We start from the raw sequence: 121,896 nt of genomic DNA, 5'->3' as shown, positions 1-121,896 counted from the left end.
GGGGTGGCGGTCGGCACGTGTCTGGACAGTAGGGAACTTTTGGACCACTCCCCGAAGACCAAGGGCGCCCCTAGAGACAAACTCGAACAGACTGGAGGGAAGCAAAGACTGTGCAAGTCGGGAGTGGCGACAGCAGAGATCTGGTTCCGTTGCCCTCGGGTCCCCTGGGCTTCAGGACGCAGTGACTCCGAGAAAAGCGCGAGTGCCTCCCTGCTGCTCCTGCAGGGGTCGCGGGGGCCGTGAGTCAAGGCCGGGACGCGAGCAGTTCTCCCCTGAAAACCAGACCAAGCGGGGAGACGCTGTGCATCAGGACCCGCATCCGAGGCGCGCGGGCATCGCCAGCCCGGCTCCGGACATCCCCAGCCGGGTGGCCCCAGGCTCGGTCGCCCCAGCTGCGCCGCGCTTCCCGCCACAAGTTTGCCCCGCGCTCACCAAGTTGCGAGTGCGGAGATTCTCCCGGGCGGGGAAGAGCGTCCCCTGCTTCTCGCTACAGCCTGTCGTGGCATGGCCGGGGCGAGGGTGTCGCCTCACGCCTGGGGGTGGCTGCTGTTTGGCAGCTGCCTCCTCGTCGGAGCCCAGGTAAGAGCCCGAGCCCCACGGCACCTGCTTCCCCGAACCTCCAGCAGGACACGGCATGAGGGAGGCCGAGATGAGACCAAGGCGTGTGGACGCTTCGCTAACACATCCACGCACTAACACACACACACACACACGTGCACCTGGCAGGGTTTGACAGACATTTAGTGGAGCTGCAAAGATGTGCTTTAGGTAAGCGATGTCCTGGGCAGGCACTATTCAGATCAGCATCTTCGCGTCTGCAAAGTAAGGCGATATTTAGAAGCAACGAGGTTCTGGATTAGGAGGGTGAGGCTGGGAGGGGAAGGGACTTAACTCTTCCATTCTTAGATTCCTTGGTCCTCATTCAATTAATCTAAATTTTTTGTCTACTGGCAATTTACCTTCACGTATGAGAACTTAAACTTCTAGGATAGATTGTGACCACTGTCTGAAAGAATAACCGACTCGCATCGATATCACCAAAGCAAGGAGACTAGATAGAACGAAAAATCGTGTGAAATAAAGCTCTGTTGTTAACGTTAAGAATAAGTGGCAGTTGTCATTTTGTACTGCTAATGTCGTTTAGAGATTTTCTGAGAGGTCTTTCACAATTGAGCTTCTCAAATGTGTAGGTCACAATTCATCCACACATTTTTTGAGGGTGTAAAATAAAGCGTAGAGTTTGTACACATCTCTTCGGATGAGCTAGAAAGAGATGTGTTGGTGGGTGTAATTCAGTTTTAAGAGCTCTGAGAATTTAGACTGAATCAACGTTATTTCTCCCTTATATTCGGCAGAGGGCGCACCTTGACCGTCGAATGAAGTTCGAATTTTTTTTTTTTTAAGTTCTTTCATCGTGAGAAAATTAGGCATTGATTTATGTACTGATACTATTTAAACTTAATACTATGTCCTTGGCTTTCACGTGACCAATTTAAATTTCAATTATTCTAAAAGTGCGATAGTTTTTTTAATCACAGAACGACGGAAATGGTCTGCTAAACACTGGGCTTTACCTAACACAATCAGGATGTTTCATGAAAGCTTGTTCTGTTTTAAACAAATCGAACAGTACGTATGTTATAATTGACTAAAAGGTTAGCAATGGGGCTTAAGAGTAGGGTATGCTCAAACTTAAAAATATTTTACCAGCATGAAGGAATATGACCGGATGGGATGAAACTCAAAAGAATTTGGTGACAGTTACAGAACTCTGGTGATCTCTAATGTAATTCTCGTATTTCTATCTCATAAGATATTTGATTAATATGCTTGAAAACACTGAACCCCTGTTTGATGGGCAAATTAACCATTTATTTTACTCAATGTTCTAGATTACTTTTTCTAAGGAAATGGAAAGATATTGATTAGTGTAACAACAAAAAATCACCATGGGATTATAAATATTTCCTTTACTTTTAGCTTTCAATAAAACAATCAGGTCATCGAACATTATTTTCTACAATTTTAAACCAACGTATTATTGACATTTTAGGCCATATAATTCTTTGTTGTGGGGTTGTCTTATACATTGTAGGATATTGAGCGACATCCCTGTCTTCTTTCCACTAGATGCCATTGGCACCCTTCCCCCCACCATTGCCCTTGCCACCCCTGCCCTGTTGTAACAACCAAAAATGTCTACAGATATGGCCAAATGTTTCTTGGGAGGCAATATTGCCTCTGGCTGAGACTCATTGCTTTAAAATGACTTCTATTTATGTTTATAGATTAAGAATGGTAAGAAATAACAGTTTATAATAATATATTGCATTTTTGACACTTTAAACAAAATCTGAAAGTTAAATTGATTTACATTGAACACTGACACCTTCTCTGATCTTCAGTTTCTTCATCTTCATTGCCAGCTAATATATATATATATATATTTAAAATTTTTTAAAATATTGATAGAACAAAGAGAACACATCCAAGCAGAATCAGCTTGCATAGAATAATTGTAAATATTTGATAAACATTAACTCACTTCACAAAATAGATACTATAGACTAGTACTCATCAACTGTTTTAAAGACCCCTGTGGTGGCAAAGATGCTGCCTTTGCCTCGATGCACAGTTCAAAACTCATTCATTCATGCATTATTTCAGAGCACAGCAATACATTTCCTAAAGCCAGATTATCACATGGTAATGAAGACCACTGTATAAATCGGTGTAGTTTTTTCTTTACTGTGTCAGTGGGTCCTTCTGGAAATAGACACTGAGATGGAATCAGGGGTGCAGAAGGTTTATTGGGGGTAATGCTGTGAAAGATAAAAGGATGAGGGAACAGAACTGGATAGGGAGAGCCTCAGACCAGGATGCAAATCTGACAAAATCTCGGCGCACCCCATGGAGAGCTCTGGGCATCAGAGGAGTCATATATGGTGATAAAGTGGCTGGGTCCTTGTATTCCCACTGTGCTCAGTCATTGGCTGTTGGTTGTTTATAAACTCATAGACTTGGCTGCAAATCTGAGACAGATGCTTGAAAGCACTGCAGCTGGAGGCTGTCAGCCAATTGTCCTCCTTACAGACAAATGGCTGGTTCTTTCTCAGAGGACTTTCTCAGTGGTGGACCTCCATGGCTGCCTCCTTTACAAAATTATCGAGGAACAACACTGATTTTGCTGGCCTTGCGAGTAGGCAGACCCCATGTGATTTAGTCACCTCCAGGCTCCATGGCTGCAAGAGCTTGTGGCTCTCAGACAATGTGTGTGTGTGCGGGAGGAACTGAGAACCAATCCATCACCACAACTTGAAAAAATTCTCAGAAGCTCATGACATACTGAGTGGAAGTACATAAGTTTCGTAGAGTGCCGTGTGTGAACAGATACCAATGGGCAGGTTTTGTTTTCTAGTTATTACGCATTTTTGCTTACGTGCAATCCCAACACTGGCACAAACATTCTGGTGTGGGGGGGGGGGGTAGGAGCACTAGCCCAGGCACCCAGAAAGCTGCGTTCAAATTCTTCCTCTGATAACACGCAACCTGCTGGGGTAGGACACGTCATCTCTTTACTCTGCAGTGTGGAGGATGAGCTCTTACTGACTTTCCAGTGTGAAGATTTAGAGTGTATTGGAAAATCCAAAATCTCTTACTGGGTAGGAAAAAAATAATCAGCAATGACATTTATTTACTTACCATGTGCCAAATACTGCACTAAGCATTTTAATCTATTATTATCTCATTTAATTACCATAGTAACTTTATGAGATAGGCACTGTAATTGTTCACACTTAATTTATTGAATTTATTTTTAAACCTTTTTAAATTAAAAATTGGGGCAATATTAATAAAATCAAGTAAGTTTCAAGCGTATATAATTCAATAGTATGTCATATATATATTGTATTGCGCATTCACCACCAAAGTTAGATTTCCTTCCATCACTTGTTTATCCTTTATAAATGAGAAAATGGGGCCAAGAGATGTTAGATAATATTCTTAGGTCACACAAGCTAACGAGTAGAGTAGCCATGATTCACATTCTGGCTTCTACTCTGGAACCCACCCCTCAGATCAAGACCCTCATTATGAAAAGCAGTTGGGTACTGCTCAGCTAAATTATGTATACACACACCCTCTGTCTCAGCAGTACCCGCCCCTGGATATACATAGTCCAAGGAGTTTCTCACAGAAGTCCGTAATGGTTATGGCCATAATTCTGTGGTGTTAGACAGTTGTGGCAATCCGGATGTTCATAATGGGGTATTATGCAGTAATAAAAAGCAATAGATTTCATGTACCTAATGAAGCATAAATGAGATCTTTAAAATAGGATAAGATATGGCATAGAAATGAGACATGTGATTTAATACCATTTACATCCATTAAATACATACCTATAAAACAGCAACACTTACTGACATATTCAGATAAAAGATATATGTACCTATATACTTCACATAAATGGTTGCACATAGGAAGGTAGAGAAGTAGGAGCGGGGTATAGAGATAAAAGGGGATAGAGTAATAAAATAAGTAAAACTACATTCTGTATCTCAGTCACTTGTGTTAATTGGAAATTACGGTGACAATAGATGGAATTACCAACAAGCCATTATTGGTAGATTTAAGAATGAGACATACTGAGGACAGAGGTCACGTCCCCAAGATGGTAAGCTAGAGGACTACCCTTAGCAAAAGCAAATTGAAACTTGACTGATGGTTATTTCTGTATTGTGTTTATTCCCACAAGCACTGTCGTAGCCATAGGTCCAGTGGTTGGTTTGTTCTTTCCCATTGACAGCCAGGACTGTTTCCATTTGTCTTCTAGTTTTGGGCGATGGGCTTCTCAGTGCTGCACTAATTGTGGGTAGTTCCCTCAGCCCTAGGAGCCCAGAAGCAGCAAGAAAAATGAGAGCCAGATGTGGCTCTCTCTTGGTAATGTAGAGAGTGGGTCTCATTTCTGCAGAAGTTCCTCAATTCTTTGTGAAGAAAAATAGAGCATTTTAAACTAACACTCATACATTCCGTTTAATTTCCTATCTTGAGCTTCAGTTGTTTTGTCATCTGTTAGAATCCGTCTCCTTTCTTTCCCCTCTGTTAGTTTTTGCCTTTTCTCTGTTTCTCTTTAAATCGTTTAATGGCAATGTGACTTTAGGAAGCTCATTTCACCTCTTTGAGCCTCCATTTCCTCCATTCTGAAATAAGGGCAATAATGGCATTTGTCTCACAGAACATGGGAGTGTTGAATTTAAAAATACCCAAACAGACAAAAGCCTTAAGGTGTTTGATAATGAAAATATCAGCATCCTGCTCCTTCTATTAGCCAATTAGTAAAGGACTTTTTAATAGAATGGTTATTAGATTTAGATTGAGATTATTTCTAAATATGATTGGGAACCGCTGAAAACTTTTAAATGGTGTGTGTGTGTGTGTGTGTGTGTGTGTGTGCGCGCGCGCGCGTGTGTGTGTGTGTGAATTCTGCAAGGCTATTCTGTCCGCCTACAACAATTTTCCTTCTATTCCTTACAGTTTCTCCTTCAGGGCCTAATTGGACATTTTATTCATAGTACTAGTAGATGTTTTAATTTCATATTTGTTAATATTTGTACTTGATTAAAATCTCTCTCCCCCTGCTTGAAGAAGCGGTTCTGAAGATAGAGCAAACTAATTAGCAGGCAGTTGCAGCTGTCTTGATAGTCACCGGTGTGTCCTTGTAGAAGTGGAGATGCAGGGAGGCAGATGGAATCAGGAGGTAGAAGATACATTTAACTAAAGGAAGAATATTTGGGGCAGGTATGATGAGTTAAATTTTTGGATCAGCTAAGTCTGAGCAGCCTCTGAAATATTTAGTAGAAGATTGGATATTGGATTCTGGAGCTTGAGAAAAGCTCTGGGTTTAGCACCATCATTTCACAGGGAGTACCTGAAATCACACATGTGACTAATATTCTCAGTGAGAGTATAATGGCACTGAAAGGGCTGGCTAACGTGTTTGAAGAAGAGCATGCAGATGGTTTTCAATAAGATTACCTCCGGATTATAAATTCACAGGGGAAAGGGGCTAATAAGCAATTTGGAACCCTCCGTGAGGATTAGCATGGTGCCTTTGGGTGGTAGGTTCTCCATAAATGTTTGAATAAGCTAATTTGCATTTCTTTCATTCCAAGAAAATTCATCCTTGTTGATCTCTCTGGGAACTCAAAGTCTGTAGTCATTTACTCCAGTTTTAATTTTAAACAGGTCGTCCTATTCTGAAGGGCAGAGGTGGCTGCCCTGGGTACAAAGAATGCAGCGGAACCTGCATCTGGTTGCGAAGGTGGAGGGAAGAGCAGAGCTGGTAAAGCTCGCCTCGGGGAGGGCTCGGCGGTTCCAGAGCTCTCTCATCTGAGTCACTGGCAAGCAGGCCAAGTGCTGAGTTTGGTGATTATTCCATTGGCTCATGGAATTTTATAGACTCTCAAAGAAAGTAAATCACAGCTTTCTGGAGAGGGAGAGAACTATATAAGATGGTTAAGATTATACACTGTGTTATTAGAACTGAATTTGGAATCTGTTTCTTCCTCTTTGGCTGTTGCTTAACGTCTCAAAAACTCAGTTTCTTCATTTACAAAACGGGGGGTGATCTAATGCCAAATTCATTGTGTTGGTGTATGGATTACATGAAAACCTCAGGAGAAGCGTTTAATGTAATGCCTGTCACAGAGTTAGCCATCATTGTCATCATCGTCATCGTCATCATTATCGTTATCATAATTTCTATTACATTTTCTAATTAGTTATGGCTGGTATAGAGAACCTCTATTATTTTTATTGACTGATTTATACCTACCAAGTTTGTTCCTGAACAGTAGCAATTTTCTCCAATATCTATCTCTGTTATTTCTTTTTATCTTTTACCTTATTGTATTGCATCAGCTATAACTCCAAGTATAACATCGAGTGGTAGTAATTATTGCAGGCATCTCATCTCGTTATTACTTCAATCGAACTGCTTCTAAAGATTTATCAACAAATATGATATTTGCTCTGGGTTTTTAATAAATGTAACATCATTACTAATTTTGTTAAGTTGTTAAATGTAAGGCTAGCACAGAAATTTTGAATGAGACCATGTTTGATTTTTGTTTTAAAGTCATAAATGATAAGTTATTTCTTTTTTTCTTTCTTTTTTAAATGTCTAGGTGGTCTCCCATCCAAGTAATAACCAGACCCAAACCTGCTTAGTTTCTGAGATTAGACAAGATCGGGCATGTTCAGGGTGGCATGGCTGTAGACTGATAGGTTACTTGTTTTTAACATGTCTTATTAGCTGTATTGAGCTCTTGCCACAGATACTGGGCTACTTGAGGGCAAGAACTGATTCTTAATCATTTTTCTACAGTGTTATGGTACCTAGTAGATGCTCATTAAATATTGGTTAAATGCTTGCATGATCAAAGTTAGAAGGGCTACTAATATTGCTCCTCAAATTAGCAAATAAAGGAAATATGCTTGTTAGTAATAACATACTAATTGATAAGAAATTAAAATAGCTAGCAGACAAACAAAAATGTTTAATACTAGTTGGCCAAATATTGTGTGACAAGATTTATAGGTGTTAACGAAAAGCTCCTAAAGGTAAACTTCTGCTTCTCCTTTATGAAACCATTTATGGCAAATTGCAAACTGGATGAAATTTCCTAAATGCAAATAACTTATTTTCATTTTCTACTTACACAATCAGATTAGCTCTGTTTTCTATGAGAAAAGGTTTTCCAGTTATTTTTTAAAATACATCTTTTTCTGAGAGCAAAGACTGGTTTAACAATGATTTAAACCAATTTTGTGGGCATGAGATATGTCTAAGCTCGCATATTATTCTGCCTACACCACAGGGGACCTGCCTTCAGAAAAGCACTCATCCACATAACGAGTGCCAAAGTGGAACTTCTCTTTTCAACATATATTCTGGCATCTTATTTTCTAGATGACTAAAGTCCGTAAAACATAACATACAGAAGCTCTTGGTAGTCGTATAAGCAAAACTTAAGTGCATTTTTCATGTTGATTAATTGAACTTAGAGATGTCTAAAAACTGAAAGGAACCTTGAGTTGATATGTTGGGTTTCCTTTAGCATCAGAAATGCATTTTAAAATCAATCTGAAAGATATAGCAGACTTTTATTTCCCACCCAATTGCTAACATATTAGTAATGGCATTTTGTTTGTGAGTCTGTTGCATTTATTCACCACTCATGATGAATGTGTACTGGGTGCCTGAGAGCCATATTGCACCTTCTGACCTACCCAAAGGCCAAATCCATGGCTTGGATTTCTTTTGTATGTCTTCTGCCGTAGTGTTTATAGGTCATGTCTTCCCCATGGTAGGTCTCGACAAATACTTGTAGAATAAGTATGCTCAACACTCCTTGCTGCTAAACCAGAACAAACAGTGTAGAATGAGTAGAAGGCTTTTCTGTGAACAAAGGAGATACCCTCCAATTAATTAAATTAAATTAAAAATCTTCTTCCCTAGATCTTTTCATTTTCAATTCAACGAAATTGCATTGGGCTACTATGTATTTTATGTTTATTATGCAGGTTCTTAAAGTGATTAAGACAAGATCCTACCCTCCAAGAAGCTTCCACTCTAGGGGAGACAGATTGCCAAGCATGCACAGATGAATTCTTTGCCTCTGTTCTTGACTTCTGTCTCCCCGCCTACAATATCTATTCATTTTCTTTCTTTCTGATACATCTAGTTTGTTTTTCACTTCCACATTTGTGCAGTGTAGGTGGTAGATATTCAAATGGAAATGGAAAAGGCCTGCCTGATCTTTGCCCAAGGTTTCTCATGTTTAGCATTTTTTTTTTCTTTTTGCTTCAGTAAATTTATTTTGGTCAAATATATTTAGAAGGTGATACAAGTATAGACTTGGTGACAGCAGCAGTAACACCAGTTAACATTTATACAGTGTTCACTATATAAAACAATTAAGCACTCTATGCATTCCTTTCATTAATTCTCACAACTACCTTATGAAGGTGATGAGCATTTTTATGGCCTCTCCAACATCCATTCCATTCCTCACCAATTCCGTAGCAAACAAAGACAAATGGTAGAGCAAGGATTGACTAAAAAAAAAAAAAAAAAAAAAATGCAAATCCCCAAACCCCTGCCCTGATGAATTTTTACGTTCACTCATTCTCCGGAAGCCTGCTCTACCTGAGGATTCAGATCTAAGAAATCTCACCTTGTCACTGCTCAGTGGCGGTAACAGTTTAGGTTCCCCAACCAGCTCCTGTTGATACCCAAGGTGAGGAGCTCCTGCTTCCTGACTGGCGGGGGCGTGGTCTCTCCACTGTCTTCCCTGACACCACGGTGGTGGGGTGGGGTGGGTGGGGGGAGGCGGGGGGCGCCGTGGAGGGACATGCAGGGACTCCTTGTTATTATCAGGCCGGTGTGGAAGTCCGGAATGCCCACCTGGTCTCCACTGACACTCAGGGTCGGGGGACCCCGACGGGCCTCCTTACAGACCAGTATGGGTGGAAGTCCCAGCTCGTCGCTTCGCTCTGAAAGCACTCTGGGCAGGGCGTAGGGATATCTCCTTACAGCCTGGGGAGGGTGGAAGTCTGGGCCCCACCTGGCCTTTGTTGGTGTGGATCCGGGCGGGACTGTCGTTTTTTTCTGTGGTGCTTGGGCTGAGCTGTTATTGTCTAAAAGTTTTGTCTTGTCAGGATGCCCCTTTCCTTTCTTTGCTGTAGAGAGCAGCGTTTTCTTGAGACTTTTTTTCTTTTTTGGTTAGCAGCTGTTGTTTCAGAGTTGTCAGCTTCTACAAATGCAGGTTGGGAATATATGAGACAAAAAGAAAACCCAGAGGATTTCCCAGTGTACTATTCTTCAGGATCTGAGGTCCCTAGGTGTTCCGCTTTCTGCTCTTCACTTTTCAGAATCATCTTATGTTCATTTTATATATAATGCCCAGCGTTTGTAGTTGTACTTATTGGAAGGAATAGAGGAAAGTACATCTACTTTATCATGCCAGAAGGAGAACTTCCAGAATGCTTATTTTTAAACACATGTAATTTATAGATTCATAATTACTTTAAATGAAATAAATGTGAATATCGTAATTATGAGGATTCACATATTCTGACATTAACAGTGCCTATAACGACAATTTTGTGTACTTTCAAAAAAGGTACATATGATTAAATTAGGGCTTCTTTTAGCTATCAAATATGTGACAGATTGAAATTCAGCATTTTATTTCAAATTATAAATGATCACTTGCACAGGAAAAATTACTAACATCTATTTTTCTAAATGTATCACTTTGTTTTGGATGCAACTATTATTTTTGGAGTAACATTGAATAGTGGACATTGAATATGAAACACTGAAGTAGATATTGACTATGAAAAGTGCTCTTCCGTTTTAAGCAAACTATGACTTTAATGTCTATGGTGCAAAGCATTCGGATCTGTAACAAGGGAGGAAAAGAAAGCAACATAAAGATGTTAAGTATTTTCTCACTGTTACCTGAAATGACTAAAGGTCAATTTAACAGAATATGAATTAACACATCCTCATCGAACTTGCTCCTAGGTTAAACTGGCTACTTTTTAAAGAACACAATATCTTTAGAAGCTATAGTTTATATAATGCTTATGTTCCTGAAAGGCTATCTACAAGGTCCACATATGCACAGAATAAAACAAAAATGTATTCAACTAAAAATGGTACGAGTGATTTTAAATGTTCATATTTGATATAGAAGTCAAATTTCTCTTAATCAAATTTATAGTTCTGCAACTTGGTCATGATTTACCCAGCGTTTTCTATGACTTAAGTCAAAGAAAGTAACTACTGAGCTGAAAAAAAAGCCAGGGTGGGGGTGGGGTGGGGCGGGGGAAGACCCATCTGAATGGTGCCTGACTTTCTGAAGAATGAATGGGAAAGAAGTCAGTTTTCCTTTTAAATGACTCATCTGTTTTCATTTCATTCTCCCTTTATGTGGAATTTTATGGCTCAATTTAGCGTGGCTACTTATAACTGTGAATCTGCATTGTGCTAACCTTATAGTTAAATTTCGTTGTGTGTGCCAACCCCCAAAATTAGATTTTGATTATTCTCTTTTCATGAAAAAAAATTATTAAAATGAATACAAGCGTTGAGCTATGAATATTTTCCAGCAATCTCCAAAACTACATACATGTTTATTTATTAATCTACTTTTTACATTATAAATATATTAGAAAATAATAAACTCATAATATTCAGGAATAAGATTTTTTAATACTAAAACTAGTTCTTATGATAAATACATTTTTTAGGTTCTTCATTTTAGTTTAACTTGCCAGTCTATCATTTTCTGTGTCATTTAAAATCATAATTATCAATAATCTCTAAGTATACTGCGTATGGATAATGATTTTGATTTGTAATGTTCGGTTCATAATATCTTATTGCACAATATAAAAAAGGCTTTCCCCCCACTTTCCTTAAATAATAGTTCTAGAGAATAAGTGTATTTGCAGCCTGAAATTAAAGATTTAGGATTTGCAAAGGATTGTATTATAGGGAGTTTGTTACTTAGATGGACTGATAAATTATATCATGTCATTTGATTTAAAAATCTCTCAATCCCTAACTGAAAGCAGAAATGCAAAACTCTGAACCCTGTTATTGTTAATAAATCTACAGAACACAAAATACCCAGTATTCTCTTTCTAGAAAATAGATGATCATTTGCGGAAAATTGTGATTTAAAAAACTATATTTACAATTTTTTTGATACTTCTCTTTAAGGGGTAGAGATTAATTTCTCTCCCCTTGAATGAGAGTTGGTGATTTGTTTTTAATAGAAAGAATATGATGGGACTGATCATGAGTGACATCTGAGACTAGATCGTAAAAGGCATGATGGCTTCCTCTTTTCTTCCTTTCTGGAATCGTTCACTCTGTGGGAAGCCACTCAAGCGAAGACACTCAAGCAAAGGTAAAGAGAGAACCATGTGGTGAGGAACGGAGGCTTCCTCCCATCAGCCGCTGAGGAACTAAGACCCCCTGTGAGTGGGCCGTCTTGGAAGTGGATCATCTAGTCTCAGTCAAGTCCTCAGATGACAGTATCTATGGCTGAAGTCTTGACTACAGTTTCATAGGAGACGCTGAGCCAGAACCACCCATCTATCTTGGCCTCTCCCAAACTATGAGATAATTAAGATTTGTTGTTTTAAGCTACAGAGTTTCGGGTTGATTTGCTACACAGCCATTGATGACAAATATAGATTTTTTCCTCCTTAAAATTATTTTCCTCTGAAGTAATTTTTGGTAGCAAATTGTATCATGTTAGATGGAAGCACAACTTCGTTGTTGAATATTTTTGAAATTTAGTGGTTTAAAGAGATGTGTATGGATACCAAGTTAACAGAGGTGGATTTGGGTGGCTCTGTATGTGTCAACGTGGCTTTGTTAAACTATATTTCCTGGAATTCCCTTTAAGTTTCTGGTTAGGGTGAGCCACAAGAAACAATTTTTAATGCGCATTGGAGGGCAGAAGTGAAGTAGCAGCCATTTAGTTTTTACACTCACATGGTCAAGGCAGGCACTTTTGCATCTCACACACATTATCGCTTATCTGCTGGCTCAATTCTTTAGAGGGGGGGAGCAGCCAGGCCTGCAACTGCTCTACCTTTCCCCGAGTCCTCCTTTAACTTCTTATTCCTGGGCCAACTGCATGTTAAGGTCTATGATGAACCTCCAATGTTTAGTGATTTGCCCATGGTTCCATGGTAAATTTTCAATAGAGCTAAATTTAATCTTCTAGACTGTTCTCTTTCTATATGTGCCATAACTGACATATTGCAAGAGAATTAATAAAATATTGGGTCTCCATACATTCTAGGAAATTTTCAAACTTTATAATCTTTTTCTAATTATACCTAATATAATTACCTAGTTGTATTAAATTTTTTTAAGTGTATGGTTGTATGAAATTTTTTTCTTTAGGTAAATAAGGTAAAAGTAAGATTAAATCTTTTACATGGATGGATTTTGAATTTTGATTTGGATACAGGATTATTTCAGATCACTTGATATCAAAACTTAAATTTTCAATTGTATTAGTAAAATAATGAAAGTGTGTATCATGGCTTTAAAAAAAGATTATGAGAATGTTTTTCACTGTTTACATTTTGTTCATTTGTACAGCTGGATTCTGATGGCACCATTACTATAGAAGAGCAGATTGTCCTGGTGCTGAAAGCTAAAATACAGTGTGAACTCAACATCACAGCTGAGCTCCAGGAAGGAGGTAAAGATGCTAAGAAAACTGTGTCCTCCTTGTGCCTTTGCCCCAGTCCTCACAAAGACTGCAGATTTCCCTCCTTACTTAGCAGTAGGGGGAGCCTGGTCAGTCATTCCATGTGGTAGTGCATGTAGAGAATGAGGGTCTCTTTAACCCACTAACTTTTCCCTACTTATGGAAGGAATGACTTGCTTGATTTGTGAGTTTGGGAATAACAACTGTGCATATCAGTCTCTTTATCTGGTCTGTCTTTGGGATTTGTCTGCCTGCAATCTGTCCTTGTTCATGCAATAACCTTGGAAGGGCAGGTGCTGTCCTTGTGGATATTGCCTGCAATTTACAGTAGTATATAAAAATCAGAGGGGCAAACAAGCAAGCCCATTGATATGTATCTAGGCCATGTTCTCCAAAGAACTTTTTTCTTAAGGTGATTATTTGATCTCCATCTGCCTGACTCCTTATGTAATTTCTCAAATAGTTCTAAAGTCAACTGGGAAGGGAAGTACTATATACCAAGCTCCCTAAATTCCCAGCAATCTGAATGCAGCAGATAATGTCCTTAAAGCTATGCCCCATAGTAAAATATGTAGTTTGATATCTGCTTCATTCTAGTCTCCAAATATTAAAAAAGTTTTGTGATTGATTTCTCGATTATTAGCACAGAATATAATCTGTATGATATGGTTTTAAAAAATGTATTGAGACTTAATGGCTTATGTAATGGATATTTTTGATAATGTTCCATGTGGTCTTCAAAGGAATTTGTATTCTCCATCTGAGTACATAGTTTTACAGTGCCCACCCAATTAAGCTTATTGGTTATATGGTTCATGTATTCATAAAAATAATGATTTCCCATCTGCTTGACCTATTCTTATCTGAGGTTATACTTTAAAATCTCCCACTATGGATGGCAAATATTTTGCTTCACGTATTTTGAAAACATGTTATTTGCATATACAAGTTTAGAAATGCTACATTTCTTGGTAAATTAAACCTTTTTATCAGCATGAAGCAGCCCTCTTTATCTTTAGTATACTTTTGATTTAAACATTAAATAATAATTATTACATTAAAGATAACAATATTTTAAAAACAACATTAGATTTTTTTTCTCTTGGTAGGTATTTGCCGTGCATATTTTTTCCTCATCCTTTAAAAAAGTGTTTAATTGTGGTAAAGCACACATAACATTAAATTTACCATCTCAAACATTTTTAAATGTACAAGTCTAGTATTATTGCATATTCACATTGTTGTGCAATCAGTTACCGTAAATTTTTCATCTTACAAAATTGACACACTATATCCGTTAAATAGCTCCTTTTTTACATCTTTCAGTAAACATGTCTATATACTTATGTTTGCGAGTCTCTTATAAACAAGGCAAATGTGGACTTTTTCTTGTTATTCATTCTGATAATTTTAATCTAATAACTGAAGAATTTATCCCAATTACATTAATTTTAATTACTAACATATAGTATTTGCATTTAATTCTACTATTTTATTTGGGTTTTCTTTTCGCCAGCTCTTCCTGTGTGTCCCTTCCACTCCCCACGCCCACCTTCTTTCAGCTTATTTTTTAATCGATTGCTGTTTTTCTTTATTTCAACTTTTCACCCCTTATTAGTATGAAACTATATATAATATTTAATTTCTTCAGTGATTAATTTAGGGAAGCCCCAAATTCACTGCTTGCTGACCCTATGGAATAGAATTGCTGGTCTCAGATTTATTTTTTTAATTTACAGCCAACTAAGCCGTGTTTTAAGAAATAAAACGTTTGTATTAATTCAGCATTTGTAGGTGTCTTGTCCTAGGAAGCAGTTTTCTGAATGGCCAAATAGTGTCAAAAAGGGGAATCACGTATTCTATCTCTAAAGAACACTGAAGAAGCAGCATCACCATGAAGGAATTTATTTATAAGGATTATTATCTATGAAGGTTAAAGGTACTATTTTCTCTGAAGTCTCATGAAATTTTAAGCTGGAAGATATCTCAGAGATTACTTCGTCCAACATTATTATCTTCAGTGTTTCTGTAACAGCTTGACAGATACATTATGTGCCCACAGTGTGTTATAAACACTGGGAGAAATAAATCAGATTCTATCCCTGCCCCACATAGACGATGATGTAGTAAGGGAGACTGATACCTTCCGGTAGGGTGTTATTAACAACAGAATCACTGAAAAAGCATCTTAATTCATTGGAGAGGGATTGGCGAGGCTTCCTGGAGGAATAATCATCTCACCTTAAAATTAAAGGATAGAATTAGATATGTAGAGGAGGAAGTAAAACATTCCTGGCAGAAGGAATAGGATGGGTAAAGGGCGAGCAAGTAGGAATCGATCATACACCACAAGACTTACACATAAAATGAGTAAATGATTTGGATGTAAACTTATGTAACGTCCAAAATTTGTGAAGGTGTGAATCATGTGAAACATGTAGATGAATAAATATTAAAAGAGAAAAGACACTTTCTTTGCGGTCTTTCTCTGTACAAATAAGGTAAGATTAAATCTGGTCAAACTTTGCTCTGTATTTCAATGAAAAATGCCTTAATTATATGTAAATTGACTCAAATTTTCTTCACTTTCTGTATAAAAAAGTGGAATCACAGTTTGAAATCACTAGCCAATTTAGGAAATTTTCATTTAAAAAATTTTTGAAAATCAAGAGATGCTTATCAAAATATTTAGAAGTGAGCTCTTACCCTATCTGCAATTTACTTTATAATACCACAGCAAAAAAAAATAAATTAGATGAAATAAATATGGCAAAATATTAACAAGTGTCAATTCTAGATGATGGATGCATGATATTCTATTTTGTTTATGAAAAACATTTTAAAATAAAAATTAAAAATTTTCTTCACATCTGTGAAAGAAAGAAAAGGAAATATAAATGCAAATACCCAGTTGTAAAGCTATTCATGGATTTAAAAATAAAAATCAAAAAAGTATTGATTTTGATGCTACTTTACAGATGTATCATTGCATTGTATTGTGGGTAACTGTAGAACTGAAATGAGACTAAGTTAGGTCCTTCAAATTTTTGATTGTTCTGTGTAAATATCATGGTTTGACAAGCCCCACTAATAATTAGTTTGACCTGGCACATACAAAAGATTACAGGGGACGTGATTAATAATGTTAATTTATAATGGCATATTGATGAGTCACCAGGCAATTAAATAGTTTCTTGCTAAATCATTAAAGTATTTACTCACTTAGGAGGTGGAATGATGATCAAAGAATAGATGTTAATTTAGATTTCTGTATTATCTGTGAGGTCATGGCTTTCCCAATCTTTTCAACCTTTTGTGAATATATATCATTTTCATTGTCAAAGAGCCACCAGAGAGATGAACATGATCTATAGAAATATTATTTTGGGGGAATATTGGTTTTCTGAAATTTTAGGGGTATGTCTATGTGTATATACGTGGGGGGTGGTATCATGTAGGGTACTACAAAATTGTCCCTTTCAGAGAATCAGGAAATATCATCAGATTTTCTCCATAGAAATTTAAAGACTACATAATTATAGAATAAAAACCAAAAAGAAAAAAGAAAAAAAGAAAGAAAAAGAAAAAGAAAAAAGGAAGAAGAAACTCCAAAAACAAAAATAAAAAAATAAAGATTATGTACTTATAGACTAAATAAGTGGTCATTGGATTTTAGACATATGAAGACCTCATTTCATCATGTGACTAACTCTTGCCTGAATATCTCACATTGCATTGTAGCATGAATTTTAGAGAGACAGCTAGTTACAAGAACACAAGACTATGTGTTCAGGTCCAATTTATGTAGATTACACAATAGATAGGTGGTAAAGGATTGGACAGTCCAGATAAATAAGAATGCCTGACTTGTTCAAGACAAAATGAAAGGATGGGAAACCATACAGAATACTGTCAAGATAGAGAAGAGTGTCTGGGGCAAATTTGTTGGGAGAGATTGATTCATTACACTCAGTTTAAACCAGAAGGAAAACAAACAAGAAGCAGGTAATGGTGGAGATAAGCGGGTGGAGCTGTGCACCTCCAGAAGCTGGAGCCCGTGCGATGAGTTCCTGGCTTGCTTGTGATAAGTAAAGCCCAGGCTTTTATTATGTGAACAAAGTGAGGCTGTTTCCAAGAAAATCAGTGTGGGCGAAGGAAGGCATTTTCTTTTTCTTATTGCTTCAGCAATCCACAGAACAAATCATGTATTTGTTTCCAGGTGATATCAAGAAGTTAATTTCAACTCTGTGTGGAGTAATGGGCAAAGAGTTAAGGTGGACTTAACTATATGTATTTACCGTGGATTATCACCTGAGTCAGCCTTTTTTGGTATTTATTAGATCACAAATTTACTTCTGTGCTACTTGTGCTCTTAAAAAAAGAAAAAAAGAAAAAAGAGGTTAACTTCAGGGTTATGCCGAATTCTTTTCTATAGAGGTCAGTGTTTGTGTGAGGTTCTATTATGCTGACTTTTCGAAACTGAACAGATAACTTGACATCATGAACATTAGTGAGAACAAAAATCCTTGGCTACAGTTAGTGTAATTGGTAACTAAAAAACTGAGGGAACTCTAATGGATGATATTTGTGGTAATGGTGTCCACACGTGAACATATGTTGTGATGCCTGTATATGTTATGTTACATGACAAAGGGGCATAGCAGATGGAATTAAGGTTACGGGCCTTAAAATAGGGTGATTATCCTGGATTATCTGGATGGGCCTAATATAATCACATGGGCCCTTAAAGGTGGCCAAGAAAGGCAGAAGAGTCACAGAAAAGGAGTGCGGAGGGGACGGACTTGAAATATGAGAAAGATTCAATCTGCTTTGCTGACTTTGAAAATGGAGGAAGGAGGCCATGGGCCAAGGAATGTGAGTCGCTTCTAGAAGTTGGGAATAGCCCTCAGCTGACACCCAGCAAGGAAACAGGGCCATAATTCTACAACTAGCTGCAAGGAACTGAATTCTAACAATTGGAAAGAGCAACGACACAGAGTGTCCCTCAGAACCTCCAGAAAGACATGCAGGCCAGCCAAGATCTTGATTTTGGCTTCGTGTGTCTATAAGCAGAGATACAGCTATGTGTACTGGACTTGTGATTTACAGAAATAGTGAGGTAATAAATTTGGATTACTTGAAACCACTAAATTTGTGGTAATTTGTTATGGTAGCAATAGAAAATAAAAACAGCATTCATTAAAAGTAGTCTCTTTTTGGGAAGTCGGAGTATGACATGGCCGATATGCTCTTCTCTTGGAAGTTAAATACAAAAGTAATAAAAGGATCCTGGAAGAACACAGAGTGTTGACACTGACTGAATGTTTGTTAAACTCCTGACAATGTTCAGGTGGCTAATGCATGAAACGAAACAGACATAATTCCCAACTCTCGGGATCCATAAGCCTTGGGATTTAAGAAAACAATAATAACACAATATTGGAAGGTGACGAGTGAGTGCTCAGGTGAAAAATATAGCAGGAAAGGGCATAGGAAGTGTTTTGGGCTGTAATTTTAAATAAGGAAAGTTTACTCAGAAGTTGATGTTTGAGGTAAGGGAATAAGCCTTGAGGCTATCCGGGGGAATGACATTACATTCAAGCAAGAGCAAGGAGGACCTCGGCAGCAGTTGAAGTTGGGAGAAAGGGTAGTGGAGAGGGCAGATCCCATTGGGCCTTCAGATATTGTGACTTCGTTTTTGCTCAGAGTGGGATGGGAAGACTTTGGAAGAGTTGGGGCTATTGTGTGAAGAATAAATGGAAGGCGAGGGAACATGGAGTCAAGGAGACCAGATGGAGGCTATTGCAGTAAATGAGGCTGGAGAGGAAATGGCTTGGACCATTATGGTGGCAATGGAGGTTTTGAGAAATGACAAAATTCTGAATGCATTTTGAGGAGAGTAGAGCTTATGGGAATTTTGTTTGAGATGAGAATTAGATTCAAAGAAATCACTAAAATTGTCGGTAAAAAAGAAAACTCAAACATTGGAGCTTACCTGTGAAGCTCAGTCTGTTTCATATGACATATATTTAACAGCAGTTAAAAAATCTAGGGTAAAAAATGTAGCTACAACTATGATAGTTGGTAGAATTTTACTACAGAAATTGTTCACAATGAATTTCAATGTTTCTTTGTTTTAAAATAAATTTTATTTGAGGCAAACTGATAATGTACCGAAAGCAAGATTTCAAATGCTCTGACAGTGTTTCTTATGTATTAATTGCTATAATTGATACATATTGGAATTATTAAAATATTTTTAATTTACGCAAGTCAAATATTCCTATCAATGAGCCTTTGATGAGGCCAGGTGGGTGAATTTTGGGACATGTGTATTCTATTTTTCAAACTATCAAGTTGTTTTACATTTTGCTATATGCAGTGACCCAAATTTTTGTGTTTTGAATGAATTTACTCTGTAGTTCCAAGAACATTTTTGTTTATTTGCTTTTTAATATTTTTCTTTCTTAGAGGGAAATTGTTTTCCAGAATGGGATGGACTCATTTGTTGGCCCAGAGGAACAGTGGGGAAAATATCAGCCGTCCCATGCCCTCATTATATTTATGATTTCAATCATAAAGGTACTGAATTTTTCTGAAATGATTAATTTGGAACAGAAATTTACTTTTTTTTTTTTTTAATGGACTCCAAGACACCCGAGCAATCTCACTGTTTTTCTTCATGTCTTTATAGGAGTTGCTTTCCGACACTGTAACCCCAATGGAACATGGGATTTTATGCACAGTTTAAATAAAACATGGGCTAATTATTCAGACTGCCTCCGCTTTCTGCAGCCAGATATCAACTTAGGAAAGGTAATGGTAATTTTGTATTTGCGAACCCCTAAGGGAAAGCAGAATAATGATTTTATGCAATTTTTGATTGTCAACCATTATAAATTAAAACCTTTTATTCTATGACACAAAGATGATAAAAGATAAAAAAGCAAGTTGGAATCTTTTCAGATACCTGGTTAAGGAAAGCTCTAGGAAAATACCATTCTGGTATTTTCTTTGGGTTAGGGTTACCTGGCTGAGATATATACTTATAAATATAAGTCTCTGTGTGTATTATGTCACATTCTGTTTACATTAAATTATATTATGCTGTATTATGTATAAAAATTTAAATAGGTAATCAGCATCATGATTTACAATTTCTTTTGATTACCTATAAATGGCTACATGTCATCTCACTCTATATCCTAGAAGAAGCTTTGCATTTTAGAAATGTATTTTCCATCTTTTAAGTTTTACCAGGAGGAAGTTTCATTAGTATGTGAAATATTAGAGTTGCAGAATTAAGGAGGAACAAGGGGCATTCTATACATATATTTTGTCTTTTAGCACAATACCTTAATTTTATACATGTGATTCAACCCAGAACCAGATATTAAGTGTTGGTTAGAGTGACACATCTCACTAACGACAGGGTCGAAAACAGAGCTCTGATCACAAATTCCTCATCAGTGCTGTTTTTAGGGTAGTAATCATATGTAAACTTTCAAAACTTCTAGATAGTTACTTTTAAGTTATATGCGTTACTTTAAAAATCATGCTTAAATTCCTATCATTCAGATCTTACGAGTAAACTACATGATGATATATGCATATGATGCTAGGAGTGAACATGATAAATTGATGTATAAATGATTTTGGTTAGGAGTCTGAGAACAGTTCTCATACATGAACTCTCCCAACATTAGACATTTTTCTTTATGCTGGTTTTTTAGGGGGATGGGGGAAAGGGAGAGATGGTGAATTGAAAATTTCTTCGATTTTTGCATTAATAGTCAGAACTTCCTTTCTTAGCTTTTTTTCTTTCTAACACAAAGCACTACCACTTAAATGAGTTCTTTAGTAATTTGCTGAAAGACTTTCAGTTTGTATTTCACCATTGACAAACTTCTTAGATAAAATTTGTCAATGTGAGGAGATTGCCATATACTTTACAGTAGATTTAAAGCAAACAATGACTTAATATAAAATGATTCAAATTTATTTTAATTTCATTGACATAAATATTCACAATATTTAATGTACTCTGTGATGAATTTGTGCATTAAATATGACAAATGAAAGTCTTTTACAGGTTTTAAATGAACTTTAAATTAAATCATGGTTTTATGTATTCTGAACTCTAATTTTATAACCATTCTTTGTGATTACTATGTATTCTAAGAATCAAGATAGCTAAGGATGGTAATATGCCCAAGATATATATATTATTTCATATAAAAATGATTTAAGAGTTAACTGAAAAATTTGAAGAATTTTGTTAACGTAAATAATTGTATCTTTTTAATTAAAAATATAAAGAATGTTTCTATTGGTTATGACTCTTAAGAAATAATTTGAAAAGACTTAAGAAAAATAAGTACACTCTAATATAAGAAAACTGGATATCTCCTGACATTTTGATATTCTGTAGGGAAAGGTATTATTACTTATTCATGAGATATTAATTATTAATAGTATAAAGAGAGCTATTGTATAAGAAACAAAATGTAAAAAACAAAAAAGTATACACTTAGAATAAATAGGACATCTTTGGAGGGAAAATAAAACTTTTTAAATAATTATTGTTCTTTTATTTAAATAATTTCCATATCACTGCCTTGACAAAATGAGATAATTATATATAATAAAAAGAAAGAAAATAACTCTTATGATAGATCACAATATTATTAAATTCTTTAGCGTATGACATTTAAAACAGTAGTATATTATATAAATTACCATATAATATACCTCATGTCTAAAGGTTATATGCATTTCTAGGAAGCAATTTAACAATATATATTAAGGAATTTCTAAGGGTCAAATCCTTTGATTTTATAATCTTCTCAGATTCAAGTATAAGGATTTGGAGTGGGGGGAACTAAATGGAAAAAAAGTTCATTGAACCATCAATAATTATTCTGAATATTCTGAAGAATTAAAATTTCCAAAGATAAACTAGTTAAGTAAGCTTAAATACATATTTTTTGTAATGAGATGTGGCCTTGGGAAATTCTTTTTTATACAGCTAACTGAAAAAAAAATCGGATAATAAATGTGTATAAATTAGAGATGAAGATGCTCAAAACAATCAGAAATTATGCAATAAAATAGAATGAAGAGAAATACATGAGATACTAACTGTTTCTTTTTGGTTGATGAGAATTCAGGAGTTTTTTTCTCTTCTATTTGTGTTTTACGCATTATCCAGATATATTCTATGAAAAATTTTAGCATTTTATGAACAGAAAATAATATGTAGTAAATGTTTAAAAAATGTTAAAAAAAAAAAAACCCCAAAACAGAACAAAGGTCTTCTGTTTCCTGAAAGTCTTCCAAAAGTCTTCTGCTGCCAAGAAATTGAAATGAACCAAATTTCAGAGGTGGGCAAGCCCTTTCTATGAGAGAAGAGACCCATGGGTGCATTCATCCCTGGGTCTCCAGCATGTGAGGTGCAACCAGATCATAGGAAGGGATAAAAAGAAAAGAGCCCAACTTTTAAATCAACTTTTAACAGACAAGGGTAGGTATGGGGGCTTAGAATTCCAAGAAGTGAGTCCCAGTCCCAGTGAGCTATTACTCACCAACCAATGGTTTCCGATGGGGCTTTCACTGAGTGCCTGGAGGCAGTATGCCAAAGACTGGAGGCAGTTCAGGTGGGCTAAGAGAAATTCCCAAGATGTACAGAGAGCCCTCACAGAGTGAAAGGCATCAGTTAGCTGAAGGCATGGACAGAACAGAGGAGCTGAGAAACAGAGCCTCACTAAGTACATGAGTGCTGCAGCTCACAGGCAAGGCAAGGGCAGAAAATCCCCACAATGTACAGATTTCATTGTGCGAAAGGCAGCAGCCTGGCAAAATGGAACCGAGAAAGGTTGTTCCTTGACACAGAGACCTTCATTTAAAGCAAGGCAGTGGGTAGCTAAGGTCTGGGGGAGAGTATCAGGGTGGAGTGAAATCTTTTGAGATCCAGAATGCCCAGGTCAGAGCTGGAGAGCAAAGTGAAACATCCCACAACTTGAAATGCTGATGGATGGTTCAAAAAGCAGAAAGAGTTCTTCTGTGGCTTGGAAAAGTGTCAGATGGACTAAAACTCATATAATGGCGATCAGAAGCTGCGATGTTCAGATCCTGTGCTTTGCTCAAGGAAAGGTCTTGATTGTGCTCTCAAAATCTAAAAGACCAGGATAAAAGAATCGCAAAACCAGGATAAAAGAATTATGAAAAACAAAAACAAAATCTGCAACAAATCCCAACTCCAGTTTAACATCAGAGTAATTCAGCCACCGCACCCAAGAAGCCTAGTAGAGAAAGAGGTCTGCCCCTTTCAGGCCATTAATATTACATACTCAGTCCCAACTGTTCTTTTACCTACAATGCCTGGAATGTACTAAAAAATACTATAAGGCAGGTACCCAAAATCTAAAGTAAAAATAAGAGCAGAAGGAAACAGATGATCCAGATGTTGGAATTTGCAGATGAGTACTTAATAATAACTATTATAAATATGTTAGATGATTTAGAGAAAAAGGTGCAAAAAAAAATAGATGGAAAAATCAGTAGAGAAATGAAAACTTAAAATAACCCAGTGGAAATTCTAGAACTGAAATAATTCCAAAATGAAGAATTCAGTTGATATGTTCAAGAGCATACTGGACACAGCATGATAAAGGATCAGTGAACTTTCAGAGCGGTCACTAGAAATTATCCAACAAAAGCTTTAGGAGAAAAAAATTTAAAAAGCTGAACCATCTGAGATTTGTGAGATAATATATAATTGTCTAACATGAAGTTAGAGGTAAAGAGATGAGAGAGAGAGAGAGAGAGAGAATGAGACAAAATAAATATTTGAGGAGACAATGACCAAGAATTTTTTTAAATGGATGAAATAAATCAATGCACAGGTCCTAGAAATTCAGCAAACTCTAGGCAGGATAAATAAAAGAAAACCATACTTAGACACATCATAGTTAAACTGATGTAAATCAAGGTAAAAAGAAAATCTTAAAAGTAATGAAAGAAAAAAAAGGCACATTATATTCAAGGAAACAACAATAAAAACCATACCTATGTTTAATTCAGAAACAATGAAGCCAGAATACAATGGAATGCTGTATTTAAAGTAATTAATATACATTAAGATAAAGGTAAAATAATGATATTTTTCAGACAGAAAAAAAATCTGAGAGAATTCATCTTCATTAAATGTTCAGTGTAAGAAATACTCAAAAAAGTTTTCTAGGCAGAAGAGAAATATATCAGATGGAAACGTAGATTGGCAGGAAGAAATGAGGAATACCAGAATAGGTATATATGTGGATAAATATGATAGACTAAAAAAATTATATACCGATTCTTATTTATTGCTATATCTATGCCTATCTTTTAAACTATGTCTAAAATATGATTCATTTAAGTTTATCGACTGCTTAAAGTAAACATAATAGCCTTATATTAGGATTTATAAATTATGTAGAAGAAAATCTAAAAGAGACAAAGGGTGGGGGAGCAAAATTGAGTATATGATTGTAAAGTTTTATATTGTTTGTGAAATAGTTCAATATTATTTAAATTTAGGCTCTGATAAGTTTGGGTGCATAATTAAGTCTTTAAAGTAACTGCTAAATAATAATACAAGTGAAATACTAAAAAACAATTGATCGACATCCTCCCCCCACCAATGAAAGGAAAGGAAATAGATACATGGAAACAAAGAAAAGATAGGACATATAGGATGCAAATAGCAACAGGGTAGGTTTGAACCCAACCATAGCAATGATGATATTAAATGTAAACGGACTAAACAGTTCACTTAAAAGGCAGAAGTTGTACACAATAAAAGTACAACTCACTTTTATGCTGTCTTCAAGTAATGTATTCTAAATGTAAAGATACAGATAAAGGTAAAGATAAAACTGCCCATGTCAGTTAAACAAACAAAAAGAAAGAGGGGAAGAAATGGAAGGGAAAAGAGGAAAAGAAAGATTGGATTCTCAGTCAGGATATCATATCTGTTAAGTAGAAATGTGGTTAAAAATCGCCCAGAGTTTGTATTTAGATTCTAAATTATGAAGAATTCGGCACTGAGGTTGAGATTTCACAGATTTGAACAGAATACCTGGAAGATATAACTTGCCTTGACCACTCAAATACTTTATACCAGTACCAAAAGCTCAACCCCATCTTGAAAGCTTTCTTTTATATGCCCAGTCATAAATTTTCCCTAAATGACACAGAAAATGAGTGATATTTTACATATATTTTATATTTCTATTGAACTATAGACAAGTTGCTGATGTTTGAAAAAAACTGGGGTTGTAGCTATTATGAAACTATTAAATAAATTATAAGAATTATATTTAAAAATGTAAAGATACAAGATATGTTGAAATTAAAAGGGTAGAAAAAGATATATGCTATTCCTACTCTAAGGATAAGAAAGTAGATGTGACTAAGTAGACTTCAAGACAGAAATATGCATGCATTTAGGAGCTTTAAGTTACATGAAGCAAAAATTGTCAGAGCCGAAGGGAGACGCAGCTGAATCCCATGATGTTAGAAGTTTTAAAAAATGTGTTTTTTTTAGTAATTGGTAGGACAATTTGACAAAATCTTCTGTAACTGTATCTTTTAATTTGATTAAAATGACATTTATAGAATACTACACCCCAAAACTACAAAATTCACATTCTTTTAAAGCATACACTGAGGTTCGTCAAGGTTAAACATATATGGAGCTGTAAAACAAGTCTCAATAAATCACAAGATTAAAATCATACTGAGTATATTTTCTGACCACAAAAGTATTAATTGAAAATCAATTAAAATACAATATATAGACAGTTCATAATAATTGGAAATTGGTGACCCATGTCAAAAGTACGAACTGAATGAATATGAGAGTTCAATATATCAAAAAATTGAGGGAAACAATTAAAGCAGAGTGTAGAGGGAGCTTTATAGCCTTCAATGTTTAGAGAAGACGGAAGGTGAAAATTTAGTGATCAAAGGTTCCATATTAAGTCATATGATGTAGTACCTAGAGCGACCACCAAAAGCACTATACAAGTGGATATATCTAAATGAAGTTCTACAAAATGTTCAAGTAACCCACGGGATGGCAGGAAATATAGAAAAGAAATGAAAACTAGAACAACAGAAAATAATAAATAAAAGGATGGACTTAACCTTAACATGTCGCTATTGTATTAAAAATAAATTGTCTAACTATACTAATTAAGAGACTGAGTCTATTAAAAACATAATTCAGACATGTGCTGTCCTCAAAATTTGAAACTCCTTTCAAGTATAATGATATAAGTAGGTTACATACATGGTATTCAGTACTACTTACCAATAAAAAAGAATAAATTTGATACACGCAACAACTTAAATGGTTTTGGAGGTCATTACTCTGAGTGAAAAAAGCCAATCTCAAAAGGTCACATACTGTTTGATTCCATTTACAGAACATTTATGAAATGACAACATCATAGAAAGAGAAAATATATTAATGGTTGCCAGGTGTTAGGGATGATGGGGAGGAGAGTAGTTGTGACTGTAAAGAGACAGCATAAGGGAGAGCTATGATTGCAGTGATGGGTTCAAAAATTTGCACATGTGATAAAATGACATAGAACTATAAATTTGACACATAAATTGTACCAGTGTCAAATATCTAGTTTTGATATTTTAGTATAATTATGTTAGATTTAACCTTTGGAAGATACTAAGTAAAGAGTACATGGGACCTTTTTTTACTATTTTTTCTACTTCTCATGAATCAATTATTATTTTAAAATAAAAAAATTAAAAAGGAATGAACTATTGATTTATGCAATATCACTGAGTATCCAAAATGGTATGTTGACAAAAAGTTATATGCTGTATAATTCTAAGAGCTCCAAAAATAGTCAAGAGGTGCATGAACAGAAAGAGCTAATTTTTGGTGACAGGAATTGGAACAGTAGTTAGCTGGGGGTGGATAGTGGGTGGGTTTTTTGACTTCCAAGGAGCACAATGAACTTGGTTTGTCAAAACCCATCAAACTCATTTAAGATTTGTACATTTTAGTTCATGTAAATTATAGCTCAATAAAAAGTTTTAAAAAACTGAAATAATATTCCAAAAATGACATGTTTTTACCAGTTTCCTCTTAAAATAGTCCTATAACATATGTTTAGTTTACCCCATATATGACATTAGATATACAATTCCAATTAGTTAAAATGAACAGTACAAAAATATATGAAGTAAATATTGCAATATTTAATTTGACCTCATGTAAGCAATAAGAAATGCCAAATATTTTGTTAATACATCTTAACTCAGACTTGAATTTAGGAAATAAAAGGAAGACCAGGTGAATAACCTATAGTATTATATGAATGCGGGAACACGTTGCCTATCTCTAAACAGGTAAAGTCATAGTTTTTAAGTTTATGTACATCGACTAATTTCTTCGAACCTGCTTTTCTAATTAAATCCTTTCCTGTGCAGCAAGAATTCTTTGAACGCCTCTATGTCATGTACACTATTGGATATTCCATCTCCTTTGGTTCTCTGGCTGTGGCTATTGTCATCATTGGTTACTTCAGGTGAGTGATTTCCATTTACATTTTCATCCATCAAAGACAGAGGTCTCGCAATTGTGTCCCTAAACAGTTTTCCCAGCGTAAGTTTTTGAATTCAGCCTACTGTTATATTATTTGATTTTAACATTTATTTTTTATGAGGAATTCAGGGTTTTGTTTGTTCGTTCGCTTATTTAAAAAACTTAAAGCATCGAAGCGGTATGAAACCGTTAAACCAATAGATCTTCATTGCAGTGTATTTGTTTACATAGTGATCCAAAATACAGTTGAATGAGTTACACACATTTTCGTTCATAATGTAAAGACTTATGTCACTTTTCCCAAATGATTTTGGTGCCATAGGACAGAAATTCATTTAAAATAATCTCCCAAATTATCTGATGTCATATATAAAGAAATAGTACTTGTTGCATTTATTGTGGTCTATTTTTTATCCACTTATTGTTCTAAATTAATTCAAGTTAATCTAAATTAACACAAAATTTTGATTACCAACATGGAGATAAAACAGAAAAAAATGTATAGGATATATATGTGTATATATACATATATATGATATGTATACTCATGATGCTTGCTGCTGGTTTGTCATACAAATAGATAAGAAAACAATTAGTACACAGTTCGAGAAGTGCTGTGATTTAGATGGTGTGTAGTAATTTGAGAGGGCAGAGGAAGTAGGTGAGGGAAGGCCTCTCAAATGAAGTGAAATCTCAAATGATACATCAGGATAAATAAGATTTAACCAACAGAGGAGATTTGGAGAGAGTTCCAAACCTAAGTTTAGATCAAGAAAAAGCATGGAATATTGAGAATTCAGAATTTTGGTATAGGTAAGTGATGGGCATTAAGACCAGAGTGATAAGCAGGGTTGAGAAGGTATCAAGACCTACAGATTATATGAAGGAATTCAAAGTATCCTGAGAGCCATGAGAAGCCTTTTATTTATTTATTTTTTTCTTTTTTAAGGCGAGGCAATCCTTGGTTGACCTTACAGATTGCAAGGACCTTGTCAGCTTACAAACCCTTATTTTTTTTTTTTTTTTTTTTTTTTTTTTAATCCTACAACACCTGGTGGTCTCCCATCCAAGAACTAACCAGGACCGACCCTGGTTAGCTTCCGAGATCAGATGGGATCAGGCTTGTTCAGGGTGGCATGGCTGTTGACTTCCATTGAAGGATTTTAAACAGAGGAGTGACATGAAATTTCACTTGCATTGCAAGGTGGAATGTGAGCTGTTAGGAAACAAGATAGGAAGCTCACTGGAAGAGACTGTTAGAGTAACCGAGGACAGGAAGATGTGGCCTGGAGATTGGACAGAAATGGAAGGTTTTGAGATATATTAATTAAGATAGTACTGTTTTAAGAATTTAGTGCTAAATTATGTGTGGGAAAAGAAGGAGCGGGGGTAGATGACAAATTTAGAACACTAAAAGAGAGACTTTAGAAGCTAACAGAAGCTAGCACTGAACAAGTTTTATATTTTATTTCCTATTATCTTATAATCATCTCTTTCCTGAAACTCCTCATATTATCTATTCTTTGCTTCGCTTTTTCCTTTAATTTTTTTGCTCATTGCCGCATTCTCAGTAGCTACGATGTACTTGATATGTCCTGGAACTCAATAAATATTTCTTGCATTAATAAATAATGACTAGTTCTAATATTCCAACTACTTCTTCTAATATAATTACCCATATTGTAGTGGTACAGTTTATATTTCCAAAGCTTTTTTTTTTTTTTTTTTTTATTGATTCATTAGCTCATTTATTCAAGAAACATTCTTCTCTACCATGTGATAGACCCTTTTTGGTATTGATGGAGGCCAAGTTAAGATATGTTGCAGACCAAAAAAGTAGTATACACACCATTGAGAGAAACTGACCACCTACTGAATGATTAACAAATAAAATATTGTAATATAGGTTTCTACAAAGGGCTTTAGAACACTAAAAAGGCAGTCCAAAACTGACAAGATGAGACTTCTTAGAACTGACATGTTAGCTGATATTGAATGATGAGAAGGAATTCAGCACATTCCAAATGATGGGAACAGAATGTGCAAGGGTCAGAGGCATGAAGGAGTAGAGTACACTCAAGAAATATAGAGGAGTCCCAGGGGAATGCAGCATTTGGTACGTAGGGAGGAGTGGCCATATTGAAATGGCCAGGAAGATGCTGGGTTTTGTAGCATTAGGTTTTGCAGTTCCTTGTCAAGGGCTTTGAATTTTGACTTATAAAAGTAGGTAATCGGGGAGCTAATGAAGTTTTTAAGTAGAAAGGTAACACAATCAAAATAGTAGCCATATGAAGTTGGCTTGGCAGGTATTATTCCATTTAGAGACCAAGAAACTGAAGCTCCATCTCCAAGGTTACAAGGTTAGAGAGGTGGTTCAGCTGGAAACAGAACCTTGATCTTCTGACTCTTATCCAGAACTAATTCCATACACCAAGCTTAGCTGTGGTTGTTCAGAATAATAGATAAATATTGATGAGAAACATAAAATTACAGGAGGATACAAATGACTAAGTAATAATTCTTTAATTTATGTAATAGTTCATCACAGTATTTAACAGTAGATTCTTTCTATACAGTTCCTTTCTATATAATTGCTATGCTATACAACAAAATGTTATTCAAAAATTTCAGAAATGCTTCTCTTTCTCAAAACAAAATACTCCTTTATTCGGATAGTAGATAGTGCTGAGTCTCTTAAAAATCAAAACCTGCTTATATATTGTGCTGGCACTGTTTACTGTAAATAATTGCCATATACACTTGATAACCTGTCTGGCCAAGTACTGATCACTTGTTGAAGACACTCCCACTAAAGAGTTAATCCCAGAGGAGCATCTGGGCACAATGGATATAAATACACATCTCTAACATACTGACAATGTAACACTTCTTCCCAAATGTCTAGACTATATCCACATTGTCCTTTGACATTCCCCTCCTATATTATGAAATATAAAAATACATTATTGAATTAAACATAGTCTTACTCCTTTACACTTAGGTGCTTTGTCTTTTCTGGAAGAGAAATAATATTAGGTATGTTCACTATATAGAAAGCTGTACTTTCTCACAGTCAAGCAATGATAGAGCTGGGCCTTTTGACCAGATTCTATAGCCTTTTTCCTAGTGTTTTTTTTTCCATCAAACTTGAAAAAAAAAAAGCTCTCTTTTTTTTGGAGTTAGTTTTCTGTACTGGAAATTAGTGGTACTATATCTACTACTAAGTATGTTACTGACTTGTATCTACAATCCTTTTTATAATTCCAGAGCTTTTTATGTTAAAGTAAGCTTGTTTACTCTTCAACACCCCAAGAAAATAAAATTATGTAATGCTATCAAAATATCTTTCTTATAAAGAATGTATTGAAAATGTGAAAATTCTAGTTTTAATAATGTTTATCTCTGTTCAATAGTTCTACATTAACCATTTATTACTTTAATATATAGTTTAATATAGTGCTATAGTATAATGTAGTATAACATTTAACACTGCAAAATATGGATGAACAGGCTAGCAGATAACTTTGAAATTAATTTCCATAAAGTTATATTTTAGTTTTTGATCCTAGTTGTTTTTATTGGAAATGTCTGAAATAGAGTTCTGTCTTCATTCAGGTTTACTATTTTTTCCTCTTTATTTGGGAGGACTTTGTGCTCATTTATGTATTTTTTCCTCATTTCTGATTTTAACCAAATCTATATACTGAATATTTTCTTTCCATAGACGATTGCATTGCACTAGGAACTATATCCACCTGCACTTATTTGTATCTTTCATGTTGAGAGCTGCAAGCATCTTTGTCAAGGACAGAGTGGTCCATGCTCATATAGGAGTAAAGGAGCTGCAGTCCCTGATGATGCAGGATGACCTACAGAATTTCATGGAAGCGCCTTCTATGGGCAAATCACAATATGTAAGTGTTTTCACCATTTTCTCTCATTACTAATTCACGTAACATTGCAAATAAGTAAAATTTCACAGTTCACTAAATATGTAACTTGTTTTGGCTTATCTTAACTCTGAACTAACTGAAATAGATGACCAATTTGTATACTGATGTTTATTATTTCAGTTCTGTCTTCAACTCTCATGCCTAATCACTCTTCATCTTAGATTATTAAAAGTACTTAGACTTTTTCCTCAAGAATTTTCTGGAATGGGAACTTCAAAAAGCACATGATTGGAATGGTGTTTGACGTATTGCCCATAGTAGCTCTCACCACTTGAAGAACGAAAAAGCCCACTTGCAGAACCAGAAGCTTGGGACTGAAAAGCCCATGACAGTTAGTTCCTTTATTGTAGACTCCAAGACTCGTTCCAGTGTAAGATTCCATGGGACTTGATTCTGCTCAAAAGGTCCTGGTGTTATTTAGTAAATAGCATGACCTAATACTTCAGTTAATTAGATCATTGAAGCAATCTTTCTGGAAGTTCAGTATAGTAGATTGTCACATTGCACTATCTGTATCTTTGCCTTTTGCCTTGTCATTTTGTGTTCCCTGATGATTCTGATTCTGGACTTTGTGACTTGTTTTATACAATAGGATGAAGCAGATAGTTGACGGCAGGCCTTCGTGAGTGGGCCTAGCCAGGATTAGTGTAGCCTGGCCCAGATCAGTAGAATCATCTAGCCAATCCATGGATTCATAAGATGTATTAAAAGTTTGTTGTTTTAAGCTACTTTTGGGGCAAGAAAAAGACCAGAATAAAATAAATTTAGGGTAAATGATGAATAATATTTTCTTCTTTATGCTTTTCTTTACTTTCTTAATTTTCCCTAATGATCATGCATAATTTTTATAAACAGGAAAAATTAATGAAAACTGATTTTTGTAACATCTAAAGGAAAATAATCTTATTTTAAAAATAGAATTAAACCCATAGTCTTAAAAATGCTATGGTAAAATAATTTTGTTCTGGTCTCTTTCAACAGTCTTGGACTCTCCATGTTGAGGAAACATTAGATTATATAAAAGAAACTGAAAAATTGATTTTTTGTGGTCTAATGTTGGTATTCAGTATAATTAGGAGTTCTAATATGATGTAATTCCTGTTTATTTGTAACAGATTGGGTGCAAGATTGCTGTTGTGATGTTTATTTACTTCTTGGCTACAAACTACTATTGGATCTTGGTGGAAGGTCTCTACCTGCATAGTCTAATCTTTGTGGCTTTCTTTTCTGACACCAAATACCTGTGGGGCTTCATCTTAATAGGCTGGGGTAAGGCATTTATGTCCTTTTTTAAGAAACTGGATTATGGATTTTAGGGCTCTCTGTCATGCCTGTCGTTAACATTCTTTCAGCCATTTTACTGAAATAATCCCTCCTCATCTTATCTTTATCCCTCCTTCTTTCTCATTCATTGTTCATTGGGGGAAATTATAAAGATCAAGTCTGTAATTCTCTCAGTGATAACACACTTTTCACATTTAACTTATGGCTAGTGTTTTTCGACCAGATTCTTGAGAGGATTCTTTGGAAGAAATATAAGAGAACATTGTTAGCCATTCACATTTAGAATTACCCTGCTCATGTCTTATGTTGCTGTCCTATGATTTAGCAGTAATTTCATCCTAAAATTTTTGATGTTTGAATGTCTAAGCTGTAATGACACATCTTTGATTTGTATTTCTAGGTTGTATAATGAGAATGCCAGAAAGGAATTTATAAGACCATCTTGACTGTATTTAACAATACAAATTACAAACTAATTATGTAGATTTACCATGTATTTTGGAAGGAAATAATTTAAATTACTTTATGTGACAATTAATAAGAAAGAAGATATTCAGCTCATATTCCAAAAATGTCTTATCAGTACTAGAGGGATTATTGGACTAAGTACTAACTCAACATGATGTAGAGAAAAGGATGTTGTTTGTTAAAATTTAAGGGAAATTAAAAATCATATGTTGTTAAATTAAAACATCTTGAGATTAAGAATTGCAGATGTCAGTTGCTATTTTAATATTTAAATGATGATGCCCTTGACATAGGAAAAAATTAACTAAGTGGCTCAAGATTAAATATGAAGGGGTTTCCCCTCTTCAAAATAAAAAATTCTCCTTTGACTGTTTTGCCTTAATATTGTTTTAACATTTTAAAATGTGAATAAGGAACATTGAATTTCCTGCTGGTTAATTAATGCCCTTTAAGAAGACAAAGGGTCAATTTACTGTAACACTTTATGTATTATGAAATAATAGTTGTCATGATTAAAGTTTTAATTTCTAAAGGCAGCTTGTCTTAAGGCTCTCCTGTATCTTTAACTAGTAATTACTAAAAATAAAAAAGATATGTTTCATTTTTTTAGGGTACTTTGGAAATTTCTTTGACAGTTTTTAGTAGTTTGTCTTCAAGTCAAAATTATATCTGTTTACCTACATAATTACTAGAAGTTGGTAAAAGTATTGATAGAAAATTCAACAATAAATGTAAACATTTGCTTGAATTAAATTTAATTTTTTGGATTTCTACACCACTGATTACACTTGTAATAATTTTATTTTTCTCTATTTACTTATTCATTTGATAGTTAACTCCCAATCAACTCGTATTTTGGTAATCCATGTCTTGTTAAAGTCAGGAGTTTGTCTCAATGAAACCCAGAAAACTAATTTTCAAATCTTTCTATAAAAAGGAGAATTTTTAAAAAGTTCAGTAGGCTTCTCTGTAAGTACAAATTTCTTAACTTTTTTTTTCAACATTTATTAATTTTGGCATAGTAATGACTACAGTAGATAAGCATCATTACTTGAAATTATTTTATCAAGTGGTTTAAGAACATACATGAAAGCCAGTAGGATTTACACGAAAACTCACTTTGAAAAAACATTTTACATGCAATATTATGTTCACTCAATTAACTATAATCTAAAACACTAATAACTAATCTTTATAGAATTATGGTTCTATGTTTGGTTTATCTTTTGACTCTCTCTTTCAAATTCCATTTTTCAAAAAAGTAAATGCTCTAATCTAGGGCATGTATAATGAAAAGAATAGTAATAGTCTTTGAAAAATATCTCTCTGTTACTAAAACACAGTAACATAGTAAATATGGAAGTGTATTTGATTAGTAAACTATTTTTCTCTCATCTCAACACTGAAAGTCTGATTTTAAGATATTTTTATTTCCTACTCATTTTCCAAAACTCCTATAAGAAAAATAATGATCAAAAACATTACAGCTACTTTGTCAGGATCCTCAGCTATAATAATTCATGGTGAATCAGTTTCATACTCTCTTTCAATGATGTGATTTATTGGGTTCACTAGAGAAGAGAGCTTGCTTGGAATCCTTTGTTACTCATTTGGACCCATTCATTATAACTTTCAGCTCTCTTCAGCTGAGTAAATATGCAGAACTTTATTACCCACATTGTAGTGATACATGGAGTTACATTTTTAAACCAATTTTGCTGATTTTTAACAATAAATTGGAAGGGAAGGAAATTACAATTTAAAGAGGAATGGATGCCATATTGTACCTTAGTATAAGTTGAAGGCAAATATTTTAAATGACTGTTTTTACACATTTTTATTACAAAACAAGATGTATAAGGAGTAAAGGTAGATTCTAATAATGCTTTTTTTCTCCCTTTCATCAATCACATTCTTATTTTTCCCTATCTCTCCTTCAATTTTCTTATAAAAAGGCACTTTATTCTTAGTTCCATTTTTTCTTTCAATGACACGTTAAAAAATATATATGTATATATTTAGTTCTATATTTAAAAGGTGTCAGTCTTATTTCTTTATTCTTATTGAATGTAATTTACCTCCATATTAGCAACCATTCTTAATTTTAAACTGTCAGATGAGATGGTGGAATGTATATACATACTACCTTTTAAAAACACCTACCCTAGTTATACCATGAAGTCATGTTCCTGTTGCCAAGCTTTCATGTAGAATATTTTTGTCTTCTGTATTCTCTCAAAATGATCAGGAGAAAGTACTATATTTCCACTGTTATTATCTCTGTATAAAATGATCTCAGTCCAGTAAGAGATATGTGTAGAGTTCTCACACACAATAAGTATGAAGTCTGACCCTCTAGATTATTTTTTTTCTGTTTGCCTGTTGTGATTATATGTATTATATTCAGAATATTTATAAAATCTGTTGATCATACAATTATTTATGATAGTCAATATAACACCTTTGTCCAATTAAAAATCTTCTTCGTTTGCTTCAAGCATAATTTAAAAATCTAGAAATACTATTTCTCCCTTCCTCTATGATTTTTAATGGAATTATTAATTCCACTGAAGGTTACCTTAAAATTAAAATTATATTGAACCATTAGTCAATAAAAGATTTATCTTTTGACCCTCCTTTGTGAAAGATAAGAAATTTAGTTCTTTCTGATTATCACTTTTTCCAGACTTTTAAGACATAATTTAGAATTTTACTCCTAATCATTTAAAATTATATAGATTATTACCTCTTTAAAAGAAAATAAATTATAGTAAACTTTAGATTCACATTTGTAACAATCGTGGAGATTTACCTCTGTGGGTTTACCTGGTTTTGAGAATCTACCTCCTCTTCACTAATTTGAGGTTTTACAGTTTCTGCCCACTGACAATATTTAATTCAGTAAACATATTTTCCATAGCTCTTTTTATAATGTCTTGCTCTATTCTCCTAGACCATTTTTTTTACTATGAATTAGATATATTTTTAAAAGATTTCTTTTGTTTCCTGTAGTGATTCCATCTCAGGAGGAGGTAGGTCTTTTACAATTTCATAAACATTCTTCTTTGTAACAATGAAAAGCTTTCAAAAAGGCTCTGCAATTTTCCTGACAGAGAGATGTGTTTATTCAGTATTGGCTTAGAGTCCTATGAGAGTTGAGAACAATTCTGTCAAAATTCTATAGAGAGACTTCTAAGTTCCTTAAAGAATAAATCAGCAGGTAACAATTTCCAGCATCCTGCAATAGCAGGGAGGGAACCGGAGGCACAGCCTGGAGTCTCATGTCTGCACAGTCAATATAGACTTGATTGCCAGGGGCAGCAAGGTTTCTGGTTAGTAAGACGCTGTGTGTCTGTAGCAAAGCCAGGAATCCCCATGTCGTGATGGGTCACTAATTTCTAGGACTAACTCTACGCTTTATGATCAAGTACGACTTTACAGTACTCCAGTAGCACCGCAAAAAGAGGTAGGCTAAAGTAGGGCTTTGCGAAGCCTCTGGAGTGTCAAAAACAAGATGTAACTACATAGACCAAGACGAGGAGACCCTAGTTCCTCTCTTCACCTTCAGGGCAGCTCTGTTTTATGCAGTTGGCTGCTGCATAAGTTTTTATTTGAAGAAAGGATTTAATTGATAAAACATTTTTAACTACTATTTGTCCAAACCTTTATTTTACAGGAGAGTAAAATAAAGAGATTGCCTCCCTCTCAGAGTCACTTATTTATACTAACATATTTTATGAAAATAACTCAGATCTCCAGGTAAATGTATATATTGAATAACATTCAAATTTACATTAAATTTACTTGAATTCACATTTAATTTAAAATAACATCTGAATTTCAACATTTTTTCTATATGTGTTCTAGATTATGTACTAATGTAATGCTAAGATTGATGATCAAATGTCTTAAAGAGCCTGAAAGCAGTTTCTAGTTTTTATTCCTCCGTGGTTGTCTCTATGCTAGTCTTGTGAATGAGAGTCTTCCAAGAGAATGAGAAAAGCAATTTCATGGTGCCTGATAGAAGGTATTTGTTATAATTATCATCCAAAACATAATTTCAACTCAAGCACCATTAATCAATGCATATAGAACATCATTCAGGAAATTTCCTGATCAGGAGATTGTAAAGGAAGCAGAAGATAAAGACCTGTGAATGAGAAAATCTGGAAATTTTGATCAAAGGCAGACAGACACTTCATAAAGATAACCAAGACAGAAGAGTGGCAAAGGGATCTGTGTTAGGACGTTTCGAACCATCCTGCCAGAAGGAGCCATGCTCTTTCCACTACATGGTATCATTCTGAAGTTGTGTTATTAATTTTACTTCCCCCACCAGAAAATAAATTTCAGGAAAACAGTAAAGTCCTCAGTTTATTGTTTTATATTCTGAGACTAGAACAATCCTTGACACATAAATAGGCACTTGATAAATGCTGACTGGATGTATGGTTAGATAGATGGATGGATAGGTAGATGGATGGATAGATAGAAGATAGATAGATAGAATATGTGAGCTGAACCTAAGAAATAACCCAAATTTGGGACATCTAGATTGACAAAAACGATTTTCTAGAACATACAATTTAAGTACATTTTTAAAGAATAAAAGTTATATACAAAATTAAATAGTCTCACAGTCAGGTTGAGGTTAAATTCAATTAGATGATCACTGGGGAGACCAAAGAAATTCCCTATTGTAGGGTATCATCTTATTTTTATTTTTTTCATGAAAGTTTTTTCATCTGAATCTATTTCTTTATTTACTTTTTCTCTAAGAAAGATTATCTGAAAAGTTACAGATGTAATTTAATTTTTATGTTTTTTAATTTGTAAAAAGTCAGGAATTTAATATTGTTTTTAATAAAAATGTTATAATAAAATGTTTTAATAAAAAAGTTTTAACAGATTGAAACTTTTTCTCTCCCTTTGTAAGGTGCTTTCTAGCTTCGGTAGTATTTTCATTATAGTCTCTCTGTCCTTTTTTTAAACCTCTTTTATAAAGGCCACATAAGGAAAATTATCTATTAAATCCTTTGGTCCTCTACTACAATCTTTTATGAAAGTTATGGTTTGTGATTTCTTTTTGTGATATCAGAGCCTAATCAACTGTACTATGAACTGAACAGCTACTCTTTCCTGAGAGCAAAGGACTCATGGAAACTCAGTATCATAGACTCGATGTTGCAGGCTCATAGGTGTTTACCACTTATGAAGGACAAATATCCCATGTTCAAATCATTAAGCTAATATAACAGCCACCCTCACCAAGTTACCAATGCATGCAGAGGCTTCTGTCTTGAGCTAATGTGAACAAAAAGAGGCTTAACCTGATCAAAACCTTCCAATTTTATAACATAAAATAGCTTCTCTGCGCCTTTCACTTTTAGAATGAAAATCTTCTAATTTTTTAAAATGACAACTTCCTCTCAGCTCCTTACGAATTCCTCTTACTGCTTCACTTCTTGAAACTATGTAGCTGTCAGCATGGCAAGAATCATTGTTGAATGCACTAACCATTATCTGCTTCTGGCCCCAAGAACTTTGTTCCACTTCCAATATGGCTTGACCCTGCATCCCTCAATTAAAATTGGGCCAGTCTTCATCTACAGGCTTTTGGGAACAAATAACATCAACATACTGGTCCATTTCTCAAAAGGACAAGATGAAAATTAGAACTTTTCTTGTTCACATATTAACGTTTTTCATGTTCGTTTTTTTTCCTCTCTCATCTTTTAATAGTATATTTTTATGTGTGGTGAATAGAAGGGGAAAAAATTCCTTAACCTTAAAAGAAATATGGTCTCTGAATTATTTTCTGATTTCAGGGTTCCCAGCAGCATTCGTTGCAGCCTGGGCTGTGGCACGGGCAACTCTGGCTGATGCAAGGTGAGTGGAAAAGAAGAGGTGAAGAGAGAGCCTCAGATTTTCTCAAGAGTCTGACTTCCTGCTTGGAATTCACACATGGCGACATCCCCCTGTAGGGATGTCATGTAGGAAATTACCTTGATGTAATGGTAGCCTCTGATATATTACAGGAAGCTATCCATCCCAGAGGTCATGGAACTGAAAGACTCACAGACCAAATTAGGATGTTTGAACTCCATGTCTTATGAAATCAATTTAAAACATATTGTGAGAAGCAAGGGGAAAGAGATGGGTAAGTTAACACACTTAGGATACGGTTCAAACGGGGGAAGGTCAACACTACTTAAGTCCTGGGATATGCAATATTCATATCCCCTCTCTTGCTCTTCTTGCCACATCAGCTTTCACCACTGACAGTGTGGTTATGAGCACCAGAGATGAGGTTTCAGCACGGGGACCCACAGAGAGCAAGCGCCCCAGACCAATGACACGTACTTACTATCTCAGAGAGATGCAGGTACAAGGATGCCTGGCCACAGCTGTAGTGTGCCAGTCAGCCTGCTGAACAGCTCTGGGTTTTATCTGAGTTCCTTGTGGGCTGAATTAAGAGGTCAAGCATATTAAGCACTTCCTGTGTATCAGGGATATTTTGCACCGATTGTACATTTGGTGTATCATGAATATTTCATTCCCGGTTGCCTCATATATATTTAGTACCTATGTTTAATATAAATGTGCTCTACTTCCTACTTATCTATATTTAATGAAAACTATGGTTTCATCCATCCCATTTTTCTTGTCTTCTACAGCATAATTAAATATTTTTTAAATAATAAAACAAATGCACCTTAGAAGTGGAATCCATCCTAGTGAATCACTAGCTCGTGCCGCCCTACTCTGCTCCAGTTGTCTGTTTCCCTTTAGGGGCAGCATGATTAATGGATCCTGAAACATGGTTTTTGTTTTTTGTTTTTTTTTTTCATATTATTTCTATTTTTTAGTAATGATGAGTCAAAGTTACTGCCATGGACTGAATTGTGTCTTCCCAAAATTCATTTGCGGAAGCCCTAACTTCCAACATGGCTGAACACGGAAATAGGGTTCATAAGGAGGTAAATAAGATTGAAAGAGGTCATAAAGGTGGGGCTCTGATATGACACAATTAGTATCGTTATCAGAAGAGATGCCAGAAAGCTTTTGTCCCTCCATGTATGCACGAAGTGCAGATCTTATGAGTGCACAGCAAGACGGCAGGAAGAGAGGCCTTGCCAGCAATGTACCATGCTGGCATCTTGGTATTGCACTTCCGGCCTCTAGACAGTGAGGAAATAAATATCTGTTGTTTAAGCCAACACAAGGGCCACGGATGGATACCAGTTTGTGGTCTGTTAGGAACCAGGCCGCACAGCAGGAGGTGAGCGGTGGGCAAGCCAGCAAAGCTTCATCTGTATCTGCAGCTGCTCCCCAGCGCTGGCGTCACCACCTCAGCTCCACCTCAGATCATCAGGCATTAGATTCTCAGAGGAGCACCAGTTGCTGGTGCCAAAAATGTTGGGGACCGCTGCTTAAAGTCACTCGGTCGGCAGTACATTGTTATGGTAACCTGAGCAGACTAATACACTTATACAAAAAAGGGATTTAAAGAGAGACACCTCGAACTCAACTGCAGTTATGTTGACCATTCTGTTAAGAGAATGCAATTTAATACCCATGTATTGTGTACATTTCGTGACAGCAATTCCTTTTTGTTAGTTCCTGGGGCCCTTCCTTTAATTTGATTCTATATGTTTGCATTACGAGGTATTTTCTTCCAAAATCATTTTGTCTGCTATGCAGCGAAAAAAATACTATTCTATGCGAACACATGAACTCTAAAGAAACTGCCACTGTTCTCAAAAATCTGGACTCTATAGATCATTATCTTTAATGCAGCCTTCCTACTACTTGCTCCCAAACTCCCCATCCATCAGCTTCCCTCAGTTCTAGAACTTACTGTCTTTGCATTTTTACTTGACTTTGTCTCTACTGCTATTCAGGTTTGTTAACAATTGAAGGTTAATGTTATCTACACTGTTGTCATCATTGATATGTTTACACAGTGATACTAAGAATCTCAAGGAAAACTTGCAGCATCTGCCTGTTTGATACCTTGGAAAAGGGAGGGAGTTGAGTCAATAAAGAAGTACTAAATAATGCTAAATAATTTTACCCTGAGATGTGTAAGTGTGTAGCTCAAATTCAGAATTTTAGAGAAAGTAGGACTGAAGGCATTTTTTGGTCCAATCCCCTCATTCGAATGATGAATAAAACGAGACCCAGAGATAACAGATTGCATCTCCAAAGTCTACAGCCAGCTTGGAGCAATTCTGACTCATCATTCATTCAACAGATCTTCTAGGCCTTGAGCATGGAAAGAAAGCAAATATATTCATAATGCATTTTATATTGAGTTAAGTAATTAGTTTTCTTAGTTATTATTCATTCTTAAAAATAATAAACTAAATCAAAGACCATTAATAATCATAAGTCTTTTTGCTGAAAAAATAAGAAATACATGTTTATTATTTTTGAGGCAAGGAATCCATCAGGTAAATAATATTTAAAAACTACAACCAATACTTGCTCTAAAACAGTCGAATTAATGTAAGAAATTACAGATAGGATAGGTCACGTGATTCTTCTATACACAGTATTTATTCCTACCTTACTCAGAATAAAATCTTGAATTTTATAGTTTCTTGATCTGAGCAATATTTGGGTTAAAGGGTCATTTTATATTTATTTTGCTCATAAAATACAACTGTATTATTGCATCAAGGGCATGATTTCAATATTGCCTGAGTTGTTTTCTCACGAAATTCAGCTTGTCTATAGATAGAAAGTTCTTGTGAGTTTTCTTGAGCATAATAAGCTGACCTATTTATAGTACTATGTCACCAAGTTCAGGTGCAGCGAGCAGACTTGAGCATCTCCAAAGGACGGGTGGGATCCCTGCTCATTTCTTTTAACATTTGAGAGTCACCGTTTTTCAGATCCAACCTTTCAAAACTAGAAATCTGATTTTCTCTACATCTCGGCCTTTTAGTGATAAGATCAGATTCAGTTTTAGAAGATCCTCTAAACTCTACTGAATATACAAAAGAAGTCTTTTTCAGTCCTAAAATTCTTTTAAAAGTGTTCATTTGACTATAGGATATGATAATTGAGTAGTTTAGATTGGACAAATGAACTTTAAAAGTGACTATTTTTGTTTCTCTGTCTTTTTAATCATAAAAGCCAAAACACCTTACAAGATACCTGATTATCTTTTCCCTGCTCATCCAAAGGAGATAAGAGACGCCAGCAGGAAAGGCGGGACCTGCAATGGAAAAAACCAAGAAAAAAATATTCTCTGTCTTTCCTTGGCAATTTGTGTGGCTTTCAGGGCTTCTTCACTTCCTCTACTCTGATCAGATTCTGAATTGTGGAGACAATGCAGTATTCAGTCAATATAATTCTCTGGATCCCTCTAGCAAAACAATGCCTCATCTGCCTGCAGTCCTGGCTGCAGGGAGCCCTACTTTCTAGTTAGACCTCTGTGCCTCCTGCTCCACAATTTGCAACTGACATTGATTTCTGCATTTCCTAGAATATGAAATTTATTTTTAAAAATCTGAACAAAAGCTGGTTTCTGGGCCTTGTTAAGTAACACAGTGTAAGCTAGGAGATTTACGAATTCATGAAAAACAAGGATTAATAGCATTTTCTTAAATAAGAAAATCTTAAATCTAAGTTGCCTCTCATATCCAGGGGCAAATTTGAAACTTTAACATTGCAAACAATCAAAGTCAATTTTTTCCTGTTTTTAGTGGTAGCTATTTTGACCTACTTCTGAATACAAGTATTTTGTAGAGCTGGAACTGGGTAATTGAATTCCAATGTGTTAGGAGACACCATGATGAAATGTCATTGAGGCAATGATAGAAGATTGTGACTATATTACCAAATATCAAAATCAAAAAGAAAATTTATGGAATCCAAGAGTTTTGTAGTTGATGAATCAATGTTCAATTTATATTCACACAATATATGCCACTTTCTTTATGGTAGAAAGCCTCTCTGGGACAGTGTGGTAGATGTTCTGTACAACTCAGCAACTAATGCTCTTCCTCCTTGTCTGGTTGAATAATGTGAAAAATAGATGCATGCAAAGAATGCTAGGAAGTGTTTGATGATGTCCAAGTATAAAATTTCCTTGTCCTGTAAGGAGACACTGGAAGCGTAGACAATAAAGCAATGAAAGATATTACGTAGGAGAGGGGCAGTGGCAGAGTTAGACAGGAATATGAGGAAATGTCTCAATGTCGTTTTATGTACTTTTGATTTTGAAATAAGAATGTATTGCTTATATAAAAAAATCAAAATTTCAAAATATATAGTTTTACATGTGTACTGAAAATGTTTTGCCTTCAAGGAATAATTTAAATAGCTTCTATTTATCCATAACTGTTTTTTAATTTAATAGTAACTTCTTGATAAATTTATCATTTGAAATTTAAAAACTATCATTATATCCCTAAAATTTCTTTATAAGATTTCATTTACTGTTGCCATAATCAATGGTAGCTTTTGTCTATGGAGAAACAAACCAAGGCTTTTGTTTATGTATTTTTAATTTTAAAAACCTATCTAAAGTGCTGAAGTTTCAAGTAGAACTAGTTTTTATCAACTTCGCGCTATTTATTCTAGTGTAAGAACTTTACCATAAACCAGTGAGTGAGGCTGAGTCAAACTTACTTTGAATTCAGTTCAATCCAACAAATATTTACCGACTACTGACATGTTACATAGTATTCTAGGCATTTATAATCTAACAGAAAACAAGAACAAAATGTCCCTGCCCATGTAGAACTTAAATTCTAGTTGGGGTGGTGAGGGGAAGCAGAAGAAAAATATACCAAATAGATAAATTAGATAGTGTTTTTATTAAATACTGCTAAAAATTAACTTTTGCAAATTAAAGATAAAATCATGGATCTTATGCAAATACAAAAAGAACAGCTGTCAAAGATTTTTTTTTTTAACTTACTAGTTAATGAAGGAACCAGTAAGATGTTATAACTGGTTCAAAGGAGAAATGAAAGGGTCACATATTTATATTTAGTAAAATGAACACTGAAATAAGTATACAAATAAATGCGAAACTGGTCGATGTTCACAGGACACTAATCAATTACATTCCACTGAACTCAGCTGATTCTCATTTCTTTGGACAAAAAATCATTTTTATTCAGTTTTCTATTACATTCTTATCAATAAGAATCATTTGCATTATCGTAAGTTTTCTATTGCTTTCTATGGATAAGAATGAATTGTATTATTGTAAGTGTTATGCAACCTATGGAATTATAAAATAGAATTTCTGTAGCTTCTGGGAGTGAGAGGACTTTTTCGTTGCAGTGATAATAAAAATGAACTATCAGTTGTACCACATTTAGAAGACTATAATATTTTTTTTGACTCTGGAAAAGTGGTTTGACCCTTGTTACTATTAAAGCAATTCACCAATAGCTAATAGTATGGACACTAGGGATCATCATCCATTTTTTTCCCACTGATTTGGGTGTTTTAAGAGAAATATATATATATATTTTGGTGTATTTATTTCTTAATCAAAAGCTTGGGGTTAGAGTTTTTGATAAAACTTAAAATGCTACTTAGTTCTCACTGCCTAATTGCTTTGCCAATTTATTTATGAAAGTTCTTTTTCATGACTCAGATGCTGGGAACTTAGTGCTGGAGACATCAAGTGGATTTATCAAGCCCCAATCTTGGCAGCTATTGGGGTAAGCTTAAAAGCCTGGATAGTCAAAAAAAAAAAAAAAAAAAGTAAGTGAATAAAGGATGCATAATTCAGCTGCTGCTAAAACCCAGAGGATGTTTGTCTGTCACTTTGCTCTATGAATGTTGAGGAAGCTCTCACATTACAGCAATAGCTGTTGGAAGAGTCTTTTAAATTCTTCTATATAATATCGAAGTGTAAGAGGAATATTTCCTAGCTGACAGCAGAGCACAAAGCATTGTGTTGGTCCTGGGCCTTCTGTGAGAAGGAACAAGGTGTTTGGCCTGAAGAGCAGGAGAAACAGCAGGTGGGGCAGCAGAGTCCAAAAGTGGTGAAGGTCAAGTTGGCACATGTGATCAGATCCTTAGATGTGGCAGACACTGAGAAATCTATTTGCTGAGATGTCTACCTTGCAAAGTAAAACAATAAAGTTAGGTGATTACAGAGGTTCTAAAAGATTCACCATTGGTGAAGGAGAACTAGAAATGATGGTACACTCAGTAAATTTTGAAGAAAACTTAGGTAGAAGACCATTTTTATCTTCTTGAATTAAAATCATGGTAGCTACAAAGCAAGAATTTGTAAATATTTTTCCAATATTACAACATCCACTTAATCTCAAAAATCAGAAGAGATTCAAGAACAGTTTTCTCTTCACTTAGAGTTACCTTTCTGTTTCATTATTACATTCAGGGTTATCACAATTCTCTTTAAGTTTCCTTTATTTTACTGAAGAACCAGTCTGTAAGGGAAGAGATGAGTCCAGGACCCTCAAGTCAGTACTCTGCTGTGCTCTTTCTTCTGAGCTGTTCTGTGTTCTGAAACGAGGAAGGATGATGCTAATAACGACAAACACTGCCGAGTGCTGACTGCAGCTGGGCACTGTTTCAAGGGCTTTATTCACATTGATTTATCTAATCCTCCCAATCACTCTAAATGAGGAAATGCCCAAGGTCACACAGCTAGTAAGTGGTGGCGCTGGAATTCTACCTCAGGGTCAATATCCCTACCCGAGGAGCTCCCTGCACTCATAAAGTCTAACGTCCACGATACCCCAGAGAAGACGCCGTCACTCATGCCTGCACCCCTTACAGCTGTGCCTCAGCCACGTTCTTTCCCTTTTAGTTCCTTGAACTCGTCCACCTCCACCCTCTCCTTCTGCACTGTACCCCCGGAAGGCCTGGATGTGTTTTCTTCTACTTCTCACTTTAACTGCCACTTCATTGTGGCTTCCTTGTTGCCCTTACTCTAAATTAGGTCACCTGTTGTAACCCTCAGTGTACAATAAAGTTTTTCTTTCTCAGGATGATCACAATGTTTAATGCTTCTGATTGCTGAATGCCCATCTTGCCCACTAACCTTTAAGGTTAAGTGAACAAAAACCGTATTTTTTTCTAAACTGTATTCCTAGTGCCTAGCAAGTTTCCTGGCAAATAGTAATTACTGAGTAAATATTTGTTGAAAAAAATAAAACACGCATACAAATTAGATCTCCTGGGGAACGGGTGAGAGGAGAGAGGTGAAATTAGAGCACAAAGTGAATGTAATCACAGAACTTCTGAGTCCATGTCACACAACCTTGTCATTCTTTTTAGAGAAGGAAACTAAAGCCCACACAGGGCTAGTGTGACAAAACACAAACTATAGCCTGCAATTTTGACTGTTTTCTTTTCACTTGCACTCCAAAATGTCAAGATTGTTTCTTGAATTTATGGAAAAAGATATTTCCATCTTTATGACAATATTTATAGTGTTTTAATATATGGGCTTAAGGATAAAAGGTTTGTTTTTAGTCTTATATTACATGTAGCATGGTTTTATGTAAATAGGTATGCTTCATACATGCTGTCAAAATTATTTGCCAAAGATAACCTCAAAGATGCCAACTTTTAAATGTAAGTTGGATCCGTCTCTTAATTCGGGCTTTGGATATAATAGCATAGATTCTATTAATTGGATTTTTGTATATCTGGGAGTGAAATTTGATAAAGTGCCATCAGAATTTCTAAGCAATATATGAAGCAAACTAAATTTAAGAGAATAAAGGAGTTTGTAAAGGATGAGCATTTACAGATTTAACTCAAAGAAGTCACATTAAGAGAATAGAATTTTAGAGATAATCACAGGCTTCAGTACAAATTTGGAAGGAACCACTTGATTTTGAAATCATAGATTCTAAAATTATAACACTACTGTTTTTTGTATTTTGTTTACATATGTTAAAATCATTTTAAAGACAATGAATCATTAGAAAACATTGATTTTTGTCCTGAAAATTAATGTCTTCAAATATAACAATTTATTTTTCACCTGCAACATCTTGATGTTGATGCAAGAATGAGTTTTAGATTCTATATAACTTCGAAGTGTAAGAGGAATATTTCCTAGCTGACAGCAGAGCACAAAGCATTGCTTTGGTCCTGGGCCTTCCATGAGAGGGAACAGGGTGCTTGGCCTGAAGAGTGGGAGAAGCAGCAGGTGGGGCAGCACAGTCCAGAAGTTGTGAAGGACAAGTTAGCACACGTGATAAATGCTGACTAAGCAGGGCACTGCTCCCTGAGACTTGAGGACCTGCATTTACACTGGCCTCAGCCAAGGGACACCATAATAACTAAATAGAAATAAAACCGCAGATGTAAGAACGTAGATTGTGAAATTGAGCAGGCCTGCTCATAAATACTTATGAGATAGTCTCGAAGATGCTAGCAACATGGGGGTGGAGAGAGGTTTAGTACTAGCTTAAAGCTGAGATCTTGAATTTATCAGGGAAAAGAAAAAGAGGAACTCTGTGGTGTTGGTTTTTACTTAACTGTTTCCTTTATCCTTTGTTAGTCTGCTGAATCCATTCATCCTTTCATCATGCAATCCAATAATGGTCTTGTCCCAGCTCAATTTCATCCTTACCAAAAAGTTCCTTTCATTTGTCCCTTGACGAAGTTTATTTTTTACTTTTCATTTATCATTTGATGAGTAAATATTTTTGAATGCCTTTTTGCTTCAGGCAGGAATGTCTCAGGATCTTTTTCACATCAATCCTCAAACCAGTTTGAGATAGGTCTTTTTATTATTCTCAGTTTGAGTCCAAGAAAAGTTTATATAATTTAGAAAATGAAGCTGGGATCAAACCCAGGCAGTGTGGTTCCAGAGCCCACAGGTTTCCCTGTCTGTGGTGATAGGATTTAAGCTGGGCCAGTGTTTCCCAAGGTGGCGTGTACGTACTGGTGCACGACAGGGTTTAGGTGGTGCATGCAAGGTCATTACGTAACACTGAGTCATGTATTTAGATCATTGGTCCCTTTCCAACCCTTCTGAACACATCGAAGTGAAGATCTCATTTTGGTACTGGTCTTTAACAAAAACAGTGCTAACGTGTGGTGTCTTCCTTTGGGGGTTGGGGGTGGGGTACAGGCAACCCAATCTAGATAAAATGTCACATGACTTGTTTCTATTGTATTTATTTTTACAGTCGCCTCTTGTTTATAGCAGCTTCTATTGGTTTTCCACTTATGGTAATGATATGGAATGTACATTTTAAAAATTTAATAAAAATGAGTTGTTTAAAGACAATATTAAGTAAAAATAGTAAGTGAATAATTGGTATGGTAAAATCACATGGGTGATACCCTAAGTGACTGCCCTTTGGAGAATGCTGACCTAGATAGGTTTCTTTAACAATAATATTTGGAATTACTGCAAAATGCTGACCAGTGTAACTGGTGATGTCCCCATGGTTATGGGAGGCTAGTTATGTTTCTGTGATCAGGTACTTTAAAAGTGTATCATATTGCATTTCACTTACTGTCTTCATCTCCCCGCGAGCCCCTCTAAAGAAGGGGACCATTTCTAATTCTATTATTTTTCTAGGTGCATAGCAGATATTGAGTGAATAGGCAATACACATATACGTTTGATAAGGTTACTTAGAGTAGATCATAAAATTATTTGATAAACATGTCAAAGATTTAAAGCATTTTTCAAATTTATATACCTTATAATCATTTAAAATGTAGTTTTCTTATAGATAACTGGAATCAGTATATTGATATTATTGTCATAGTTGTATGACTGGTGATGTGACACTAACATACAGAGAAGTGTTTGACTTAAAATCATAGGATTTCAGAGCTCTTATATTTAGTCTTATTGGCTACAAGTAATAAAATTATAATCAAAGTCATACAGCTCATTGGTGGAAGAGATACAATGTATATAATAGTGTACTATTGTACCCTTGGTAGTGCTGGGAACAGTGTATGAATCCAGGTGCCAATACTGTCTAGCTGCTGACTTTATTATAATTAACTCCTCTAAGCTGCAGTTTTCTGAAAAGGAAATTGGAGAGTCTAATATCTACTTCATAAGGCTATTATAAGAATTAAATAATTATGGCGTTTAATCTATGAAAAGCACTCAGTAAACAGTAGCCAGTAGTCACAGTAGCAATACTAATGGCATGGTAATAGTAGAGGTGGTAATAATTAGGCAGAGTGAAGGGTCTTCCAGGCAGAGGTTACTATGCGCCAAGGCATAAATGGACAGGTCGCGTCTTCTGTGGCTGGAATAAAGGGTGCATCTGCACAAAATGCAGATCACGCTGGGTGTTAGAGAGGAGTCGAATCGTGATTGGATTCTTTTCTGTGCCAAAGGGCATTGGAATTTTCCTTAAAATTATGGCGAGACATTAAAAAATTTTAAGGAGGATAGTGAACTGACTAGATTTAGGTTTTGAAAAGAAAACCCTCAAGGCATTATGGCGGTGGAATAGACGAACTGCGTTGGAGGTGTACATATCTGTTAGAGAGATATTAATCATTCATTTTTAAGTGCATAGTTCTATCTGATTGACTCTGTCTGACTTAATTATGATATTTTGAGGGTCCTCGGATTTCTATATGAGAGATCATACCTCTTGATTCAGACATCCAAAGAAAGACACAGGAACTAGAGTCGCTTTAACATTGAACAACTGTCAGCTGTTAAGTCGAGGAGCAGAGGGACATTCGGGGCTGCAGCAGCTGGTGACCAGGGGCAATGCGATGGCAGTCTGTGGCTTTTTCCTGTTTTGGTGCAGTCAGTTTCACATATTGCATTCATATAAGCTCATTCCTTCGATGATGCTATAAAGCCTCAAAATGGTTCCCTATACAATGTGCTTCTTTGTCTTAGCTGAATTAACATGTGAATGGGCAATAAGAACAACTACCTTTCTTTTTTAAGGAACTAAGAAAAGGTAAATGCTGTCGTTCATAAAAATGTAGATGTATAACTAATTTAATGACATATCTTTCATAGTTGAAGGATAGAAATTTTGTTTAAGAGTCGTTTTTCTTATAGTACATACAACAAAGCAATGTCTATACAATGGGAGTGATGAAATAGAATATCTAAGACTCAGTCTTAAAGCAATTTAAAACATTTATTAAAGAGACTTTAATTAGAAATCAAGGCCGGTTACTCATTTAGAGATTAGAATTTATATTACTTGTTCTTGTGTAAGCAGTAGTTCATTTTTTCTGGTAACTCCTCAAAAATGAGCCAAATCAAAGAATATTCAAGTTGTGAAGCATTTTGGGGGTCTTTTATGTGATGCTAATCTGACAACACTATTGCAAAGATTTTGACCTTAAATAACCCTGCAGAGATCTTATATAACTATGAGAGCTTATGGTTTGCATTACAAATGTTGATGGATTTTAGGAAAATACGGGACAATAATGGTTACTTCTTTTTTCTGGTCACTTTTTATTGGTATATTTATTTGTTTTTAAATATTTATTATAATTCACAGCACCATTGTGTACCCAAGCTAAAAACAAATAGTTTGTGGCATGTGTCATGGGCTTGTTCTTTGTATGAATAATGATCTAATTTGAAAGCCTGGCCAAGTAGTGGCTCTTAAAGGGACTGCACACTACTTAGAGTGCATTAAATAGAGACTTCCAGATTTTCAATGTTTTTTGTTTTAAATGTCCACCTCCCCCACCCCCAAATACCCGTCAAAAAATATCTGAGGGTATTACGGTAGACAGAATAAGATAATACTTCTATTAAAGGTCTTTAAGAAAAAAATTATATGATGTTTTGAAACATCATATCCAGCCTGCTATGTAAAACATGAAAAAAAGGAAACAAACAAGGTATAAATAAGCCTCTTAGCTGCTGTCAAATCAGTGATTCTCCCCCCCACCCCAGCTGTAATTAAAGGAGGCTCGATTATGAAAAACAAGGGATGGCAGTGAGAGGGCTGACTGGTAAGGGAGGAATTCAAGTTAAATGGATAAAATTTAATCTCTAATCTTTGACAAAATTGCAAATACCAAATCGATTTCTTCCCTAGAGGAAGGTCTCCACTCCAGAATCTCTTTCCTCTTCTAAATCAGTAAGATATAATACTTCAAGAGAAATTAAAACTCTACCTAATTTACCGTAAATACTGTCCCAAGTTACAAATTAAATTCCAACTGGTAAGAAATGAGCTACATATTTTGTCTTCATATCTATTTTACAGATAATTGAATTATAATAGATGGTATAGATTAAGGATTTTATTATCTATTATTTAGATGTTTAATATACATATAAACAAAGCAAAAGTTTTTCTTATGTCCCTGATGTTGAAAAATAAGCCAGCTTATGGAGTGAGATGTGATGTATGCAGAGGGCCTCTGAGAGGAACTCATACAGAGCCGCCTTTGCTGCTCAGATTCTAAGTGAGTCGAAATATAAAACTACAGGGGTGGAGAACCAAAACAGAACTTTTATAGCTGCTGGAGGCTGGTTTGGAGAGTGTGATCTTAGGTCTGCTGGCCAAGTGGGGCTTTTGAAGACCCCATAATTAGTCAGGATCTGTCCACCTGAGATGAACACCAATCTCTCCTCACATAGCTTAAGCACAGTGGGTGAGGCAAACATTTAAACATGACAAGTGCAGTTTGGTTTGGGGTGGTAGGAGTAGCTTCTGCGAAAGGTAACTTTCAGCCTGAACCTGAGAATGAGTTAACTCAGAGAGGGGAGAAAGATCCAGACAGAGGTGACTCTAGGAACAAAGTCTCAGAGATAGCCTGAGGAGCCAGAAGTTTCATGGCTGAAATTTTAAGTTTTTTGTTTCAATTCATCTGTTGTTTATATTTGTATTATTTTCAAGCCACATTTGCATAAAATTCATTCTATGTGTTACTTACTGGTTATAATGCTTATGAAGGTCATTTTGTTCACCTTCTCTATGTTTTTTTTCTTTGTTTTGTCTCATCAGCCATTTACCTCAAGTAGACTTTTAAGTAAAATTTTTCTCCCAAGAAGATTACATGAGCTATGCAAAAACTCTAAATGATTTTCTCTCAGAATTATTTCTTCATTCTTAAAATCATCAGAAGCTTTCAGTTTTGTTTTTGTTTTTCATTCCATTTGCTAAGTAATGTAATGTCATTTTTCTATCTGCAGACTCAGGTTTTTCTTTAGCACAGAAATTTTTTTCTCTTGGGCCTTTACTGATTTGTTCAATTTACCAGTATCTTTGCTTCAGAAAGTGAAATAATCTACACAATGACTCTTAATTCCATGTCCTTCATATAAGCATTTCCTCTCTCATCAAAGAGGTCTTTGTTCTTTATCTCTCTATCTGGGGAGATTCTTCAAGGGCCTTCCAAAGAAATTGCTGAATCTGTTTTTCTGCTTTGTCAGATCTATTGTTTGCTCTTTCTAATATTGATTTGAAACTTCGTTGTGTTTTAGATTCTTTACAATCTTTTCTTAATCCACTCAGCTCTTTCAAAAATTTCTGTCTCCATCTCAATCTGCTATTAACTCTATTTTGTGGGCAGTATAGTGCCATGGTTAAGAGTCCACACTGTGTGTCCGCACTGCATGGACCTCATTAGGGCTTTGCCTTGCTAGCTGTGTGACCATGCATAATTTGTGCAAGCTGTGACTCAGATTCCTCATTTGTAAAATGGGGACAATAATATGATTGTTTCATAGAACAGTTGTAAAGACTAAAAGTTAATTTCTGTAAATCACCTAGAATACTAGATAATCAGTAACTTAATTTATAATTAACTTTTATTCTATACTTTCCTAAATTATTCAGAATAATTATTTGGAATTTCACCCAACTCTTGTCGCATGTATCAATATGTGTGTGCATGTGCGTATGCTGTTTACCTGTCTTTTAAGGCAGCAAGTCCCACTCAGTCTTAGTTTTTCTTAACTCTTTCCATAATCCACTTCATTGTCTTCAAGTGTATCCTCTTAGTTATTAAGCTGACGTACTTGTTGTATGTATCTTTAGTCAAATTTCTACTGACCTGAGGACAGAGTCATGTGCATTTTAATATGGATGGAGCTTCATGCTTTCCCATCTGTAGCCATCTATAATTGTTTTTTTTTTTTTTTTCAGGAATAGGGAATCACAAATGACAGTGCCCAGCAAGCATCCTTTCCACAGCTCTGCCACTTTGTCCTTCACACAGTAGTTACACAGCATTGCTTCCCACTATTTTCACTCCCAGCTACTCTGTATTGCCAGGGATCGTACCCTTAGGGAGAGAGGAATTAATGGGGCATGAAGTAAGTTTAATCATTCAGAACGTAGCACTCATGTGATAGGGGAGCAGCTTATCACCCTCTTATGGAAAAAGATTCTATGTCTGTGACTCAGATGTTGTAGTGGGTGAGGATGAATGGAAATCCTCAACTCTCACGTTTTGCATCTTTTTATCCTCCTTAAGACGTGTAAGATAGTAGTTAAGAATTCACAATACAGACTCATATAGACCTGGTTCAAGTTACAGCTGACAGCTTGGTAGCTTAGGTCAAATTAGTAGATTTCTTTGAGCTAGAGCTTTTTCATTTGTAATAAATGGACATAATAAAATTCTTGTCCCATATTCATATGAACATTAAACTAGAGAGTGCTCAATAGAGAGCAACTCTTATTGGCCTGAAAACATCCTTCTTGTCCACCAGCTTACAGTATACCTCTGCCTTCCTCCAGGGTATAGGTTTCAAGACCCAGCTCCCATTTCTTACAGAAAGCTGTGAAACTGGTGAGAGGTGCCTATGGGATAATCAGTAGTAGGAAGGCAAAGAAAGTGACAAGGAGTTAAGGGCTGATATGGATGGATGATCTGCTGGGTTAGGAAGTGGGGCACACGAATCACCCAATAACCAAAATTCTTCAAATTCCGAAGACGATCGAAGACACTGCAAGATGAGTTATTCCCACGACTGTGGCACTCGACGAGTCCTCTCTCCTGGCTGTGGTTCTGGCTTTAACACAGTTCCATTCTGGGAAATCCACATTGCCATCACTCTTAAGTACCAGCATTTTCTAGACTGCAGACATCTCCTTGAATAAAGGGACTCAAGGGGTCAGGCTTCCACTTTCACATGACCCCAGACCTGGAGACCTATTCTTTGCCTTCATTTTGAATCTCTTCACTGATCCTTGAGACCCTTGGACATGAAAGGTTTATTCTACAAATACCTTCCCTCCTTTTATTATAGCAAGAACTCGATTGTCTTTGGTGATGTCCATACCTGTATTTCAAATGTAATTTAATTGCCTACACTGGGGGGCTTTTCTTACTCAGCATCTTATTTGTCTTATTTGCCAAACTTATGTACTTCATCCCATACTTTCCATATACTATAAAAAAGAGCATCCTCCAAACAACTCTATTATTTCTCTTCCTAAATAAGTTACAGAAGCTGGGAATTCATTTTTAAAAGAGCAGTTAGTTACATCTATATAAAAACTATCACCCTTTTCCTGCCAGTCTGCCGCAGGACTTGCTCTGAACTTTGGTTTGGAAATTCTCCATGGATTCTGGCAGATCATGCCCCGATATTTCTAGTTTACAGTGTTGTCAAAACTTTTTATCTGTGCATTTTCATGAGGGCAAACCAAGAGTCACTAGGTTTTTAATATCTTATTTCAGAGTCCCTCATTCACACTTATGGAATGGGTAATTTTCAGTCTTTGAATACAAAAGTTAAATTTATGTAAATTTTATAAAGATCTTGAAGATGAACTTAATAATTCTTTGTAATATTACCTTCTCTTTCAGCTGAATTTTATCCTGTTTCTGAATACGGTTAGAGTTCTGGCTACCAAAATTTGGGAGACCAATGCAGTTGGACATGACACGAGAAAGCAATGCAGGTAATTCTAGGACAGACATCTATCAGAGAAAGTATTTTGGTTACCTTTTATTATAAGGAACAGATTTGATTGATCTGAAATGTTTCTAAGAGATAAATTTATGAATGTATATTTTCATTTGGTTTGATTTGTGATTTATCAGAAAAGTAAGCATATAATTTAAGAAAATATAAATAACCCCAAACTTTCCTAATGTCCTTGAATTCTGATTATATATATTTTTGTACGGGTTTTTTTTTTTTTTTTGTGAGGCAACTCTTGGTTGACCTCACAGATTGATTGCAAGGACCTTGTCAGTTTATAATCCCTTATTTTTAAAATTTTTTATGCCTACAGCACCTGGTCTTCCTAGGTGGTACTAACCAGGCCTGACCCTGCTTAGCTTCCTATCTGTTTTTAGTAGATTGGTATTTTCCCATACACTATGTTACCTTACCCAGAGCATCTCTTCTTGATGATCTTGGCAGACAGTTTTATCTGCATTCTTAAAATAATGTCACGACTAAAAAAAAATAATTTTAAAAGTTGATCTTTTCATCAGATTGGTGCCTACCAAATACAAAATTTTAACTTTCAAATATACTGACTGAGTGAGGTCCATTATTCAATCTTTAATGAAGAAATGAGAAAATTAAGTGTTTATGATTATTATCAAACTATCTTAAGGGTGTGTTCATTTTTCCCAATGATCATTTTGGAAGTTCTGAATAATAGTGGCCTCTATCCATATATCTGGTGGCCAGGTAGATGTGGATTGATCTTTACAAATCTCAAACAGGTAACTATTTCCTTCTACCTCAGATTGTTCTGAAATACTGTCTCAGATACAAAAAAGGAAGAAATCAGTCAGCACTTCGATTCTTTCTCATAAATGTTCTCCAAGTTCTTTGTTGAATCATTCGCCTTCATTAGGCAGCATTTACTGTTGGGCAGAAAAGACTCCAGCTATAGATTGGAGTCTAGATTAGGACACACAGTGTGAACAAACTAGCAGCTACCGGCTCCAGCTATTTTCAAGTGATAGTATTGTAATATAAATCATGCATAAAAACTTATAGTGACAAACCTCTGTTATACTAATATTGCTTGTCTCATGTCACATTCCATTGGTGAAGAGAAAGGCCTAAGGATGACAGAACAATGAAAAATATAATCGCCTTTCATTCTTCTTCAGAAGGTGAAGAAGCACAGTGGTATTCGAAAGCTGCTTATTTCTTTAGTTCTGAATAAAAATCTACTTACTTCTATAGTTATGAATATTGTGAGCTTGCACTTGCAGTAAAAAGTTGCCCAAGAGACCTGAGAAACTGTAGAGAGAACAAAGGGTGGGTTATCTGAAAAAAATAGAATAGCCAATATTTGAGTTTGTTCATGGGGAATTATTCCTCAGAATAATTGAAGAGAATAATTTATCAATAATTTATCAAGAAAACATCTACTATTTAGAATAATCTGGTGCCCAGAAGTTCTTCAAGTCTGAAGTGATTAATTAGACTTGGTCTAGATGAATAGTAGTCAGGAATATTATTTTTCAGCCAAATACTTTTTTTTTTTTTTATAGCTGAGACAGATTTAGTGTTCTTAGTAATGTCTGAAGTTTAGCTACAGATAAAAATGTAGTGGGAAATGACTTTCTTTTTGTTGAGAAAAGTGTGGGAACCTACTTGGCAGGGATTTGGAAATTCAATTCAGTATTCAATTTCTGAAGCCTTAGATTATGAGTTTAAATAGCTTCTCACTTTTTAAATACAGAGACTTAGGAAAATATAATCTGTGTTTTGTCCAAGTAATATTCCTCCTCTGAGGCTTGAGTATTTAAATTTACACCCACTCATACTTACCTTTGTCAAACAAATATTCAAATATTCTCGTATTTAGAGAATATTCAAATATTCTCTAAAATAATGAAAAAAATATTTCCAAATCGTGGCATCTAAAACAGTTTTTAAATACATTTCTATACATATCACTCTCTGAAAAACTGAAAACATTTTTTAGAGCTGAGATAGCCTCTCCAGGTGGAAAGGAAAGACTTCTGAAGAGTATATGATATCACTTTGTTGACATAGTGGCTTAAAATTGAATTAATACAATCAGCTTTAAAACAACTTTTCACTTTGAGATAATTGTAGAATTACATGCAATTATAAAAATAATACAGAGATATCCCATATACCCTTTATCCAGTTTTTCCTGACGATGACATCCTGAAAAACTCTAACTCACAATTAGTTATTTTAGAAAATTAATCAGTCAAGTTTAACAACAAAGCTAATACATTTTCCCTTGTTTAAATTACAACTCAATTCCTTTGTGAAATAAGAAGATTGCCAGGATTAGAAAGACATGAGAGAAATGAAAAATGCATGAGTTAATGGAAAAGAACACTCGAATGTTTTGACTAATTGACTTTCCATTCAATGTTACACAAAAATTATATTTAATATTTATTATTTTTGGAATAAATCCAACCAATATTTATTATGTAGTATGATAGTAAAGAGGACAGATTTTAAGGCTGAATCTATGACTAACTGTAACTTTGGGTGAATACTTTCCTTTTCTGAGCCTCTATCTTCACCTGGACATGGGATAATAAAAGCTCTTTCACATGGTCGTGGTTGTTGTTGTTGTTGTTGTCGTGTGTGTGTGTGTGTGTGTGTGTGTGTGTGTGTGTGTGGGAGAGAGAGAGAGAGAGAGAAAGAGAGAGATAGAGAGAGTTATAAAAGGAAAGATTAATTCAAGGCCCAGAGGGAGTGGAAAAGGCTTATGAGAGATCATATGTAAAACACACACACACACACACACACACACACACACTAAAGCTAAGTTGGCTCTTGAAAGACAAGTAGAAATTTTCTAGAACTTTTTGCCTGGGGAGAGATCACACGGGGAGTGACACCGTGTGAACTGGATACCTATTTTCTAAATAGGACACAGAGACCAGCAAACCATTTGACTCCTTCGTATTCCTTTCATGGCTTTGTCCTTAGACACAGAGCCACCACCATGTTTCCAGCAAGCCAGGAGGCCACTTTTGGTTGGTGTATCCCTAAGTCATCTCATTAGACAGAGATCCAGGCTGCACAGATATACAGTGTGCATGGGTGACCAGATGAACACCGAAACAAATCAGTGCCCAGGATTGCTAAATGATTTGATGTGAGAGGAAAAGTCCATCTTTATAAGTGAACAGACAGATGACCCAAGTATACACTAGTTTGGAATACTCCACAACTTTAACTTGTTCACTGTCTTTGAAGGATAAATTTAAAAAGAGGATATAATGATAACTTTTATACAAATATATATGAACACATTTCAAAGATTTTAATGAAGGAACTGGTAAAGTATTATACATGCTTAAAAGAGAATAATAAATAATAAATTTACAAATGGAAGCAAATAAGCAAAATATATGTCTATATCCATAGGGCTATAATTAGTAACATTCTATTGGGCACGATTTGTATTTCTATGGACAGGAATTATTTGAATCGCTGTGGTGGGCAAATTTCTAAGATGGCCCCCACGTTTTCTGCTCCCTGGCGTACATGCCTTGTCCCCGCCCCCGCCACAACCCCATACCCCTCCTTGAGTGTGGGCAAGACCTATCGTGCAACAGTCTCTCCCTTGATTAGGTTATATTATATGGGAAGTCACTCCTGTGATTAGGACATGTTAAATAAGACCCTATCCTGGCATTCTGGAGAGAGATTCTCTTGCTGGCTATGAAGCAGTAATCTGACATGTGAGGGCCTGCGGCTAGGACCTGAGGACAGCCTGAGAGTAGTTTGTAGAAACCGAGTAACCCCTGAACAATAGCCAGGCACCAGTCCTACAAATGTAAGGAACTGAGCCCTGCTAGCAATCTGAATGAACTGGGAAGAGAACCCAGAGGCCCAAGTGAGAACAGAGTATTGGTCAACACCTTGTGTCCATCTTGGCAATACCCTGGGTGGAGGACCCAATATATTATGCCTGGACTTGAGGAATAGAGAAATAAATCAGTTTAGTTTAAGCCGCTAAATTTATGGTAATTCATTACATTGCAATGAAAACCGAATTCAATTACTATCTTTTTTTTCCCCTACAAATTAACTTCTATTTTTAGAGAGTTGCAGAAGAGCCTAGTCATAGATAAAAGAGAGAAAACCCAGATGGCCGAGCTAGCAGGATATTCACTAAATTTTAGTCCATGACATCTTTTTCTTACTCTGCATGGACCAAACTGTCCCTAAACTTTTACATTTGTGATTATTTCAGAACATGTTGTTCTGCTTTATTTTTTGTTTTCACCTAGGTTTTGGCTCCTGGTCACACACAATAGGAACAAAGTTAGTCTGAATTTGAGAATAGTCTCTAGGGGAATTTACCCATTTGTCTTAAAGGAGGAAATGCACTTTTCTTTTTAGAGTGTTGGGCAAGACTTCCAAGGTTCTGCAAGTGCAGTTAATGTCCCCCGTTATCTAATTAGACTACATTAAAATGCTATGAAGATATTTAATGTGTCCTGCCATATATTCAGTTATGGAAAGAGGATACTTGCTAGTCAGGATTCAGGAAGAGGACACACACATCCCAAGGAGCCTCTGAAGTTGAAAGGATTAGTTGGGTCAGAGAAACCCATTGTCTTATTGAGGATGTTGCCTTGAATGAAATGGATTTAAGGTAGAATTTTCAAATGAAGTGGACTGTAGGACTCAAGGTAATGAGGCATGAAGGCTAGGAGCAGCATGGAAAGCCCATAAGCTACAGAGAAAGTATGTGAGACAGAGCAGATGGCCCTGTGCCAAGAGGAGCAGATCATCCAGGCACTAGTGAGAGACAACCGAGGCCGAGGAGAATGAGGTTGAGCAAACCTACAACTCCAAATGTTTAAATCGGGCATTTCAGTATGATTTTGTGGGACATTCCAACTCCTGCAGGCACTGAAAAGGTGATTATAATAGGATAATGGATGTGTAAAGCCTTAGGATATTAGAGCTCTGAGGGACTTCTGGGCCCCATTCCCTCATTTTAGAGGGAAGAAAACTGAATCACAATCCCACAGGTAGTTAAGGGCAAATCTGGAACCTAAATCCAGTTTTCTTTAGTCTTAGTCCAGTGTGATTGCTACTCACCCACATGGTTTATTTCCAAGAAGAAAAGTATATAAGTAAGTTAATAACAAGTAGGTAAAAAAAGTAAGGAATTAAGTAAATAACATAGCTGGAGGAAAGGCTAGTATGGAAGAAGGTTATAATCGTTTGAGATTACCAGGGCATAAATGATTCACAAGGAAGAAGGAATATTTAAGAGATAAGAAAGAAGAAACCAGATTTGGCATTTTCTCAGATAAAAAGTACAAAAAAACCCCAAACCAAACCAAATCAAACCAAACAAACAAAAGAAAACCAAAAGCTCCACCCCCCTGCTCCCCGTATAAATAATCAAACCAAACACCAGAAAATTATGTGTTTGGATGTACTGGCTATCTGTTGTGCAAATGAATTACCAAAAACTTTGTGGCTTAAAACAACACACTTGCTAATTCATAGTTTCTGTAGGTCTAGAATCTGGGCGTGGCTTAGTTGGTCTGCTTCAGGGTCTCTTACAAGGCTGCGATTGAGATGTCAGTCAAGGCTGTGGTCTTATCTTAATGTTGGACTGGGGAAGAATTCACTTCCAAATTCATATGATGGTTCAGTTTCTTGCTGGGTGTTGGCCAGATGCCACTTCTTGTCACGTGGGCCTCTCAACAGAGCAGCTCACAACATGATGATTTGCTTTATTGAACCAAACAAGGGAGAGAGTCTGCTAATAAGATGAAAATTACAGTTTTAAGCAACATAATTGCAGAAGTGGCGTGTTGTCATTTTGGCTTTAATTAACTTACTGGAAGCAAGTCCCAGGTCTTGCCCCACACTCAAAGTGAGAGGATTAATGAGGTGCGAATACTGCGAGGTGGGGATCATCGGGGGCTATTTTAAAGTCAACCCATCAAATTGGAAAACTTGGGACTTCTCCAAATGCAAAAGAAAATGTATGTAAAGAGGTAGTTAAAGGAAATAAAGTACAATTGATTAGTTTGTAATTCCCCCCAAACCTAAAAGCCACCCTCCAAAACAAAACCTAAAACTATAGACAATTGGAGATAGAATAGTTGATACAGAATATTTAGAGAAGGCGACTACATGTTGTTCATAAATATGATATGGTAATGGAGATCCAAGTGTAAGAAGAAACTAGGGAATAAGCTGATTTTAACATGAACAAAACACGCCAAAATGCTGCCTACGAAAGTTAACATGGATGGAGGTAATACTTCTTTAAGTCTTAAGCAGAAGTTAAAGAAGACTGAGGACAGGGGAAAAAAAGGCATTTTACAGCTCTGTGAACATAATATCTTTTAAGTAAGAAAAGCAGAAAGTAGATTAGTGAGATTTAGGGGATAATAATCAGGGGAGGTGAGAATAAATTACCTGATTTAGTATAAAAGCGACAGGTAGAGGAGGAAGGGGAGAAAAACTAGCAGAAGCCATGGGATCCAAAGGGACGAGGAAAATTCAGGCCCTGTTAGCTCTGCTAAGCTTGTTGCCGCCCCCCAGCAAGCTGTTTTCACTGAAAGGCACTCTAAGTTGATTAATAAAAAGGCTGGTACTGTCTTTCAGGAAACTTGCCAAATCGACGCTGGTCCTGGTGCTGGTCTTCGGGGTGCACTACATCGTGTTCGTGTGCCTGCCTCACTCCTTCTCGGGGCTCGGGTGGGAGATCCGGATGCACTGTGAGCTGTTCTTCAACTCCTTTCAGGTAGAGTGCGGTCTCGTATCTCGGTTCTTGTGTTTTGGTTCTCCCCTCCTCCTTGCAACCTCTTTCTCCACCCCTCTCTCAGGCTTTCGTGCACCTGTCTCCCGAGGGCCATGCGAGGGCGCTCTTCTCTAGTCCCTGCAGAGGTTAGGTTACCGTCTAACCCCAGCAGGAGCTGTTTCTCACAGACAAGCCGAGGTGATGAGACAAGACGGCATATTGTAAAATACGTTAACACCTACAGAGTAGGGACCTCTGAGTGTGTATGTCAAGCAAAGGAAGGGGAAGGCAGGGGAAAAAAGGGGGACAAAAATGAGGAAAAGGTGGCTTCTATACATTTCAACTTGTTTGGAAATACGATCGCCATCATCCCTTACACGGACCACTGCAGATGCCTCCCGGCCCTTCTTCCTGAGTACTCATTTGCTGACACCTCCTGCCGCCTTCGATCCCATGTCCAAACGATTGTATGAAGAATCTTAAAAATAAATTTGATCATGTCACTTATCTGCCAAAAGTATCCAGAGGCTTCTCATTGCACTTAGAATAAAAGCCAAACTCTGTTTTCTGGTGTGCACAACCGTACGTGGCAGGGCTCCGACTGTGACCTCATGTCACACCATAGTCCCTGCTGCCCACTAAGGTCAAGCCACACTAGAGCCTCTACGCCTCCTGTTCCTCAAGCTCATTCCTTCCTCGGGGGTTTGTACTTGCTGTTCCCTTTGCCTGGCTTGTTTTTCCTCCTAATATTCATAAGGCTGCCTTCTCCTTGTCACTCAACCAGTTTAAATGTTGCCTCCTCAGAGAGGTCTTTGTTGAGTTCCCCGTCTGATACATCTTCATTTTTCTCTGTTAACACCACTTATTTTGCCGGCAGAGACTTTATCATCTTACATTTTTCTCATGTTGCTATTTGTTTATATTTTATCCGCTTGTATTTCCTTCTGAAGTGTGAGCTCTTAGCGACCAAGGAGCTTGTCTGTCTTTATTAAACTATATCCCTTGCATGCTGAGCACTTTGCATTGTATAAGTTCAATAAATATTTTGAATGAGTAAAAAAAGTTGTATTTTGATCGTATAATATCCTATGTCTATAGTTTTCAGCATTCACAATGTGTAATATTTCTCACCAACCAGGGGATATTTGGTGATCCTTGAGGGGCAAGATAAATGAAATGACTATAATAGAAATCAGTTCTTTGTGTATCTTGGATTATTTTATTCGATGACTTATTTGGGTCAGCTGACACCAAGGAAAGATCTCAGACAAATTTAATGTAAACTTAAAGATTTGTGAGAATTAGGAGATGTATATAATTTTCTGAAGGAATTATGACAAATGTTTTTTCGACTTACACGTTTTGGCACAAGACGCTTTGGTGCTGTGATTTTCATGAACTGGCAGCACACTAACATGCCTTTTTGTCTCCAGGGTTTCTTTGTGTCTATCATCTACTGCTACTGCAATGGAGAGGTAGGTTTGAAGGAACACCCTACACGTCTCACATACCTAGCTCCGGATCAGCTTTTAAATGGCTATCGCAGTGACCTGATTCTCTGCAGGATCCCCAGGAGTTATAGGACAGAATGGGCAGGGACATGAGAGATATTTTAATCATACATTATTCTGAGAAAGCAAGAATTAATTCCAACACGCTAAGGTCAATTTAGTTACAAACCTTGATATTAAAAAAAGCAACTTGTTGGAGTGAAAACTGAGACTTGGGTGGTCAGTGAACTTCATATTCCAGTTAATGCTTAAATTTATAAAATTTCAAGTTCTGTTAGAAACCCAAACATGTTTTCCTGGAACAAGTCCATTAGAACGTTTTGATATTTTTTAAAACTATAGGATGGTGATGGAACAATTTCAGTTCACTGAGGAATTGATGAGAGAGAAATAATTGTGCTGTTCCTCTAGATGACATCAGCTTGCCAGGTTTCTGTCGCTTTCCATGGAACTTCCAAATAAACTCCCTTCTGGAAAGTGGCACTAGCAGTAGAACGGAATCTTCAGTTGAAGGAATGGAAAGAAGAGCCCCACCCTATTAAGAATGCATTTGCAGTATCTGCTCTTCAATGTTCAATTCTCTTTCCTGTTTATCCGCCTTCCGTATGCCTATGCAAAGTGATAGGGTGGTGGTTACATTTCAGGTTATGTTCCACACCATTCCTCAGCTATAGTCGGCAGTATTTCTCTCTTTCTCCAATCTGAGTCCTCTTTTTTCTCTTCCATAAGTCATATATTTCTATTGGCCATATTTCATCCTCTATTAAAATGCTAACATTGGACAAATCCCCTTACCGCTCTCTAAGCATCAGTTTGCTCATCTTCAGTAATAACACCTATCTCAAAGGTTTTTCTGAGATTGCGAGAGAACCCCCCCACCCCCACCCCCCCGCCGCCTCACACACATAAAGTCCCTGGCCGAGTGGACCCTTAACTAATGATTGTTACTATCATTGAAATCAGGGCAAACCTTTGTCTAACAAAGTTTCAGTCTCTGTTGGTTTCTGATGCACACTATGGTTCTTATGGTTTAGGTTCAGTCTGAAGTGAAGAAGATGTGGAGTCGGTGGAATCTCTCCATTGACTGGAAAAGGACGCCCCCATGCGGCGGCCACAGGTACGGCTCTGTGCTCACCACCGTGACTCACAGCACCAGCAGCCAGTCGCAGATGGCGGCTAGCACTCGCATGGTTCTCATCTCTAGCAAAGTAACTAGGATGACAAGCCTACAGCCCGACAGTCATGTGACTTTACCCGGCTATGTCTGGAGTAACTCAGAGCAGGACTGCTTGCCACACTCGATTCATGAGGAGACCAAGGAAGGTAACGGGAGGCAGGGAGATGAAATTCCAATGGGGGAGTCTTCCAAGACATTGGAAGGAAGCAAAGGAGAAATGGAGGATGTTCTTTGAATTGACATCTGTGACTTTAAAGAGCTGGTCCTTTGGTTTTCCAAGAGCTGATGATCCAAGCATCTAGCCACCATTCCTCTGCTTGATCCCCAGACCTTGACAATTCAGTATTAAAGTGTTACTTTACAAAAGTTTTCAGGTGCCGCGAATTGGCTCCTATCAATACTGAAGACACACAAGGAAGAGTATCAATGGTGTAGTTTATTACCTTATTTTGGCATCAAATTCTCTTCTAATTTTATGTTGTGGTACTTGCTCTGTGATTGTTCATTTTTCTGCTTCTTTTGGGTGGAAAACGTTTCAAGTGCTTGGTTTTATTTTTTTCTGATAAATATCCCTCTAAGTATGATAGAGAACATTTTGTATGTCATTTTCCTTTAAAGAAACTAGTATTCTCTTTTTCTCTTTCCCACTTTAATGTATATACTTCTGTCACTGCATTCATTTTGTCTGTGTGAAGGAGCAATTAAGGTCTGAAAATGTATGTTAAAAGATTAAAGATCTAAGAACAAGTACATGCTGGAAAGTAAGTTATCTGGACTTTGATAATACCTTTATGGTGATTAAACTGGTTTCTTTCTAGGATCAAGGAAAATTCCCCCCCAAAAATATTGCACATATTCCTTCTTTTTAATGTTCCTTCTGCGATGAGCCAAATCTCAGGACTTTACTCCTTTGTAAACCTAGACCTGTCACTAAGTTTTTTGTCTTGAGCTTGTGTTGGCAAACTACTTTTGTATGTAATCATTTATATCGATAGTAAATCACATCACACCTATACTTTTTCCTCTTTGTTCTATTACTGTATTTCAAATGGCATGTGGGATAAATTAAAAGTTTGTTTTAAAATTACATTTGGGTCGCTTTTTAAAATTTTCTTTCAGCATTTTACTTTGTTTTTGGGAACCAATCAAATGTCCCTTTTCCACATCTACAGAGATCAGCATGTAGCTCCAGGACTTTTCTGAACTTGAAATTTTATTATGTTGCAGTCATAGTCGTAAAACGTTTATTGAATGTGTTTCAGGTATCTGGCATCCTGCTAGGTTTTTATAAGCATTAATTTATTTAGTCCTCACTACAAATTTATGGAGTAAGTTTTATCACTGTCACCCCTTTTACAAGTGATAATGTGACTCATGGAGGTGGAGTAACTTGCTTAAAGTCTCAGTTAGTCATTGACAGCATGGTTTCAGACACAGATAATCAATTTTCACTGCTTCATGTAAACAGGAATGATTTTGGTCACATAACTCTTACTGTCATAGCATTCTCTTTTTCTGCTCTTGTTAAATAACATGGAATACCTTTGCAGATTCTAAAGTTGTCAAAAAAAAAAAAAAAAAACAAAACTCTTTTTCAAATCGTTGGGAGAAAATGAATAAAGTATGTGTGAGTTGCAATATATTATTTATACCCCAAAATTGTTATATAATTCAGAGGCGATCTCCCTTAGAGATTATAGAAGGTAGAATAATGCACACAGCCCCTATTCCCCACCCTTAGAACTTGTGACTATGCTAGGTTAGTTGGCAAAAAGGAAGGTTAAAAATGTAGTTAAGGATTGATAATCAGGGAGTTTATCCTGGATTATCTGGGTAGGCCCAGTGTAGTAACAAAGGTCCTTAAAAGTAGGTGGTGGGAGAGGAAATCAGAGTGATACATGTAAGAACTGCCACTCCTTGCTAGCTTTGAAGGAGAAGGAAAGGGCAGTAAGCTAAGGAATGTGGGCAGCCTCTAGAAGCTGGAAAAGACAAAGAAATGAATTCTCCCTTAGAGCCTCTAGGAAGGAATACATCTCTGTAGACATTTTGATTTTAGCCCAGAGGCTTGTTGGACTTCTAACTCATAAAACTGTAAAATTAAAAAATTGTGTTGTTTTAAGCCACTAAATTTGTTATGACATTCATAGAAAACTATTACAAAGATGTATATTGATTGCATATGTGAAAAGAATTGCATTGGTCGATTAGTTAGGCTGTATAATTGCTATTTGTCTGGTTGCTTCACGGAGATCAATTATCTTGCCAGTGCTTATGGTATTCTATTTGCCACTTTTACAAGAAGGAGTGTTTTCTAGCTTGCCATTTATCTGTAACTCATACTCTTACTAGCAGTTGCTTTATTTTAGAGATGTAAATATTTATATGGTTGAGTTTATTCAAAATCAGTGAAGGACAATCTCATCTTTTCTAAAGAGTTATGACATGCTTTGTTTTATGAGTTGGATTTCAGTCTTTTTCTCTCATTAGGCCTGCTCTGCCTGTGTCTTTTAGTCTTGGACTCTCTCCCTAAGATCCACAGGCAATCACTTGCTCAGGAAAGCTTTTGCCTGCTAATCCTAGGTCATTCTAGGCTGAAAAGATGGCTTCCTTCTGGGTTGTTTAGGAATAACATACATAAATAAGAACTGTGCTCAGTGTTTTCAGCATGTTTATCATATAATCTTTAGAACACACCATGATGTAGTTATCAGCATTTCAAAAAAAGTTGAGATAATCAGAAGTTAGATGATTTGCCCCAGATCAAAGTTTATTCCAAAATAAAAAGTCTCAAAAAAAAAATCTTATTTTTAGCAAATAAGGAATAAATATAGGAAATCAGTATGAATTTTATAGCCTAACTCCACCTGAATTTTTCCATGTCAAATATTCGATATAACTGAGTTGACATATTAACAAAAACATACACCAGGATACTTTGGCTTGTAAATATACCTAATATTAACCCCACTTTTGAGAATAAGTAATAATTACTGAATGCTTTTATCTGAAAATATTAAATATGTGGTTTTAGTTGTTCCCATAGCAAACGTTCTATCTCTTTCACATTCACTGATTATAATACAAATATTCTAGTTATAATTTAACCTTAAAGTTTTGGAAACTTTTGGAAAAAAATAGTAAGTGATGAAAGTTGTGGTCTGGAGGCTTCAGGTTTTAGAGTTGTCATTTTGTCACTCTTCCCTGTCTGATAAAATCTCCTCCCCCTTATCTTTTGAATGTTGTTTTTATTATAGTTGAATTTCTGTTGACACTGAAGAGAGTTTGTAAAAGGTCGGACCTGGAGCTCAGTCCTTGTAGTTTTATTAGCTGTACTATTATCAAGCATATAACACAAATTCTTCCGCATATTGTCTATTCGATAATTTCCCTTTTGTGAAGATATCAGTTTCTATAATGTAATCTATCTTACACATTGCTCTTTGTAAATGAAACAGTCACAATAATTCCATTCTTTTCCTTTCATCCTTTTATACTTATATACATTTATTGATTAGAATTAGAGTTAAGTGATGTGTAGAATTTCTTTTTTTGTAGAGTTTTACACTATTCCCTTACAATCTTGGAAATTGCCAATAAGCAACAGTGATATGTCAACTCATTCTTTTGTTTGACCAACATCTATTGAACGCTGAATAAAAACTGTAAGTTTAAGATACAGAAGTAACAGACTTTATCCCTACTCTCACAAAACTCATAGTTGAATTTAAAGACTGTTAGGAGAAAAGGTAGTTACGGGGGCACTTGGTTCATGGAGTAAAAAGAGGAGGGGGAGGTAAAGCAGAATCTCCAAAGAAGAGTAGCAGTAAGCAGGCAGAAAAAGGAGAAAGGAGTTCTAGGCAGTTGAAACTGCAGGCGGAAAGCTATAAAAGTGTGGGAGAACGCAGTACATTCAGGGAACTGCCAGGGTTTCGTGATAAGGCGTGAGCTGTGAAGGAAGAGATGTAAGAGATAAGGCTGGAGAGGGAGGCAGGGAACATTTAGGAAGAGCTTTTATCCCTTGCTGTAATCCGAAGGGAGTAAGGAGTCCCTAACACATGTAAGCAGGAAAAGGCAGGCGTGTATTTTGAAATAACTCTTAGGCTGTATGAGAATGAGCTAGAAGAGGCTGAATAGGAGCAAAGAAATATTCACGCACATTTAAAGGAATGTTAAGTAACATAGACTCTGCACTCTTTTCTGTTTCCTTATTCTAATCAGAAATAGCAGGACTGTGTAAAGCTAAATAACATTCTAATACAAGGACAGATTTGAATTAAGCTATTATTGGTGACATTTAAAGGATCAGAAGAAAGATACAATAGAGGGTATCATGTTTTTGCTGCCCAGTAAAAACACGATACCCTGTTGTTCTTTTTCCTTCTGATGATAATGCTCCAAATTTCCTTTAAGAAATCACTCATCCCCCATTCTCAAGCATGTAATTTGGTGGGATTGATTCCTTTTGTAACTCCCAGGTGGAACCTCTTAGGCTTCAATCAAGCAACTTATTTCTTCCCTCTGGCCAGTTACTGGGTTGATGATGAGGGCATAACCAAGGAAAAGTAGGTTGGACTCCTGGGGAAAAGAAGCTCTCTCCTTTACTGGACTGATTATCCGGATGTATGCCTAAACTGTCATCACAATGAGCTTGACAATGGAGCCAGCCCCCAAAAGGCAAAGCTGATGCATTCATCCTGGTGACATTGAGGTAGGAATCCCTTCACTTCATGTATAAACTCTTTAAAGATGAAACTAATAAATTCCTTATTATTATTATTATTATTAAATTATTTTGCCAGTTTAAGCTTTTCTTCCATTTTAAATCCAAGGTATATTGATATAGAAAGTCACACTTTATTTAGAATTTCATTCATTCAACAAAGATTTAACGTGTGCTAGGCTGCATTTAGGAGCTGGGATTAAAGCAGTGAACAAGACAGGCAGGATCTTTATTCTCAAGATGATTGTATTCTTTAGGAAAAGACAGCACAGACAGTAAACAAGTGAAGTCTTGCATAGATTAGACAATTTCAGATTGAGTTAGCTTCTAAGAAGAAAAGTAATAGGATGATGTGACAGAATAATGTTGGAGGAGATGCTTAAGATACAGTAGGTCAGGAAGAGCCTTTTTCTCAGGATGTGGCTTCTTAGTTGAGGCAAAAAATCCAGCTATGAGAGATATATGTTTGAGGCAGATGGCACAGCAAGGGGAAAATTCTGCAGCTAGGAAGACCTTAAAGTATTCTGAAAATATAATGAAAATTAGTATTATTTGAAGATTACAAACAAGAAAGAGAGACTTGACTGGTGATGTGACCTTGGTGTACCTCTTTCATGAACAAGTCCTACCCTCCATTTTAACTTCCTCTTCATTCACATATTATTTATTCAACTAATACTTATGCCTTTTATGTGCCAGACTCTGTGATATATAGAGGAAATCAAGGGATGAATAACTCAAAATTCCTATTTCAGAAGATTTCACAAGTCTTCGAGAGTTCTTTTCACCCACAACCTCTAGAATCTCATTCACTTCCCCCATTCTGTATTGACGTCCCAGGATTCTGAGCTTGAAATCTATCTCTTCATATTCATCACAAGTTCAACCAAGGACTCTCATTCTTGGTTTGTATCCATCACTTCTGTCATGTGACCTTCTCTGACCCAAATCTTTTCCTTTACAGTGACTCTACCTTTTAAGTCATAAGCAGTTTTCTAATGCAAACCGATGTATGCTTCAAATAGCACAAATATCATCAAATATGATATGTAATTTGCTGTCATAGTTTCTGGTCGACTTAGCACATGCATACTTGTCAACATAATTTTTTATAGGTATGTCTTTTTAACATTGCTTCAAGTTTGTAACGTTAAATTCAGGAATTCTGCATAGAATCTAAAATTATTTTAATAAAGTTAATGAAGATTGTGTTTATGAGATTTTAAAATAAACTTTCTTAAGAAACTTAAGGCCAGACTGGCAGATAGATTATGAAAAAATAACTAGAGAACTTTGCACACAAACATGAGTCTGTCATCTAAATTAGGAGACCTAGGAGAAGTATCCTTAAATTTTTATTAGTCTGCTAGAAGATGCTTCATATATTAATATCAGAGAAAATACCAGAAAAGCAATGATAAAGGCAAACGAAGTAATTTTTATTGGCAAATATTTTATACCAACTTTAACTGTTGTCCCAGTAGGAAAAATGAATATAAATTTAATTAACTTCATTTTACTTTTCTTCATTTATTATTTAATTTTCCTTAGATTTCTAAGAAAATGTCATCAAATAGTAATATGCATATAGATATGTAACTAAGGATTGTACATGTATGTAAATAAATATATTTAAAGAACAGTTCTTTTATTTAAATGCCACATCCTTTATTTTTTTATTCTGGTAGAATAGCAGGAGAAAATGAGCACATCATATACGGGCACCACACAATGCAACTTTGGAATGTTTAAAAGAAATAAATAACATGTATCTCTCCACAAGGCAATTAAGCATGAAATATAGCATATAAATTGAACCCTGTACAGTGTGAAACATAAGCTAAAATTTAATATGTACTGACTTTGTGTAAACATCAAAAATGGGTGTCAAGATAGAAGGAAAAATTAAAGATAAACAAAGATAAGCCATCTCATAGCATGATCTGTCAGTACTGCTTTAAATATTTGGACTATGCCTCTGTAATCATGGTTCTGCCTGTGACTTGATATGGTTGGGAATGGGGATGGCGAGATATGCTAATAGGCTGAAGGAAATTTGGGGTGATCTGAACCCCATATTCCACTACTCATTAGCTACTACAATCTATTTTCTTTGTCATCCAGTTGGTATTCTCACCAATAACATCATTTTATTTAAAAATATCTGTTTTAATATTCCTGTAAATGAAAGAAGATATTATTACAAAAGACACCTGAAAATTCATATTTTTCATGCTGAGTTCCCCAACAACTCCATTTTGTTTTAAAAACAAACATTAACTTTATTGTGGTAACATAAAATGTACCTATTTTGTTATACTATATTGCTCAGTGAGTTTTGACAAAAGCTCACACCTGAGTGCTATCACAAAATCACAGAAATTTTCTTTACTTCGAAAAGTTTATTGGTGGCTCTTCCCAATCGATGCCCCTTCATTCCTGGAGCCAGGCAACCACTGATCTTCTTTTGGTCACTATAGATTATATTTGCCTTCTAGTGTTTCATGCAAATACAATCATATGCTATACTGATTTCTTTAGTTCAGTATAATGCTTTTGAGATTCATCTATGTAGCTGAGGCATCAGTAATTCCATTTATTTCTGAGCAGTATTCCATTGCATAAATATGCCATAATTTTTCTTTGTTAGTTCACCTGTTGGTGGACATGTTTTTTTTTTTTTTTTTTTTTCTTCTTCAGTTTTTGGCCATTGAATGAAACTATTAACATATGTAAACAAGTCTTTCTGTGAACCTGTGTTATGTATCTTAGGTAAACACCTTGGAGTGGAATTGCTAGGTAGTATGTTAAGTGTTTGTTTAACTTTATGAGAAACTATTAAACTGTGTTTCAAATTTGGTTATATTACTTTACACTCACACTAGCCATACATGAAAGATTTTAATTTTGGCCATTCTAGTAGATATATAGTGATATATTAATGTAGTTTTAATTAGAGTTTCCATGAAGACTGGTGAGATTTTTCTTACATGTTTTGGCCATTCATATACTTTCTTTTATGAAGTATCTGTTCATATATTATTTACCATTTATTTAGATTATTCATCTTTGAATTGTTGAGTTGTAAGGGCTCTTAATATATTGTGATACAAACTCATTTTGAGATATAAGATTTGTGGTTTTGTGAATATTTTCTTTGTGCTTGCTCTTTGGTTTTTTAAATGATGTCTTTTGAAGAGCAGAAGTTTTTGATTTTGATGAAGTGCAATTTATCAATTTTTTAAAATGATTCATGGTTTTTGTGACCTAAGAAATCTTTGCCTGCTCCAAAGTCACAGGAATTTTCTCCTGTGCTTTCTTCTAGAAGAGTTTATGATAGGGTTTATGTTTAAAATTGTTATCAATTTTGAGTTCATATAGTGTGAGGAAACATTTAGGCTTAATTTATTTTCTCACGTGGATATCCATTTGTTACAGGACCATTGTTTAAAATTGTACATATAAGATTGAAAAATTGTTATTTTCTCCATTGAAATACTTTGGCGTCATTGCATAAAATGTAGGTGTGTAGGTCTCTTTCTGGACTCTTTATTGTGCCCATGAATTTATATATCTACTATTATCCTAGTAATAAGTTTTATTACAAACTTTGTAATAAATAGTAAACCAGGGAATATTAATCTTTAAAGTTTGTTCTTTTTCAAAATTGTTTTGGCTGATGTAGATTGATGAAATAGTTTGATAGTTTTAGAAATAGTTTTGCTTCTGGTTTTGGAATATGAACCTAGTATTTTGCAACCTTATTAGACACACTTAAGAGTTGTAGTTTTTTTCATAAATTCTTAATAATTGTCATATCAGCTGTGACTAGTTTTACTTCATTCTTTCTAGTATGCATGCCTTTTATTTCCTTTTCTCATGTTAGGGCATTAGCTAGAATTTCCAGTATGATGAAAAAAGTAGTGATGAGTGGGGACTTCCTGGTTTTGTTCTTCATCTTAGTGGGAAAGCTTCTAGTTTCTTCCATTAAGTATGTCGTTAGTTGTACGTTTTTCTATAGATATCAGTTATCAAGCTGAAGTTTTCCTTAATTCCTAGTTTATGGAGAATTTTTACCATGAATGAGTATTGGATTTTGCCAAATAATTTTTCTGCATCTGATGGTATGATCATGTGATTTTTCCTTTTTAGCCTGTTGTGATGGATTACCAATTTTCGAGTGCTGAACTAGCTTTGAATATCTGAGATAAATCTCACTTGATTGTGATGAATAAGTCTTTTTATACATTGTTGGATTCTATTTGTTAATATTTGTTGTGGATATTTACATCTATATTCACAAGGGATATTGATCTATACTTTTCTTGTAATATTTTGTCTGGTTTCGGTATTAGAGGTTTGCTGGTCTATAGAATGAATTTATTCTTTTAAAACTATTTTCTAATTTCTCTTGCAATTTCTTCTGTGACTGATGGATTACTTAAAATATGCTTTTAATTTCCAAATATTTGGGAGACTTTTCAGATATATTTCTGTTATTTATTTCTAATTTAATTCCAGTGTGGTCAGTAAATATATGCTGAACTGTTTTCACCCTTTTAAATTTATTGAGACATTTCAAGAAATGTCATGAGACCTACCTTTGTCAACGTTCCACATCCATTTGAAAGAATGTATATTCTGCTGTTGTTAAAAAGTTATAGTTAATATAGAGTTTTATCAACATTTCTATGATTAGCCATAGAATATTGTTCTTGAGGTATACATTATTAACACTGTTGATGGGAGTTTTGAGGATCTTACATGAAATGCTTTATAACCTTATAATACACCTATCCCATAATTAATAATCCATGTGATTTTTCATCTGAAGAGTGGTATAGTTACATTCAATTTGCATTCAAATTCACCACAGCTGCTAAAAATGATTTAATTCTTAATCAAATTTTATTTTGAATGGAAAGTTTTTTTGTTTTTTTTTTCCTACCATCCAGGGAAAAGCTAAGGCCATATGCTTGGGAATTGTGAGAGTATTCATTTTAAGTATTAGTAGGAGAAACAATCTCATAATATAAACCACATAAAATATTTTTAAAAATCTAGGACCAGAGCGGTGGTTTGGGGGAGGAGAGATTGACAAGAAATGGCTATGAGGAAATTATTGGGGGACATGGAAATGTCTTATTTCACAATCAAGGTATAGGTCATACAGATGTATACATTTATTAAAATTGTACATGTAAGATTTCTTTAACATATTTGGTGTTTAAACCAAAATATAATAATAAATTGTGAGACATTATATATGTATAATTTTACTTCAGAACATAAATATGAAAATGATTGGAAATGTGTTTTAAAACGTTGCTGTGTGCATTCATTTTCCAGATGTTCTTTAACTATGCAGATCATCACGATCCCCTGGAGAGGCTCCGATTAATTAGGCCTGCGGTGAAACCTGGGCGTTAGCATGCTCAGCAACCATTCCAGGTGCTTTTCATGGAGATAACCCAGTGGCTCACACTTTAAAGAATAATGGACAGAAAATATCCCAGAGAGGGGTCTAGGGAGAGACATGTCAGGTTTGTAGTGGTTGGGAAGAACTGTCTGAAAGTAGGACCTGAGGTAGGCGCTGGAGAATAGGAATCGTTAAATGATCAATAAACAGCTACATCCACTTTGTAGAGAAACAGTATTGCCTTAAAATTCTAAGATGTGAGGATATCTCCACTTGGTAAATTTTAATCCTATTGTTATTTGGTTTATAGCAAGTTAAAAATAAACCAAATATTGACTCATGTTTAGCCACGGTTAAAAGTGCAATTTTCCTGAAGATAGCTAAAATGGCTGTGTAACCAATAAAATCTCTTTTAAACATCCAAATGAAAACTTTTTGAAGAGAGGAATTGAATATAGCAAGGCACAGAATTTCAACTCAAGAAAATAGATGACAACATTATTTGTCTGTTGTAATCTCTTATACAACCTTTGCTCAGGGTTAATAGGCATGCTAAGATAAGGCATAGTTTCTTTTTTCTTCAAATATACTGTCATTTACAATGATTGATTAGTAATAAGTTAGAAGGTGTCTTGAGCTACATTCAAGTTAAGAATTAAACTTTTTTCTGATGCAATTTGAATTTGAGGATGAACATGGATCTATATATAATTCATATACATAGGATGTGTAATTCGTATTGGAGTGGGTACATTGTGTATTAAAACCAAATGGTGATTTCAGTGTCAATAAGGAACTTGGATGCATGAGAGGTTTGGGGGAAATGTCAAAGAGTATCCATTTACTCTCTATATCTAGTGATATCTCATATCCAAAGTCTATGCACTTATTTATAAGTAATATAAAAGAACACATAATCATTATAGTAATAAAAAGAAGCCATGACCCTAAATTAGTAAGAACTAAACTCAGATATAAAGGAAACAGGCATAAACCACTTCCCTTTCCTCCATTTCTACCGTGTGAGTGTGTGTGTGTGTGTGTGTGTGTGTGTGTATGTGTGTGTGTATGTCTGTGTATGTGTGTATTTGTATGCTTTTGAATCGAGTTGGTGGGAAAGTTATGGGTATAGATAATGAAGTCGATTGTAATTTATCAAACTTGGTGCCAGGTAAACATAGTAAATATATAGTGATTTTTATTAGAAATGAAAATTGAAAATGAACCAAAGAAAGTTTAATTAACATAGAAATACATTCAAATGAATTAAAGAGCTGTCATACCCAGTGAGAGTATTTCCACAGTAACTGTGATTAGTTTTAAAATTTCTGCATAGATTTAAAAATCTGAAGCACTTGGAATATGTTCAATGACACAGTACTGTGAAATGATTTGTCTTCACCAGATAATGTGCATAAAGTTAAATTAATGGCCTGTTGAATGATGCTGTTAAAATATAGAAAAAACATTAAAACAGAATACTGGAATATATATGTATGGTCACACACAGATTCATTAAGAATCTATAAAAAATGAAGTCATTATCCCTGAATAAGCGTAATGGGATTTAATTAAAACATTGCAGAATGAAGAGTATATAATGAGAACCGGTAAGTTACTTCTTTTTATGATGTCCTTTCTTTCAAGAAAATAATGAAACCTAGGTGAAATGAGGGTGAAATGAACATGAATGGGGGATATAATATGAGATATGTTTAAATATAAAAGATTTGACTAATGAGTGCCAATGCAGAAAGTCCATAAATCATACAGCTTATCATAATGGAAAAAGAAAGCAATATTTTTATCATCTTGCTTTAATCAGACCTCTTGGATTCTCCCTGGGTTCATAATGACATTGGTGCCCACAATGTGATCAGGCAGGATTTAAAGTTCATTATCCACATGTTATTAATAAATATATTCATATTGATAATCGATTTGCTATAATTGCGTTGTTCAATGGGAATTAAACCAGAAAATGATGGAATTAACCTTATTTGAGTGGAAGCTATACAGGACTGGAAGCCAAAGGGCTTGTTCTCATCTATCCCTGGCACGAGCCCACCATACGGCCCCCAAAGGTTGCAAGGTATTCTATTTTAAAACCGGTGGGCAAATATTCAAACTTTCCACTTGAAATCTTCATGACTAAAAATATTCTGTCTGGGTGATATTTAATCTTTCTATTTAGAAAACAATCTGAAAAAATTATCACACTTAGCAGGGTACTTTTTCGTTATGTTTTCTTATTCATGTTATGTCTTAATTCCTGAGATACTATTCTCATTCCCTGCCCTGATTTTTACTACCTGTTACTGTGGTGGGAAACTGCTGAGTGGAATAAAAGGGTCCTCTGGGAGCTCTGAGCAGAAGTTCCCATGCAGCACAGTCTGGGGCACCCCTAGCAGCAGCCAAGGGCACTCTGGCTCTGCCAGGCACTGGGCGATTGAACTGTAACTCTGGAGGTTGTAAATATTTGGTTTGGCCCCATGTAGTCATTTATCTAGTTTTTAGGTTACTCAGTGCTCCATAGATGAGTAATAAGTAAACACTTTGTCAGAAATAATTGGTTTCCTTATATCAATAAAATATACATTTAATTACAACATTTCTTGAAAGAATCAAGGGAAATTTCGCAGATATGAATGTGATAGTATTAGTACCTATAATTGATACATTTTCTGTTGAAGCAATGAGTCTAATCTTTTGATACTAGTATGTAGAAAAAATGGTTTCCTTTTGAAAATTCACTGACAAAACCTTTGTCACCATTTTCTAGAATATGGGGCTATCAAGATTCCATTTTGAAGCAAAGCGATATGTTTAATATTAGGTTCTAAAGGGTAAAGATAAGCTTGGTTTTCCTTGTTTTTGTTATCAGTTTGAATTATACTCCAATTAGCATTTTATTCTGTTCTTGGTAAATAAAAGCTTGGCATTTTGTAGATGAATTAATAATAACTCCAAGTTATATGTGTGTAATTATATCTGTTCTGTATTATAAAGAAGTTCATTTGTTTTTTGGTGTTGCTCTCCTCAGTGATATTTTATTTAAAAAATGAAAGAAAACTGAATATATTCTCCCTCTTTTAAAGGTCTCACTTTTTAAAATGAAGTAGATATTTTGAATGTTTGTTAAATCAAGGAAGAAAATGATTTTAAAGTGGGGGAGATGAAAAAATCTCTCATGAAATTAAAGCACAGGGATGTAGGCTTTTAATGTTCATTTTTTCTAAGTGTATGCCAATATTTTGATTTTTTTTTCTTATTGTGAACCAGCTAAATAACTCTTAGGGATGATACTGTTTGTTTTATCATTTTCAGCAGAAATTGCATTACGAAGAGACAATTGTGATAGTCTAAGAGTTGGAAATATCCAATGTTTTAGCATAAACCTACTGCAATATTTTATTATGCTCCTAAATGAACTTTTTCTAACAAGTAAAATTGTCCAATAATTCAGTTTAGAGGTTACATTTTCCTTCATGTGTTGTTTTGTTTCTGTGCACTTTTTAGAAACACCAACATTGTTTCCCATTCTTGTGAAAGTAAGTGAAACTAGAAAGCATATAAGGGCAGGAATTATGCAAAATTTGTTCCTGACTAAAATTACAATGTGGGCAAATACTAGGCCTTCCAGTTTTGCAGTCAGTAACACAATTTGCCCTGCTAGAAAGAATGTTAAACTGTTCGTCGGAACTACAGGTACAGAAAATATTCTTTTGTTTTGTATAACTAGGGCCACTCCTCCACTTCAGCTAATCTGCTTTAGGGTCCTTGTTCTCAAGGGTTCCCAGGACCACTGGAGTGTCCCTCAGACTCTTCTCAGGAGCCATGAGATTCTTTCTCTAACTACGTATCTGGGAGAGGCTGGATTTTCTTCATCTACTCCCACCAAAAACAACACATCAAATTGGATGCAAAAGCAGCAATAAATCTAGTTTTCTTCTGTTAAACCAGACATTAAATAGATTTTCCAAAATTAAAAGGCAATGCTATTCTCAATTTTTTTTGGGGGGGAAACTATAGTAATTTTTCATAAAAATGTTTACTACTGTGCATATTAAACGTAATATGTAGACTATTGTTATTTTAAAATACCTTGTAAGTAAAATATGTTTAAATGCTACAGTATTAATTTCTAATATAGTAAATACTGATGGATATAGCTAACATTAACAAATGCTCTTTTGGGTTCTTAATTTTTAAGAGTGTAAAGGGGACTTGGAACCAAAAAGTCTGGGAATTGATGCTTAAGGCATGCCTTCTACCAATTAAAGTAGAAGAAAAATATATTTTTATTTTTGAAATAAAAATCTGAGTAAATATAAACTCCAGGTTCATTGTCTCAAGCATATATTTAAGGTTGTCTTCATGGAACTAAATGGTATGAAGGAGTGAGAATATAATTGCTGCAAATCAACAAACGAAAATATTTAGAACCCAAGGTATATATATCTTTCCTAGTCGGCTATCCTAAACTTTTATATAAGTCAAATTAACAATAACGTTTTTAAATATAGTATTTTTGATCTGTGAGTCTCCCCGTGTGTAGGGCTGATATGCGTGGGTACCCCAACCCCTGAGTCGTTCAAGTGTCAGCTGTATTTTCCTTGGTGTTATGTGAATTGGATAGTGAAATTATATGAGTTTTCAAAATGATGGACCCAAACTTATTTTGACACACTGTCATTTCCACACTGTTTCTATCCTCATTTGAAGTTGCCATTTACTATATCTTTACTGCATTTAGGCATCCAAATTTATTTTTAATCAAGTTATCTTTCATTTATTGGATGCTAGTCTGTATTTGTTCCTTGTAAGGACTGTAAATACTCTGTAGAAAGAGTTATGATCAAATATGTTTTTCCTAAAATACAGAATAAGATAATGCATGGTAGGTGCAAAACAATGCTTATTAAATGAATTAGCAGGTGTTATAAAACTTGTTTGGTACAATTAGCATTAACTTTAATAAACTAATTACTTTCTTTTGGGGAAGTTGCATAAACAATGATAAGACTTGTGTGACTAGATTGTTTTTACAGTCATCTTGCTTTCTACGCTTAATAGAATTTTGTCTTTTTCAGAATTGAATTTATTATTATTTTCCCCAAATCAAGGCTTATAATTTCAAATTATATGTGTGTATGTTGCTTATTGAGTTCCCCTTTTCTCAAGATACAATAAAAAATTCAAAATATCTGTGAAATATTTATTTCATGAATTTTAAATAAGATTACGGTAGTTGAAAGACTGAATGACTTAGTTAAATCAAGGAGTTAGCAAAACTTTTTTAAAAATGTCAGTAATATCACCCAAGTGTAGACTGTTATATTATTACCCTCATTTTAAAGTCATCTCAAGGGGAAAATTTACCGTGGTTTTAGAAAAGCTGATTTTTTTTTTCAGAAGTACCTTCCAAACAGTAACTGTTCATTAAAATTTTTAAACATAAAAGTCTAAAATTTAAAACAAATTCAACAACAGATTTTGCCTACACAGAAGTAGGAACAAAATGCTTAAGAGTGAAACGCCACCAGCAGCAGTTGACAGGGCTGGTCTGAGTATGGCCAGGATGCACAAAGAAAAAAAGCCATTTCTATTAATTTGGGTTTAGTAAATCAGAATGTAAAGCAGTTTCATAAGCAGAAACGGAGACATTTTCTGCCATTAACAAGTTCTCTGATTAAAAGTAGCGATTTTAGCAGAGAAGATCAAGGAACATGAGAGATTAAAAAGAGGATTGGCCAAATTATCCTATAGTAAAAAAAGAGAATCAGAACAAATTCGTCAGCCAGGTAATTCTTAGTGATGCAGGATTTAAAGTCAATATTATTTGTTTATATATCATTAACTGATATAATATACAAATTATTCATACTGTATTTCATGAATTATTATTCTGTACTAGTGTTTCTCAACCTGTTTTTCATTATCAACCCCATAGAAAGAAAAATTCAATTCGATTTAAATTAAATTCTCTCTAGTGAGAGAAATCAATGAGAGGAGAAATGGAGAAGTCATTCTCAAAGTGGAATTAAAGATATGTGTAAGAGGTGCCTTCTTCAGCTAGTAGGTATGTTTGAGACATGTGAACTTCAGAGAAAAGTGTGAGACTCAGTCCTGTCTGATATAGAGGAATCATATCTGACAGAATTTGTGGAGATAATGGGTTTTGTTTGATTGTACCTACAATTTTAAAGATTTTCTGATGTACTTTTAAATTATTATGAAAAAGTAAAAATTATATTATAAATTATGCATATTATTTTATGTAGATATTGATTTGCTCTTGGAAGTTTTTGTGTAACCTTAATTTTCAAACATTAGACAATGATACCTTTAAACTAACTTTTTTTCTTTACCCAAGTGACATTTCATCATTTATAAATAAACATTTCAAACTACAACACTGGTAGCATGTCTGCCAGGGAACAATTCAGTTGTGGAAGCATTACCATACTGATATAGCAGTGTTCAAGCTATCTTTTTGAATATTTTATTTCATTTTTCCCTTAGTGTTTAGTGAAAATGAATGATTGAAAAATGAAAAAAAAAATGACCACTAATACTAATGGTTAGTTGCATAGGACTCATAATCATAATACTATTAAGACAAAGAAGGGGTCATTAAAATTTTGAAAATAGTATATCTTTCATCCTATTGCTTTTAGGATGAGTAATTGTATATTCAACTGTGAAATCAAAAGAAACAAAATTTAAAACTACGGGTTTGAAAAACAGTAAGAACATAAGATTCCTACCTCACATGTGTTCCTACTTCATGTTCTACCAGGATAAATTCAAAATTGATAAAATATTTTTGAAAAATTGAAGCATAAAAGTAGTAGAAGAAATCATAGAGAAATTATTTTATTACTCCAGAGCAAGAAAGGCCTTCCTGACACAAAAGCAAGGACATATAAAGACGATTATATTTAAAAAGCTGCATTGCAAAATCTGCTATAAAGTAAAAAATGAATATTTGTAATTATATCAAAGAAAAATAACTAATTTCTTCAATTAGTTTTATATATCCCCTAATATGAGAAAAAAAACTTCAACTAATTGACAAGAAAAAGATAAAAGAAGCAATAGAAAAATTGGCAAAGAACAAGAACCATTTCTTCTACTTCCTAAGAGTGAAGAAATATTTTTCAGAAGTTTCCTGCAGACTTCCCTTTGTCTTGGCCTCAGTGGAATAATGTGCCTGTATTATCGATAACAAGGAAAAAGGGTTTGCCATTTTGGGTTTAGTTTGATCATCTAATGAATGTTATAACAGTCAACAGTAATGAACACCACAGTAGCTCATACTTAAAGTTGGAGATGAAAAAAAAAAAAAAAAACCTTCTAAACGATGATGTACCTTCTATCTTCTTATTTATTTAAATAAATAATAAAAAAACTATTTTGATGGAAAAGAAGCTAAAGTTACCATGATTAAGTGTTCATTCTTGGTATGTCTTGCTTTGAGGCTCAGAATCCTAAAATCTTTCATCTGGTATTGGCACCATTAGTAGTACTGGAAAGTACATTATTTAATGGAAACTATGTCTAAAATTCTGAGACTGCAAAAACCTATGGCAGAGACTGAAGTTTTCTCATTAGAAATAGCATTATTCCAAAGACTAACTGTGTGTTGCATAAGCAGCAGAAATACAATTCAAGGCACTAATCCCTTTGGTAAAGACTTTTACCTTAATTTTCTGTAAAGTTGTAGGGAATAAATCATGAATGTTTAGATATCCTTCATCTGACCAGCATGGAGTAATTAAGCATTCCAAGCTGCCACATGTAAAAGATGGATTACTAATTTTAAAAAACTTTAAAAACATATTGGTAAGAACTATACACTCCACCCTTTCAATTTAGTATTTATAATCCTGAAGGTTAGTTATACCAGTCCTAGTCATCTGAAGTTTATGGGAAAAGACATATAATGTAAACATGAAAGAAATCTGGAGATTATCTGGCCTATTTTTATATTTTAATAATATTTAATGTTTATTTTAAGTCAAAAGTTTTCAAAGTTTTTTTTTTCACATATATTTCACTTTAACCTTCACATTAACTGAAAGGTAGGTACACTCAGCAATAGCATCACCACTTTACAGATGAGAAACTGAGACAACACAGGTAGCAGAGAGCACTAGTCCCCTGTGCATGTCTCCTCTGGAGTTAGCATTCCTTTGTACACTGATCCGATGGCTTCCAACCGGAAGTACCTGCAATTGTTTGCTTTCAGACTTTCTCTGGCTGCCAGAATTACTGGGGAGTAAATTCACCCACGGAGCAGCACTTCACCAAAGGTAGATAGGAACTGGTGGATACATATCCAGCTCTTTCACTCTCTGGTGCAATAACTTCAAGGTGTGTTGTACAGTCTCCTAGAATTCTTTAGCAGGATTGAGCTCAGTTGACCATTGTAGTAACCTGCTTAATAACACACTTTGGCTTCTTTCTCTTCCCTGTCATACTTCCCTACAGTTTTTTTGCTTCTTAGTCCCAAATTCTTTTCCCATGGTTTGCTTCTGGGGGAACTCGACTAAGACAACAACACATTCAAGAATGCACATCTTGTATGCAGCTGAGATAGAAATAAAATTCCTAGGTCTCTTGATTACAAACAGAGGGATTTTTTTTGTATGACCCTCAGTCTTTCTCTAAAGCAAAATATATTTTGAAGGACTAAGACACTATTGCATTTTACAAAAATAATTTCTTAGTAATTAAAATGCAAAAAAGCTGGATCTTCTTGACATTTTATTGTTAGAAGGTATCCTATATTTTCATTTCTCTCAAAGATTTTTAAATCAAAATCTTTCTACTATTGGTGTCATTGACCTCCCTTGCTAATAAATCACATCACTCTTTCAGATGTTGTTCGTATTAGGTATAATTGCAATTATACACTGACATTAATTATATGCTCTTCAACTACAATTTAAAAAAACCCTGTTATTTCCTTTGTCATTTTGTATTGATCAAACACAATTTTAACAGCCCACTAGCAAATGTGACCTTGTGGAATGTTTCCCCTAGATTTTTGTTAATAATTATTTTGAGGATACATGAAATCAAAATTATATAAAATTGTAAAGATAAAGTTTTAATTGGATACTTCCCCAAAAGAGACAGGAAAGGTATAGATAGCCCTTTCCTTGATAACTTTAAGAGAATACAAAGATAAGACGTGTTTACATGATACCTTGACTAGTGCTGAAAGTTATGTTTAATTAACTTATATTTCTTAAATTGCCTTTTGTGTTACCATAATATGTTGAATTGTCAAAATAGATTCATATGAAACTTGAACTTACTTAACGTCAAAACTTAGAATGATTAACTAGGTGTAGGTAAACATTGGGCATGGATGAAATTGTTTCTTAGAAGAGTGTGGAACCATCATTCTGTTTCCAAAAATGCCTCTTTATATTAATATTTATTTTGATTTCAGAAGTTTTGAGCCATATATATAGAAATGCTATTTCCCAAAGGAGCTATTACGATTTGGGGACATTTCTATTTTATACTTCATTATTTACACAGCCTATGTGACTACCACATTCTTCGACCATGTATGCTCCATGAATCCATAAATTTCAGGTTTGTTTATGTGAAGAAATCCAGGAACACCATATTTAAAGGATATTTTGTAGAGACTTGACACTAGTAAATTTCATTAGCTGTTTATAAAGGGGGTTGGTCAAGGTCATTCATAAACACTGAAGTGCAGGTAAGGAGGCTCAATTATGGCTGGTTAATGAGCCATTTTTGAAATAAAAAGCACAGCTATTATCTTTATCAGTGAGTTTTTAGTAGTGACTTTTTCTGGTACATTTGCTTTCCTTTTATTCTTTATTTTGTAACAAAGCAGAGATACAGCTATTCCTTGTCATTCTCTAAAAATGTAAACCAGGCCATATATCTCAAGCCATTAATACTATTTTATCTCTTGAGCAATTGATACCCAGTAAATCAGTGAGTTTTTCTACTAAAGGGATGGTTTCACTTGAAATTTGATTCAAAGTTCTCTGTTTATTTTTCTATTAGAAAAGAAGAAAAAAAAAAAAGAGAGAGAAATGGAATGGATCATTTCAAGAGTCCAGAGAAAGTTTCATACTGTGTAGTATAATCAATTCTTGAAGGCAAGGGTTTTCGAAACTTTGTGTTTCTGATTAACATAAATAATCCAAATCTAAAATGACTTAATTTATTGACTCAGTATGTACTGTTATCTGTATAGTCAAATATGAGTAACCAAGTCACTTTCTTAAATTATATTGTCAACATTTTTTCCATTACCTGAAGCTCTTTCTGTTATCTTCTGTTGGTCATAGAAAGTTACCAGGTTAGACCAAAACAAGGAGTAGGGAATACAGCCTTTTAAGTAAGAGGAACTGCAAAATCATATGACAAAAGAGTGGATGTAAAGATTTGGGGCCACTATTGTATATACTAGAGTCCCTATGAGCATTTTCCTTTATTCAGTAGTTATTTTTAAAATAATTCTTTATGATAATACAGCTTATAATTCTATAGAATGTTTTATAATATACAATTTGTATATTCTTTATAATTAAAAATTCTTTCTCATCAGATCTAATTTACTCTTTTCAGTTTACCTTCCATTATTGTCCTCTGTCCCCTATTTATAAACTAATTTAGGCCTTTCATTTATGTGAATGAGTACTTGTACATACATTATCTCAAGACTGGTTCTTGTATCATTGTCGTTTTGCAGTTGTGCAAAAAAAGACTACCAAGATTAAGCAAGCTGTCCAGGGTGATACAGTGAGTAAGTGGCAGACCTGGGAAAAGGCTCTGGGTCCAGACCAGGGCTCACGTCATCTCACTCTACTGTCCCTCTAAAGGAACAGCAACATTTTAACTTATGTGTTTGGTGTCTAGGTTCCAGGAATGAATTGCTGGAGACGTCTTAGGGCTACTGGTAGGCAACATTGATTACTGACTTTTGAGTTAGTGATCTTAGACAAGCTAAGTTTCCTATACCTTTAGCTGGTTTTGTATATCTGGATCAGGTATTACCTCTGTTTTTACCTGAATAGAGAATTGAAGTCCAGGTTTATAGAATTATTAGCACCTATCTTTTTATTTTTTTCTTGTAATCATTCGGCCTATTCTAATCTATAGCCTAATGCTGTTTCAAATATGTCAAAAAAAAAAATTAATGAGTGGACTTGAAGTTAATGGCTTATTTCATTTATAAGCAGTTCTAAATCAAATATTACATGAGTGTGGCGAGGTTAACGTGTCAGAGGGAAAGTGTGTGAACAGTTGTAAAGGATCTCTTCTGCACATAATTATAACACCATTCTCAATTTCTTTGTGGAGGCGCTGCAACTACCTATTTTTTCCTTACTATAAAAGATTATCTTCACAACGAATAAAGTAGGTCACATTATGATTTTTTCCCTTTTTCTTCTTCCAATGAAAAATAATGGAATTCCTATTAATCATAATTACATAATCTCATCTCGAACTATTCTTACTCTATCTCAGCATCTCTAAGGTTGGTTTGTTTAGTGGCTTATTATCCATGGTGGATGGTTCTGAGTTTGATGAGACTCTCATTAGTGTGCTGTGAGAAGAACACCCCTAAATCCTATAGTTCTCTATACTGATGGTTTCAGACTTTAAAATAAAACCCATTTTCAATATCATCTCAAAAGTTACACAGTGATTTTAAGCAAGGGATACAAATAAGGCAGGTGGGAGCAGTAGTGATTAAGTGTCAACCAACTACTAGTCCAGTGGAAATTGGCAATGACACCAGAACCTCTAAATTAACTGATTCCTGTCCCATCTCTTACCACATTGTGCTGCTGAATAACACCTTAGTCCTGACCACCTTTGAGCATCCTCCCTTCCCAACAATCACTGAATCACTGGTATGTGCTTCCTGACAGTGCCTCAGTACCTTCCTCTCATTGCTATGGCGACTGTTCTTTTCATACAATGCTCCAACAGTATTGCATTGGGGTGTATGGAGGCCCTTCCCCTAACTCCATTTGTATAAAGTTCACAGCTTCACAGCCCCAAACAGAGTTGGCTTTTGAGCTCTCATTTTCCTATATATTTCTCATGATGTTGTTCCCTTCAACCACCGATATAATTCATTATCACTTTCTCTCTCTGTGGTGTCTCCACCTCAACTTTCCTCCAGAGACTAGCAAAAATTTCCTAGCAACTGAATCAGATGACAATTTGAATAACACAAAATTTTTACTCTATCTTAAAAACCAGCTAGAATTCCAGGACCAAACTAAATCTATGCACCTAAACTCTGTCCTCACATGCAATGATCCCTCTTTGGTATACCCTATTATACCAGAGTTCCTCAAAACAGAACCACCTAGTGTGCTAGCCCTAACTCAGGTGTACTGCTATTTAACTCTTAAATTTGGCCATTGAGCAGTCTTTTTTTCAGTAATAGCACCCAGATATTCCTTTGCAGAACCTTTCCTACTCTGTCAGTCCATGTGACTGTTTCGAATAATGCTGCTCTAGCATAAGGAATAATCGTGAGACACCAGCCTGGCCAATCAGAATTATAGTAATTATTTCAGGAATTGGCAAGTGATCCAATTAGAACCCATGTAAATGATGATATTTGGACTTCCCTTGGCACTATTTCAAAAGATGTATCTTTTCTCTATCAAGGTATAGTTGGTAAAATGCCAACCTGTAGCTACTGGTATTCATTTTTCCTGTCACTTTCAGACACCCTCCCTGGTAATGAAGCCAACGCAGAGGGGTGCAGAGAGACAAATTTCTGATAATGCCATTTAATACTTGAATTGTGTCATTTCTGAAACTATGTTGATTCCTGTTTATTTTGTAAGTCAGAACATTCTCTTCAATTTTTAAATGTGTTTGGGTTAGCTTTTAGTTAGCTGTAACCAAGGATTCTGACTAAAGTAGTTACCATATGTGTAGGTTGATAGGGGTGGGGTGTGGGTGTTTGGCTAATTGAGGGTGAGATTGGCTGGCAGCTCTGCTAACCTTGGCTGAGCTTTCACACTCCTCTGGGAGTCAGCTGATCTAGGTTGGTCTTGGCTAGATTAATTTGCTTCTGCTCCACATGCTCCACATGGATTAATTTGCTTCTGCTCCACATGCAGCTGGCTAGGCTGAGCATATTTTTCTCATGGCAATGACAGAAGTGCCAGTCATCAGGCACTCTTCAAGTCTTTGCCTTTGTCATATCCAGTTATATCCTATTGGCCAAAGCTAGTCATGTGGCTCAGCTGAACTCAAGGGATAGGGAAGTATGCTGCATCTACAGTGGGAAGGACTGCACACTTAAATGGCAAAGGTGTGGAGGGAGAGAAGTTGAGACGGTTGTCTAGCCTATCACATTGGGACTGAGAAATATAACTTTTAACAGCCATCCCAGCTGATACCATGCATACTAAAAATTGGGACTTAAAAGTTTAGTTTTGTGGTTCTCACTGCTGTCATCTGAGGGCTTAAAAATTTCTGATGCTTGAATCCCACCCCCTAGAGATTGTAATCTGATGGGGCCTGGCATTTTATAGAAAATGATTCCTGCTTAAGAACCACTGTCCTAGCAGAATCTAAGTTCCTGAGGAAATCACTGTTGTGTTTCTCCCATCTGCTGAAATCTTTTATAGAGATAAAATCAGGGGAATGGAGAACCAAATCATAGAAAAGCAGCTCTTAAAGACTAATCCATAAACAGTCTTTATTAAAGATCTCCTCAATGCTGGGTGTTTTACTGGGCACCAGGAATTTTGATAGATACTAGAGAGATGAGCTTGCCTGTATGAAGCTGAGAATGTCTTCAAAATGATGCATGATAAGTAAATATATACAGGTTATTAATTGACTAATAACAAGTATGCAAAGTGCTGCAAAATGCAAGTACAAGCTTCTGTAAGAAAAGCAGACCTATTTCACATGCAATCCATCAGTAACTAGCACAAAGTCAGAAAAGTGGCAAAGGTAAGAAGGGAAATTCTATTTTATTTTTTATTTAAGTATAGTTGGTATAAAATATTACATTTGTTACATTAGTTTCAGGTAGTGATTTGACATTTTTATACCTTCTAATGTAATCACCCCACTAAGTCTAGTATCATCTGTCACTGTGCAACTTTATCACAATATTATTTACTATATTCTCCTTCACCTTATATACCCCTCCACCATCCCCTCTGGTAACCATCCCTTTAGTCTCTTTTTATGAGTCTGTTTTTGTTTTGTTTGTTCAATTGTTGTTGTTTTTAGATTCCACATGTAAGTGAAACTGTATGGTAGTTGTCTTTGACTTATTTCACTCAGCATAATACCCTCTAAATCCATCCATGTTGCTGCAAATAACAAGACTTCATGCTCTTTTATTGCTATATAATATTTCATTGTAGATATACTCTACATCTTTATCTATTCAGGGACACCAACTGATGGCCACCTGGGTTGCTGCCGTATCTTGACTATTGTAAATAATGCTGCGATTTGTTTGTTTGTTTGTTTTTCAAATGAATATCCAAAAGTGAATTGCTGGGTTGCATGGTAGATCGGTTTTTAGTTTTTTGAGGAATCTCCACAGTTTTCCATAGCAGCCACACCAACTTGCAGTCCCACCAACAGTGCCCAAGTGCTCCTTTTTCTCGTCTTCACTAACACATGCTGTTTGTTGACTTTTTGATTGGCATGAGGTGGTAGCTCATTGTATTTTTGATTTGCATTTCCCTGATGATAAGTGATGTTGAGCATCTTTTCATATGTCTGTTGGCCGTTTGTGTATCTTCTTTGGAGAAATAACAAAAAATAAACAATTCAATCCAAAAATGAACAGAAGACATGGAAAGACATTTCTCAAAAAAAAAAAAAAAAAAAATATATATATATAGATGGCCAAGAAGGGAAATTTTATGTTAAAAAGTCAGAGGCACAGCTCTATTTTATAACTAGTCTCTCCTCTGAAAGTATTCTGTGTTGTTACTTCACTTAGCCTGTCTTAAATTGAATGTATTCACCAGGAGTTATTTCTTAGAACTATTTAAATAAATGTGAGAGCTGGGCCATTAATAACACCTTTGATTAGGTCATGAGCTAGAATCTGGGCAGCCTGTCAAATTTAACTTTCTTGTTGATCCTAATTAACTCCAGCTCTCTAGAGAGTAAAAGCTTTTATGTAGTGTAATGTCTGTCACATGAACTGCACTGTGTGTAATTATATGTGATTCTAAAATGGATTCTGTCTAACAAGTGGGACTTAAAAAAAGTTAAAATTGTAAAGACTTAAAATTTTAAAAATTTAAATTTAGACTTGTTAAAATTAAAAATGTTTTTTAAAGATTTAAATTAAAAAATTTTAAAATCAGGTAATTCATTTCATCTGGCAAGCCTGCCATATGGGTTGACATTCCACCAGGTGAGAGTACTAATATAAATTCTGACAAAAGAGAATTATCACCAACAAAAATACTTTTTCTTTTTTTTAGTCCTGGGGTAATGCCACACTTTTTCACGAATTATTATAAGATTTGTGTTTAGTTACTTCATATTCAATTCAGTCTGTAATGTTTTCAAATTCATTAGAAGTGAGTTCATTGTAGTACTGATCTATTAGATGCTTTGTGATTTTCTAATTGACTTTTAAAATATTTTACCTGCTATGAGCATTAAAAAATTATTTAAATATTTAAAATCAAAAGATGCCATTGTTTTCAATTTTTCTTACTCAATGTCAGAAAATATATAGATAGTCATTTAATAGGTGATCTAAACTTGAAATTAGTCTTTGCCACATAATTATTTTTCCCTTATGGAGCCATAATTTTAAAATATTTCAAATCTATTTTGAGGCTGATGCTCTTATCAAATTTAACATTTAAATTTTACATTTCTGTTGCTGCACAACAAATTACCACAAAATTAACCTTAAAACAACACACATAAATTATATCACAGATTCAGTGGACCAGGGATCCACCTCTGCTTTTGGGCCTCTCACGAGGCTGTAATCAACATGTTGCCCGGGGGGGTTGGTTCTTATTTAAAGGCTGTGCCCTGTTCCATGCTCACATGGCAAAAAATATTCCTTGCAGCTATAGAAGTCAAGGACATTTACTTCTTCGTGGCCAGCAGGGGAACATCTTTCTAACATTTGATCTTTGTCAAAGGATCCTCTGATTAGATCAGGACTACTCAGGATAGGTTGTGCCCACACTCAAGGGGAGAGGACTATATGGGGTGAGTACAAAGGTGGGTGGAAATCTCGGAGGCTGCTATGGCTTGAATGTATCCCTCCCAAATTCATATGTTGAAATCTTAACCCCCACAGATGATAGCATTGAAGAGGTGGAGCCTCTGGGATGTGCTTAGACCATAAGGGCAGAGCTCTCGTGAATGGGTTTTGTGCCTTTATAAAGAAGGTTGAGGAGGTCCCTTGCCCTCTCCAACGTGTGAAGACACTGAGGGAAATCTTTTTGACCTAGAAAAGAGCCTTAACCTGACTGTACTAGCACCCTGATCTCAGACTTTCAGCCTCCAGAACTATAAGCAATAAATTTCTCTTGTTTATAAGGTACCTAGTCCATTGTATTTAGTTACAGCGGCCCATAAGGCAGGGGCCATCTTAAAATTCTGACTACCACAAAATGAAACTTTGTGGTAAACTAAATTTTCTCAAATACCTTTGAAAGAAAAAAATCAATTTGGCATTTTATTAAAAAGTTAAAAATATGCCTTCAATATTAAATAAGGTTCCTGGACCCAGTTTCAGTGTGTGCGTGTGTGCGTGTGTGTGTGCATGCGCGTGTGTGTGTGCGTGTGTGTGTGTGTGTGCGCGCGCATGTGTGTGCGTGTGTGTCGGGGGATTCCCCCCACACTAACAAGCAATCCTCTGGCACCAGCTGGTGTCCCACGATTTAACTCAATCTGATAACATCTCCCCAGAGATAGCATCAGTTTCCATAGGTTGAGGACTTAGTCCTTCAAGACTGCCCCCTCCACTTCAGGAACTCTTATTTTATTCTACCAATGGCTAAATAGTTTACTTTTTGCAAAAAAAGTGTAGTTTATCTTTTAAGGCGACTTGCAATTTAAAAAAATTAATAAATTGTCATGTTATCTTGAGCAAAGAGGCAGAAGACAGGACTCAGGATGAATGAGACCCCTGGAGGACCAGGAACTCTGAAATCAAAACTGAATGAGCAGAGAGAATCAGAATATGTAAAGTGGCAAACCGCAGAAGAAACGTCCATAGCCAGTTAACATACAAATGCATGTACCTCAGGAATAATCAGAGTATGTAAATTTAAAAAATGAGGTTTTAGAAAATATGTTGGATGGATAATACTCAGTGTTGACAACTGTGTAAGGAAACTAGCACTCTCCATGCTGTTGGTAGTTGTGTAGGTCACAACATTTTTGGATGACAGTTTGGAATTATCTACTAAGTTTGTAGCAGAAACAGCTTTGAAGCTACTGCTAACTCCTATGAGGACTTCATGTAGACAAGGAAAAAATGGCCTTCAAAATATTTTACAGCCTTCATTAGAAAATTATGATACACATGATATGAACAATGTCCCTAGAATTGTGACGTGTACAACCAACTGTATGTAGGATCTCTCTGCTGATGTTTGGCTATTCACCAATACTTCGGTCTCATGCCTGACTCCTGGTAACTTTGCTAGCATGTCTTATAAGTGGGGTTAGCCATGAGACCCAGTTCCATCCAATGAGACAGAAGAGAGTATCTGCTGGGAACTTCCGGGCAATAAATGTCTTTATTGATAAGAGCACGCATTGTAGCAAAAAACAAACAAACAAAAACAAAAAAAACCCCACAAAAACTCTTATCATCTTCATCTCTGGCTTGCTTCCTGTTTGGAAGATTGCTAAGTATGGATGAGAGATTTGGGTCTGCTGCAGCCAGCTTGACACCATGAAGAGAAGGACAGGAGAATTGCAGAGACATGTATCCAGGATCTTGATATTGTCAAGCCACTGGAATAATCTAGAACCACTTCCAAATTTCTTGTAAAAGAGGGAAGTAATATTTTTTTATTTATTTATGACACTGTTATTAAAGTAAGTGTCTTAACTAATCTTGGTATTTCAACTCCAAGAATTTATCCTATAGGAATCTATGTGAAGGATATAGGTACAGAGATATTGACAGTAGTATTGTTTAAAAAAAAAAAAACAACAAAGAAAAAATGAAAGATGCAAACTGTTCAATAATAGGGAATTGATTAACCAAATTTGGACCATTCGACACTGAAATTCTAGTCAGTAATTAACAAAAATGAGAACATTTTAAGTATTAACATAAGAGATGTTTAGAATACCTAGCTAAATTAAAAACAAGTAAAACAATTTTTAAACAGTATACTTCCACTTTATTTGTAGAAATTTATTGCATGCATATTTAAATTAGTGTAAATGAAGATGCAAGGAGAGAGTGTTTGTTCCTGGGAGGCAAAAGCGGCAGCCAGCCTGGGCCCTGCGAACCCTCCAGGCAAAACTACAATTGTCAAGTGAATTCCAGAAAAGCAAAAATATTAGAAATTGTAATATTTAGAAAATGTACAACATTCACATTATATATATATACACACACACACATATATATACACACACATATATATATATGCATAGTGAAGATCCTAAAGCATGTTTATACAATTTATATTTTTTCATTGAAGTCAGTCTGTTAATTTTAATAAGCATACACCTAAGTGTGCCTTATGGCTGTAATGAAATTTTTAAATAATATCAACATTTATACCAACTTCTAATCTTTGAAAATTAACTCTTTCTCATTGCAATTATTACTATTTTTCTAGCACTTTTTAGTTTATCGCCCCCTGTCATTCAGTCCAGATAGGCATGCTAATGAATTACGAAGAATTTCAAAACTCCTTACCTGAACCTCAAAAACCAATGCGTAAAAAAGGGTAGATGTTATTATCCCAATTTAAAGATGAGAAAGCTGAGTATCAGCAATGCTTTGTTCTTGTTTTCACACTAGTTAATGGCAGAGGCTGAAGTGACCTAGGACTTCTGACTGAGGACTCAGATCTTTCCTGAGTGCTACGTTGCTGCCTCAGGGCTATCATATTCATCTCAAAATGTTTATTTATCCCTCCATTCCTCCCTTCCTTTCTTCTTTCCCATATATATAGAGCTGCCTTCCTTGTACCTGTACCTGGAATGAATAATTAAGAAAGATAAGGTCTGCTGTCTGCTCCTCTGTGGGGCACAATCTAATGAAATGTTCAATTTAAGTACAGCGATCATCACCTTATATTTTGCACAATAAGAAAATAAACCCTGTTTAACCCTGCCTTCATCTGGCCCAGTCTCAGAGCAGTATTTAAAGAAATGCATCATGACTTTGCATCGATCAAAGCATATTGCTTCATTCATACCCTTGCTGAAACCTCCTCGCCTCCCTTCTCACAGCATATCACTTCCTCAAGCTGCTGTGGGGCCGCCTCCCTTTCGAATCCCTTCCTCTGAACTCTCCTCCTCCACCCTTGGAAACCCAGATATGACCCCTTGCATTTTCCTCCCTCTGCCTGTTCTCTGCACTCCACAGTCCTGTTTCCTTATCGTTTCCACATTCTGCATTACAGAAGTCTGAACCAGAGAAGAACCTTACAGGCTGAGGCATGTAAGAAATTGAGCAAAGGCAAAATTCTCACAATGGTGGCCCCTTTGCCAGCATCTCCATCAAACCTAATGCAGAGCCTCACCCTAGGATAAACATAAATCAGTGTCAGAAATAAAATACCAACTCCAGAGGGTGGCTATGTGTGAGCAAAATTTGAGAAGCCCTTCTCCCTGGCATCTCACAGAGAGACTCTAGACCTCAGGGTATTAGTAGTCTGGTAGGAAGAGCTCTTGACAGCTCCTAATAATATGAATGAGTAAGCAGCACCGTTGGACCAGGGCTCTGGTCTTCAGGAGAAGAACACCGGAGTGCTTGTGAATCTTGCTTACAAGGTTCTGAGCCTTTGTTGGCTTGTCTCTTGGCAGTAGCTGCAGTGCCTTTAAAATCCCACATGGCATCAGAGAGCTCCAGGCATTTAGACAACTGTCCCCAGGTACATTATGATTCATACCTTAATTGGACCCCACTTGCTAGGTAAATGCTGTAATCAAAAGTTAAATGGAATAAATTAGCTATAAACTCTTGGTATCTTCCTATTCCTGGGCCACCCCCTATGTTTAATGATCACAGCATTTTTGTTGTTGTTTTCTTCTGCTTTTTAAAAAATTTATTGCAAAGTACCAATTTTCCACACACATGATTTCAGGTGATAAATATCAGACTTGATTGTGACATTATTTCTCCTATTCATCAAATTCTTTTCATTTTTGCAATGCAACTCTTTTTCAAAAGAATGATTACCCCAAAATAGAAAACAAGTAAGAACTAAAGAATGTAACTTCACAGTTCAATTAATCCTAATTTGGATGAACTGGATCATTGTTTAAAAAACTGTAGAAGAGTAGAAGGTTTAAAGAAACTTAGAAGAGAACACCCTGAAAACTATTTCTCTTTGTACGATTTGAGTCTAATATTTTTATGATTTGAATTCTGTTCTATACATTTTTTTTTTTGCACGGTTAAGTTCATACAACAAATGATAAGAAAGACACAAGAGGATTTGCTTTTTTGGTTATACTAGATATGTAGTCAAAATTCAACTGAGTATATTTTAAATATCTTACTGGCTTTATTCAGCAATTCATGATTTGGGTAGCATTCAAGGAAGTTATACAGCGGGTCTTTGAATAACGTGGTTTTGTTCAATATTCTTTTGTTGTAACATTGATGAGAAAAAAATTGACTCCTGGCTGGAACCACTGTCTGTGTGGAGTTCTTTCCATGTTTGAGTGGGTTTTCTCCCACATCCCAAAGATGTGCAGTGAGGTGAGTTGGCCAGTCTGAGTTGAGTGGGTGGGTAGGTGTAGGTGAGTGTGGCCTGCGACGGAAGGGTGCCCTGTCCAGGGTGGAACCTGCCTTCACCCTGAGCTCCTGGGCAAGACTCCCGCCACCTGCAACCCTCAACTGAAATAAGCAGGTTGGAAAATAATGAGATTATTTTATTAATTTTTCTTAAATGTATATATAGCTCACATTTATTTCAATGTTTAATATTAGAAGTGATTTGGGTCTTTATCTGGAACTTTGATGTTGTTTTCGTGACTAGAAATATGCCACAGGAACTTGACTTCTTTTTAAATATCAATTAGCCTCTGGTAAAATTTGTTTCATTATACGTTATTTTGTTTAGAGTCTCCCCCCAACCAAGAACCTATAAATAACATTAAGTAAGGACTTACTTTACTGGGCATTTGTTCATTGGTTAAAGTGGCATTGTTTTCCTTATATGGAGCAAAGGGACATCTTAGAGCTGGGTGCGGTAACTTATGCTAAGCAGGCAAGTGGTGATTGGTTGACCTAGGCCTTCCTATTCTGGGAAAGTTGAGCTAAAGAATCTAAGTTTTGGTTGGCTGATGTTGAACTTAGGATGAGCGACTTTATCTTGGGCCTATTCTTAATAGCTGTCTCGTGTTTTCCTTGGTGACTCTAATACCAAGATGCACTGGGCAAAAGTGTTTGCACTTCCACTCCTGGTGACAGGCAAGAGATATCATTTGCTTGATAGTTTATCTTAAGAACATGTGTGTAAGATGTATTTGCCTGGCAGTATAAGAGAGTAAGATTTCTCTTGGTTTTTACAGTCTCTTTAGTGGGTTGCTTATGATGCCCATCACATGGTGGTTTAATTCTTATTTAATAATAAAACTGTTTTCTTTCTCTTTTACTTTTGTGGAGGAGTTTTTCTGGATAAGCAAGAGACTTTAATTGTAATTATATTTTCCAAATGCTTTATTTTGTATCCGTCAATTCTTACTTTATTGCTCGCTCATTCATACATGAACCACACAGGATCCCCAACATTGAGCAAACACTGCACGAGGAAGAAGCAGTATGTCTGAAAAGTGGTTTATGTGTGACAAGGGTAAAAAAAAAAAAAAAAGGAGGACAGAGGGGAATAAATAACATAAACTGATGCCAGCCCAAACTGTCCTAATGTTCCAAGTCTCATTTAAAATGTAAAATAGGTCCTCTCTTTAGGCTATTGGGTTTTTAAAAACCCACAGATATCTAGTTTGCTTTAAACAGCAAGATGTAGAGAAAAAAACAGGAAAACAAAAAGAGAATTCAGTTGTATGAGGGCCTCCTAACTCCATTTCCTCAGCTTAGTGAGCCGAGTCTAGAACCAGGGACAGATAACATTGTCCTTCCCTGTAGACCAGCTCCTTCTAGGCCCTTCAGAGCTTTTCCCTGTACCTGGTGGGAAAGAAAAGGCTTGATGAAGGTGGCTGAGTGTTTTAGGTCTCAGAGACTTCTCATGTGCCCCTTCACAATCTAAGGTGCCATCGCTTGAATCATTCTCACCAATGAAATGAGATTGAAGTAATTTGAGAAAGTACTGTATGTTTGTGCTTTCATATTCTTTCTTGTCTAGACTGCTGGATTAGAAGGATTTCAAGGCATAGAGTTGCAAGAAGTGAGCTACCTGGTGAATAACCACTTGGAATAAAATGATTAAAGAGGACTACCCAACCCACATTAGATTATGATATGAATAAGAAATGTAACTTTGCTGTGTTGTACCACTGAGATTTGTGGTGTACTTCTTATCGCAGCACAGTGTATCCTATTCTGACTAACACAGGTAGGGATTTCTGAAATTTCTTAAAGGCAGAATTAGAATGATTTATTATTATGTAAGATTAGATAAAACAGAGCTATTAATATGCTACTAAGCTAGAAACTCACACGAACTACCTCAACTATGCAGACCTGATGTTAAAATAACCTAAGTATCTGATTGTATCCCAAATAGCTTGAACCGACTTAGAATTTCTGAAAAGTTTTTAAGGCTTTGCTCACTACACATGTAAGTTACCTCCCTACACTATTAAGTCTAAAGGCAAAGCTCTTACATTTTTATAATTTTTTTTCCCTTTATTAGTCCCTTTAAACATTTCCTATTTTCCGGAAGCGCTGATGTTTGCTCTGCACAGAGCAGGCATCTTAGTTCTTAATCACATATCCACACGCTGGTGCCTAAGGGCTGAGATTCTATCACAGTCCTGGTCCCTCACACTTAGTACAGAATTTCTAATCATACTTTGGTCTATGCTTCATGTGTAAATATGAGAAGACACGAAGAAATAGGAAGGCTGAGACCTGCCAATTCATTTGCTCCCCAGCTATGTAATTTCTTGATTATTGATTCTTTTAAATAAATAGATGTTTGTGAACATGTACACCATTATTCTTTTTCTTCAGCTATAGTTACCATGATTACTACATTTGCACACTAGTCCTGTCTATATTTATTTAGTCAAAGGCAGTATAGAAAATAGAGAAACTAGAAATCCACTCAAGGATGGCTGAATCTCACCAAATTAGGCCTGGCAGGATAACGGCAAAGTGGGCTTTCATTATGACATCAGTAACAAAGAGTTTGGCTCCTGTTAAAAATCTATGTGTGATTTTTCAGACTTGACCACAAGCAATTACTAAAGCTTACCTGGCAGGCCCTCATGGGGGAAAGCTGCCCTTTAGACTTGGCACACAGCCTGTGTGTTGCGGTCTCTGTATGGAGTTGCAGCCAGGACCCAGGCCTTTCTGGCCAGCCATGCTCTTCTCAAATCTATGTTCCTGGCCAGGTGCTTTCGTTGGTCACAGTACAGGACCAATCCATGTCAATCCAGACTTAATCATTGAATATTCTCTCTGTGTCTGAAACTATTAAGTTTTCTGGTGGGGGGATGGCTGGATCTATACTTGTTGTAAACTTAACCCTGGTCTTCAAGAGTTTGGGGAAACCACACTAACACCATTGCAACAAATAGAAGCCAAATGGATTGTGCTGGCAACATATAACTAGAGCTTAATTAATTACTTAGAGCTAGAGATCATTGAGGATCCCAGGAGTCTGATGGGAATTCACAGGGAGCCATTCTTTCTCCTTCTCACTGTCTAACTTCCCAACTAGAAATACTCTTAGACTGTTTTAAATAATTAAGGCTTTAGAGACACGTTAAGAGGAAGGCTCCTCACTGCTTGCTTCAGTCAGTTTACCTGCTGCTTCTTTTTTTTTTTTTTTTTCCCCTCCTTCTAAATTTTCATCACCAAATCCAAAGGAGGTAGATTGCCATTTCCACCCTGGGTATCAAAGAAGCATCATCCTTGTATACATTCCTTCCTTTACATTGAGGGTATGGCCTCTGAGAGGGAATTTGTGGACCATTGATGGACTCCTCTCCCTGTGACAAATCTTTATAAACCTACCTAAGGTAAGAGCACACACCTCTCCTTTTCAATAGAATTTTAACATACTCGCTTTGCATCATTATTGCTAATAATAATGTGTCGTTTGGGGAGTGAATTGTAATATAAGGCTTGAGTCAGCACAGCAAAGATTAGCTAATTTCTAACCTTGTGTTTCATCCTTAATTGCTGCATCTTACTGCTTGACATACATGACTGATAGTTTTCAGTGGATCGATGACCCATTGTGAAAAAGAATGTTTTCTTCTAATTATTCTTGATGTAGACAAGAGTAGTTCTGCTGTTTTCGAAATTGTTTATTTCTAAAAATCAGTCTACCAAATTGTTACTTCAGACTTTTGCCTAATTTACAAAAAAAAATTAAAAATTACTATTCAGAACACAGATTTTTGTTTAATTTCCAAAGAGAAAATTAGGACAGCAACATTTAGAAACAGAATTTGAAAACCTTACCTTTCGAGCTATGTACCTTAAAAAAATAACCATTCTTTTCTTTTTCCGAGTTTAAAAAAGAATGACTTTTACATCAATTACCCCAATCACTAATTATATTAATCTTCAAGAATAGGAGGACTTCTACCTTAATCATCTCAAAAGCCCTGTGTTCCTCTGCTCCCCAGCTGCAACCTTCTAAGGGAGAAGGAATTTCTAGTCTGAGTCAAGCCACTAATTAGTTTTGGTTTACAGCAAGCAGGGTCACTGTGTTACATGCCTGCACTGTGTGTTGTGTTTCTCTTGATCTTTCTGCTTGTCACATTCCTAAGCAGTACCTGATTCCTCGGGGAAGAATGCCCATTGGTTGTTTTACATCTTCCATTAAATACAATAGAATTGTTAAAGGGTATCAGCCCCAACATTACACACAATAATTTCTTACGTTATTAAAGAAAACTTGACAAATATTTAATGATTTATAATACTTCATCATATATATTTCATACAGTACAATAGAACAGCTCTAGTCTCTTTGCTAAGAGAAGAAATGGTTTTCTGATTTTTTTCTTCATTAAATTTATCTTTTTAATTTTATTACATTTATTGGGGTGACATTAGTTAATAAAATTGTATAGGTTTCAACTGCACAATTTAATAATATGTCATCTGTATACTACACTGTGTATTTGCTACCCAAAGTTAAATCTGTCACCAAATATTTGACCCCCTTTACCTTTTCTACCTCCTCCTCACTGCCCTTTACTGCTGGTAACCACTAAACTATTGTCTGTATCTATAAGTTTTTGTCTGGTAACCACTAAACTATTGTATGTATCTATGAGTTTTTGTCTTGTTTGTATATCCTATGTATATGGTTCTTGACTTTTTCCATATGACTTATTTCACTTAGCATGATATTCTCAAGATCCATCCATGTTGTCACAAATGGCAGTATTCCATCTTTTCTTATGGCTGAGTAGTATTCCATTGTATATAGGTACCACTTCTTCTTTATCCAATCATCCATCGAAGGACATAAGTTGTTTCCATGTCTTGGCTACTGTGAATAATGCTGTAATGAACATTGGGTACATATATCTTTACTAATACATGTTTTCAAATTTTTGGTTAGATACCCAGAAGAGAGATTGCTGGATCATATGGTAATTCTATTCTTAATTTTTTGAGAACCTCCGTACTGTTTTCCATAGTGGCTGTAACAATTTACATCCCCACCGGCAGTGTATGAGGGTTCTTCCCACCCCCCTCGACAACCTCTCCAACACTTGTTATCACTTGTCCTGTTGATGATAGCTGTTCTAACAGGTATGAGATGATGTCACATTGTGGTTTCAGCTTGCATTTTTCTAATAGCTAATGAAGTCAAGCATTTTTTGTATATCTTTTGGCCATTTGCATGTCTTCTTTGGAGAAGCATCTATTCAGGTTCTGCCCAATTTTTAATTTGACTTGTTTGTTTGAATTCTTTATATATTTTGGATATTAACCCCTTATCAGAGATGTTATTTGCAAATGTCTTCCCCCATTGCCTTTTTGTTTTGTAGATGGTTTCTTATTCTGTGCAGAAACTTTTTAGCTTGTTGCAGTCCCATTCACTTAATTTTGCTTTTACTTCCCTTGTCTTTGAGGTCAAATTTATAAAATCCTCTCTAAGACCAAGGTCTAAGTTTAGTACTTATGTTTTCTTCTATGTATTTTATTGTATTATATTTAGATCTTTAATCCACTTTGAGTTAATTTTTGTGTATAGTGACAATTAGCAGTTTAGTTTCATTCTTTTGCATATGGTTTTCCGATTTTCCCAGCAACATTTATTGAAGAGGCTTTCTTTTCTCTATTGTATGTTTTTGTTTCCTTTGTTGAAAATTATTTGCCCATAGATATGTGGGTATGTTTCTGGGCCCTCAGTTCTGTTCCATTGGTCTGTGTGTCTGTTTTTCTGCTACTATCATGTTTTGATTATTGCTGCTTTGTAGTATAATTTGTAGTCAGGGAGTGGGATACCTTTGGCTTCGTTTTTTTTCCTCGGGATTCTTGGGGTCTTTTGTGGTTTCATATAAATTTGATGATATTTTGTTCTATTTTTAAAAAAATGCTGTTGGAATTTTGATGGAGATTTCATTAAATCTGTATATTGCCTCGAGTAATATGGTCATTTTAACTCTGCTGATTCTTCCAATCCATGAACATGAGATATCTTTCCATCTCTTTGTGTCTTCCTTAATTTCTTTATTTTCTTATTCTTGATAGAGGGAAAAAAAACAATTTTATTTGATAGTTGATTAATGTATAGGTACCAGAGACTAAGCAAACAATATAAAAATTGTGCTGTTTCAGCTCTACTTTCCATAATTGGTGTGCCAGCTTTACCCATTACATATCTAATGCAGGAAGCCATATTACCGTTTACGTCACTTTCAAACACAAATAGTAGAGTGGTTGTTACATTCTTTATCTGGAGATGTGTTTGCACAAGTGACTTACTGCCTTTGCACAAATTGGCTAGACAAAGGGATGATTGGTTGAGGAGACCAGTTGTGAGAGGAGTATTTCTATACATCATTGTTCTAGTTGTGTGAATCCTGGACCAGCCAGGTTTTGGCAGGCCTGAGTGGACACCAGCAGACCCAGGTTAACCTGATCCACAGAAGAGACATTAGTGTGGTATCCAGCTACACTAAAGCTTCTCATCTCACTCCCAATGCCTGGAGTTCCGTTTGAGAGCAGTGGTTCTCAAAGTGTGTTGCTCAGACCAGAAGCATCAGCATCACCTGAAACTTTTGAGAAGTACAAAATTTTGGGTCCCACTCCATATCTGCTGAATCAGAAACTGTGGTTGGGGCCTAGCAACCCGTGTTTTAACAAGTCATCCAGGTGATTCTGATGCTAAAGTTAGAGAACCATTCACCTAAAGCACTGATACTTCTCAGACATATGTTCATTAATGGAATGTGGAAGTTCAGAGGAGGTTTGATTGGGGTTAGGGGGAAGTAATAGGAGGGATTTAGTCTTGAAGTAGGTGGAGTTCTTATAAGGTGGGAAAGAGCAGGCTTTTCAGGGAAACAAATGCCCCAGTTTGTTTTATGTACTTCACCGAAAAAGCAGCCAAGCCAAGGAATATTTGACTTTTATTGTCAGTTTAAAATCATCTTTTCTTGGTAAAAAATGAAAAATGACATGAGGAGGGATTATAGGTTCTGGAAGGAAAGATGTCAATTGCATCTAGGCATCCAGCTCTGTGACATCCATCCTTTCTAAGGGAGGAGGTTTGTGAGTCACCCCACCCTTCTCACACTCTACAGATGCAGCCCAGCCAAGTTGGCTTGAGGCAGCTCTTATTCTCAAACAGTCTCTGCAAATGCCCTTGAAGTCTTAGTGATGTAGACCCTTAATGGTGTATAGGTAACACTAAGGCAAGACATATATGGGGAGAGATGTTTGTGATGGGATTTATAGAAAATTCACTCCTTTTTCTGCCTCAGGTGATGGCTCTCCTTTCTCTAACTCTGGGAAGCAAGAACAAAGCTGAATAGCCCTTGAATATCTTCAGTTTGAGTCTTTGAAGCAATCATTCTTTCTATGTGCTCTTAAAGGATATAGATTTTCTCAGAAAAAAAGGTTTATTGTTAACAAATATAATAGTAATAATTACAATTATTATAATCATCAGTATTATAAAGAGCTGGTCGATAGCCCCTTGAGACCTACTGAACACTGCCTCTCAATCATTAATGTGCATGAGACCCACCTGGGGATCTGGTTACAATGCACATTCTGGCTCAGTACGTCTGCTTTAGGACACGCATTGAAGCCAGTATTGCTGAGTCTCTGGACCACATCGTGAATAGCAAAGATATGAAGAATGAGAACTATGCCAAGTTCCTTTCCCAGCAGAAAAGCAGTGTGTCAGTCTCATTAGTTCCTACAACGGAAAAGAAGCTATTATTTCTGTGTCACACAGTTTCTCTGGCAAAAGAACTTTGGAGTGAGTATTATGGCTTTGAAACCTCATGTGTGGAATGTCCAGGCTAATTTGATACAATTCTGTAAGGCAACCAAAGAATAATGGACACTTCAGATTCAAAATCAGAAATCACTTGTGATTAATGGGAGAATAATTAAACTTCTATCAGAAACTGTGGAGGCTTAAGTTCTTAAGCCAGCTTTTATCCTGTAGCCCTGAAAAGCTCCTGCAGAAGAGACTTGCTCTTCTAAGCAGTGGGACAGCATTGAAAGGGACCATGACAGCTGGTGAACACTAGAAAGCTGCAAGACAATGCTTTCCAAACATCTTGGAAATTAGGTCAATACTTCCGATTTAATTCCACAGGACCTGTCCAATCAGAAGTTCTGATTGCCAATTAATACCTAATGCTCATGTTTACAAGCTAATAATGAAATTGAAGGTGAATGTAGTATAATGATGAAGTAGATGAAGAACTTTTAAAAATTGAGTGGCTAACACTGTTCCTGCATGTTGCTGGGATATTATCCATTTGCCTTTCAGTGGCTGTGAGAGTCAAATCAAATTTTCTCTACTTCTGACTTCATTTATGATGTAAAACAGATGATTCTAGTTACACAAACAGGGTAAAGGTCCATTAAAATAATTTTCTCTTTACTGTTTTATACTTTACTCATGATTACAGTATATGTATTTGCCAAACAAATAAGTAAATATTGACCTTATTTTAAAGAGAGGCATTGCCTTAATGTCACATATTTTTATGGCATTTTCTGGATCAAAATTTAGAGTGAGAGGCTTGCAGTGTTGTGCAAAGAAGGTACCATGCCCCTTCTCTGGGAGAAGGAAATAGCTTAGGGGAGAAGAAGCAGAGAAGACTAACTAATCATGAAAGCCATGGTTTTGATGTAGTAAGTAGGTATTTCACCATAGCTCAACTTCAATCGTTCTTTTTTAAATATTCACTGTATAGTTTGAATATGTTTGCATTTACCTTCTCATTCAGTTTTCAGTTGTATGTAGATCTGTTTGCAGAAGGTGTGAATGGGTTGGGCCAGAGCACCTGTGGTAGGCAGAATTTTAAGATGACCCCTAAGTTTCCTGCTTCCTGGTATAAATGCCCTGTGTAGCTCTTCTCCTTGAATGTGGGTAGTACCTGTGAATAGAATGGGAATTCACTCCTGTGACTGGATTACTAATCTGTCTTGCTAGTAGAAGGCACTACATGCAAAAAGAATTTAAATGAATAACAAGTGGGTGATTTCAGAGCTGGAATAGGGAAAGTACAAGATTAGTCTGGAATATATTGTAGTGCCAGAAAATAAGAAAATACTCAAAAAATGATGGGACATGTTATAGGACATAGGAGCTAATTGAAGTAGCCTCCAATGTCCAAATCAGTAACAAAAATAAATAATGATAATTGTAGATTATAATCCATTGAATAAAATATGAATTTATGAATCATGTTGATATAAATGTTTTTTTAATCAAGAGAATAGAAAGAGAACACTCTTTTTATAGTAGAATTCCAAAGATTAATGTAGAGAATGATGAAAAAAAATTTCATTTGACAAACACAGCAATAATTTCTTCAGGCAAGAATCACCAATGGATGCTAAAATTAGTGTCTGGAAGTGTGATGTAAAGCAAAATACTGAGACTATGTAGTCTTAATTTACCTCCACATAAGTTACATATTAATTAAAAAAGGAAAGATAGTGATTTTATGATAGAGAAATTATGCAGACACAATCTGTTGTGAGTTGAATTGCATGCTTTCTCACCAAATTCATACACTGAAGTTTTAACCCCCAGGACCTCAGAATGTGGCCTTATTTGGAAATAGGGTTGTTGCAGATACAATTAGTTAAGATGGGGTCATACCATAGTAGGGAGGGCTCCTAATCCAGTATGATTATTGTCCTTATAAAATGGAGAAATTTGGACATAGATGTACACAAGGAGAATACCACGTAAAGATGAAAGCTGAGATAAGGGTGATGCTGCTACATGCCAAGGAGTGACAAAGATTGGAGAGGCATGGGACAGTTTCTTCTTCACAGCCCTCAGAAGGAACCAACCCTGGTTGCACCTTGATCTCAGACTGCTAGTTTTCAGAACTCTGAGACAACCAATTTCTGTTGTTTGAACCACTTAGATTTGCTATACTTTGTCCCAGTAGCTCTAGCAAATTAGTATACCTTAACTGAATGATCACAGTTAACATCACCAGTAATGGAACAAATGGACATTATGTTCTCCCAATAGGAAATACCAGAGAAGCTTCTGTGGGATTTTGGCAAAGATGCATAACCTGAATTTCATAATGGTGAAATGGCAGATGAGTCCCTATTGAGGGTCATTTTATAAAATAATTGGCCAGTATTCTTCATAAGTGTGAAGGTTATGAAAAACAAAAAACCGAGGAGTTTTTCCAAATTAAAGAAGGCAAATAAGACATCATGACACATAAATACAATGGAGCTTCTAGATTAGATCCTAGACCAGTGGGACTACTGGAAAACTTTGAATGAAGTCTGTAGATCAGCTAATATTGTATCAATATTAATCTCATTCTGATAATGATATTGTGGTTATATAAGATGTTAATATTTAGAGAATCTTGATGAAGGATATACAGAAATTGTTTGTACTAGTTTTACAATTTTTGGTGGCATGTGAAAGTTTTTTGAAGTGAAAGTTAAGAACATTAAAAAACAAAAGATAACAACAATGAAGTTATGGTATAGGTGCAAACTTCCAGATAAAAGTTTTTTCCTTATCAATCTGCAAATTAAACTCTTCCAAGTCTGAGAGGGTGTGGATTAGGAGCAGTTCTAAAAAGTTATGTGTTATATCCATGGGCTTGTTACAGCTAAGTCATCATAGCTAAGCCAATAATTTGGCAGTAAGATTCAAATATTAATTCCTCCTTCTTATGTCATTTTAAAATTCTTTCTCTAAGTCTTTTCTCTGACTTTTAAATTATTTTAAACTCCTCAAAGATAAGAATGAACTTTAATTATCCACAATTGCATTTAAACATGGTAAAATTGAAGGTTCATTTTATTATCCTAAAAGAGACGTCACCACATTGATAGGGCATAGAAATGTTTATTGACCTTTTAGATAATGAGGCAACACTGGTGGTAGACAGAACAGATAGTTTTCAGATAAAACTAAATGATTTCTCAACACAGTATGGTCTCTACAGCAGCATTCCCGATGAAGAGTTTAAATCTCTTTTCAGAGATCAATAACACATTTGGATAGAAAGGTTGATGGTATCTACAGTATATACACAAGGTAAAGTAAGAATTTTCATCTTCTTAAAAATGACAACCTTCAGGCTCCTACATTTGCTAGACTTCTCAAGCCTTGCTTTGCTTGTTTGTTTTGAGTGCTGGTGGGGTGCTGGTGGGGTTTGGGAAATCTACCAAACTATAAATGAAGCATATCTAACATAAGGACAGATGATTTCTTACAGTGTGGTTGGGTATTTGGTGTTGCTGCAACAGCAGCAGCTGGTAGAGAGCACCTACCATCTGGCGCAATTAATTTACAGTTAAGCTTCTGAGTCAGTGTCTGCAGTTTAGAGGAAGAGAGAGGCTGTACGCTCTGACATGTTTGGATGGGTAAAGTATTAGAGGAAACATGAGTTGGCTTGTGTTCTCTAAAAGGGAAAATGAGTTATATCAATGTGTCCATTCAGATTGGGATGTCAATGACTTTCCATGGGAGTGTGATGCATATCTTTCTTTTGGTTATATGAGTGTTGTCTATTGCTTCTTGTGGCAATACACCCAAAAATGACCCCTTCAATTAGTCATATCCTCATATAATCTCTTCTGCTTGAATATGGGTGGGTCCTGTGACTTGCCTCTAACTAACAGAATATGGCAAAGGTGATGGGATGTCACTGCCTGGATTAGGTTAAATGATATAATTAGGAAGAATATAAGACTTCCTCTTAGCAGACTGGATAGAGAGATTCCCTTTGCTGGCATTGTATAAGTAAGCTGCCATGATCTGAGGGCCAGTGGATAGAATTGAGAGCATCACCTGGTCAATAGTGAGCAAAAAAATGGAGACCTCACTCCTATCGCTGCAAAAACATGAATTTTTTCAGCCATCTGAGGAAACGAGGAAGTGAATCTTTTCCAGCAGAGCTCTGGATGAGAATACAGCCCCAGCTAACACCTTGATTTCAGGTAGTAAGACCCCTGAAACAGACAAGCCTACTTAGCAGCTAAGTAAGTTTACAAGCAACTAAGCTTACTCAGACCTCTGACCCAAGGAAACTCAAGAGCTACTAAATATGTGTTGTTTTAAGCTATTAAGTTTGTAATAATCTGTTACATATCAATAGAAAATGAAGCCCCACCCAAATTCTTGTATTACCATGAAATGCTTGACCTAACTTTGGTGGATAGCCATTTATTTGTTATTCACAAAAGACATGGGTAGTTCCTGGTTGTTTTATGTTTCATTTTGTTTTTATTTACAGATAGGAATAACAAAATGTTAAATTGTTAATTAAGCAATCAATTATATACAAACAATGGCACATCTTCCAACTCTATAAATCCTATATTTCCCACCCCCAGGCAGAGCAGCAGTCTAGGTCTTCTCTATAGAATAAACCAATGAGTTTTATCTTGAGTTTATACTTTGAGACTCGACTTCTTTTCTGAATATGCGTGCATGCGCGTGCGCGCACGCGCGCGCGCACACGTTCACTCACTCGCCCACTCTCTTGTACATTTTATAGATAAGACTACCCAGAAACTGAGATCAACAAAAAGATATCTATTACCTACATTACAAGAAGTTAATGAGAAACTAGACTTGCTTCATAGCCACTTGTGCTGGATTGAATCATATGTATAATGAATAATTCAGATTATTTTGATGGTTGTTGCTGGTGTTTTAAGACATTCTATATTGCAGTACTAGGTTAACATCCCAATTCTAGGAAGAGAATTTTCACTTTTCCCTGAACTAAATTCTGATTTATAAAACTATACATAAAGTGTCACAAATCACAGAACGTCCTTTGATTCCTTTGGCACAATTAATGTTCCAAGTTAGGACGGAATCAAATGTCAAGCTGGCATTACCTCATAATATCTCCAGCCTAACATCTTTGGTTTAAAGAAAATGGTATTTCCATGACATTTCTTATGGAGTAAAAAAATTGAGCATTCTTGTATTCTTCCATTGCTATATCCCTTTATGCAACATTAATGCAAAGGAAAAATCTGACTTTCTAAATAAGCTGGTAACTACCATAACACCTGAGTTTTTTTTCCCTGGGAAGGATTCTAAGTTTGTTTATCTGCTATCTAGTCAACTTCTAGCTCTAATATGTAGGCTTATGCATGTAAAAGACATAGTTTCTCTCCAATCTAGAATTCTGACTGTTACCTCTCCTTTTTGTGTGTGTGTGTGGCTGGTGAAAGAATTAAGCCACTTTCTTAATTGCTCAGTTTTTGCTAGAGAATATCTAACCTTGAGCAGAGGGTCTATGTTGTAGAAATAAATGAAAATGAAAGTGTTTGGTAGAACACAAACGAACTGTATAAGCTTTTTAGTTAACGAGTCCCACTGGCAGCGGGAAAGATAACAACTGATATGAATTCAGACACAATGAACCATTCTCATTGGTTCAATATTTCAATAGTTGAAATGGAGTAAAGAACGAGGTACAGGCTACTCTTTCCACTAATTGGTTACTGATTTTATTTTGTTAAAATAGGAAAAATATGGAGACATGATTCTATTACATTACAGTTAAAATAAATGTCATAAACTTGATTCGACCACAGGTGGATCAACAGGGAATTTAAAGAACCAGCTAAATATTCTTACCTACCAGGGCTAGATCAAATATTTTAAGTGCTTTTTAGTTCTTCTGTGGGGAAATGAGCTTCTGTGAGATAACTCCTTTCCCCCTAAAGACCCCTATCCTTTCTCTTTTAATTTGCATTGATGCATTTACCTTGTTTACTCAGAAATAGGTTCATGGGCTTAGGAGATTGTGTCAGTATCAAGGTTCTATAACCTGGTGTGTGTATAAGAGAGGAGAGAAAGAGGGGGAGGTAAGGAAGAAGGAAAAGGAAGGGAGCGGGGGGTGGAGGGGAGAGAAAGATTGAGAGAGAGAGAGAAAGAGAGAGAGAGAGAGAGAGAGAGAGAGAGAGAGAGAGAGAGAGAGAGCGAGAGCGCGCATGTGTGTGAGACAGCTGTCAATGACTTACTATAGCACTCCAAAGAGGTCTGCGGGAAGTTGGGTCTACTGTGCTCATGGTATACTAATACTGTAATATGTAGAATCACTAGTTTTAGGTTGGGGAACACAGCTTGTTCTCTTATTGGTATATTCTGACTAACAAATAGGCAGCAAAATAACACCTCACAAATAAAATACTTTATTCAGTGGATGCCCTCCACTCGGGGATAGAGTCAAGCTTTATAAGCTCTGAGGTTTCTATATCCCTTTCATTGAACTCCCTGTTGCACTCTGTGAAAGAAGGCAAGACTGTTTAGATAACCTTCAAACTCAGATTCTTCAAATGCAGCTGTATCTTAGACTCACCCTGGACCTATACATATTAAAACAGAACCTCAGGGCACATATCAAACATTGATATTTTTCCATGTGCCCCAGGTAATTCTAATATTAGGCAGGCTTGAGAACTTTTGAACTGAATAATGACCATGCAAGGAGAATGACTAGGCAAAGAGCACCATGACCTGATGCCAGTGCTCAGCTGTACCTGGACGGAGAGGTCTCCAGACACTGGGGATAACAGAGGCACTCAGCTTCCCAGGTTCCACGGAAGAGATAGGCAGTACTGAGAACAGTAGGCACAGCATGGCTTCAGGGATGTTATAGGACAGTGTCCTTGGCATGGCCATTTGGTCTCTGAATATAAGCAGTGGCCATGGAGAGATGGCTCACACAGCAACTCAGACAGTAGATGCCCCAGTGGCAGACATGGCTGGGAAGAGTCCCAGCAGCGGAGGAACAAAGGGGCAAATGTCACATTTATGAACACATGTGAAACGTGCCCTAAATGACTTACCAAAAAATTACTTGAGGAAGAGCTAGAGGGCTTGAAATAATATTTAGGAAGAAGAAGCATACATGCTGCTTATTATGGCCAATATGATCACATTTTCCCTGGGCTGAAGGGGCTTATAGATACATGGGTAATATACTCCAATACAAGTTTTAAAGTAGTAAACGAATTTTGCTTAGTGCCGATTAGGCAGATAACAAAAGCTATACAATACAATATGGTTTTGCATAGGCAATACATTTGTGTAACCAAGATTTTTCTCTTGAGAAAAAATGTAGGTAGATTTAGGGAGCTACATGCCATAGTGAGTTCATCTAGTTTAGCAAGCTCATTTAAGTAGATAAAATTATTGAAATTCAAAGATTAAGCAACTTACCTATGGTTATATAACTGTTTAGAGATACCTGGTCTTGGGCTTCTGACGTCCAATTTCATTAAACTTGATCATGTCTTAACTCTTTGTCTCCAGTGCATTTAATTTTGTTCTAAGTAGTCTTCAAACTGTATTCAGTTCTTTGTATTTATCTCGTTTAAGAAACAAATGATACTGTCCCAGGGCTCAAACCCTCTGCTTGCTAGTGTACATGTTGGTTAGGAGTATGGACTTTGCAGGAAAACAGACCTGACTTAGAATCAAGGCCCCATCCATCACTTACTATCTTAGTGATTTAGAAATATTATTTAACCTTTATAAACTTTAGCTTCTCCAAAAATAATAAGGCTAAACTCTTGTTTTTATTTTTATGGAAAAATATAAAATAATGTGAGCTATTATTATATGACTTCGTCAGAATGAATTGTGCAAACCCTTGATAAATATAAAGATGGTTTTCAGACATTTTGATGAAAAATCCAGAAAATCAAATAACTTATGTTTAGATAATGCCATTCAATATCATTTTTTTTACAAGTATATATGGTTGCTATAATAAAATTAAAAACCAAAGCAATATATTTACACCTTCCTTGAGATGTTTATTGAGGGAAATAGCTAAATAAATATAAGAGATAGCGATAAGGTGTTAGGATTCAAGAGTAGGAAAACAAAATATTTGGGAAAAGTTAATTTGTAAAAGGAAGAATGTAAGCTGAAAGAAGAGAAGCTCACAGTTTGTTAACATAAAGGGAGAAGCACGTTCTAAATGGTAATAACATCAGGTGGACTAGCTCAAAGCTTTCATTAAGGAAACTGGATATATAGATTCTGACTAGAATTAGGGTACCTCTTCACAAAATCTTTTAAAAATTCATTTATCCTTTATTTCCAAAAAAATATTTAAAACTGAATAACAGTGAATGCTAAAAAAAAAAACAACAAAGATGTTCTAAAGCAACATAAAAACATAAGAATAAAATAATAGAGAATCAAGAGGAGAAGTACTTCATCCTATTTACTGCCAAGAGAAACTTTTTTTTTTTGAAAAAAGATTACTGCAATGAGAAATTTTCTTGTGGCCCCTTGAGACACTCTGGTTTTCTCCTGCCTAATTATTATACTCTTGCTCTTCACTTCCTTCTAACTCATTGTTACTCCATTGCCAAAAAAATGTTGTTAAGTCAGTGATCATTTGTCATTTATTTATTTTTATTTTTTATTTTTATTAAGTTTATTGGGGTAACATTGGTTAATACAATTATATAATTTTCAGATGTACATTTTCATTTGACATCTATATATTCTATTGTGTGTTTACCACCCAAAGTCTGGGGTCCTTCAGATACCATATATTTGATCCCTTTTACTGATTTCACCCTCCCCCTATGCCCTTTATTTTACCCCCTTTAACCGTCTACCTACCCACTCCTCCCCCATACCGTACCCTCTGGTAACCACTAGTCTATAGTCCACATCCAGAATCTCTGTTTGTTTGTCCTGTTCATTTGTTGCTTTTAAGTTTATATCTCACATATAAGTGATATCATGTGATTTTCAACTTTTTCTGTCTGGCTTATTTCGTTTAGCATGATTATCTCGAGGTCCATCTATGTTGTCGCAAGTGGCAGTATTTCATCTCTTCTTATGGCTGAGTAATATCCCATTGCATCTATGTACCACAGCTTCTTTAGCCAATCATCTATTGTAGGACACTTCAGTTGCTTCCATGTCCTGGTCACTGTGAATAATGCTGCTATGAACATTGGTGTGCAAATATCTTTTCGGATATGCATTTTCAAGTCTTTGGGGTAAATATCCAATAGAGGAATTGCTGGATCACATGGTAGATCAATTTTTAGTTTTTCTGAGGAACTTCTATACTGTTTTCCATAGTGGCTGCACCAATTTGCAACCCCACCAGCAGTTTATGAGGGTTCCTTTTTCTCTGCATTCTCTTCAGCATTTGTTATTACTTGTCCTGTTGATTATAATTATTTTAACAGGCATGAAATGGTATCTCATTATAGTTTTAATTTGCATTTCCCTAATAGCTAGCAATGTTGAGCATCTTTTCAAATATTTGTTGGCCAAATATTTTTGTATGTCCTCTAGGGAGAAGTGTCTACTCAGGTCCTCTGCCCATTTTTTTTTTTTTTTTGATTGGATCATTTGTTTGTTTGTTGTTATTGAGTTGTATGAGTTTTTTTGTATATTTGGATATTAGGCCCTTATTGGGGGCGTTACTTCAAATATATTTCCCCATTCAGATGGCTGTCCCTTTACCTTGTTGACAATTTCTTTTGCTGAGCAGAAGCTTTTTAGTTTGATGTATTCCCATTCATTTATTTTAGCTTTTATTTCCCTTGCTTTTGAGGTCAAATTCATAAAATCCTCAAGTCCCAGGCCCTGAGTTCTATGCATTTTATTGTTTCAGGTCTTGTATGCAGGTCCTTAATTGATTTTGAATTAATTTTGATGTGTGGTGATAGACAACAGTATGGTTTCATTCTTTTGCTGATGGCTTTCCAGTTTCCCTAGCACCACTTATTAAAGAAGCTTTTCTTTCTCCACTGTAGGTTTTTGGCTTTTTTTGTCAAAAATTATTTGCCTATATAAATATGGGTTTATTTCTGGACTCTTCAGTTCTGTTCCACTGGTCCATGTGTCTGTTTTGCTGCCAATAGCATGCCTTTTTTATTACTGTCTCTTTATAGTATAATTTGAAGTCAAGCAGAGCGATGCCTCCAGCCTTGTTCCCTTTTCTCAGGATAACTTTGACAGTTCGGGGTCTTTTGCGCTTCTATACACATCTGACGATTTTTTGTTCTATTTCTTTAACAATAGCTGATGAGATTTTGATGGGGATGGCATTAAATCTATATAATGCTTTAGGTAATATGGCCATTTTAACTATGTTGATTCTTCCAATCTAAGAACACCGAATATATTTCTATTTCTTTGTATCTTCTTGGATTTCTTTGAATAGGGTCTTGTAGTTTTCATTATCTAGTTCCTTCACATGTTTCGTTAAATTTATTCCTGGGTATTTTATTCTTTTTGTTGCAATTGTAAAAAGAATTATTTTTTCCACTTTTTTTTCTGACACTTCATTATTAGAGGATGGGAACGATGTGGAATTTTGGACGTTGGTTTTGTATCCAGAGACTTTACTGTGTTCATTTATTGTTTCTAGTAGTGTTCTTCTGGAGTCTTTAGTGTTTCTATATAGAGAAGAATCATGTCATCCACAAATAGTGACAGTTTGACTTCTTCATTTCCTATTTGGATGCCTTTATATCTTTCTCTTTTCTGATTGCACTTGCTAGGATTTCCAATGGTATACTGAATAACAGTGGTGATAGTGGACAGCTTTGCTTTGTTTCTGATCTTAGAGGAAAGATTTTTAGTTTTTTACCATTAAGTATAGTGTTGGCTTAGGGTTTATCATATGTGACCTTTATTATGATAAGCTACTTTCCTTCTATATGGATTTTGTTAAGTGTTTTGATCATAAATGGATGCTGTATCTTGTTGAAGGCTTTTTCTGCATCTATTGATTTGATCATATGATTCTTATTTTTTAATTGTTTATGTGGTGTATCACATTAATCTATTTGCATATGTGGAACCATCCCTGTGTCCCTGGGAGGAAGCCCAGTTGATCATGGTGTATAATCTTTTTAATATGTTGCTGTATTTGGTTCGCTAGTATCTTATTTAGGATTTTTGCATATGTGTTCACGAGAGATATTGGGTCTGTAGTTTTCTTTTTTGTGTGTTATCTTTACCATGTTTTTGTATCAGAGTAATATTGGCCTCATAAAATGATCTTGGAAGTATTGCCTCCTCTTTGATTTCTTGGAAAAGTTTGAAAAGAATAGGTATTAAATCTTCTTTGACTGTTTCGTAGAATTCACAGGTGAAGCCATTTGGTCCTGGACTTTTACTTTTAGGTATTTTTTTTAAGGTTGTTTCAATTTCCGTACTGCTGATTGGTCTATTTAGATTTTCCAGTTCTTCTCGATTCAGTCTAGAAAGGTTACATTTTTCTAAGTACTCATCTATTTCTTATAGGTTATTAAATTTGCTATTATATACTTTTTCATAGTAGTCTTGTGTGATCCTTTGTATTTCTGCGACGTCAGTCGTAATTTCTTCTCTTTCATCCCTGATTTTGTTTATTTGTGTCCTTTCTCTTTTTTCTTTAGCGAGTCTAGCCAGGGGTTTGTCAATTTTATTAACCTTCTCTAAGAACCAGCTCTTCGTTGCATTTATTTTTTCTATCATTTTTTTGTTTGTTTTCGATTTCATTTATTTCCACTCTCATTTTGATGACTTCTTTCCTTCTGCTGACTTTAGGTTTCATTTGTTCTTCCTTTTCTAGTTTTTTAAGATGAAGCATTAGGTTGTTTATTTGGGCTTGTTCTTGTTTTTGGATAGGCCTGTAATGGTATGAACTTTCCTCTTATGACTGCTTTTGCCATGTCCCAATAGTTTTGATATGTTGTACTATCATTATCATTTGTTTCTATGTATCTCTTGATCTCTCTTTTTATTTCTTTCTGACCCAGTTATTATTCAATAGCATGTTGTTTAATCTCCATGTATTTGTGGTTCTTCCTGCTTTCTTTTCGTGGTTGATCTCTAGTTTCAAAGCATTATGATCAGAGAATATGGTTGGTATGATTTCAACACTTTTAATATTTGTCGAGGCTATCTCTATGTCCCAGTATGTGGTCAATTCTTGAGAATGTTCCATGTGCACTAGAAAAGAATATAAGCAGCTGTTTTGGGATGGATGGCTCTGAAAATGTCAATTAGGACCAGTCTAATGTGTCATTTAGGATGTTATTTCCTTATTGATTTTCTGTTTAGATGTTCTGTCCATATTTGACAGTGGGGTATTTAGGTCTCCTACTAGGATAATGTTTTGGTCTGTTTCTCCCTTTAGTTCTGTTACTAATTGCTTTACATATTTTAGGGCTCCCTGATTGGGAGCATAGATATTAATAAGTGTTACGTCTTCTTGGTGCATGATTCCCTTTATTGTTATGAAGTGTCTCTCAGTATCTTTCTTTACCTTTTTTATTTTGAAGTCTATTTCATCTGATATTAGTACCATTATGCCCACTTTTCTCAGAATGCTGTTTCCTTGAAATATCATTTTCTACCCTTTCACTTTGAGTCTATATTTGTCATTGGAGCTGAGAAGTGTCTCCTGGAGGCAGCATATGGTTGGGTTTTGTTGTTTTACCCATTCTGCAATTCTGTGCTTTTTTATTGGTAAGTTCAGTCCATTTACATTTATGGTGATTATTGAAATGTGAGGTCTTATAGCTATTTTATCTTTTGCTTTCTAGTAGCTTGGTATTTCCATTGCTTTCTTGTCTTTGTGTTTCTGTTTTCTTTATTTTGGCTGGCTTTTGTGGATTTTGCCTCTGGTTATTCTTGTTTTATGTTATATACTTCAATTCTGAATCTTCTGTGTGTGGTTACCATTACGAATATGTAAAGGATAGTTTTATATATAGATATCTATATATATATATATCTATATCTCTCTCTATATATAGAGAAAGATATAGATATATTCACACACACACACAGTCATCCATTTTCTTCTGTGTGTGCCTTATCTCCACTCCTCTTTGCAAGTTTTGATCTTGGAATCCTCCCCTTTTCAGTCTTTATTATTCAGTTTGTCCCTATGTATGCTGAATGTTATTAGTAAGGGTTGCACTCCTCTGCTTCTATTTGGCTAATGTCACTTTACTCCTCATTACTATTATTATTATTTTCTGTCATTTTGTTTTAGGTGAACTGACCCCTTTCAGTATTTCCTGTAGTACAGAATTCCCTCAATTTTTATATATCTGGAAAGGTCTTAATTTCTCCTTTATGTCTAAAGGAGAGCTTAGCTGGATACATTATTCTTGGCTGGTAGTTCCTTTCACTTAATAGTTTAAATATTTGATTCTATTCCTTTCTGACATGTAAGGTTGCACTGAGAAGTCCAATGATAATCTAATGGGTTTTCTTTTATAAGTTACCATTTTTTTCTCACTGGCTGCCTTGAGAAGTCTGTCTTTGTCGATGATTTTTGATAATATTAATACATTGTGTCTTGATGAAGGCCTTTTTGGGTTGAAGATAATTGGGTGTTCTGTTGACTTCTTGGATTCCAAGCTCCAGCTCATTCCTTAGATTTGGGAAATTCTCATCAACTATTTGTCTGAAAATGCTTTCTAGTCCATGCTTTTTATCTTTGTCTTTCATAATTCCCTATTATTCTTATGTTTCTTATTCTGATGGTATTGGCTAGTTCTTGAATTTCTCTTTCATTATTTTTCATTCTTTGGTGTTCTCTTCTTCCTTCTGATTCATTTCTAGATTTCTGTCTTTGATATAACTAATCCTTTTCTCCATTTGAGGAACTCTCTTTCCCAAGTTTGCTATTTCATTTTTCAACTATTATAGTGTTGTTTTTTTGTTTTGTTTTGTTTTGTTGTATGTGTGTGTGTGTGTGTGTGTGTGTGTGTGTGTGTGTTTATCTCCAGTTCTATTTGGTTCTTTCTGAGGGTTTCAATCTCCTTGCTCTGCTCACCTCGGTGTTTTTTCAATTTGTGAACATGTTGGTATGACTTCTTTCGGAACTCACTGAGTTTTTTCAGAAGTATCATCCTGAATTCTCTGTGATTTAAGTCACATATTTCTGTGTCTGTAAGCTTATTTTCTAGAGATTTTTCTCTTTCTTTCTGTGATGCCTTGTTTCCTTGGTTGTTCATGGTGTTTAATGGACTATTTCTCCACCTGGGCATTAATGGAAATATATTCTGCTTTTTTTTTCTAGAAAGAAGAAATATTATATAAAGGTCTCTCTTTAACTGACTGCAAAAAAGGTGCTTTCATTTTGGTTTCTGGTAGGTGGCATCTAAGTCTCTTGGATCCTTGTTTTATATAAAGCCTTAAAAATGCCTTTTCATTTTCTGATAGATATTTAATCACACTTGCTACCCTCATTTTTAGTCCCTGTCAGTGTTAGCAATAGTTTCGGTAGTGTTTGCTCAGATTACCCTGGGGCTCTGCAGTGTATGGTCTCAGAGTTTATGGGGGGAAGAGTCCTCTAGGTTGGGGGTTGAGGGCTGCAGCTCAGCCTTAGTTTTGCAACTGCAGCCAGCAATAATCACCTGCTGTTTTTCTGCCGTCCCACCTCTCTGCCTTCTGCCCTGATGACTGTGTCCTGCCGCCAGTCACCAGCTGTGGGGAGCTCAGAGCTTTTCCAGACAGGACTGTTCAGGGAACTCATCGCACTTTCTCCTCTCCTCATCCTCTTCCTATGTGGAGCTCTGGCAGCTGCCAGAGGCAGCTTCTTTATTTCTCCCAGTCCACTGCCCATCACCTGGGGTTCTGACCTATGGTAGCTCTTATGCACAGATCCCATGCTCAAATGTGCTGGTGTGCAGTTTGGGTGTTTTTTTGTTGAGTTTTAGATGTTCGGTTTATTGTTATTTCAAGGGGAGAGAGCTGGGGATGTCTCTCACTCTGCCATGTTTTCAAAGATCTCTCATTTGTCATTTATATATTAATGCAGTGCTTGGACATAGAGGAAATACTAAAGTAGAAAACATGATTATTATTTTTAAGGTGATCGAAATCAGATTGGGATTCAAGACCACTATATTGTTTATGGGGTAATTACTTCAAAATATATTATTTGAATGTGTGATGTAAGTGGTTAAGTATTTTAATTTGAATATATAATCTTACATATGGTACATACTAGAGTATGAAAACAGAGTTCGAAAGACCTTAATTAGAAGTTTTTAATCCAATTGTGTTTTCATATATTGTTTAAATATTATAGTCATGTACTTCAAAGAATTCACCAGAAATAGTTTTTCATTGAGTGAAATTCAAGAAACATGATTGACTAAAATAGTGGTATAGGCACTATCACCTTCCATTGTCCAGGTTCAAGAGTCTGTTATGCCTTGCTGCCTAGCACTTAACAGTGTAGTATTACAAGTCTTAGAGATTAAAATGGTAGTAGATATCTGGCATTTTGCCTGTTGCTTATCTCCCCAAAAGTTGGATGGTCTGTCAGGATATTATTGTAAATGCCTTACAATGAGGATCCCCTGTGGTGGGCTTGTTGGAGTGCATATGGATGGAGATTTCTTAATGTCTAATATTTGCTTTTACACTAATATGGCCAAGAGATCATTAGGGATAGAGATGCATAGATTCCTCTTCTAATCACAAGAGGTCACTGTTATTTACCTTAAAGAACTTGGAATTATTATCTGCCAAGTTGGCTGAGGTAAGTGCATAATAGACATCCAAATAAAACAATCTTAGAAAAAGTAGAATGTATTCAGCATTTTTTTTCTAAAACCTGAGTGTTTGGCATCTCTGTTGACCTAATTTTTATATCTTCTCCTGTGATCACTCACAATAGGTCAACTATAACCTCCCCCCCATCAAAAAAAACCCCTCTATTATATAGTTCTTTTTAGTATATTTTAATAAAAACCAAACTATGGTATTGAAATAGAATCATACCTTCTCTAGTACAGAGGTACTAAGATCTATTCAGAGAAATAAAGGATATCAAGATGTGAACTTGAGAAATTTTGATATTTTAGTGGCCATGTTAAGAGCAGGATAAGAGTAGGAAAGGACAGAAAGAATTCTTGATACAATATAATAAAGACCACGTAATTTTTTTTTTTTTTGAGTCTCTACTATATAGGGAACATTAACAGAACACTGGCAGAGACAAAAGATCTAAAATAAAATTCTGTCCCTTTAAGGGGTGATAACAGAAATATAAGCAGAAGACTAGGATGTCTGAGATGAAAAATTGGTGTGTGGTAACTCTTGGATGATGGATAAATAGAACATTACCTTTTCCTTTTCTTTGTTTAACCAAAGAAAGTTTCATCTCTCTTAGAGAGAAGAGATGGCATTAAAGAATTTATTTAGAATTGAGGTATTAAAAAGTACAAGGACTGATTGAAATAAGACTAAATGGGACAAGGATCTCTCCAGAAAGATCCGTTTTACCTTGAGCTCCCATTGTCTGTTTGGAAAACACTCTGTTCCCCCCACCCCCTTTATTTCTGACCAGGATTTCTTGAGCCCAAATATAATTTTAATATCAATGAGCGAAAGCCAGAGAAAAACTGATTGTCACCTAACTGCTTTATCTACTTCTAAGAAATGTTCTTTCAAGGAAAGAGGAAGTAGGCGTTTTTAAATTAAAAACTGGGATGAAGAATTATTTTTTTCACTTTGGATTGAATGAGCTGTGACCTTTATAGTATATTATCTAAAGATCTAGGGTAATAATTCGCATATCATTATTCTTAATAGCACATCCTTCTGGCTGTATTTTCTAGCTTTTAAAAAATGGTTAAAGATTCCCTTCTTTCTTCCCTTTGTTCTCTATACAAAGATATGTTTTCTAGTCGCTGAAGACCTGAAATCTTATAAGATTTACTTTTCCCAGTTTAAGCCTTGTCTAAGGCAATTAGGACTTTTTAAAGTATCAAATGAGATAAGATTAAGGCTATAGTCTAATAGGCAGGGGATCTGTGACATGACTTCTAAATTAGTCCAGGATCTCTCATGGGATAAAGTTTAAATATCTTCTGATATCTCTGGTACTTACCATGCTTAAATTCTCATTAAGATAATTATTACTTGAATATTAATTATGTGCTCATTTTTCTTCTGTATAATTTGCTAATAGGAAATGATGGATAATAGTCTGTGCATCCTTAGGCACTTCTGACCTATTGGAAGCTATTCTCTTTTGTTACTCATAAATTGACTAGTTGCTTATGTAGTCCAACGGTCTCCAAGTCTTCCAGTATTTTTTACATTCAATGTCCAAATGAAATAACTCAGATTTCATCAAGTAAAAATGGAAAGCAAGAACTCCTTTTCTACATTTTTCAGGATTCTAAGTCTGGTACTTACTTTTCTCTAGTGGTTTTCCATCACTTTATGTCTTGAATTTCTCTTCCTATCGCTTTTTTTTTTTAATTGAAGTTACATTGGTTTATAACATTATGTAAGTTTTAGGTGTATAGCATTATGATTTGACATCTGTATATGCTATTAGAATGTTCACCAACAAAGGAAAGGGGTCAATTGTATGGTAATGGATGGAACTTAGACCTATCTTAGTTCTTGATTCCTGTTTGTGAAGATACCTCCCCAGGCTGCTGTTTCACTTTGTTTAGTTCTTCAAGTGGCCTCTTTATCTTTATCCCATAAAATTCCACTAACACAAATCTAATGTGTAATAATCTTTTGCTGAAGGTTTGTAGATAATGCAAGGACTTAAGGAAAGGAAAGAAACAAATGAAAACGACATCAAATATTCTGAATTTTTCCATTCAGTTCCTTCCCAGAAGACTGAAATTAGTTTTCTTTATTAAGCCCTGGCTGCTAGCACATTACTGGAACTTTTACTCATCATCGTCTCTTTCTCTTGCTCTCGCTCTCGCTC

The 121,896-nt window shown here is 35.5% G+C and overlaps 1 protein-coding gene across 1 annotated transcript; it reads left to right on the top strand.

The window, feature by feature from the left end:
* Positions 1 to 370: 370 nt before the first annotated feature.
* Positions 371 to 66,013, top strand: PTH2R (parathyroid hormone 2 receptor). The gene is made up of 13 exons (XM_016135019.2): positions 371 to 579; positions 13,202 to 13,304; positions 19,785 to 19,895; positions 20,008 to 20,129; positions 27,813 to 27,910; positions 31,652 to 31,841; positions 32,996 to 33,149; positions 39,461 to 39,521; positions 45,259 to 45,325; positions 55,389 to 55,483; positions 62,137 to 62,275; positions 63,706 to 63,747; positions 64,818 to 66,013. Exons 1-13 carry the CDS (start codon positions 505 to 507, stop codon positions 65,193 to 65,195), a joined length of 1,635 nt encoding a protein of 544 aa, XP_015990505.2. The 5' UTR covers positions 371 to 504; the 3' UTR covers positions 65,196 to 66,013.
* Positions 66,014 to 121,896: the final 55,883 nt, after the last annotated feature.

The sequence above is a fragment of the Rousettus aegyptiacus genome, unplaced genomic scaffold (genome assembly GCF_014176215.1).
Source record: "Rousettus aegyptiacus isolate mRouAeg1 unplaced genomic scaffold, mRouAeg1.p scaffold_m13_p_2, whole genome shotgun sequence".
NCBI classification, from domain to species: domain Eukaryota; kingdom Metazoa; phylum Chordata; class Mammalia; order Chiroptera; family Pteropodidae; genus Rousettus; species Rousettus aegyptiacus.
Note: the sequence above shows the minus strand (reverse complement) of the source record. Positions and strands in the feature narration are given on the sequence as shown.

What these genes read in the sequence shown, in the direction of transcription:
- PTH2R (XM_016135019.2), top strand. Translation starts at nt 505, where the DNA reads ATGGCCGGGGCGAGGGTGTCGCCTCACGCCTGGGGGTGGCTGCTGTTT. An exon ending in GCCTCCTCGTCGGAGCCCAG is followed by an intron (nt 580 to 13,201) that starts GTAAGAGCCCGA and finishes TCATTTGTACAG; the next exon opens with CTGGATTCTGATGGCACCAT. An exon ending in CAGATATCAACTTAGGAAAG is followed by an intron (nt 20,130 to 27,812) that starts GTAATGGTAATT and finishes TTTCCTGTGCAG; the next exon opens with CAAGAATTCTTTGAACGCCT.